Below are 125,766 nucleotides of genomic sequence, written 5' to 3'. Positions count from 1 at the left end.
GGGGGCTGTGGGATGGACGCTGCCAACCTGGTGTTTTTAAGAAGCCCTGAGATTTCTCATTCTGGGCCATCAACAAAATGCAGTGGCGTTGCGTTTGAGTGTCATGTCCCCTTCTGTCCCTGTCATCGTACTGTCACCTGCGTGGTCACAGGGTAGATTGAAAACACGCTTAACGGTGTGCCGCCTCCCTGGAGCCGCGGTGGGTGCAGGCAGCGGTGGGTGCAGGCAGCGGGGAGGTAGGATGGCTGCCTGCACCCCACAGGGTTCCCAGGAGCGGGGCCACCTCACGAGGTGGCGCTGTCAAATCAGGAATACGAAGCTGTGCCCAGCAGCAACGGGGCTCTGCATCTCGGCAACGGGCTTGTGCCTCCAAGGCCGCAATTAGCGCAGGGACGACTCCTAATTAATTGCTGGGCTGGTGCTGGCGACCCCAGGGTGACACTCCTGGGCTTGCTGGCATGGGCTCGCCCCGTCACCTTGAGCAAGTGAGCTCATTTCTTTGTGCTGTACCAGGCCAGGAGGGACACGAGAGACTCGTGAAAGCGTGTTAGAGATCACGCCTGAACTGGCCGTGCACATACGTGTGCCCTGGGGAGGTCACCTCCTGCCACGCTGCACGGCACCGGCCACCCTGCGTTACTTGAAAGGGTTGAAGCTGTTGGCTTGGGCGGTGGCGTGCGCATCCTCATGGCGCACGTGGGAGGTGTGCCCTCACAGCCACAACGAAGCCACGAGCCGCAAAATATCTGCTTATTCTAGTGGTCCTCAGGCAGATCTGTGGGAAGGAGGTATGGGAGACCCTGGAGAGCAGCTCCCGTCACAAATTCATCAGGATTTGGGCTGCTAAGCCCAAGAGAGGAGAGGAGGAGGGAGGGATGAGCTGGTGTGGTGGCTGTCTTGCACGTGAAAGACTCAAAAGTCCTCAGGGAAAGGTTGCAACTGCCAAAAATATATATTTTCTAGTTGGCAACTGAGCAGATGCCCAGTGAGATCCTCAGAGGCTGGTGTAGCTCTGCTGGTTCCCGTATGGCTCTGGGCTTAACCCCAGCGGGACTGTGCTGGTTTCTGCTGGGAAAGGACCAAGGTTGTGAGCAGGAACAGGCTGACAGGGTTACTGTGGGAATGCACGGGGCCAGAGGAGACCCCCAAGAGGTCTGGCAGGACGGAGCCCCCCCACCACCACCACCCCGCAGCTTCCTGGGGTTTGCTCGGTACGTGCCGGGGCGCATCTGCCCTGTGCCCCATGCCACAACGGCTCCTGACAAACAGACCTTATGCCAGCTGTGGGGCTATTACACAAACAAAAATAAAAAGCTTTTTTTTTAAAAAAAAAAAAAAAACAAACAAAAAGAGGCTTAAAAACAAAAAGGTGGATGCATGAGCGCAGCCCAGATTTAGAAGGGGGCTCGGAGAGGAGCGCGCGGAGCAGGTGGACTCTTTGTACGAAGATAAGGGCAGGGTTGCAACAGCAAACACGTCAGAAGGGCTTCGCTCCCCCTCTGTCCGAGCCCCAATTACCCACCTCCTCCGTCCCCCCACCCCGTGCGGGGAGCAGCCCACCCTCAGCAGATCTGAGGCCACCTATGCCAGCGGCAGAGCCTCGTGCTCCCGGGGTGGCAGCGGGGGACGGGGCTGGATTTCCTTTCCTTGCCCAACATAAACTCGTGGCGGCGAAGTCCAAGGCTGCCCGGCCACAGGGTCAGCATTGATGCCTGCGGCCGCTTGGCCACTCGCAGCCTCCCCAGGCAGCCCAACCTGCCCCTTTCGGTGCCGCGGGGAGGGTGGGGGTTGTTTCCCCCCCTCCCCAGCTGCGGTCAGTACCCACCGACCCACGGCAGACCCCGAACACCTCTGCGTTGCTTTTTGGTCTCGGGTGATGGTCTACAGCCCCTGCAAGCTGGGAAACTCCAGCACGAGGGAGCGGTGCAACAAACCTGCTCTCCCTCTACCCCAAGTAACGTATGCCCAAAGTGAGCTTTTGGGGCAAGACTGTGGGGTTTTTTTTTCTCCCCATACAGCCCCAGCCTGTTACCATATAAATAGTTTAGGGCACCTCAAAGACTGTCAGCAATGGGTTTGATCCTTTTGGGCCCATCGCACCTTAAAACTGGGAACTCCCTAAGGTCTCAGGTATGGCAGTTGAGCTTTAAATATTCATTCCTTTCTTGAATATATTAGGATTTTGGGTTTTTTTTTTAATGTGATTTTCATGCTCGGTCCCCCGGGTGCCTAAGACTTGCCTGCTCAGTGAGGACATCTCTGGTATTTCCTTCCATTAACCAGAAGAACTTTTTGAGCCTATTGCCATCTGTCTGTAGTTTCCTTGCCCGGGATTTACGGCAAAGGCTGGACTCTGACCCGTTCCACCTGACAAGCCCCTGCAGCAAGCTCTGCCTTTGCTTGCCTCCTCTCCAGCTCAAGCGAAATTGCTCGTGTAACCTTATACGTGCGGCCGGGTCTGTTGACTTCACCAGGTTAAGCATGTGCCGTGGCAGGTCGGGGACCTAATTACAGCCATAGGGAAAAGGGACAAACGCGGACAACAGCACTTTGCCAGTTCCCGTTGATAATTTACAACGTCAGGCCTGGATCCTCCCATTGAATCAGCTTGGGCAGCGCTTTGAGGATTTCTGCGCCCTCGCTTACAGAGCTGCGAAGTGATATTATGCTGAAATTAATCTGCCAGCCACAGCTAACGCAGCCCTGACCTAGCTGGGAGTGCATTTCGCAGCACGAACAGCGCTAATAAAATAAATAAAAAAAAAAAAGAGCCAAAAAAAAAAAAAACCCCAACTAAAAAAAACCCAACCCTGCCAATGCACACTGTGACCAATTTCCAACTGCAGGGAAAGGCATGCGCTGAGCGCTCCCTGGGATATTCTCCACCCTTGTACAGAGCAAACCGAGCCAAGCAATTCCTGGGTCTCAAATCCCGCCTGCCCCTGACGTTCTCATCTTCCAGCTTTCCCCCCCGCCCCGGGTCGCTTTTGAAGGCGAGCACGTGCTCCTTGGCGGCAGCCCCCGCGGCGCTGAAGACGCTCGGCCTCTGCGCAAGGTCCCCCCCCACGTGTCGGGGCAGAGCCGGCGAGAGGTAGGTGCTGCCGCCGGGGCTGCTGCCAGACTGGACCCCAGCTGGCAGCAGCGATGCCCCTTCTGCAGAGCCCTTCCCTAAGGCTGGGGGGGGGACAGAACCGGGGACGAAGCTCAGGGCTTTGGGGGATGAAGCAAATGCCATGGTTTCCTGCGAAGGGGTGGCAAGGGTGGGCATCGGGCACGGCAACCTGTGGCTGACGAAGGGGTGGAAAGGCGAGCAACCCCCGGGGGTGGTGGTGGGGGTTGGTTTGCATAAGGTTTTCTTGGCTGCTGCCGTCCAAGGCCCCTCTTGCCCTAAATGCGTCATGGGTGGGTATTGCAGCTGAACTGCTTCGGGAGGGAGCTTTTTTTTTTTTTTCTCCTTGGTGTGTGCCTTTGCACGTTTTTATTTATTAATTGGCTCTCCTACATTGTCCTTCTGTCCAGCCCAGGTAACCCGCTCTGCCGCCCAAAGCCCTCTGGTCACCACCCCTTGGCTACCCTTGACCCTGGCAGCATCTTCAAAGGGAACATGGGCCTGCTGCGGAGCGTGCAATGTTTGCTCACTTATCGGGCGAGCAGCTACCGCCTCCCTGCCTTGGGGGGTTTCGTCAGCCTCCCGCAGCACTCCGGGGGAGACCGGTCGGCCACCGCTGCTTGCACAAGGTCAGTGTCCCCGGCTCAGACGTTTTCCCCACCCCGCGGCGAGCTCCCCTGTCCTCAGTCGGTGACTGCTGTTTGAGTCTTATCGGGGCAACTCGTTCATTAAGCGCTCATCTCGCTAAGGCTTTTAGGTTCGTTTTCCAGCCCTTGCTCATCGTGGGTAAAAGGGGCTGAATCTCCAGTTCCTCCAGCCCCTCCAGAGACCAGGTCCCAGCTGTGGTGGGTCCAAGCAGATGCAGCTGTGCCCAGCGGTGGGCTGAGATGGAGGTGATGCCCCATCAGGACATCCCGGCCATGTCTGAGTCTCACCTGGGTGTGTTTCAGTTACTTCTGTGGGACCTTGCAGCCCAAAGTGCTTTCCCGGATGAGCCAGAAAATGGTATATCTGAATTTGGGAATGTCTTAGCTGTTGGGTGCAGGGAGAGGAGAGATGCTCGTCCCTCCTCCCTCCCAGCTGTGCCATTGCTAGAGGCTGGGGCATTTTGGGTGCGTCAGGCCTCCTCCTAGGATCTAACCCATCACAACAAAAATGGACAATTCTTCTTCCCCGTGTGACATCTCCATTTAAAAAAAAAAAAAAATCATTAACTTCTATTTAAGATATTTTTTTACTGCTGGTAAAAGGCAAATGGGTACCTGGGCTTAGCGGACCAGGTCTGCGTTGTGTTGGGGTTGAGATCCTGGGGGTGGCCAGCTCTCCAGCTGCAGGGTCTGCAGCCAGGGGCCGACCTTCCAGACGGCCCCAGGGAGCTGGGAAAGAGTCCCAGCACCGCAGGAGCAAAGCCAGTGGCCACCTGCCCCAGGGCCTGAGCCACAGGGAAGTTTCATATTCTGCCTTTTTAGCCCTTGAATTTCACTTCCCCCCCCTTTTTTTTTTTTCTCCCTGTGGTGTAACATATCTGCATTTTAAGGCATTCCTAAATTCATGAGGCTGTGCTTTCAAGGGGTCCCAGCAGCCAGGCGGGGGTGCAAGGCCCTTGGGCTATGAGCAAACTGCCCAGGGCAGCTGGAGGGGACACAAGGACAGGGATGGGGGAGGACACGTGGACAGGGATGGGTCACAGAAACGCATGGTGGGGAGGGAAGCCATGGTCCCTCGCTACAGCCTGGCTGGGGTTGGAAAAAGAGGTGCCAGGGCGGTATCGGATGGGGCACACATAAAAGAGGGCATGTCTCATGCAAACTGTGAGAGACTTGTCCGTCCGGTCCCCAGACCTCTCTCGGAGAGACTTGGGGACCGTGCTGTGGGTTGTCCCTGCTAGGTTTGCACTGCTGCCTTGGAGGCAAAAGGCTGCCAAGAGTCCAGCCCTGCCCAACCCTCCCAGCTCACCAGGCGCTTTCCAGCCCTGGCAATTCTCGCAGGATGTAAACCGTGCCGGAGGGAAGTGCCGGGGCAGGCGAATAAAGGTGTTCCCACGAATTAATAGGAGGAAGAAAGAAAAAACATGTGCCAGTTGGGACTCGCCCCTGGAGCGGCGCATTGTCCCTGGCCGGGCTCGCTGCGCATTTCGAGCGGGGAGGCCCTTTGAAGGCTGATTTAAATCCACTCCGGGGAGGTGACACCTGTTGGCACCGCGCCCTCCCCCAGCTCCCCGATGAGGTTTTTGTCTCGTTGAACGCTGGCGACAATAAGGGTCACTGGAGCACGCAGCTGGGCGAAAGGCACGGGCTGAGCCGCGTTTCCCCAAAAAACAACAAAAAAAACCCAACCAAAAAACCCCGGCAGCCTGCGAGGGGAGGAGGGGAAGGCAGGCGGTAAACAAGCTGCCGTGAGCCCGGCCAGGCGACAAGGGGACTGTTTCTCCCGTTCCCCCCCCCGACTCCCCGCCGGCTCCCCGGGAGAGGGCGCTGGCCCCGCGGCTGCGGCGCCCGGCTCTTCTCCGCTGGCTCGTAAACATGTGCAGGGCGAAGGCATGGGGCTGCCACCAAACCCCATGTCGCCGAGGCAGGCAGCGACATCCTCCCCCATCCAGCCGCGAAACCCTTGCCTACGCCACGCCGGGGTGGGTGGGGGGTGTCTCTCCCAGGACAGGGTTTGCTGGCCGGCATGTGTTTATGGGACGGAGGGGAAGATGTTTACGTTGCAAGCTGCCTTTGCTCCCCGCTTCCCTTCGGGGTTGTTCTGGAGCTCAGCAGGTGAAAAGAGGAGCTGCTCGGATGGGGCGAGGGTCACCCCACGGGGACCTCCACCCTTAAATGCCCTGGGCTTGTTTGCAGCCAGCTCTGGTGGCCAAAGTTTCTGAGAAATTTGCGGGTACCCAGCACACTTCCAAGAATTTGGAGCTATCAGAGCTGTCAGTGTCCCAGTTAAAACCTCTCTGCAAACCTAGGGAAAAGGGCTGGGCAGGGCTTTACGGTGCCTATGGCTTGTCAGCGCCCCTCTATGGGAGCTATTTTGGGTCTCTTCTGGCCTGACTGGGTCTCAGCACCAGCTCCTGCCTCCTTTTGCTTCAGTTGAGCTGTTAGATTCGGGTGACCACAGCTGAACTTGGTCTGAATAGGGGATCCTGAGCTCATGAGTAAAAGACATTTCTGTGTTGAAACCACTGCTCTATACAGTGGGGTGCAGGAACTGGGGTAAGGCAGGTTCTGTCGTAACGCTTGGTCGCTCTGCCTTGCCCCAGCAATGCGAGGAGGTGAAAATCACCTGAATTTCACCTCCATTCCGGACAGCCTCAGGGGAATAACACACACTTGTGGTGGCTGCTGCAAGGTGGTGGTAAAGAATGAGCTGGGTAGTCCCCAGAGGGAGGGTGGGGACCCAGCTCTTGAGATGGGCAATAAATCAAGCACTTCCACCTCCTCCTGGCTGAGGATCCAGCTCTCCCTGGCCACTTTCCCCTTCCCCCCCCCACCCCCAGCAAAACTCTGGCTGTGCAGCGGCAGTGTCTTCAGTAGGGTGGCTGTGATGGCCAGGAGGGTCCAGCTTCTGGAGGGATAGCAATTTTGGTGCCACCTGCCCCAAGGCTGGTGTGGGGCAGCCCGGGATCCCGCCTGGATGTGTGGATGGCGTGTTCTTGGCCTGGGACCTGCGTGTGGGTGCAGGCCTGGGCACAGGGGTGGCAGCTCCTTCTGCAAGTGCCAGGTCAGGCTGGGAGGTGCAGAGGGCTGAGCAGGAGCGGGACATGGGACAGCGAGGGAGCTGCCGGGGTGGAAAAATACTGGGCAGTTCCTGCGGTTTGATGGGTGTCTCTTGCCACCCGAGTGCATCCGAAGCGGGTCCTCCCTTGTGGGACAGTGACTGATTCTCTGCCCCTGAAGCCACAGGGTCTCTCCGCTGCAAATCCAGGTGCTGGTGCCTCGGTAACCTGCTCCGAGGGGCAAAGCGGGGCATGGTGTGGGCACTGCCTCTTCCCCCACCCCCGAACGCGTGCACCATGCCACGGCCCGGGCCTCGGGTGGGGGTTCCAGTTCCTCCCTCCTTTCCCCGCTGCCCTGTTTACCCAGGGCGGCCGATTTCCATCCCGGCGAGTTATGCAAAGCCAGCCGCTAATGTAAACGCGGCGGAAAGCCTTGGATCCCCTCCCGCCGCCGCTTCCCCAGAACTATGCGAGACGAGAGGGGGGTATTATTTTTTTTTTTTTTTTCGGGCGGGGGGTGGTGGGGAGTCGCAAAACTAGCCCAAACCCTTCCCCCCCTACTTCGGTGCGGGGAAGAAGCGAGGTGTTTCCCCCAACCTCTTCCCGGGGATGGGGGGGCAGCGGCAGCCCGGCGGCGGTGCTGCCTCCGGAGGAGGAGAAGGAGGAGGAGGAGGAGCGGCGGCCTCTTGTCGTGTCCCCCCCCCCCCCGCTTCAACCCCGGCCCCGTCCTGCCCCCCGGCCCGGCCGCCGCTGCCCAATCGGTGCGGCGGGGCCGGCGCTGCGGCGCCATAAAGCGGCGGCGGGCGCGGCCCCGGCAGCCGAGCGTGGGAGCCCCGCGCCCGCCCGCAGCCGCCGCCGCCGGCACCGCCGCCCAGCGCAGGTAACGGCCACGCGTGGGAGCGGGGGCCCCGCCGCCACCACCCGCCGCAGGCCCTCGGGGGACGAGGGACGGGGTAGGGGGCGGGAAGCAGCTCCGCCTTGTGCCGGGGGCTCCCCGGCGGCTGTTTGGCAGACGGACCTTCTAGGGAAAAATTCCTGCTTCCTTTTGGTTTTTTTCTTTTTTTTTTGGGAGGGGAGTGGAGAGTCAGCTCGAGTGGCTTTTTGAAAACAGATGCTCTTTGCTTTTTTTTTTTTCCTTTCTCTCTTTTTTTTTTTTTTTTTTTTTTTTTTTTTTTTCTTTTCCCCCCTTCTCTTTACGGGACTCTCTAGCTGCTCACTTAAATACGGGTGGCTTCCTCTCTGCCGGGAGGTGGACGCCTGGGTGATGCTTCTCGCTGCGAAGCAGGGCCGTGGGGAGCCCCCCCCCGACCCCGGCCAGCGCAGAGGGAGCCCCGCTATAGCAGGGTGGGCTGGGGGGGGAGGTCCGGTCCTCCCTGCGGAGGAGCGACTTCCCAAGTCACTTCATATTTTTCAACTATTTTGGTTTTCTGAGCTCCGGCTGCCGTGGTCCTGACGCAGGTGGGCTGTTCCGTGGGAGCCCAGTTCCAGGCTGTGCTGGGTTTGGCAGGGGTGCTGCCGGTCTGGGACCAGAGCCCCTTCAGCCACCCCATGGCTGCCTGGAGACTGATGGGGTTGTTTGCGCTGCCCGTTGCTTCCTGGTGTGCTGCCTCCTGCCCTAGACAAGGCTTGTGTAACTTTGGCTGGTCTGAGAAGGCTTTCCTTGGGTGTTAGGTAGCGAGGAGCTTGGAGGTGAAAAGTTCAGAGGTCTGAGGAGGACTTTTGATGGCTGTCCCGTGGTGGATAAGACCTACGTAGTTGGCAGGACGTGGGCAGGACTTTGGGCATTAATGGGGCTCTTTGAAGGCATCGCTGCTGGAGCAGTGCTTTCCTAGCAGCCTGCGTCTGCCTGAGCTGTTGTGTTTTCTGCCTGTGGAACGGCACGGGACTGCTGGAGATGGCAGCTAGCCCCGTGGCTGAGCTGTCTCCTGCTCCTCCCTGGCCGGGAGGCGAAAAATCTAGGAGCGCCGGGAAGGGCTCACGGTTGGGGTTGTTTTTTATATCCTCCCCGCAGGAACCCCTTCGTCCGGTCTGCAGCCATGGCCACCTCGGCGAGCTCCCACCTGAGCAAAGCCATCAAGCACATGTACATGAAACTGCCGCAGGGGGAGAAGGTCCAAGCCATGTACATCTGGATCGACGGGACAGGGGAGCACCTCCGCTGCAAGACTCGCACGCTGGACCACGAGCCCAAAAGCCTTGAAGGTGAGAGGGCAGGTGCAGGATTCGCAGCCCCTCGCCGGCTAGAAGCAGCCGTGCTTGGCTGCTCTGGGGGGGAAGGTGCCATTTCTCCCTTTTTGTGGGCAGCAGGATGGTATTTGGGCAAAACATTGCTCCTCACCCTCTTCCAGTTACCTCTTTCCCTAGATACCCCACGGGGGGGACGTTCCCAGCTCTCCAGATGTGGAGTTGCTGTGAGATGCCCGGGGTTGGGAGCTTGTCCCGGGCGCTGCCCCCGCTGCGGAGGGGGCTGTTGGCAGGGGCTGGGGGCTGTTGGCAGGGGCTGGGCAGCCCATTGACTCTCAAGTACTCGTTTTGGCCGGAAGTAGTTTGGCAGAAGAAAGTGGAGGGGAAAGAATGGAGCTATCCGGTGTAATTAAGAGCTTGTGTCCCTCAGAACAAACAGTCCCAGCTTACACAATAATAGCATTAGGATTTTCCCCAGGTTGCCATGGTGCTGGCTGGAGACAGTTATGAAATGAAAATACTGTGTGTGACTGAGCAGAATTATCTTTTCTTTTCCTTTTTTTTTTTTTTTTTTCCCCCCCCTCCTCCTCTCCTTTCCCCTTTTTCCTCTAAGGGAGTGGTTGGCACAGCTCCTTTGAAATCTTTGTGCTTCCCATCCTCCCACTTTCCCCCCCGGGATATGGAGGAGATAACACTGGCCCGGGTGGAGTTCACTGCTGCTCCCGCTGTGCTGTGGCCCCGAGGGCAGAGCACAGCCAGGGGGGGTGGATGAGGGGGGCAAAGTTGGGCATAGCCTTCCTCCGTAGGAGACTCCACCAGAGTCTCCTACGGCGTGATTTGCTCTCCCACCTTCTCCAGGCCACGCGACATGGATGAGGGTATTTCATGGCTCCCCTCCTTCCCGCAGCTCGAGGATGTCTCGTGCTCTGCCCTCTCCCAGCTTGCCCAGCCGTCTCCGCCAGGAGACCGGGTGCTTTGCTCATCCCGGTGGTTGTTGCGACATGGGAAACGTCCTCCGTGCTGCTCGGTTTGCTTGGGCTTGGCTGGCAGCCCAGCTCCTTGTGTTTCCCAGGGTGGCTGGGGAGTTGCACTCCCCTGTTTTTTCGCTTGTTTTGTTGTTGTTGGTTTTTTTTTTTTTTTTGCTTCCCCCATTTGGAACAAAATCAGCTGAGTTGGGATTAAACCTATTGTAGGCCTGTTCTCTGTAAGCATCTTCACCTCTGTAACACTGGGGGGAGGCAGGGAGCCCATCCTCCTGGTGACCGGGGACCCTGAGTCACTGTGGCTTGTTCCTCTCTCCCTTCCAGATCTCCCCGAATGGAATTTTGACGGCTCCAGCACCTTCCAGGCTGAGGGCTCCAACAGTGACATGTACCTGCGACCTGCTGCCATGTTTCGGGACCCTTTTCGCAAGGATCCCAATAAACTAGTTCTCTGTGAGGTCTTCAAATACAACCGCCAGTCTGCAGGTGAGTAGACCTTCTCCTGGTGGAGGTGATGTTTCTGGGAAGGGGAAAGGGAGACGTATCCAAATGCTGTTCGTGCCCTTAGTGTCATACAAAAGTAATCCCCACCCTGGAAATAAAAGGCAAACAAAGTGCTGGTGGTGGAGAAAGGGCTGGTCCTGGGATTCTTCACCAGCACTGCTGGGACTTGAACCCTAAATAAAGTGGAAATGGGGAATGGAGGTGGAGATGGTATCAAGCCTCATGCTGCTTTTCTGTTCTAGAGTCAAATCTCCGACACACCTGCAGACGGATTATGGATATGGTGTCCAACCAGCACCCCTGGTTTGGAATGGAGCAAGAGTACACTCTTCTGGGGACAGATGGACATCCATTTGGCTGGCCTTCGAACGGCTTCCCCGGACCCCAAGGTAATCTTTTTGGGAATCTGCGCTGGACCAACTCGGGAGCATTTGAACTGTGCTCGGTGTGACGCAGCTTCAGTGCTCCAGGCGAGCGGAAAGATTTGAGGTGTTTCTAGAACTGAAGGCGGACAAACGCAAGCAGGATATTGGCAAAAAGTAACCCATGAGGTTAAGACCGTTGCAGAAAGGCTAAGATGGTGATTGGCCACATCCAAATTTGCTGCTCGGTTTGTTAGTCTGCAGGTGACTTTAAACTCATGCCCAGCATGATAGAGCACAAGCCCAAACTCTCAGAGGAACTCGCTCTCCATCGGTGCTCTGCTCTGTTACTGCTTCCACAAAAAAGAGATTTTGGAGCTTTTCCACGCATCTCAAGCCTTTGGAGCGTTCTTCCTTGTGTGTGCTCGGTCTTCACTGAATTTAAGCCTTTTTCCTTCTGGAAACTTACGTTCCCTTTGCTGTTCCACCTGTGCTGTTGCAGGTCCATACTACTGCGGTGTAGGGGCAGACAAAGCCTATGGCAGAGACATTGTGGAGGCCCACTACCGAGCGTGCCTTTACGCTGGCGTGAAAATTGGAGGAACCAATGCCGAAGTGATGCCAGCCCAGGTAAATTGTTTTAGGTGCCGCCTCGTGGAATGAGATAGTACAGGAAAAATCCCAGGCAGCGGGACTTTTTTGGCTCGGAGACATGTGGTTTAATCAACAATCAGAGCGTAAGGGGGTGGGAGTTGCCTCGCTGCAATTTGTTTCGGCACCACTGAGCCCGTGACCCCTCCTCCTTGTAGTGGGAGTTCCAGGTGGGACCATGCGAAGGGATTGAGATGGGGGATCACCTCTGGATCGCACGCTTCATCCTGCATCGGGTGTGCGAAGACTTCGGTGTCATTGTGTCCTTCGATCCCAAGCCCATCCCTGGGAACTGGAACGGTGCTGGCTGTCACACCAACTTCAGCACCAAGAACATGAGGGAAGACGGAGGTCTCAAGTAAGTTTTGGGTTTTTTTTTGTTTTTGGTTTTTTTTTTTTTTTTTTTGAGATGGGCCAGTAGCATCTGTTTGCTGGGCGGCAGGCTGGGCTTGGTAGCAGCGAGCTTTTGTCCACGTGGGAGACATCGCTCTGGGGCCTGGTGTTGTGTTTGAGCCTTTCTTCTGGATATATATATATATTTTTTTTTTTTTTTTAAATTTTGTATAATTATGTTCTACCGTCTTGGTGTTGGGTGGGAAATTCAGCCAGCAGTACAGCTCCCATCAGTGTTGATGGAAGCATGGGTGGCCAAGATGCGGCTATTCATAACAGGCCGTCCAGCTGCAAAATGTTGCAAAAATCCTAGCATCAGCTTTTTTTTGTATAACCACGATGAAAAAGACCATTTGCTTCTGTCTAGGCCAGGCTGTGGAAGGTAATGCCGTGTTTTCTGTGACAACAAGATCCTGGAAATATAAAACTTGTTCCCTTATGGGCCTGATGTGCTGAGCGCAGGCACCTTGCAGCGCTGGGTTGCAGTGGAGCTCTAGGAAGGCATTGTTCCTGGCAGCTGTGTTTTCTTGCCTTCAATGTTAGCGATGCCCTGAGATAACGAGCCAACCGCTGACTCTGTGAGCTTCCCAAATTGAAACCTGCGTGATAAGAAATCTCCCCTCTGAGAGCGGGTTCCCCAGGGCGGTGTGTCTGGGGGATTTGGCCATGGGTCAAACTGGTGGTGTCCCACATGCAGCGCTCCTGAGGGACCTTCTCAGGCTATGGGGATCCTTTTCCAAGAACCAGCCTGGGTCAGAAGTAGAAGTGGAGCAAAGCCCTGTGTTGAGATGGTCAGAAAAATGGGATATAGGGCATAGGCTTCATCCTGAAGTGGCTTGGGGACAGCGATGGATCTGCTGTGGCTTGGATGCAACAGTCAAGAGTGGCTCAGCTCGTACCGTCCTTCAGACGCTCACTGTGTCTTCCCCTCTTCCTTGCTCCATTTGTAGGCACATTGAAGAGGCCATTGAGAAGCTGAGCAAGCGTCACCAGTACCACATCCGTGCCTACGACCCCAAAGGGGGTCTGGACAATGCCAGGCGCCTGACGGGTTTCCATGAGACATCCAACATCCACGAGTTCTCCGCTGGCGTGGCCAACCGCGGCGCCAGCATCCGCATCCCCAGGAACGTGGGCCACGAGAAGAAGGGCTACTTTGAGGACCGCCGGCCCTCCGCCAACTGTGATCCTTACGCTGTGACAGAGGCCCTTGTCCGCACGTGTCTCCTCAACGAAACCGGAGACGAGCCTTTTGAGTACAAGAACTAAGCGGACTGCGCCCACAGACACCGCCTTCCCCCCGCACATCCCGCACCCCTAAACTTCCCTTCTAGATGTAATCCTGAGGGTACAAGATAACACGTTTTGTGTCTCAATAACTCTTGTTGTCTTGAGGTGGGGAGGAGGGCAAATTTAGTTTTATCAATGTCTGTTTATCATTGACTCTTCAGAAGACAAGAGGAGGAGAGGGTGTTAGAGAACTTTTAACCACTGTTTTATTTTTTTTTGTCTAATTCATGTGTACATCTGATGGGATCCGGTGGCTTCCAGGGACAGACTGCACACACAGAAAGCCAGTCGGTGAGTGGAAAGCTTAAAACTATAGCTGACTCCCCCCAACAGTCAAAATTTGGGGTGTTAGCTCCACCACTGGCTCTCTGCAGACGGATGGTTCTCTACAGTTGGTGCCCTTCTGCGGAGAAGGGAAGACAGGAGCTGTGATGGAGCTCCGCTTGCTCCTGCCTGTATGGTGTGATGGGGAGATCTGCACCCTCTGGTCACTCTGAGGTTTCTGGGAATCTTCTGGCATTGAGCTCAGTGTAGGAGCGTTGAGGAGAACGCCTGGTTCTGTCACTGGAAGTCAACTGGTCTCTGGCTCATAACACAGAGTGAAGTAGTATTTTTCTATTTAAATATAAAAACAACAAAAAAAATTATATATGAAAGTGGTTTTTTTTTTTTTTTATTAAAACAAAAAAAAGAGATGACGTTCCAATGTCTCGCCCAGCTAGAGCGGGCAGAGCTCCCGAGGATGCTGTCGGTGGGCCTCCAGGTGGGACTGAGGGCGAGCTTGGAGGGCTTGGTGGAAGAGACTTGGATGAGATTTTGTTTCGGCGTGGAGTGGAGTTTGCAGGAGGCGGTTCCCAGACCCGGGAAGGCCGCAGAAGCATTTATCGCTGTAACTCAAGCAGCTGTGACACGCTCATGAGTGCGTTAGATCAACAGGAGGAAGGTGTTCTGAACTAGGAGTTGACCTGAACAGCTTAACCCTGTTCTGGACAGAGCTGTGGGTGTGTTACCTCTCTGGCGGGGCTAGCACGTCACTAAAGCAGGGCTTTTGATAAAAGAGAGAGGGAAAAAAAAAAGGGTTTAGATTTTTTTTTTTTTTTCCTTTTCATAATGTTCTTAGTTGGGTTTTGCAGAGACCATTGATGTCACTGTTGTGTCCCGGCTCTCGGGCTGCCTGCCATTTAGCTGTGATGAGGGCTAGGAGAAAGGGAGAGGCCACCCATGCCTCCCGGCGAGCCCGGGCACCTCCCAGCTCATGCTGGGGGGGTTCAAACGTTCCAGGATTTTACACTTGGGTATCTTAGATGGTGCCAGTAATATTCTGTTGCATTTGAACTTCTTACGAATAGTTGTGGTTTTTTTTTTTTTTTTATACAATAAAAAAAGAAAAAAAGAACAAAACCTTAATTACGACTTCTGCCTCCTCCGTGTGATTCATCCTGGCAACTTCTCTTGTATGCGTGGTACCTTCACCATTTGAAGGGAATGGTACCCTGGTAGTGGGTAGGCTTTGGCTTTTCGTTTGTGGGCTGGGTTTGGTTTTTTTTTTGGCGCAGGGGACTTGCAATCCCTGTGTGCTCTCCAGAAAATGGGATTTTGTAGGTGGCTGTTCTCGCCGGTGGGTCTAGCTGTGGCTGGAGTGGGGTTCTCTTGGTACGGGAAAGGGACTGGGCTTGTGGGTGTCCATAAGGAGGGTTATGGGGTAAGCACAGGTGTTTGTGCATCTCTCCGGCGTCCTTCACACAAGTTCCACAGGATGCAGAATCCCATAGAAAGTAAAATTCCAGCACACTTCATGGGCAGGGCGGGAAAGGAGCTTTGTGGAAGAGGAGCATTTCCCCCTCTCCCTATGGAGAAAATGCTGCTCATCTACCTTTAGTATAAAACCAGGCTTTTAGAAAACTAAGCAAGGTGCTGGATTGCTTCCCCAAGTCCTTAATTTAGCTTGTGGTGCTATTTCCCAGCTCTTGGGGAGGTACCTTCTCCATTCCCATCTCTAAATACGGATTAACCACATATGAGCATCCTCCTGGGCTAATGAGGCTGTTCCTGCCATTGTATTTTTATTGACCAAGTGGTCTTTTGCATTTCCCTACTGGGGAACGTTCAAGGCAGCAGCTTCGTCGCCAAAGCCCCAAAATCGCACTGTCTCTCTCTGTGCCTGTGCTGGGGAGCCCCACAACAGGGGGGGCTGTCACCAGAGCAGCAGCCAAACAGACATCGTGTCCTCTCCTCTGACCATGGCATGACCGCGAGGACTTTGGCTGGAGCAGCAACCAGAAGAAACCCATGCTGTTCTGGAGCCCAGACATCTTGGGGTTTTTCTGCTGAGTTGGGTGTGGGCTGGTGGGGGGTGGGGGGAGCCTACTATTCTTTCTGGCTTCCAAGAAAACGCTACAGAGGAAAAAAATGGATTACACCTAAATCAAATCAAATCTGTCCCTGCAGAGGGTGCTGAGAGGATGCCATCTCCAGGCTGGCCGTCGGGGTGATAACGGGAGCAGGCTTCAGTCCTTTGCTTCTCCAGCTGCCTCAGCCATAAATTTAGGACAGGAGCTTGATGCTTAATGGTTCCTCTTGTTCCCAGCTGAGAAAGCATTTATCCGCTCGCTTCACAATTACCCAAACTGCAAATAAGGTCGGAACAACAAACGTTGCGCTGCAAAGTGGCTTTTCAGATGATGATGAAAAATGTGTCTGTTAAAAAAAGACTACAGTGAGTTAGAAGGGAAAATCCTGCCTTTATTCGAGACACTTTTCTGACTCCTCCTTGCCGAGTTTGCTTTGCAGTTATCTAAAGACTGTGTTAGGGCAGAAAGGCTTCGTCTTAAGGCTGTGGAGCAAATTGAGCCTGAAGCCTTCAGAAGCTGAATTTGCTGCTTGTGTATTTATATAAAACATTTCTGACTTTTTAATCTTAGCCTTTCAGGAGGAAGCAAATCCCCTTGCTCTGTTTATTCACACATCCTTAAAACACGAACAATGACATAGAAACGTCCACCAAATACAAGAAAACGCAAGTATCGGTCCCGAAGGGTTTGCTGGGCGCATCAGAGCATCGGGAACCGCTCGGAATGAGGCAGTCAAAATAGAACCAGCTGTTTGAAGTGCCTGTTGGTTGCACTCCCTTTTAATCAAACACCAGCTTCAAAGACAAGGCTGCTCCGAAACGATTAATGTATCTCCTCACATGCCAGGCTCTTCCCCATAACTGAATTTGAAGGCCATCAAAATAAGATTAGCCACAGCTCCCTTAAAATACAGCCTGCGGCAATTGAGCTAATCAAGATCACACTTGCAGCATCTTTTAACACTGGTCTGTGCCAGCCCAATTACCGTGAGGACATGAGGGCTTTTCTCTTCCTGAAAAGCCTGATGAATTAGGTGTGTCTGGTTGGGTTTCTTCTACCCTTTCACAATTTGACAGTGCCCTGATGCTGTTCCAGTATCCACATACCACTTCTTTTTTTTTTTTTCTTTCTTTTTTTCTTTTTCTTTTCTGTTTTTTAGTGCTGTTTGATCTTCCTGGAATACCCCTTTTGGTAGGTGAGCCTTGGCATCCTCACGCAGCCTCCAGCCTTGGCTGTGACCACCTCTCCCTTCTGGAAGACAGCTCCTGGAGGAGACATCAGCCACAGTTAGGTGGGTAAGGATTTGCTGAGCTGTCTTTTGGATGCCATTACCTGGGGGTGGGGTTGGGGGGGAGAGAAGCATTTCTTCTTGTTGCTAGGCAAAATTGTTTTTATTTCTCTGAGTCCGTGTTTTTCCCTTTTCCTGGGATGTTGATGTTGGCCCGTATGACCGTCCTGCATCCCTTTCTGCCTGTGGAGGATGGGAAGGGATGGTCCCAGGAAGGCAGCCAGACACAGATTGCCGAGGGGGTGACTTGCAGAGCTCTGCAAGAGCCTCTGTTTGTGCTTGAACCTCGTGTTATCAGAGCAGCCCTGCTTCGCTCTCTTGAAAGGCCTCCTGGAGGTCCAGCATCTCCTCTGGTGTGGTGTTCGGAGAAGTCCCAGCTGAGATTTATGCTTGCTGTCCATTGGCTGCATTGCAGGCTGGTGCAGAGCTGTAGAAGAGGGGCTGCAGGTCCTTTGCCCTCTTGCAGGAGGCCCAGGCGTGCTCTGGAAAGGCGTGTGGGACTCAATGATGCTGCAGCCCAGCCTGCACAGAACAGGTCAAGTGTGACCAGTTGGTAGTTTCTTGTGTGACCAAGATGAAAAAGGCGGTGGGGCTGGGAGGGGAATCCTGCTATCACGGATGTCAGTAGTTTGGCTTCAGCTAAGCCGGGATTTCATCCCACTTGTTCAGTTACTGATTAAACTGAGGACAGACGCTTAGGAAACAAGTCGGAGCTCTTGAGAGGAGAGTGGAAGATCTCCTTAAGTCTGCCTGGCTTCCCAAGCCAGCTGGATGCAGGGTCAGGACCGGGGTGGCTTGTGAGTAGGTCTTCCACTCATGAGTGGTTCTCCTGGCTCTTCAGCTGGCAGTAACCACCTATGTGCAGTGGCCAGTTTCACCATGCTGGCTCTGTGGCTTTTAAATTGAGTCCTGACTCTGTTTGCTCACTGATAAAGGGGCAAGTCCATCTGTAGGATTTGAGGTATGAAGAGAGGAATAGCTTTTCCTAAGGTCACATAGATTATGGGAGATATCAGTCACTGAGTAATGACCCACCTGGATGCCCCAAGGTGTCACTTTTTAGTTGCCTGGTTCACAAAGAAACAGTGATCTCGATTTGCTCCTTGTGACTCTGTTCTATGCAGTGCTGGGTGTTTTGGGACTGTCCCCTTCTCTTGTGCGATGACCTTTGATGAGAACACACAGAGAAAGACTCTGGACAACCCCGGTCCTGTTGCTCTCCGCACTGAAGTGTCTCCAGGATCTCCATCCCCAGTGGGAGATGACGTGGACCAGACCCTCTCCCAGCTGCTCTTCATAGAATCATTGAATGTGTTGGGTTGGAAGGGACCCTTAAAGGCCATCTAATCCAACCCCCCTGCAGTAAGCAGGGACATCTTCAACTACATCAGGTTCCTCAGAGCCTCATCAAGCCTGGCCTTGAATGTCTCCAGGGATGGGGTCTCCACCACCTCTCTGGGCAACCTGTTCTTGCGGGTGTCTGGCCTGTGTTAGGAAGGAACAGGCTGGGTGCTCCTCATGGGTTAGCCCCCAGAACCTGCAGTGGCCTTGCCCGTGGAGCATGCATGGGTTGACCTCAACGGGAGCCTGCCTGGCTGGGGGAGAAACCCAGGGTCGGAGGGGAAAATGAGGGGGAAAATCTATATTCTGTGACTCCGGAATGAGCACCAGGGCTGCAGCTCTTCACAGTCTTGTAGGAGGACCGAGCCTTTGCCTCTCCTAAGCCTTCTTCCTCACTGCTCTTTTCCTCCCTTCCCTGGTGAGACGGTGCAAGACTGCTGCATGTGCTGGGGTCGTGGTCCGGGGTGCGGGCAGCTAGGCTTTACCTCAGCCAAAAAACCATCTTTTTTTCCTTTTTTTTTTTTTCTTTTTTTCTTCTCTATCCTGGCCTGCCCAGAGGCTGGCACGGCCAGGCTATTTTGCTTTCATAAGCTGCATTATGTAAGCCACGTCTTGAGTGGGGATGCGGTGCCAACTTGGACTCCGCAGCGGGAAGGAGCCACATTCCTCTGCCGCTGGGTTTAATCCCTGCCTCCAGCCACAGTTGGTTTGCTGGGAGGAATCAGAGAGCTGTGCTGAGCTTTCTAATCCCCTGCCCCAGGTGGAGCCAGCTTATTTGTGCTCGAACCCTGCTTTCCTTTGTCAACAGGTTGTGCCCACGACTCCTCTTAGCAAGCCCTTTCCTTGGCTGCTAGGAGGATTGGCCCAGGCATGCTCACCACACCTCGGGCCCCTCCTCGCCTCCCCTTGTTTGTTGAACTCTCCGTGCTCTGCGGTTTAGGTTGCACTTGCTCAGAAAGGGAGGGTGGGGAATGGAAGTGGAGACTTCTACAATTCTAGCCCTGAAAAGCAGTGGGTGTCCAGGCTGGCATGGCCAGCAGGGAGGCTGCAGAGCCTGGGGAAGACCATGATGGTGCCAACAGCTTCTCCATCTGTCTCACCGCTGACTGCCCTCCCAGGAGCTCCCTCCCAGGGGCAACAGACCCTGCCACGTCTGTTGGATGTGACAGTTGTCCCACCAAGGATCCTGGGGAGCCCTGGAGATGCTGCACCCCAGGGCTCCTGTGGCACCATCCCGGCTGGGTGTAGGGTGCAGGACAGCAATGGGTGCTTGGCAGGGTGTTTGTTGGCTCCCCAGCAGCCTGAGCCAGCTGCCTTCAGTCCCCGCGCTCAGGATCAAGAATCTCCAGGACCCCATTTGCCTGGGTCCAGAAGGAGAAGGTCCTCGTCCTCCACTCAGGTTTTAGATGAAGCTGACAGCCGCAATGCCTTGCTGTGGATTTTCCTGTCCTGTGGGAGGATGAGGCACCAGACTCCACAAGTTTTGCTGGCAGCTTTCCTCTAGCGCCAAATATGCTGTTAAAATGAAAATTATTAATCAGATACAGGTTTGGGCTGCTTTTTCTCATCACAAAGCGGCGTGGCCCAAGCCCGTCCGTATGGCTCACGGAGATGCTGAGCAGCTGCCTGAATTGCCCAGCTGCTTCCGCCCTGAGCCAGAGCTTGGCCAAAATGCCTAAAATACTGGGAAAGCAAAGTGAATAGGATCCTCCTCCCCTACTGATCTGAACGTGTAGGATTCTGGAAAGCATGCTGCCCAGCAGGTATTTGGTAAAATCATAGAATCATAGGGTTGGAAGGGACCTCTGGAGATCATCCAGTCCAAGCCCCTGCCAGAGCAGGGTCACCCAGAGCAGGTGGCACAGGAACGTGTCCAGGTGGGTTTGGAATGTCTCCAGAGACGGAGACTCCACCACCTCTCTGGGCAGCCTGTGCCAGGGCTCTGCCACCCTCAAAGGAAAGAAGTTCCTCCTCATGTTGAGATGGAACTTCCTATGGTCAAGTTTGTGCCCGTTACCCCTTGTCCCGTCGCTGGGCACCACTGAGAAGAGCCTGGCCCCATCCTCCTGACACCCACCCTTTCAGTATAAGTGTTGATAAGGTCCCCCTCAGCCGTCTTTTTTCCAGACTGAAGAGACCCAAATCCCTCAGCCTTTCTTCATAAGAGAGGTGTTCCAGTCCCCTCATCATCTTGGTAGCTCTCTGCTGCACCCTCTCCAGCAGTTCCCTGTCCCTCTGTCAGGGACAGATCTGCTAGGATCAACAGTTGCTTCAACCACACAAAGCAGTCTGCTCAACGCCTCTCCGTGTTTAGGGGATCCTGAGCAAGCCACCAAGTTGGAGGTTGGAATGGCCGTGCCCAGGGCTGTGTTATCCGGATGCCGTTTCCATTTAGGAAGCTGCCCGGGAACAGCTGGGCTTAGAGACGGGCTTAGCCTGTCTCTGAAACTTGGAGGCCAGGGCTTCAGCTGGCTGAATCACCGAAAACTATGTGCTTGCTTTGAAATACAAGATATTTTCAGACTGTTTTCCACCCGGACAGATAACACATGCAGGGTGATTAACTGGCTCCAATTTTTCCACCTCTCCTTGTGGCTGGCTCTGCTGGCAAGATCTCCATCCGCTCTTTAAAATGCTTTCACTGTAGCGTGGATGCCTTCCCTTCTGGCAAATAACTGTTCCAGTGATCAGCGGGTGACACTGTCACCGTGGGCTGTAGACCTATGAGGAAGCGTTTAATTAAGAGAAGAGATTGCTTTGGCCTGGCAGTTTTTTGTCTGTAATCTCTCTAGAATGAAGCAAGCTGTTGGTGAAGCTGGCTGGGGAAAGAGGTGGTCTCTGGCAGGGCTGTCCTCCCCACCATTCTGGGGCTGTGCAGAGAGCTGGGGGTGTGCCCTGTGTTCCAGGAACCAGGGACGCTGCACAGATGACGGTTTGGGACCAAAGAGCATCCTAAAGATTTGCGGTGTGCTGGCGGTCTGTGCCGTGGAAATGTCCTGGCCAGAGTGAGGTGTTTCATCTTGGTCATTTGGTCTCTGTTTTCGCTTTGAGAGCCCTACTCTCAAAGTGCGAGCAAACCCGACTCACACCAGCTTCTCTGCGCAGGGTAGAGCATAGCTCAGAAACATCAAGGGATAAAGGGCAATATCCAGGATGGTACAGGAGGCGTCCACCCGGTTTGCAGAGGCAATGGGGAGCAGAAGGGGTTGAACACAGCCTGAACCGTGGTACTGCAACACCCCTGCGTACAGGGAGCCAGGCTTTGGCACGGCAGGAGCCGAAGTGAGTCACCCCCGTGAGGCACCACGGTGGCTCCAAAGCACCCGGGAAGGAGTTAGCTACCCAATTTGAGCCTGGGCATGGTTAGGCACGAGCCTCCGTGGTTCCTCTGGAAACAAAAGCCAGCCCTTCTCCATGTTGTGTCTTGCAGAGAGGCAGCCTGGTCTTGCTGGGGGAGCTCAGGCTGGAGAAAGTCATGAAGCCTGTAAGATGGGAGCTTCCGCTGGGAGATCCGGTCTCGGTAAAACAAACCTCTGTGCAAAGGTTGGCGTTGGGGAAAGGGGGTGATGCCACCTGGGTTCTGCAGAGCACCTGCAAGGCCAAGGTGAATGGGTTTCTAACGGGCTGTAGCTGAGCTGGGTCACTCCCAGGGCGTCTGTATGAACAGCGTGGTGTGACCTGGGTGTCATGGGACATCTTGGCAAGTGATGATAGTGACGGCTTCCCCCGACGGGCTCCCTGACACCCAGCAACCTCCCCTTCTCGTCTCCCCGTCCTCGTCTCCTTCTCCTATCCAGGCGGTGGAAACCGCTCGCATGAAATCTAAAGCAAACGCTGCAATTCTTGTCTTTTCGTTGTGAATAACGTCGGGCCTGGGTTTTTTTTGTGCACGCTATTGAAGCAGCAGCTGCATTTCCACCAGCTGGCAGCGCTCTGGGAGGAGATCAAGTGTTCTTAGCAAAGTTGGGCCAGATCTATGGCTGGTGGGAATCAGCATAATTCTGTTTGACCTCAGCGCTGAGCTGCTTTATACCAACTTTGAACCGGGCTCCCACAACAAGTCTTTGGGGGATTTTGGGGGGGGGTGGAGGGGTGTGGGTGAGGAGAAGTGCTCTTTGTAGAGACGAAATAGTCACGCGTGCTGTTAGTGGTGTCTGCTGGAACAGGAGGACGAGGAGCTCGGCAGTGGGGAGATCTCCGAGCACTTGCTGTCGGATCGTCCTCTTCTGAAGCGTGCAAAAAAAATGAAAAAAAAAAAAATAAAAAAAAAATATGTGAGACTTATGAGATTCTTCTGTGTCTGGGGTGCCTGGAGCTGTGTATGAGTGTATTGCTACACTCTGCCCGTGCGTGCTGCAAGACGGGAGCACCAGCCCCGCCAAAACATCCAGCCCTTCTGGGAAGGGTCCGCATCATCGTGTGCTTGTCCCGCAAGGACGGGCCGTGCCTCCCTCTGCCAGGTACTGTGGGGCAGGCGCCAGCCCTTCCTCCGGGCTCGGGAACAGCTTGTTTTGAACGTCAGTGGCACGGAAAGCGGAGAAAACGGGAGCAGATGTGGCTGCGGGCACTGCTGGCACGGGCACGTCTCCCTGGCACGGGCAGGAGTCGCTCCTCTGGCACTGCTGCCTGCAGGCACCTGCCCCTCTGCTGTGACCCCCAGGACATGCTGGACCCCCCCCCCTCCTCCCCGTACCAACACTGCCCTGTGCTCTCAGCCAGACCCAAGACAGCAGAGCTGCTCCGTGTGCCGGATTCCTTAAAATAGGGTCTCCTCTCGATGCTCAGCTCAACCCTCCCGTCCCTCCGCTCTGTCTGTCCGCTAACGGGTCGCTCAGCGTGGAAGGGGGACGTGGGGGACTGGAGAAGGCTGGGAGGAGCTGGTGGGGAAGGAACATGCTCAGATGAGAGGTGGGTTCTGTTGTGTTGCGTGTTTGTTTGGTTTGTGGTTTTTTGTTGTTTTTTTTTTTTTTTTCCTTTGGGCCACTTTTTGTATTTTAGTAATGGGGAAACATGCAACCTTTCTCGATAAGAAAGCTCAAACCCTGATGATTTTTTTTTTTAAATATTTTTTTTTTTTGACTGCACCCGCATCCTTGTGAGGGCCCTTTTCTTCTATATATTCGGAGAGTTGGTTCTTAGTCCTGAGGGACCGTGGGGACCTTTGCTGCCAGAGGCACCGTGTCCATCATCCTGATGCGACCAGAGCTTTTTCCCCGCTTTGCGCCTCCCTCTGCCCCTTGTTAAAAAAACAAATGTCTCCATCCCAGCCGTGCCAGTCCCAGTACCTGTGGTGGCGAGTTCCAACTTGCCGTGTCAGCGGAGACTGAGGTTGCTCCTCCGGAGCAGCATGGATGTGTCCTCAAGGCAGCAGTGATGGGAGAAGCCCGGGTGAGAGGAAGGCACTGAATAAATCATGCCAATGGATGGCTTTTTCTCTGGTTTGGTTTCTCTTTACAAGGAGCTGAAGAGGGCTTATTGCATCACACGTTGCTGCTCCATCTCTAGGTTCGGTTGGGTGTGCTGGGCTCATGACTCATTTGCCTGCGTGTGCTTTTCCAGTGCTGTTGACATCCGCTGATCTCGGATTGCTTTCCAACCCTTAAACCCTATGTGGCAAGAGAGAACTGAAGGAGGGGAAGACACCTCATTAATTTTTACTCCACCCTGCATCCTTCCCATCTCTTTCCTCTTGTGGAGACAGGGAGGAATATTGTTTTGCCTGCCCTTGGGGGGCAATGAGATGCTATTTAATTGCTTACCACCATGTCGCATGTCTGGTGGAGTCAGGGGGTAAAGGATGCTGTGCTCAGCTGTCACTGCATGGCACTTCAGGCAGGATGGTGTGCCCTGAATTGCAGCCGAGTCTGTGTCAAGGCTGCTGCTCCGATTGGAGTGGGATTCAGGTAAGGTGTGTTCCTCCTTCCTGCCTGGATTATCACTCTGAGCAGCTGAGTCACGTTGAGCCGTGGCTCCTGTTTCTGCCTTTGCTAAGGCAGGACCACCAGGCTGACCTAACCAGCCTTCTGGGCAGGCTCCCAGTTATAGAATCACAGAATGGTTCAGGTTGGAAGGGACGTTAAAGATCACCCAGTTCCAACCCCCTGCCCTGGGCAGGGACACCTCCCACCAGACCAGGCTGCTCCAAGCCCCATCCAGCCTGGCCTTGAACACCTCCAGGGATGGGGCAGCCACAGCTTCTCTGGGCAACCTGTTCCAGTGCCTCACCACCCTCACAGGAAAGAATTTCTTCCTGATATCCAATCTAAATCTACCCTCCTTCAGTTTGAAGCTGTTACCCCTCGTCCTGTCATTACACTCCCTGGTCCAGAGTCCCTCCCCATCCTTCCTGTAGCCCCCTTTAGGTACTGGAAGGGGCTCTAAGGTCCCCCTGGAGCCTTCTCTTCTCCAGGCTGAACAACCCCAACTCTCTTAGCCTGTCCTCACAGCAGAGGTGCTCCAGCCCTCGGATCATCTTCATGGCCCTCCTCTGAACCCGTTCCAACAGGTCCATGTCCTTCTTGTGCTGAGGGCTCCAGAGCTGGATGCAGTACTGCAGGTGGGGTCTCACCAGAGCGGAGCAGAGGGACAGAATCACCTCCCTCGCCCAGCTGGCCACGCTTCTTTTGATGCAGCCCAGGATGCGGTTGGCTTTCTGGGCTGCAAGCACGCACTGATGGCTCATGTTGAGCTTCTAACCTCCTGCCGGCCTTTGTCCCGTGGCTTGTGGGATGCTCGCACAGCAGCCAGCCCCATCCCTGCCCTGGGTGTGGGTCCCCACGGGGAGGTGGCTGGGCACAGGGAAGTTCCCAGAGGAGGAGGACCGGGAACCGCTGAGTAACGAGGCCAGGCAAAGGGCGAGCTTGCTTCTGCAGCCTGTCGTCAGCAGGAGTGATGAAATGATTAAGTTGGTGGGGAGGTCGGGGAAAAAGAGGCCGCCTGGAAGAAGCCTCTCGCCCACTGCTGGAACGAGCGCTTGTGAGCAGCTGGCTGTACGCTGTGGTTTTAACCCACGCTGGCACACAGCGTTCAACCCTTGCTTTTATTCCCCCTAACCACGCATCTCCAAGTCATCAGCAACCCTCACTTCTTCAGGCCCAGCTGTGTGCAAGGTGGGCTGAGCCCCTGGCATCCCCCTGCCTGGGGGATTTATACCTTTGGGTAGAAATCAGCCTCCGCAGGGTAAACTGTGCCCTAGCGAGGCCATGTCCTTTGGAGTTTGGGTTTTTTTTGGGAGTCCGGTGCTATCTTGCAGGTAGCATAGCAGAAGCAAAAGCGAAAAATAGGACACATGTTTTCCCAAATATATTGAGATCAAAGGCAGTTTCTAAGGAGAATAATGGTTATTGCTACCTCCCAGGCTGCCAACACAGCTGGGATCTGAACAGCCACATGGTGCATGACCCCGCTGGGTCCAAGCTTGGCTCTTGCCACTCTCCTGGGCATGGGACAGGGACAGGGACAGCCGTGAGCCGGGCTGCCTCAGGAGCTCATTCTGGTGGGAGAGGCGTGAGCATCCACCCTAGCCCAGCTCACAGTTTCCAAACCTCCTGACGGTGCTGAGAGCAGGCAAGCGAGACTCAGGCAGCAAAGTCTTCCACTGATGGGCGTCTACTTTCCTTTTCGACTGATGTTTTATAGGTGCTGGAGATTTTTAATGTCCACGGACATTTTTTTTTTCCCCAAGTGGGCTTTCTCTAAGTAGGGAGTTGAGAGCGTGGACAAAGAACACGATGATATTCTAAAATAAGAATTATTTTGCCGTAGCTAAATCTATCCGTTCCGCCAAATGGAGATCTAGTTCTCAATGAGATCATCTGCAGGAAGGCAGACTGTGCTTTCCGAGCAGTAGTAGCGTTGTTGTGGCTGCCGGGCTGGTTTCAGGTGATGGGCCAGGCAGCGTTTCTCAGGAGCAGTAATACTTCTGTCAGAGGCACTGGCCTGGTGGAAGAAAAACAGGCAACTGGCTGACACAAGGGAAAGAAAACAAAAAATGCGTAAGCACAGATGTGGCCGGCTTCACGCTAGGTGTGTTCCTTGGTTTGAAGGCTTCTTGCTTCATCTCAGAGCTAAGATGGCTTTGGGCCAGCATTGCTTTGGGATTTTCCAAGCTGTCTCACTAGAATATTTTTCCCTTTCCCTACAAACTTTGAGGACTTGACACCTGTAGTTTATCCATCTTAACTTTCCTATGTAAACAAGGCTGAAAGAGAGGAGATAAACTGTGTACAGTGCTTTTCACAGCTTCCCACCCCACGGCACTGGGGAAGGAAGGGGCGTACCGGGGTGGGAGGTGAGCCTGGCTCTCGGGAAGACAGGCGGAGATGGGGACGAGCCTGGAAGGATTAATCCAGGAAGGATTAATGCAAACACCTGGTTAAGCAGACAGCAGCCAAATCCTGCCTTGATCGCTCCTGGCTCCCCTGCTCTGCTCCTGGCTCGGTGTCTGGGGGAAGGGGAAAGAAGTGAATCCTGCTGCGCTGACGCAGCATCCGGAAATTGGTGCTGGAGGATTCCTGTGGAAAGGTGACTCCACCTGGTAGGTGTCACACCAAGGCTGGGGTGAAGCAGCACAAGCAGGCAGGAGAAACAAAGGTGCCTTTGTGGTGGGTCCCCCTGCCCTGCAGAGCTGCCTGGCCCCCGCCAGCGAGATGCCTGGCTCCCTACTGAGACGTGAAGTTTGGGGGAGGCTGGTTGAGCAGCCGAGACCTTCCCAGAGCCGAAATTTGGTGGGAGTTGCTCTCTCACCTGGAGATGCACCCTCCCACCCGGCACCAGCCTAACGGGGCTTGGACAGGGTAAGCCCTAAAACTGCCACCGGGGCTGGCGCCTTCCCTCCCAGCCCGCCTCGATGTGGCAGGGATGCTCATAGCCGGGTGGGCGGCTTTCTCTGGGTACGTCGGTGGTCCAGGTGTGCCCCTGGAGCGGGCAAGGCTGGCCCCAGGAACAGGGTGAGCGTCAGTGCGTGGGCCCGCGGCGAGCGGGCAGGTTGCCAGCGCGGTGGTGCTGCCTCTAATCGCCCTCGCCCTGACCTTGGCTAGGGACGCCCTTTCTCCCCGCCTCTGCCAAACCACCCTCCGCCGGGCAGAGCCGCCCCCTCGCCGGGGTGAAGGGGAAGCTCAGGGACCCACGTGCGCGGGTGTCAGGACTGCATCCTTGGCTCTGGAAGGGGTGCGTGGGGGGAGACGAGTCTCTCCAGGTCTAGGATGCACCCTTAGAATTGCCACATTCTACCCAGGGGACAAAAGGCACCCGTCCCCTGGGATCTCCAAGCAGCTTGTTCAACCAGCGTGAAACCCACTTAAAATCCATACCCTTTTTGGGGGTAGGAGAGGATGCATCCATCCTCACACACATGTGTTTTTTTCTCCAGCTCATCGCCGCAGGGTGAAACAAGGTGGAGAAACAAGATCTGCTCGTACATAACACCCTTCCCCGCCATGCTGTTCGTGTCGCGCATTGCTGCTCCTGTTTTGGAAAGCCCTTGGGACCGCGAGAGTTAATTCTTCATCCCAGCTGCTTTCCTCCTAGAGCTCAGCAGGAAGAGGGATTGTGCTAGGCAAGGGGCACCACTGCGTAGGGGGAGGAGAGAAGGGGAAAAAAAAAAAAAGGCAAAAAAAAAAAAAAAGCTTAATGTTCAGACCTTTTACCTAATTTCCAAAGGTTCGGACCTGAGGGCCATAGCAACACGAGCTGCCGGCGGTGTGATTGGAGGCGGCGGGCTGTGCCGGGCTGCACTCCCAACCGGCATCCTCGCCGATGGGACGCAGCCGGCGTTGGCTTTCTGCCTCCCCTTCCCTTCATCCACGGGATGAGCTCCAGGCACGCGGTTTTGGGCTTTTGGTGTTGTTTTTTTTTTTGTTTTTTTTTTTGTTTGTTTTTTTTTTCCCCATCTGATTGCCTTTGCTCATTTCAAGTGCTTTTTGCCCGGTTTCAAGGAGCGGTTGAAAAAAGTTCTTGTCTCTAGTGAAATCAGGCAGCATCCAGGAAGGGCTGTTCTCATGAAGACCTGCCGAGAAATTAATAGGGTGGTAAAACCCTAGAAAGCTGTCGTATATATTTGCATAGCCGTGCAGAAGTGAGAGGGGGGAGGCTCCGTGCACCTACAGAACAGAGTTTGGCCCAGAGGACCTTCAGTCCAGCAATAATTTCCTTTTACCAAGGTCAAAAAAGCCTTTGCAAAAATATCAGAGATCCCTGCAAACCAAAAGCAAAGACGGTCAAGACTGCAAAACATTCCCGTTATACCTATAGCTTGCTAATTCTCCTTTTGCATTTATTAGTGTGGTTCAACCATCGAGTTTATCTCCAAGCGCAGTCCATCCTGGAGAAATGTCACGCGGTCTCTGTGGGGGAAAAGACCTGATGAAACTTGGATGTGGGTTTTCTGAGCGACAACCTCTTGCTTTGGTGGCACCCGTCCCTTTTTACCCCTTGGCAGCACGGCAGAGCTGACACGACCGTGGGCTCGCTTTCTGCAGGTCGTTGGGATCAAATCGTCCCGCAACGCTTGGTCACAAATCACAGCCACTCTTCGGAGCAGAATTGCGTTTTAACCTGAAGATGTGAGCGTTTCTGACAGGGCTGAATCTGTCGGGGATGATCAGGGGCAGGAAGCAATAAGTGGTTAACAGCAAAACCACTTCTAGGGAGAAGATGGGGATTATAGGAGTGACTGGGTTGGTTTAAATAGAGCCAACCTGTATTCCCCAGCTCTCCAGGATCACGCAAAGCTTCAGCAGAGCAGCTAAGTCTGATTACGTCTGTGTTACAGTTCTCTCGTGCAGCACCTTCCTTTGATCCGTCTTCCTCAATGAGCCACAAGTTTAGCAAAGCATCTGCTCGCTGAATCCACTTAATTCTCCTTAAAAGTTTTGCGACATGAAGCTGGCCGCATTTCTGCTCTTCTCTGCCTGTGCATGGCAGTGTGTGTTTACAGTTCCTTTCCTAGAGAGGAGCACATATTGCCTCATGTGTTACATATTTAGCTTCGAGTCGGAATTAGTATTTAAGAAAAAAGTTTGATATACTCCAGACGAAGCTACCTTTGCATTTTCCGGAGACTTGCTGTGCTCAAAAGCTTTCTGCGCGTCCCTGTAGCGTTTGAACCCTGCCACCGCGCAGCGAAACCCAGTTCATCCCTGGGGAGCTGTGTGCAGAGAGGACCAGCTTCTGCTGGATTTTAAGAAGCCACGAAATCGGGCATTTGGCTGTTTGTTAATTTGTGTATTAAAAATTTTGCCATTTTAGTCCGTTCCACTTTAAGAAGACCTATTGTGATATTTCCATTCCAAGGTGCCCTTTCAAAGTAAGGTTGTGTCTTCAGCCACGTCCTACTCCAGTGCTTATCAGCCAGCCAGGGGTCACACGCAGTGGCTCTGAACAAATCCAGAGGTCTGGATTTGGGGCTGAATAGCTTTTTGGGGAAAGCAGTCGCAGGAGAGCAGCTGTATAAAATGAGCTTGTGTCTTGATTCCCCACCATTCCCTGTCCCTTCCACCTCATTTATAAGGTACTTCCCATGCACCACTGGGTTTGTGCAGAAAAGCCTTGGAAGCTTGGAGCATCCCTCTTTTCCCAGGGGTGCAAGCCTGCGGGCGCATTTCCCTCAGAAGCGTAGAGCAGACAAGTGCTGGGTTGCTCTCTTGCTTTCAACTTTCTGTTCTTCGGGAATCACTGGGATATGAATAGGATCCTTATCAAACCAGGTTCATCCAAAGGACAAGGCCATATTAATTGTTTGCAGAACTCCAGCAAATAAACAGCATTCATCCTCATTCCTTATTTGCCTGCTTTATCTCCAATGGCCAACTCAAGCAGAGGCCACAGAGCTCAGCGGCGGAGGGGGGTGACAGCCTTTGGCAAGTATCGGACTGTGCCCAGCTTCCCAGGTGGTACGATCAAGCACCATGGAAACAACTTCTGGCCGGAGCCTTTAAATTATACATTTGGGAGGAGAGCAAAAAAAAAAAAAAAAAGAGTGCCTGTTCCATCTGGGGGTCTAAATGGAGAGGGGAGACCTGCTGTGAGCAAAGCCTTTTTCCTTGAAGCCGTTTACCATGCTCTGGAGTAAGGTGGGGAAAATGGATAGCAATAGTGGTGGTAAAACAGAAGCGTGGGTCTTGGCTCCCTTCCCAGCCCAGGACTCGCATCCTAAAGCTTAAAGGCTGGAGTACAAGAGGCCAAAAGCCTTTCTGTGGCCCAGGAAAAAAGCAGGTGACACAGGGCGTGGCCAGAGCTCTCAACACCTGACATCTCCATTGCTTCTGGAAAGTCCTCTGCGGTCAAGCTGGTCAACTGCCTAAAGAGGAGAGAAGAATTTGCAAGCATCTTCCTTTGTCTCAATGCAGGCTGGATGGCCAAAAAACCTGGTTATTCCAACCAGACCGCCTTGTCCAGCCATCGCTGCTCTATGGAGCACACCTGGGTGGTTTCTTGAAGCCAGGGGTCTGCCCCACGGAGCACGTGGCTGCTGGGCCCAGAGGCTGGGAGGCCGAGCCCGCGGGGAAGGAAGGGTGCTTGCTCGGTGCGCTGTGTGGCAAAAGACAGTGTTGATGCTGGCCAGGCTGCTGGCTCACCAGAAGGGCTCATGTCTGCAAAATTTCAATCTAGGGCTAAATTTAAACACCAAAATGTAGCGTTCAGAAGCCCGGAGAATAGCCCAGCCCTCGCCTCCAGTGGCTGCTGCTAGCCAGCCCTCCCTTTGGCAAGGAAGAAGCTTTTGTTTTCCTAGGATTCCGGGCCAGCTTGGAATAATAACACCAGCGCAATCCTCCCTGCCCCAGCACAATGAAGCAGTGCTCTCAATTCCCAGATGTGCAGGAGGGAAGTGCCCAGCGTGTCTCTTCCTGATGCTTCCTTTCCAGATGTGGAGTGGCAGGGAGCCGGAGGCAGCCTGCCACCAACCGGGAAGAGGGCTGGGGAGCGGGCGGTGGAGTTTTCCCCTGGAAACCTTCTGGATCTGGCTGCTCGTGGCCGGGGGAAGCAGTTTGGGCTGCAGCTATTCAGTTGGTTTGCAACAGCTTGAGCAGGCTCCTTCTGTGCAGCAGCGAGGAAGTGCTCCTGCAGCAAAGAATCACAGAATGGCCGGGGTTGGAAGGGACCTCTGGAGATCACCCAGTCCAAGCCCCTGCCAGAGCAGGGTCACCCAGAGCAGGTGGCACAGGAACACGTCCAGGCGAGTTTGGAATGTCTACAGAGACGGAGACTCCACCACCTCTCTGGGCAGCCTGTGCCAGGACTCTGCCACCCTCAAAGGAAAGAAGTTTTTCCTCATGTTGAGATGGAATTTCCTGTGTTCCAGCTTGTCCTGCCACCAGCGACCGGCCGAAAAGAGTCTGACCCCATCCCCTTGACACTCGCCCTTTAGATTTTTTTAAGCATTGATGAGGTCCCCTCTCAGTCTTCTCCAGGCTAAACAGACCCAGGTCTCTCAGCCTTTCCTCATGAGACAGGTGCTCCATTCCCTTGAAGGTGAGGATGCCTTCCCTCCCCGACGTGTCTTCATCCTCAAAGAGCCGTTGGTCTCGTCTTCTCCTGAAACAGCCATCGGACCCCATCTTCTCCTCCTCAAACAGCCCTTGGTCCTCATCATCTCCTCCTGAGCAACACCAGCGGGGCTGGACTCAATTAAAACTCCTGCAGAGAACTTGATGGGACAGAGAGACCCATCGCCGAGAGACCCATCCTTCTGCTCAGGCCTCATGTCCCAGGGACGGGGATCAACATGAAACCACCTCACGTGTGAAGCCTTGTGCCAAGGTCATGGTGAGTGAGTCCCACGTGAGCTAGTGGCTCCATAGGATGAATCTGGAGATTGGAAACCGTCCCCCTGCGATGAGGTCAGGCATGTTTTGGATTCGACTGGCCCATGAAAGGTGCCTTTTTTGGGCAATGCCCCGGGCAGAAGGATTCAGGCGGTGCGGGAAGGGGCTGCCTGTGGGCACAGCTGCCTCTCAGGGTGCCAGTGGGCGACACAAGCCAGGGCACCGCATCGTGTGACCCGCTTTGGCTGTACCTACCCGGTGGAAAATTCCTGCCCATGGGCAACGTCCTTCTGCCTTTATTTTTAAGCAGTCCGCTAACGCACAGAGATAAAGGGTGCTGACAGGAGCCTGGCTGCTAATTGTTTTTTTGCCTGGGCTTATGTGATACTTGTAATTAAAGGAAGGTGGGAGGGAGGTTTGGTGGAGGAAGGGGACAAAAGCACACAGATGCGATGGAAGAGAGCGAGATGCAGAGGAGCTGGGGCTCTCCGAGGAGGTCCCAGGAAGGGATGCTTACACTAAAAGTCAGCATCAAGATTACTCATAGCCATGGCATCAGCATGGGTGCCCTCCCAAGTCATCGGTGTGCCAGGGAGGCCGGGGACAGGGTGTTCTCGCGTGTGGGATGGGGATCCAGACCCCGCGTGGTGTCAGAGCTGATAACCGTCCCTGTGTGGCAACCGTGCTGAGCACGGGGAGAGGTGACCTTGAATTTAGGGCTGCTCGTGGCATTTCCCTGCAGCCCTGCAGAGGCTCTCTGCTCTTCCTTTTCACATCCTTCCCTTTCTCTTTTCCCCTTATTTTTATGCAGCAGTACTCACCGCCCATCTTGCCAGAGCCCGCCCAGTTGGGGTGGATGCTGTGCTGACCCTTTGCAAATCCAACCGTTTATTTCCGAAGCTTTTTTTTTTTTTTTTTTGCCCAAATTGACTTTTCCACTGGGTAGCAAAGACGTTTTGTTTGGCTCTTTGTTTACGAGGGAAAAATGCACGCCAGAAAAAACCTAGGTTAACTTTCAGCTTGAAGCCGCTTCACTTGCCATGAACGAATGGTGCAGGTGTCTCGAGTCAAACTCTTGCGTGAGTCTTTGAGAGATTAGATCTTGTAGTTTGTCTTCCTGAATGTGTAAATACACCCGAGGGAAACCTTTGCCCTGGTGGCAACTCAGGATAGTTTCCAGCCTATCTCAAAAAGAAATCTTGAATAAAAATAGAAAGATTTAGATACACAAAACCCTCCGAAAGATGTAAGCAATCTGTCTTAAAAAGGGATGTATTCAAAGCAAATCAGAGAGCAAGGAGTATCAGGAGCCCTGTGGAGACGCTGGACGTCTGAAATCTCATGCTGGAATGTGTTACACAAATGAGGGTAATTCAGGTGGGCCACCAGGTAAAGCCTGGCTGTGGGTGATGCTGTTCCAAAAGGGGAGGGAGGAGAAATGTTTTATACCGGGCCATAAAGCCAGGGCTTGTCCTCCTGACCGTGGAGCTGCTTATTGCGTGATGCTGGATATGCGATGCCTATCCAGAAGGGCTCACATCTGAGGAGCGCTTTGAGCCAGCATCTGCAAGCACTCGTCTCCTTCTGCCCTGCACCGCTGGGATCAGAGGCTGTGGGGGGGAGCTGGGGGAAGAGGGCAATGTGAGCAAGCTAGCGGCCGGCCATGTCCTCTGCATGCCGTTAAGGCTGAAGGAGCTGGATCTCCAAAACAGAAGCACAGTTCCCGGCTGGGCTGACCCTTCCTGTTCCTCAGGGGTGTCACTGGGATGTTAACGATGGATGTAGGAGAGGCTGGCTGGGAGAAATCCAAGCGGCTGCTTTTCCCAGGCTCCCCCAGCAGTGATGCGTCTGCCCGGTCCCAGCCCTTCTGCCCAGCGTCACACCCCGCTGCAGTGGCACGCCGGCGAGAAGATGATCCTCAGCGAAGCGTTATCATCAAGATGCAGGTGGCAGCCCCAGGGCAACCTGCCATCTCGCTGAGTCGGCTGGCCCAGATGTGAAGGAAAAACAGAGATGGGACCTACCAACCCAGCAACTGCCACCCCAAAACGTGCTGGCAGGGAGAAGATGTGTTGGTAGGGCTGCAGAAACAGCCTCTCCTCCATCCGAGAGGATGCCTCCAGGTGCCTTGCAGGGAAGGTTTCCAGGCTGAGTTTTTCTGGGTAGCACAGTGCGGTGTCAGAGGTGTGCAGCGTGTCTGTGCACGGCCCAGGGGAGGGGTGAAAAATCTTCCTGCTCTACCTCTTCCTCCATCCCTGTCTGCCGGATGGTGGTGCAGCATCATCCGCCGTACAGAGCCCAGTGCCCTGGATCTGGACACTAGTTTCCTAGCGCCTGGATTTGCAAGTGATGCTCAGGGTTCGTTACCAACTCACACCCTGTATCCCTGCACGGGTAAAGGGTTCATATACCACTTAAAGAGCCCGGACACCAGGACTTTATTCATCCCAGAGTGGCTGGCTGGAGCTCTGGTGTCACCTGAGCAGCCTGATGGCACCGGGCAGAGGAAACCCGGGGTTTAACCATCCCGTCAAAGGTTTGGAGACCTCCGGCATCTCTGGCAGGGCCACCACCTCTGCTTTAAATTAAGAGATGGGAAAGTTAAACAGAGTTAAGAGGAGGGCAAGAATAATAAAAAAAAAACAAAAACGGATGGGGCCAGCCCTGTGCTGGAGACAGGGAGGCGTGCGGCCAGGGGAGGAGGAGGAGGAGGAGGAGGAGGGCGAGGAAGGGGGTGGCTGCTCCCTGCCAGCCGCTTGGGTAATATCGGCGGCGGTCACGTGCAGAGATGTGCTTTTGGCATAGCCTGCGTGTTTGTGCGGCGTGGGGAAGGGGTGCGAAATCAGCTCCTGCTTCCAGGAATCCTCCCAGCACAGGATATGCGGCGGGGAGCTGGTAAACATGATACAACCGCTGGCCTGTAACTCAATCGGCTCCCTGCATTAGCTGCTCCCTGCCCGACAACCTCGCTAGCCTCATGGCTTCTCGGGGCGTCCAGTGCATGGGATGGCGTGTCCCGGGGGGTCAGGAGCGATGGGAAGGGTGGGGGGAGCTTGCGCTACAGGTCTGGGGACAGGGCAGCTTCTCCCGCCCATGGCGGGGTGGATATTCCTCGGGTGCAGCCTGGGTCCAGCTGCTTCTTGCAAACCCTCCCTGGCCTCAGCCGTGGGCTCCCAAAGTCAGAAATAGCCACTTGGCCGAGGAACAAACATCTCTCCAGACCTCCCCTTCCCCACCTCCCCATCCCAGTGGCTGCGGGGGTAACAGCCTGCACCCATTCACAGATAAGGGCAGCGATCCCGCGCCGGCTGCCAGCGCGCCTCGACCTGCTCCTAATCTGCCTGCTTGCAAGAATACATCTCGCTTGGGCCTTTTGGCACCTTCCCTCCCTCCCCTGCCACGCGGGAGAGCTTGTTTATTGCTGGGCACATGGAAACCGTGACCTCCACTGCCTGCCATCCCCTCCGGCGCCCCCGGCCCCTGGGGACACGCGAGGGGACACCCGCTGCTGTGCGGGGGTGAAGGCAGGGCAGGGCGCCTGGGACCTGATTTTGCTGTGAGAGGAGGAGGAGGGGGGTGGGTGGGAAGTGGATTTCGCAATCACGGCAAGTTATATTAATTAGTCCAGCGTTGGGCTTACGGATGGTTTCTGCTGACAACCTCGACGCAGGGGCTGAGTATTGGTGAGCGCAGGAGAGAGAGACCTGGGGAGACCTGGGGAGGTAGGAATGGGGGTGAAATTAGTTAATACGGGGCATAAAGCCACCCAGGTGAGGATGGGGAAGGTGAGCTCCTGCTGCCGCTTTGAGGCTTGTCTGCCATGGCAGAGGAGGAGGTGCCTGGGGACAAGGATGCCGTGAGGGTGAGATGCTCTCGGTGGATGGTGATGGGCTCCCCACGCCACGGGGGGCCGCTGCGCCCCCGGACACCCAGCCTGGCCTGCCTGCGACAGGGTGACATGAGAGGGGCAACGGGGTCGTCAGAGGGATGGGAGAGCCCAGGGGAGACAGGAAGAGCTTGGCTGGGCTGGCTTAGCAAAGCGGGAGCGGGAGGGGAACACGGAGCCTGCCCCCTCCTGACCCCATGCTCAGGTCTGCAGCAAATTGTCCAAAATCGATTGCTAGATCTATTCTTCAGCTGAGACCGGGGAAGAAAGGCATCTGGCTTTTTTTCTTCTTTTTTTTTTTTTTTTTTCCTTCCCCCTTTAGCCCTCAGCTTAATTTCTCTCACAAAAGAGGACGCAGCCAGGGGAGGCAGGGCCTGGCCCAGCAGCCCTCTGCGGGAAAAGGGGTGTGTTTTGTGCTGCCCGCCGGTTTATTTGTATTTTTAGAGCACGCCACAGGCACGAGGTCACCGAAGTGAGTGAAATTCCACCCCGGAGTGGCTCCCCGTCCTCATCCCACTCCTGAGGCACGGGCTGGAATCAACAGCTGAGCCAGGGCTCAAGTGTCCCGCCGGCCGTAGCCGTGGTGCCCGGCTGAGGCGAGGGGCAGCTGGGTGGGTGGGTGGATGCCGGGGATGCGGGTGGAAGAGCTGGGGACCAGCAAAGTGGTGGGCAGAGGGCAGCCCTCCTGCCGTTCTCACAGCGAGGAGAGCCCCCTGGGAGTGAGGGTCTGGCTGTGCCGTGCTGGAGACCCCGTCTCCGGGTGGCTGAGGACTCTCCATTGCAAGTTATCTCAGCAGGGGTTTGGTAGGACCATGGGTGCCTTGCCCGGCGGGAGCTGGGGGCGTGGGGATGCCGAGACAAGACCAGGACAAACTGGGGAGGGGTGGGGAGCTCAAACACGTCGAGGAGAAGGCCAGGGGGTACCATGTTTGCTCGATGGAGCGATGAGTTGACAACATGGTGAGTCAAAAGCTGAGGGGGGGCGGGGGGGAACCTAGCAAATGGGAACGTGTGGGGGCTTAAAACGACACAAGTTTGAGAACAAACTTCATGTCTCTTCTTCATCGTCTCCAGCAACAAGTGACGCATCCCGCTAGGGCTTGGGCTCGACGGCGAGTGAGTCAGGCGGGCGGGAGTCCCATCTCTTGAATCACCGCTGGCAGCGCCCCCGAACGCAGCCCTGGCGCACCCCCATCCCCCACCCCCCGCCCCCTTTCATTTGGAAGGGGTGATGGAGTCACAGCCCCCGTGGGGTGGCTGCAGGGGAAAAATCGTCACCATATGAGCTAAACCTGAAAAAGAGAGAGAAACTGTCCCCTGGGATGCTGATCCCACCGGAAAGCGTAGCAAGAGATGCTCCCAGAAAGAGGATAAATTGTTGGGTTCTCGCTTTAAGGCAAGCAATTTGCGTGGCAATTAGGACAAGACCTGCTGAGAGTTGTTGAGCTGGTCCTCCTGAGGTGTGAAACATCTTCCTCCGCTTTTTCAGACGATCTTCTAGGAGATGCTTTTCCCTGCTTGAGCTACCCAATTGCTTGGCATCACCCGGTTCGGGTGGCCACCAGCGGTGATCGCACGTGCCAGGGGGCCAGTTATTTTCATCCAGAGACACATACACTGATGGGAGTCAGCAGGATCAACAGTCAAACCACGGTGTGAACCTCAAAGGTAGTGACGAGGAGCCCTGTGGGAGGGAGCCGAACGCCAGGAGAAGGGGATGCAAAGCTCTGTTGTTATTGCTAGAACCACGGCACAGCCTTTGGCTGCCAGGGGCTGCTGCGTGGCACTTTTTGTGGGCACTTTGCATCAGGGAATAACATACCCTGTTATGGACGGCCTGCCGTTTCGTTAGCCTGCCCTTTGATCTCAGACGTGGGGACTCTTCTGAGACGTCTTTCCCCGGTGTGGTGGCACAGGATGATGATTTGGGGAGAGGGTGGCCTGGCTCTGCTGGGCAGGAGAATGGGTAAGGGATGCCCCGTGGGCCTGCTGAGCCTCCTCTGCCGGTCCATGCTGAGAGCAAGGGCTCCCCTCCACCCAGTGCCCACACCTTGCCTCAGATTCACTACAGTTTTGGGGCAATTCCTTCCCTCTAACGCACGACCCAGGGCATGCCTGCACCTCCCGGGTGCCATACTGCCACTCCATGGCCTCCCCTCCGTTTGTTTTTTTCCCAGACCTTCTTCTCAGAGACTCATCCTTTTCTTTTTTTTTTTTTTGTTTTGTTTTTCCAAAGCAGGCTGTTTCCCCTAATAGCCAGCACCCAGCCGCCAGCAGCTGAAGGCTCGCTTGCTTTTCCTTTAGCACAAAACTTTCCACTTGTGCTTTTCGTCTTTCCAGCCGAGGGAAGCGCCTGCTTTCCCCAGCCTACAGAAGCATGCGGGAAACGTCTGCCCTCCTGCGTTCAAAGTCCCCTCCAAAGAGAAGCCAAGGGTGCACTGACCTCACGGAGTAAATATTTTCCATGACATCTCGTTCTGACATCTCCTTTCGGGCTCTGTACCTAGAGCTGACCTGGCTCCGGGTTTGAAGCCGGCCAGCCTGAGCTCTGCTGGTCTGGGGAATGGGGGACGGATTATGCCCTCTCTTTGCTTCCCTACATGTCCCCATGCAACGTCACTGCAAATTAACAGCCCGAAGGTTTCAACGACCCCCTCTGCACCCCCCCGGCAAGGACTCTGCTGGCAAACGAGGTGGCTCACAGGCCAGTGATGCTCCCTGTAGGCGCCGAATCCCCCCAGCTCGCTGCGATGGTTTCTCCAACGCCTTCCCTCGCCCGCTCGCAGCTCAAACACGCTTGTGGTTAATGGGCTGCTGCCGAGCCAGCTGCGGGATGCTGGAGGGAGCAGCCTTAGAGCAGGCACAAAGCATCCATGGGCCAGAGGTGGGATGCAGGGAGGTTGGTTTGAACTGGGAGCAACTTGTCAGCAAGGCGAAGGAGGGGACACTCACTGACTCCATATCCTCGCTGCTCGCCCAGCTGAATGAGAAGGGGAGGATGATCCAAAAGGTATTTTCCACCTCCAGCCTCTTATTTCTCTTGCTGGGTTGTTCCCCTACAGACTCCTTCCCCCAACAGCGCTCTTCTCGAGGGGATAGTCACACCTGGCGCTGATCCTTAACGGGTCTTGGCAGCTGGATTTACACCACAGGGTGTAAATCCAACACAGGTATGGCAGAGCCCAGGGCTCTTCATGGGCCAGGTCTGTTTTATTTGCAACCACAAAAAGTCGGTGGTTTTCCCCCACCGTTGGTTTGCTAAGAGGAGATCATAGAATCGTAGAATCATAGAATGTGTTGGATTGGAAGAGACCTTTAAAGGTCATCTAGTCCAACCCCAGGAGATGCTGTGGTCATTCTCCTGCTGGGGTTTTTGGAACCACGTGCTAGTTCCCAGGCCCTGAGGGGGACTGGGGCATTTCGTGCCGCTGCGTATAGGATTGGATCCCTTAGGATCGAATCCCTACCACCCCCCTTCTTGTGGAACAGGAAGGAGACACAATACGCTGGCCAGAAATAATGCCAAGCATGTGGCACGCGCCAAGAGGTGTTGAAAAAGGCTCACGTTGGCCACGTAGGGACAATGACCCAAGGGATTTGCTGTGGGCGTTTCAGAGCCCGTTATTTCTAGGGCCAGGTCTCACCTACAGCAAAAGTGCCTCTGCCGGCGAGGCAAGGAACACAGCTACACTCTTCCTCCTGGTAGCTCCTCCCCAGTTTGTACGAGGTACCAGCGTTTCCCAGTTCTGCATGGGAGAAGGGCTGTTCTTACCTATGGGGTGTACTAGAGAGTACACGAATATTAAACGTCTTTTAACTTGGGTGTTTTTAGGAGGGTTTTGGTGTTTTTTGGTTTTTTTTGGCTTTTTAGCAAGCTTTTTTGTTGTGAACAGATCTCTTTTCGGCAGCCAGGGAAGTGTTTCCCACTTGTTCCCCGGCTTGCTTGGTGGTAGCTTCACGGAGACGCTTAAGGGTGTAGTGAAGCGCCAAGCTGGACCAGCCTGTGACTTCCGGACATTGTCCTACACCTGCTGCAGAGCAAGCGATGGACCTCCTCCCTCCATCCCCGGCTCTCGAAGTGCACGCGTGTGCGTGCGTGGTGCCCAGCACTTCCCCGTGCCTGCAAACCGCCCTTGCGCTGAAGCGTCAAATGCGCAGGCGGCTTTCGCCGAGCTGGAAAAGAGGGTGAGCTCGTTTGCCCGTGCGCTGAAGATGCACATGTCACCGGCACCTATTTGCCCTCCTTCTTGTCCGCTCCTCGGAGGAGACACGTATCCTTGCTCTTGAGCAAGCACTGCGCTCCTCCTTGCGAATTCCAGGGTGGATCTCTGCTCCTGGGGGGACGTGAAGGCTGTCACAGCGCATCCCACCTGCAGGTGACAGCTCAGTGTCGGGGAAAATGCCTCTCTGCTGGAAGTGCCTGCCTGTTGGACATGGCAGGCTTTTTTTTTTGGCGGGGTGGGGAGAAGGCATGTTGCAACATATGTAGGAGGGTGACACTTAGCTGGGTGTATAAATCCTGGCTTTCCTGGAGGCCTGGGTCTTCCCTGGGGCTGTTGCTCTGTCTCCTCGCATTTCTGGGGAGAGGAAGCTGCGGCTAACCTCACCGCAAACACAAATTAGTTGGGTTTTGTTGCTTTTTGGGTTGGGTTTTGTGTTTTTTTTTTTTTTATTATTATTATTCTGTTGGTTTTTTTTTCTTTTTTTCCCCTTAGTTTTGTGTGTTCAGTTTGAACAATAAAACATCTGTTCCTGAGCCCCGCAGCTGGACCAAAATGAAATGACGTTAGCATCAATTATCCTCCGGGATGGGGAGGCTGACGGGAGAATGGTGCAGATTTCCTTAACGCTGAATAACAAATGAGAACAACAGCTTGGCTAGGTGGCTTCCTATTCCCGGAGAGCCTCCGAACGACCCGCCCGCTCGAGCCCTCGCGTGGGGGGTACCCGCTGTTGGTGCCTCCCCGGCTCTGGGTACCAAGCCTCAGCTGTGGGGTGAGTGGGGGAGACGCTTCTGCAGCCACTGGGGAATAAAACACATTTTTGGTGTTTTGGCTTACAGATACTGCGGCAGCAGAGATTTTTCGCAATGCACCAACCCAAACCATGGCGCGGCTCTGATGATAGAAAATTGAAATGCTTTTGATTTTTTTTTGAGGGGGGAGGATGGAGGGTTGAAGGTGCACCCACATCCTGTGGGGCCAGCTGGGACTTTGGCTGTGGAGCAGAGCCGGGGTTCGCAGCGGGATGGGATGATGCAGAATCACGTTCCCTGGGTACAGAAAGGGGCTATTAACGGGGAAAAGCGGGGCGGGGGGGGGGGGGGCGGGAAGCGAGGGAGCACAATGGCTCTGATTTGTTGGCAGTCGTGACCTGCAGTCCCTGGCAGCACCTCAAAGCAGCTGTGAGGTGCCAGTCGGCGGCGATGCTTCGGCGCGTGATGCGGGCGCCTGACCCTGGCGTAAGGCTGGGACACGGGCTGCCCGGCGGGGAGGGCGCCCACCCGGCTTCTCCTCCCCGGGGCCCCGCCGAGCAAACCCAAGGATGCTCGTGATGGGCTGAGTGCTCCAGGGACGAGGGTGGCTTTGCTTTTCGGGGCTTTGCCCAAACCCTTCTGCCCTGTTAGCCATCGCCTGGGTAAATTTTACCTTTTGTAAGGACTGGGGTTGCCTTTCTGCCTCAAGTCGGGTACACGCAGCCACCGCTGTGGACAAGGTGGGTTCAGGCTCCAAGGCAAGCAGGGGGATGTGGATACTACGAGCGCGCGCACACACACAAACACACACAGAAATACCTCCCCGTCCCATCCTGAAGAAGCTCACTAGAAGAAGGTGATTTCCCCACATCCCGGTAGCCCAGAGAAAAACCGTGACTGTGGGAAAACTCAAGAAAATTATCTGGGAGGAGCATTTTTAGGAGCGAGCCGCTTTATACCTGCGCAGCCAGGTGCCTGGATAACTTAATGCGGGCTTCAGGAAATAATTTGGGCTGCTGCAATTGTGAAGCCTCTAAAACAGCTTTCCTGCCCCTGGGGGAGCTGTGAATTTTTAGGCCTGACGGCTTCCAGCGCCCCGCAGGTGAGGTACAGCTGCTCATCACGGAGGAGCCCCCCAACACCGTGGGGCAGGGCGGGGGGAAAAAGGGGGCTTATGGGGCTCACTGGCTCAAAGTGATGCTCGTCGCGGTTTTCGGAAGGAAGGTGAGCACTTGGGGTGAGCAGCAGGGGAGAAAGAGCCCCGATTTGAGAAAAACAGCTTGTTCCGAAAACCTGAGAGCATCAAGCACCCATTTCATTTGGTTTCTTCCTTGAATGTCACGGGTACCACCATGGGAGAGCGTGTCTGTGACGGGTGCGCGTCCCGGCCTCTGTCGCTGTACGTCTGCACACCCAGGTGTGCTCCGGCACCGCGGCTCTCATGGGAGCATCGCCCGCATCACCTGGCAAAGACACTTCTGAGAAACCGCCCCCCCCCACTCTTGCTTGCTTCCCCGAGCCATTTTACTCTAATCCCTTATTGCCTTTGGCTTCCAGCCTCGGTTATATCAACAAGCCACCCCAAAAACCACCCCGGGTGTCACCATCCATCGTGCAGCGCCTCTCTGCTCTGAATCCGGACTCTGCCGGCGCTCCTGCCATGGCCTCTCCTACCAGAAAATAGAGTCCAGATGGGAAAAAAAATCCCCAAAATCTTCGCTCAGAAGAGACTTGGCAGAACCAGGAGCAAAACCAAAGGAAGCTTTGGCTTTAAAAAAAAAAAAAAAAAATTAAAAAATCATTTTGTCCCAAAGGAACAGAACTTACTCCAGTACATCTAATTTTTTTTGTTATTTTATGTACTGTACTTCAGCCTGTTTTCTCAAGCCTTACAAAAGTTGAGTGTGTCGTCACTCTGTTTGTCTGTCCCTTCCCTCAGTAACATGCGAACTGGCTGATTTCGGGTAGGTCTGGCAAAGACATTAATTCTTCCCCAATATTTGGGTCTTTCTGACTGTATGAAATCACTTGCCGGTGCTGGAAGCCCGGCTGATCTCTCGCAGAGAGGGGAAGGCTTGTTGCTTCCCTAGTTTCCCCAAAAATCCCATCTGGCGGTGGAGCCGGAGCATCAGGCAGCCAGAGAGGTATCCGACTCGGCACGTGGCAGCCCAGATGGGAAGGGGAGCGATCCGGGATGCCCCGTGCAGGACGGGGGCGGGCGATGGATTTAATAAGAAAAGCTTTTCCCCCTCCCCAAGGCTGGATTAGGGAAGAGTTCGTCAGCCAGACGCAAAACTTGGTAATCCTTTCATGCTGGGGTGCGGAGGGCTGTGCTGAGAGCCCAGGGGGAGCGTGCGGGATGGGGCTGCCCTGACTCCGGGCATCTCTTCCCCTCCCAACCCGGCAGCAGAAACAACCTGGAGGGACTTCCTGGTGCATCGGGATGTGGAGGGATGGAGCCGAGATAAAGGCTGAGGTCCCTGCCCCCTGCCTGATTATCCGGTGATCCACCCGCTTGGGTCTTGTCCTTTCTTCTTCTGACCCAGTTTGCAGTGGCCTGCTGTTCCCAACCTGCTTGGTAATCCTAAGTAACAGGAGGCAGATGCCGAAACATCTCTTGAGGAACTGGACCTTAATCCCTACCTACAGAGCTGGTGCTCTGGTTCCCTGTAAGCCGTCTCACGTCTGCGAGGACTGAGCCTCCCGTGCATCACCCTCCTCTACCCAGGGCAAAACATGCCCTGAGGGGTGCGGGGTGGCGGGCAACGGGGTTTTGTGGTCACCAGGCAAGGAGCCAGCAGGGCAGGGCTGGGATATACAGCAGCCACTTATGGATCATCACCTGGAGGAGGCTTCGGAGAGCTGGATGGGACAGAAAAGCTGCAGGAGGAGCGCGAGGCATGTGCAATGTGGCCGCCTGCCTAGGAAAGAGGAGGTGGGGTAGGGGAGGAAGGGGAAAAAACCAAGGCAGGGGCAGCATGCTGTCTGCCACACCATGTCCCGAGATGCTGGTGGGATGCTCCGTGTGGGCAGCGACCGGCAGACGGACTGTCAGGATGGGGAAGGAACACACGGCTCTGGCGGGTCCTGGTGGCTATGCTGTGTGCGGCTCTGGAGCTCTTCCAGATGCCGGGGTAGGGCATAGCCTCAGGCTGGGGCTAAAAATGTCATTAATAACATCTGCAGCCCACCTCGGCGGGGGGTTTGTGCTCTGCAGGGCTCCCATTCAGCCCTGCTCGCCTGGGGGGCTGCTTCCACCCCCAGCCTGCACTCAGCATCGTTGCCTGGGGCAGCTTCTGGCAGGGGGGGGGCTGCGGGGCCAGCAGCTCTCCTCCCTCCCCCCGTACCCCTCACCCCTTCATTTCAACACACCCCCTCCACCTCCGGCTTGTTTGCACAGCTCAAAATGTTCTGAGCATTATCAGTGTTTGCACTTTTGCCACTGTTTGTGCGAGTTGCGCTTTAAAGGCAATAAAGTCAAGCTTTGTTTGCTTACAAGGAAAGCGTATTTTTCCCCCTCATTAGGCAAACCAGTACTCACCCTAAAACATGACACCAACCACCCCTGCAAGCCCTGGGCCTTCTTGGGGTCCTGGGGACAACGTCCCTGGAGGAAAAGGGGCTTTATGTGTGCAAACACATGGGGCTCACGCCACGCATCGCCCCACGGCTCTGCCTGCCAGGCTTTAGTCTTCATGGGGGGCTGAAGTCAGCATCCCCCCACTCTTTCCACCTTTCCGCTGGTCCCCTGAAGCCAGTGGCCGAGGTATCCTGGGTCACACAGCCCCGGCAGGCCCTTTTCCAAGTGAACTGGTGTTACCCCCCCAGCAAAGCCGCTTCACCCCAAGTCCCGGGGCTTATGGGAGCCGGGTGCCACTGACGACACCAGGCCATGCAGGTCCCACAGGAGCAGGGAGGTGACCTCGTGTGTGCCCAGCCGCCCGCTGCCGTCCCCGCACGCTGACACCGCCTCCTGTGTGTCCTGGGCTCCGACACGCCGTCCCTGCCTGGTGGGTTACACATTAACAGGCTGGGGCCAGCGCAAGGCCAGATGTGTCTCAGGAGTGGCTCGGGGAAGGATGTTATTTCTGGAGGAAGCAACGCTAAGAAAGTGCCCTCCACTGTGCTGCTCTCCCACCTGGATGCTCCCCCGTTCCCTGCTCGTGGAAAGCCTTCCTCCATCATCCTCCTTCTCCACCCCTCGGTCTGGTTGAGCCGGGGCTTGCTGAGCTGCTCAGCGCCTCGCTCCATGGGCAGGGTAGTTCACGCACCGCCCGTGGCTGGCATGGCCAAGGAGATGCTGCCGGGGTGTGTGCTAAGCCTCTCAGGGTGACGCCAGCTCCACCACTGTCCCCCCCAAGCCCTTGGTACCACTCCAACACCCCAGAGACGGGGCAGAGCCCATCGCAAACCCTGCTCTCCGCATCCCCCGGGGCTCGGTGGCTGGAGGGCAGCCGCAGCTGCCCATTTTTCCTGGAAGGGCAATGCTTCTTGCAACCGATCCCTCGACTAGTGCCAGGTATTTTCTCCGCCCCACCGGGGCACATGTCGCCTCTCGAAAGAGCAGCCAGGATGGCTCAGCACCAGGAACACGGTGTAAACAAGGTGCCTGCCGCCCCCCAGCTCTGAGGGGGTGGGGGCTGGAAGGGGCCAGACAAGGCACAAACCAAGCAGTTGTAAGTGAAGTTTAAGCCCCTCCTCAAAAAACAGAGAAGAGCTGTGGAAAAGGCAAAGCGCTCTCTGGGCTGGAAGTCATGGCAGCGGCCAGGTCCCCGCGCCCCGAAATGTCGGTGCTGTGCGGCAGTGTGCGGCGGCTAATCCTGCCCTCTCCTGGACACCAGCTCCCTGGCAGCCGGCCCCCTTTGGGAAATTTCCTGAATTTTCAAATGTTCCCCCCCCCCCAAAAAAAAAATAAATGCAGCCGTAGCTGTTTGAGGGGTGCAGCTCACATGGGGCTGTTGGGCCAGGGAGGCTGGGGGAGGATGATGGCATCTCGGAGCGGGGTTAGGATATGAGCCCGTGCTCCTTGGATAAGCAAGAGGGAAATGTGGAAATACTGCCTTCAATATAGGACAGAAGCACGGGGAAGCCCTAGGAGAGAGGGGGGGCATGTGGAGACACCCCACAAGCTGCTCAGTGGGGACCACAGTGGGAATGATGTCACAGAATCATAGAATCATAGGAAGTGTTGGGTTGGAAGGGACCTCTAAAGGCCATCTAGTCCAACCCCCCTGCAGTGAGCAGGGACATCTTCAACTAGATCAGGTTGGTCAGAGCCTCATCCAGACTGGCCTTGAATGTCTCCAGGGATGGGGCCTCCACCACCTCTCTGGGCAACCTGGGCCAGTGTCTCACCACCCTCAGTGTAAAGAACTTCTTCCTAATGTCTCATCTAAACCCACCCTGCTCTAGTTTCAAACCATTGCCCCTCATCCTATTGCTACATGCCCTTGCAAACAGCCCCTCCCAGCTCTCTTATAGGCCCCCTTCAGGGACTGGAAGGGACTCTAAGTTCTCCCCGGAGCCTTCTCTTCTCCAGGCTGAACAACCCCAACTCTCTCAGCCTGTCCTCACAGCAGAGGTGCTCTAGCCCTCGGATCATCTTCATGGCCCTCCTCTGGACCCGCTCCAACAGGTCCATGTCCTTCTTGTGCTGAGGACTCCAGAGCTGGACACAGTACTCCAGGTGGGGTTTCACAAGAGCGGAGCAGAGGGGCAGAATCCCCTCTCTGAATCTGCTGGCCACACTTCTTTTGATGCAGCCCAGGATGCGATTGGCCTTCTGGGCTGCAAGCGTGCATTGTCGGCTCATGTCCTTTTGCGCAGAACTGCTCTCTATCACATCATCCCCCAGCCTGTATTGATAACGAGGGCTGTCCTGACCCAAGTGTAGGACCTTGCACTTGGCCTTGTTGAACTTCATAAGGTTTGGTCGGGCCCACCTCTCCAGCTCGTCCAGGTCCTGCAGCTGTGGGACATGGCCACGGGGGAAGGACGGGGCCGGCCGAGTTGGTGTAACCACTCTGGAGTGCCAGTGGCACTGAGCGAGGGACAGCCCTCGCCTATCCTGCTGCAGCCATGCACTCATGTGCCATGCCTGGTTTCGTACCCCCAGGTCCTGGGGTCGTTTTCCATCCCTGCTGCCCAGGGACAAGTGGCACGGTGGTGCAGGGAGCCACGGGAAGGTGACTGCTCTCCCACCATGCTTTGGCCCTGCGGCTGGTTTTGCCCGGTGTTTCATTTATTTTTTGGTGGCTGCTGGTGTTACCTATAAACAAAGCAAACGGTGTGCCTGAGTCGGCTTTAAATCCCTGTGCTGGGTTTACTGAGGCAGCCATGAGAGTTTGGGCCAGGATGACTAACGGGAAACACAGCCGGGACAGGGAAAGACTCATCACTTGATGCGTCCTGATGCCTCCTTGGCAAGTAAGCATCAGTGGCTCCCCGAATTTCCCATTTTTTTTGTCGTGGGGACCACTTTCCAGACCAGGAATGAATGGCCACAGTCTGCCGTGTTGTAACTTCCAGCTGCGCCCTCCATCTCGGAGGGCATCCCCTGGGGCAAAGCGGAGCGAGGATGTGGCAAGGCCTGGCCACCTGCAAACCCAGCGCTGCAGCCCCCGGCCTCTCAGTCATGCTGGGGGGGTGTTATTTGACGAGCCAGGGTGGATGTGACTTGCTCTGGGGAGGAGGCACCCATTGGATCTGTAATTCACAGGTCTGGAAAGCAGCCCAGGACGTGCCTGGTGCCGCCTGCCGCCACCCAGCGTGGGCTGAGCCGTGCAGGTGGGCACAGGGCGCCCGGCACAGGCTGGCACTCAGGGAGCTCATCCTTGCCCAGTGCATGCGTGGCCTCAGCTCCTCTTTCCATCCTCCCCACCCCCACCCCCCCCCCCGCCCCGAGCATCTCTCCCCCATCTTCTGCCGCTGCCAACAGCTCTCCCCCTCTCGCAGGTCCAGGACAGCACTCCTTGGAGTCCTCCAGGCTATTTTCCCTAAGAAACTGTGATGCCGACATGTTGCAGGCACCACAGCGTGGTGCGAGCTCGTGGGACTAATCCTGCCTTAGCCCAAACCCAGGGACTTGGTGACCCAGTGAGCGTGGGTAGGAGACACACTCCGGTCCCTGTACTGCATCCCAAAGCCCGCAGGCAGGGAGCACGGGGTGACACGAACATACCCACGGTGCTAATTGCTGCCTGTAATCCCAGGATTACGTTTTACTGCTTGTTATGTCCCTCTTACAGCTCCCAGCTCCGTTCCCTACCCCAGGCCAAACCAGAGCACAGCAGGCCCTGGGATCCTCCTAATTAAATGCTATTATTTTTATATTTTTTTTTTTTTTACATCTCATTTTTTAATGCAATTTAAAACACATGACATAAAGACACAGCTCAGCTCAGAGACCCACGTCTTTCTGCCTGCCAGCCTCCAAACACACACAGCGTGTCCCTTGGGATTAGAGAGCAGCGAGCCTGAGGGGACAGCTGCCACCGGGCTCACGCTGGACGTCCCCAGCGCCGTTGCCCAGGATGGGTATAATGAAAGGGCCCCTTTTTGGGGTGCGTCAGGAACTGCCGGGGTCCATCCCGCAGCGCCGGGCAGAGCAGAGCCCCGCTCATCCCCGACGGAGCAGCTGTCTGCGGCATCCGTCAAAACGCAGGCACCTCCTTGGGAATGGCCGTATTTCATCCCTGGATCCAGAGCTGTTTATGAAATTATCAGGGCTAGATGAATGGCGATTTTTGTTTCAGCAGACACGCTGCAGGCCGGGAACCTTGCAGGACATAAATCTCTGACCCGGTAGTCGTATTTCTCCTCCTTTCTCCCTCTCTGGCTTCAAATAAATGGGTCTAAACCGGTCCCAGCTCTCTGAAGAGGTGGTGCTTAGAGATGGGAAGAAAGGAGGGGGAAAGACCAGCAGAAGGCTCTCCCAGCCCAGCGTCTGGAAGGTCCCAAGGGCCTCCTGAATGGTTTCACCATGAACTCAGGTGCCTCCAAGATGCTGCAAGGGACCGCATCTGCTCATGCCCTTCCCACCTTCACACCAGCAAGAGGGCCTGCTGAGCTGGGGGGAGATGGGACTGGAGGAAACCTCTCACCAGCTCTTGCTGCTCTTCTGCAAACATCTTTCTGGCAGCAGCAATGGCAGCCGTGCTGTAGCTTTTCCACCTGTAGCTTTCTTGCTTTATTTGGGTTTTACTGGGTATTTTTGCTTTTTATGTGGCCTGGTACTTGGAATAGTTCATTTGGGAGGATGCTTGATCCATACACAGATCTCCACAGATGGTTTAAAAGCAGGGGAAAAGGGGACTCAGGGTAGATAAGTGAGAGAGAAGTGGGGGGATTTGATTTATAATCTTGCTGTGGGCAATGGTGCTTTGGGGCACCAGGGGTAGGATTTTAGGATCTGCTCAATACAGGATTGCAGGCTTCTAAAAGGCCTTTGAGGGTGTCTTGTGCACAGCCCCAGGGTCGTAGAATCATAGAATCATTTAGGTTGGAAAAGACCCTTGGGATCATCGAGTCGAACCATCAACCCCACTCCACCAGGTTCTCCCCTACACCATATCCCCCAACACCACATCTAAACAAGTCTTAAACACGTTCAGGGCTGGTGACTCCACCACCTCCCTGGGCAGCCTGTTCCAGTGTCTGACCACTCTTTCTGTGAAGAATTTTTTCCTAATGTCCAGTCTAAACCCACCCTGTTGCAGCTTGAGTCCTTTGAGATTGGCTTTCAACAGTGAAGAACCCATTGGGGAACCACAACACAAAGCCATACATATACCTGCCTAGAGTAGGGGTTGAATAGTGGGGTTTTTTTTTTACACAGCTTCATGTTTTCTTGCCTGTCTGGACACTTGGCAACGGACTGTTTGGAAGTTTTGTCCATAAAAAAGCAAGCCGGTCATATTTGCAGAGGTTCAGTGAAGAAATATGAGCTCGAGGACAAGAGCTCACCGCATGACAACAGCTGCCTGCCTTGGTGCTTGCTCAGTTTGGCCACGCTGGTTAACTTCTCAAATTATGAAAGTTTTCAAAAGCACTCCTCTAAAAAAAAAAAAAAAAATAAAAAGAATCCATACATTGGTATCCTTTACATAGCGGTCAATGGACACGAGCATCAGTTTTCGGCTCCGAAAGGCCGTCAGGGTGGTTCTCTGCTCCCTCTTCCTCCACGTGACAAAAATTACTCAAATTCTTCTCATTTACCAGCCAGCTAGCAAGGCTTGCACTGCGTCAGCTGAAGAGCAGACGCGGCTCTGGCAGGCAGTCAGAAAAACACTAAATGAGCAAGTTTTTCTTCTGCTGCTCGCATCCACACCATGCCTTGGTGCTTGCAAGTGCGTGGTAGAATCATCTTCCATTTGTTTTTAAGGCTTTGGCTCCAGAATAGATGGGAACAGAAGTAAACTCTGTTCCCGCTGCCGGGAGCCGCGAGAAAAATGGGGATGAGTAGGGTCTGTCTCTTATTAGTCTGTCCCCTTGAGCTTTCTCTGTTAGGCACTTAATAACTGAGACACCCCAAAACAAGCCTAGCAGGTGCCAAATGGCAAAGGTGCCTCTAGATAAACTCTTTACCATGGAAAAATGTCTGTACTTACAGGCATTTGCTGTGATCTGAATATCCATGAGCTCAGCCTGCTTCTCTGGCCGATTTACTTCACCAGCTAAAATACATCACCCTTCCCGACTTCCCATCGGCTGGAGAAGGGAAAGCAAGCTGTATTTGCCCTTACGCTGAGCACTACACCCCAAAGAGCCTGGGAGCATTGGCGAGGCTGTCGGACACCAACCCCATTCCCCCAAAACATAGACTGGGATGGCACAACATAGAATCATAGAATGTGTTGGGTTGGAAGGGACCTCTAAAGGGCATCTAGTCCAACCCCCCTGCAGAAGCATCTTTAACTAGATCAGGACATCTTTAGGACAACTAGAAAGGACATCTTTAACTAGATCAGGTTGCTCAGAGCCTCATCAAGCCTGGCCTTGAATGTCTCCAGGGACGGGGCCTCCACCACCTCTCTGGGCAACCTGGGCCAGTGTCTCACCACCCTCAGTGTAAAGAACTTCTTCCTAATGTCTCATCTAAACCCACCCTGCTCTAGTTTCAAACCATTGCCCCTCGTCCTGTCACTACATGCCCTTGCAAACAGCCCCTCCCCAGCTTTCTTGTAGGCCCCCTTCAGGTACTGGAAGAGCACATGTAAGAGCACAAAGCAAAAGATTTCTTGCATGGAAAGGAAAAGAAAAAGCAACGCTTCTTGCACCAGTGATTGGAAAATGCTTGGAGAGAAAAACTTGTATTTTTATTTTTTAGATGGTTTATGTAGGTCCCCTGGTAACTGTGCAGTGATGGAAAGCGTTGGTGTGACCCAAGTGCCAAGGACACGGTGCAAATATTGCATGAGCCGAAGGCAGAGGGTCCCTCCACTCTTACTTTTGCACATCTCTGGTATATGCCCCGCTCCCCCTCCCCTGCTGCTGTGACTGGCTCTTTGAGCTAACTCTCTGTCACCTTCCTACCAGGCCAAGGATAGCACAGAGGGTTTGCTTCTTGTCGTCCCACACCGGCCATGAAACCTGCCTGGCACAGCCGCCCTGTTCAGGAAGGCTGGGCACGCTGAAAGAGAGCTGTTTGCAAACAAACACCACCAATTTCCTCATCTCCCCGTGATTTATCTGCTGAAGGAAAAGCTAAGCTTAGCCTTGACGTCCTGCTTTTTATTCTACTCGGTTTTCCAGCCAGGCGAGCCGGGGCCCGAGGAGTTCAATGAGTGCAGCCGAGGTCAGATCACAAATCAGGGCTCAGTCAGCCCGGGCAGCCGGGAGCCTCCCGGCTGGAGGCTCCTCCAAGTGATTTATTTTTCATCTGCTGTTTCCTTATTTTTACTGCATGTGCTGGAGTTCCTCATTAATTCCAAAGAGCTTATCTCCATGCTGGAGGGTCAGTCGTGGCCCTGCAGGGCGGGCTGGTCCCTGCTGCGCACCGTGCCGTGGGGCTGGAGGATGCCCAGGGTCTCCAAGCAATAGAGGTGCCTTTGCTCTTCCGACTACCACCCATAAGCAGCCAGACACTGAGGAAAGAGCTGTTTTTTCCCTTTGCATTGCCCAAAAGTCCCCAGCATCACCCCAGAGCCAGCTTTTTGTCTCAGTCAGGCCATGTCCCTCCCCGGCTCTCAGGGAGCAGCCGCAGCTCTGGTGTTTCAATCCTCCCACTTGTTCATTGGAATATTGGGATGGGATGGCTGCTGATGGGCTCATGGGTTTTTCGCCCCTCCAGCAGCAAGCACCAGGTTGGGCTGATGTCACGGAGCACGAGCTGGACACAGGAGCAGAGCATTGCAAGGAGGTGAGCAGCCAAAAGCCCAAAGGGGATGGAGAGAAGCCCCAGGGTCTTTGCCTTGGCCATTGCACAGCCCGAGCCTTCATTTTGCCCACCCTTGCCTCCAGGCAGGCTTCTTTTGAAAAGATTCATCTTTGGGACAGGGGCTGCCAAGCACAGATACAGCTCTGACCATGCGCTAACACCTAACAACCAGGAGCAGCAGTTCGTAGCACCGCATTGCTCCAAGCGCAGCTTCACCACAGCCTTTGCATGGGAACACAGTTAATTTTAGCTCATCCGAACGTGCAGCGTGGTTGCACAGCCAAGATCGGCTGCAGTTAAAGAGATCGTGGTGAAGGGGCTCAATTTCTTAACACTTTTCAATATTCATCATCCTCAAGTCCACCTAACAAGGAGCTTTGTGTGCGCCCCCTCAAAGACGTTCTCCAGACTTGAAGATGGACATGAAGAAGATGGTGTCTTGACAAGCAAGACCTGAGCAAACTGGAGGTCCACATTTAGCTGAGTGTTGGTCCATACCCAGTGCTGCTTGCTGCGGCTGAGCCCAGCATCCGAGGGGGATTATTCTCCGTGCCCACACAAACACCCCCAGCCGGGTCAGGACGAGCAGCGGGGTTGCCTCGCTCCCTCCTTGTGCAAACCCAGGGCGTCTGGCAAAGCTTGTATTGGTTCTTGAATGCACCTTTCCTTGTGATATCTGCTCCAGGGTGGCACTGAAGTGCCCCACAGCATCGCCAAAAAGTGCAGAGTGCCCGCTTTGCTGGATGAGCCAAAAGCCTGGTGGCGCAGGTATCTAGCACAGCCTGGGCTGTGACAAATGGCACGCCCTAGTCACCAAACCCACAGGGCTCCAGCCCCAAAGACAACCAAAGTATTGTAAGGCGGTTTAAAGATTTCTTTTTGCAGTTGCCAGGCTTGCAGGGACTGACGGCCGGGGGAACTTGCCCCCTCTTCAGGCAGAAGAGTTTAAGACCTTCTCCCCGGTCCCATTCCCCCAGATGGGGTGGTCTGGGTACGCTACCCTGCTGTCAAACACAATTCGAGGTGTGGGAGGCAGGATTTCTATTTGCTGTGCAAAAACACTGTCACTGCAGCGAGGAGCCACCAAGGCCCCCTGGAAGCGCTGGTACCAACGGGTGATGCTCAAAGCGGGACCAGTGCGGCTTTATCCGGGGTTACTCTGACCTACAGCGACCATGGCTGGAGCCCTTGAAGTTGTAACTCGATTCTGCAGCCCTATAAATATGACCAGGGCACCCTATAAATATGAGCGGTGCAAAACAGTAACAGTAACTGCAGAAACAGTCGTCTAATCTGGTTAAATATAATGACTATAATCCGGCAGATTAGCTGAGCGCCGCCGGGGAGTCACGGGGACCCCAGGAGGAGTCTCTGCCCAGTGCTGGCTGCACAGCGGGCGAGGAGGAACGCCAGCCAGCTCGTCGCTGATGTGAAAGCACACCGAGGACGAATATTTTTTGCAGCAGTGAAGACGGCGTGCGGCCATGCAAGGGTCCAGTTCCTAGAGAGGTTCATGAGGAATTCGCTGCCCTTTTGGGTCAGCTCCATGTTGCAGCGCAGAAGTTGCTCCGTATCTGTTAGGAGCACGGCCCATGTCTGGGTGTCATTGGAGACCGTCCTCTCTCTGAAGCCACCGTGCCCTGCCACATTACCAGTCAGAAGCTCGTTAGCTGCCTGGGAGCTGGACAAAATGCTCAGCTGGTGCCTCCCTGGCACGATCCACCCATCCCACATTGGGAAGCTGTTTCTTCCCTTTACGTGACCCGCTTAAGCATGGATTCCTACACCAGTGATCAGATGACAACAGGAGGGGGACAAAGGGGTTGTAAACAGATGTTTCAAAGCCTCACGACTTTTCTACAAGAAACAGGAGGCTTGTAGCCACAGGCAGAGCGAAGCAGCAGAAGAGACCCCTCCAAGAGCAGCTGTTTGCCATCCAGAATTGTCCCTCTGTCACTTATCTCCCTTTAAGATCCTTGCTTGCCCCTTTCTGCTGGGTTAGCTGGTGCTAAGGCTTCAACAGCCTGCAAGGAGGTATCACCCTTCATCTGAGATGAACCGACCCTAAGACATCACAGCCCTGTAACACTGACATAGAGCAGAATCACAAAATGGCAGGGGTTGGAAGGGACCTCTGGAGATCATCCAGTCCAACCCCCCTGCCAGAGCAGGGTCACCCAGAGCAGGTGGCACAGGAACACGTACAGGCAGGTTTGGAATGTCTCCAGAGACGGAGACTCCACCACCTCTCTGGGCAGCCTGTGCCAGGGCTCTGCCACCCTCAAAGGAAAGAAGTTCCTCCTCATGTGCCTCCTCCTCATTGCTCCTCCTCAGATCAATCTGATTTAGGGCGTAGGAGATGACTGTTCTGCCCATGGCCTCCTTCTCCCCTTATAGCTCAATTTTCTTCTCCTTATTGCCCACCTTGACAGCATCAGCAGGCAGGAACCGGCCACGGCTGATATTGCCTTGCTGTGGTTTTTGTATCAGAGACAAACTTCACGAGGAATTGCTCTGCAGAGCAATAGGAAGGTACGTGTTCTACGGAGGCTGAGCACCCAGGCTTTCTTAGCGTGCAAGCACGGGCAGGTGAGCTTGAGTACCAGTGCCTGAAGGCCCACGCTCTGACTTGCATTGACTGTTTGGGAGCTTTGAGTCTTCTTTTGGTGGGGCTGAGAGTGGAGATCAGTGAAAGGGACCTGGACCAGAGCAAGGCTCTAATACATCATGCGTCCTGGTGGGGATCACAGGACCATCCGCTTGGAGCTAATGTCGGTGAGGAACAAGGGGGAGCGTGTCATCTGCTTCTCCAATGGCTGGAGAAGACCCATCTGGAGGTTGTCAGTGGGGTCCCATGTTGCAGGGTGCTCCCCAGCCTCCCCCAGGCATTGCCCATTGGCAAGAGGTCTGGGCACAACTGACAATGAATGGGGACCAGGGGGATGCAGGGGCTTTGCCATACCTACCTGTATAGGTACCCGCATGCTTCCAGGGAGGAGGGGCACATGGGGAAGAGCCGTAGGCCATGGACATTTCTCAGTTGCAGCACACGCCACATTTCCCCTTTTTTACTACTGTAGGAAACTTCATTCAGAAGAAAATATTAAAGCACATTGCCCAGCCGGCTCTGCAGAATGCAGAAAACAAGCAGGAGGGACGGGAGCCACAGGGAGGAGGGGACAGACCAGAGGAGAACCTCAGTCCAGGCAGAACAGTGCAAGGGCTGGGGAGAAACTCTCTGCATGCCGTTTACCAGAGTCATCTTTGCGGTCCTGGAAACAAGCACTGGATCCTGGAAACACTCCTGGAAGAGAGGCTGTACCATGAATTTTGAATGTAAGGCAACCCTGAAGAGGTAATAAATATGTTTGCACGCACATCCACACATCAACCTTCTCATCTCTTCCCGCTTTGACACCCAGACATGGTACCCGACCTTTGGGGTACATCCTGGCCCATTACCAGAGGCCCCACTGGAGACCTGTCCAACATGTCATTCCCGAAGTTCACCCTCCTGTTGATCTCATTTTCCTCTCTGATCCTCCTGCCCTGCCCTGGTTGGCTCATGTCTGAGCGTCCAGGGCAAAAGATGGTGTTCAGGAGGGCATGGGAATCATGGGGCCGACAGCAGTAATTTATAGCTCATCCCCCAGTGGTTCTGAGTTCAGGCGGGTGGCTGGAAGGGCAGTTTAATGAAGTGCAAAGGAATGGGCAGCATGAGATTCTAAAGCTGGAACAAATACCAGCCTACCACTAAATAATTTCCTCCTGGCTGGACATGTCCTGCAGTCTCTAAATCCATTCTTCCAAAAGACTTAATAAATCCCCTGCTTTCCCCAAACCCATTCTTCCTGTTCTCTATGGAAGGTGAGTCCATCCCCGCCACATCCTCCACACGCCACAGCAAATAGATGGGAGCTGGTCCCAGGGTCATCCTGGTGGGTCCATCATGCTGGTAGCCAAGGAGGAGCAGGGAGCGATGTCCCGGGAAGGTCACTGCAGCAAGGCGCAGGGATCGAGATGCGAAGAGCCGCTCGTCTGGCTTCTGAGCTGCTTTGCAAGAGAAGTGGGATGGAGATGAGAAGGTGGTGCAATGAAGGCGCTGCAGATGCCACACGTACCTTTGATCCCATCTTGCTTTCAGTTCCCGGAGGCAAATTGTCTGACAGACACTGATGGGATTCCCCTCTGACGATCACCTTCTCCCGATCCTGCTTAGCCCATAAATTGGACTTGATGTCATAGCTGTGGACAGCAGTTTCCAGGCCAATGGGGCAGAGACTACATCCTTATTCCAACCTTTCTTTGTGCCCGCATTGGAAGGAAAGAAATGGGAGCAGGTCCTTTCCCCATGTGCACTGAACATGGGAGGGTGGTGGCCTCAGTGATGCTCCTTAAAAGCCTGGGGAAACCGGAGGCCCTTTGGAGCGGGCACCGGGGGTGACAGTGGCAGCAGGCAGGGCTCAACACCGGCAGCGCTGCTCCTGCTGCTCGCTCCTTGCTGCTGCCTTGCTTTATGCCTTGAATGGATTTCAAAGCTCTTGGCACCACCTCTGAAGAGCCACAAAGACCTGGCCCTGGAAGAGGGCTGCGGAGAGAAAAGCAGATGCTCTATCACTCCTCTTTGTTGGAGGATGGCTGGGAAGAGGAGGCCCAGGAAATGAGGGTGTATTTCATGTTGACGTTGCTATTTGGTGCGATGCCAGAGTATTCGGCAGTGGGGGAGGAGGGGAAGACTATCTTTGCTCCAGAGAAAACTGAGTCGCTCCGCCAGGGAGATCTCTGAGATTTGAAAACTGATGGGAAGGTTGCCCTTGACAGCCCGGACTGGCATGGTGCGCCCTGCTGCAGGGTCGCCTGCCCCGTGGTAGGTACAGCTCAAATCACCAGCAGTGGGGGGAATTACCATAACCCCAGGGCCATGCTGCAGCCAGCGCCCCCCTGAACATGTTTTCACTCCCAGAACCCCGATGCAAAGCTGGGTATCCCCCCACCTTGCCCACTCCCTGCCAGACCTTTCCCACCCACCCAGCACAAAAGGCTGAGCTCCAGCCCAGCCAGCCCCTATCCCGGTTGTCTCATCCCGGGCTGCCCTGCAGGGAGGGACCCTCATCCTACTGCTAAGCCCATCCCTATCCCTAACCTGAACCTGAGCTGGGGAGGGAATGAAAAACCCCCTCTCTCTTTTTTTCTTGGACTTGGACAAAACCAGCTAATTTCCTACCACTGCAGCTCTTGCAACATCCTCTATGAAAGCCAGCTCTCGAGCTGGTACTTTGGCAGATGTTTTCTACAGCAAGCTGTAGACCATGACATTATCCTATACCGTGATGTGATATAGGATATCCTATGTATTGTGCCTGCATCCTACTTCTCAGTCAAGCCTGAGAATGAGTGTGGAGGTGGCTGGGAGAACCAGTTTGCCCAGTGAATACTGTAAATAGTCCAAGGGCAACCAGCACCTGCCCTCTCCCTCTCTGCACCCATGGGTGAACCGAGCAGTCTGTTTGCTGGATGAACGTCTATCCTGCCTACCAGAAATCTACCAGAAGACTGTATCTGTCCTCCACCCGTCTGACATCAGCCATCCTCCCAGCTCTGCTTTCCGACCTGTCCTCGCCGGTGGGGCCCTGGCTGCTCTTCCATTACCTTGCGGGGATCTTGTCCATGGGTGTAATTCAAAAGGTCTGTCAGGGTTAAAGCTTGGGGCTTTGAAACTTCCAGCATTCCTCCTCTGGTTGTGTGCTGGAAGTGTGCAGAGTCAGGAATCGATGCGTTCCGTCGTCATCCATGCAAGGTGTGTGTTTTTCAGGCCGGATACTGTTTGTCCTGATATAGTTCAGTGGAGCCAGTGAGAAGGGCTGAGAAACAGATGAGGGAAGCAGGGCACAGGAGAAAAAGACCACAAAGTAATTTTAAGAAATAACACCCGTTTATTTATCTGTAACACGGCCCTTGCCAGTGCTGCCCGGCCCATCCCTGCAGAGGGAAGATCCCGCATGGCTGAACTGGTCCCGCTCATGCCCCTCTGGAGCTGTAATTCATGGCGTTCCCCGCAGGCAGATGCAGCGCGGTCCCTGCCCAGCTCCGGCGGCTGGTGCGGGAGAGCTGCTCTGCGCCTCCGGGCTCCGGCTTTCCTCACCCTGCGCAAACAGTTTGTGCAAGAAGCCCCAGGCTCAGCCTCTCCCTGGGGTGGAGCACCACCAGCATGCACAGGGACACGCCGCCGTCCCCGGCCTCCCCCTGCCGCCCCACAAAGACTGGCACAATTTAGCCTGCTGTTCCCCGGGATGTCTGCGGCCCCGCACGCGCTCCGTTCCTGAAGTTTACCCAACGGTGCAGCCCAAGGCACCAGCTTGCAATGGTCGCTGCTTTCTCCCCAGCCGTTTAGAGCTCCTGGAGCCAGCAGGATGTTTGTCCCATCTTCCCATCAGTCCTTCGGGGAGACCGTAGAGCCCCTTCCAGTCCCTAAAGGGGGCTACAGGAAGGATGGGGAGGGACTCTGGATCAGGGAGTGTAATGATAGGACGAGGTGTAACGGTTTCAAACTGAAGGAGGGGAAATTTAGATTAGATATCAGGAAGAAATTCTTTCCTGTGAGGGTGGTGAGGCACTGGAACAGGTTGCCCAGAGAAGCTGTGGCTGCCCCATCCCTGGAGGTGTCCAAGGCCAGGCTGGATGGGGCTTTGAGCAGCCTGGTCTGGTGGGAGGTGTCCCTGCCCAGGGCAGGGGGTTGGAACTAGATGATCTTTAAGGTCCCTTCCAACCCGAACCGTTCTATAATTCTGTGATTCAATGCTGTGGCACGACACCCAAAATGACCAGGGGAGCGTGACACTCCTCTGGAGGCGGCTGCAAAATGCTGGGATGTCAGGACAATCCCATCTGGCTGGTAGTATTGCTGGCAGCGATTTCCCCACAAGACATAAGCTGTGTGGTTACCTGCCCTCTTGCTTTCCACCCTTAGCAACAAGGCCTCTACCTTCAAATCCTCAACTTACTGAGATCCCATAAGGATTTGGTTGCACTAAGCCACTAATGCACCTTCCTGGGCCAAGGCTTCGGCAGGATGCAAATCAGCGGAGCATCCCTGCCATCGATGCAGCAGAGCTCCTCTGATTCTGTGGAAGAGCGGCTGTGAGTCAGCCTCCATCTCTCAGCGAGCACTTCCGCATCTCCGCACAACTGTGCATCTGAGGAGGCAACATGGGACACGTTATCCTGGTCAACGTGGGACACATCATCCTGCTGGCCCTGGCTCCAAACACCCACACTTTACATCAGGGATGGGCATCGGATGTACCATTGGATATGCCTCTGGACTCAAAGCGTGGCTCACAACCTTGGTAAGCTCATTCTGAGGTGCTGCCCCACAAATACACCAGAAGAGACCAAAACATGTTTATTACTTTGCGCCCGGTAACCATCAGTTCATGCTCCGTGGCCGCTAAACCCATGGGACCTGCAAAAAGGCCCTGATGCAGGGAAGAGGCACAGGGACCGACAGCTCCCCTCCTCCAGTTAAATCCCCCGAAACCCGGCATGTTCGGTGTTTTCATCCCTGAACCTACCCCAGCAGCTTCCTGGGGAGGTTCGGAGGGCAGCAGGCTGGAGCCCAACTGGTGGCCACCATCAATCACCCTCCAGCACTCCAGGACCCCTGGATTCACACCAGCCCAGCCTCCCGCTCCGCAAACACAGCAGCTGCTGCAAGCACAGAGTCAGAGACGAGGAAAAACAGCAAAGGCGGGGGGCGAGGGGGGGTTGGAACCCACCCTCGGAGCAGGCAGGAAAGGCTGAAAAGATCTGGTTGGACCTGGGGAGGATGAAGCCCTGCTTTCCTTGCTCTGCCACCCCCTCCTTTCTCCTTTGTCCCACCCCCAAAAAAACCCGCTGATCTGCCTGCGATTAAAAACAAGGCTTCCTTGAGCTGAAATGAAATCCCATCTTTTTTTTTTTTTTTTTTCTTTTTTTTTTTTTTTCGGGGGGGAAGGCGGGGTAGGCTGCGTTCCTCGGAAAGCATGGGGGCTGCCTCCAAGCTCCGACCCACGCCTCCCCTCTGGCCCTGAATTAAAAAACAAGCGGCTCGGGACGAAGAAGCATTGGAGAAGGGAAAAAACATGCCGTTCCCTGCAAACTCCACCAGCTCCTGCCCTTCGCATCTCAGCAGCGGAGGGGCCCTGGCCTGTTGGCAGCGTGCGGATTGGCCAAGGGGGTGGGAAAAGGAGCCCAGTTTGGTGTTACTGGGCAGACTTGGGAGATTTTGGGGGGATGGAAGGAGGGGGGGGACACCAACACATGCGCCTGCGTCGGGAAGGGAGCGTGCACAGGGCTTGTTTTGTGATGCTGGATTCCAGTTCGCCTCCGCCGGCGCGCTGGGACACGGCGTCAGCTGCTTTCTGTCACACGCTGCTATTTGGGAGACAGCGATGGGGGGGCGGGGGGGGAACGACGACACGGGGATAGTGGGGGTAGAGGGGGTCCTCTGGCGCTTGGGTTACACGGTGGCTGCCTGAATGTCCCCATTGTGCTGCCGGGGAGGGAGCAGGAAGCGCTGCCATCGCCCCTCTGCAAACCTTGGCACCTCCCCGGCACCCTGCCAGGACGGAGCTGGGGGGACACCCCGGGAGCGGGGCAGGGCTTGTGCCCCCAGGGGGATATTTGGAGGGAGGGAGGGGGAAATAGCGGGGGGAAAAAAAGAGGGGGAAAAAAAAAAAACCAACCCACCAGGGTTTGGAAGTAGAAAACGTCTCTGTGCAGAAAGGGGATTGAAAGGAAAGGAGAAAACGCAGCCAACCCCTTTGTCTGCTACACTCGGGCATTAAAAATGGCATTTTTCTCAGGGAGCGGTAAAAAAAAAATCCCCCTGCCACTGCCCCCAAATGCTAATTTCATCCCCAAAGCTGGGTTTGCGCAGGTGGCTGACCTGAAAGGGGGCTAAACCGATCCCAGTAGGATGTTTCACCCAGCCCCGAAGCCCGTTGCTGACTAGTCCCCGGAGCCACTGTCGGAGATCTCCCCGTTTCCCAGCCCCAGACACCCAAACTGCTCCCTCTCCCTCCCAGCCGGCAGGATGGGTGCCAGGCAGGGCACCCTGGGCACCTACAGCCGTGCCGGCCACATGCAGGTGTAGCCGAGCCGAAGAGCCTGAGTTCACCTGGACGACGTCTCCTCCATCACCAGCACGGGCAGAGAAACTCCAAAGCTGCCCAGCGCTCCCACGCAGCTCGACAGCCCAAAATTAAACCTGAAAGCAGGAGACAAAACCTTAAATGGCAGCAGGAAAGGATTTTCTTTTTTCCTTTTTCCTTAAAACGTGTGAAAGCCAATTGATTTCTCCAGGCCAGAACCCAAGAGAAAAAGTAAAAACCTTTCCCAGCTCTCTGTGCCAGATGCCTGCTCCATCCTCCCGCGCGAGGGGCTAGGGTACCTCCGGACAAAGCCCGCGCTGCGCTGAAGGAAGGGTGCAGGAGTCCAGGCTGGGTGCATGAAACCAAGGAGGACTTTTTCCCCCAAAAGTTACTTTAACAATCTCAGAAAAAATAAAAGAGATTTTGGAGTAATGTTTTGAGGTGCATCTACACAGCTTCAGGGCCCCGGTGCCATGTCAAGGGGTACCACAGTCTGGTAGGACCCTTGTGTTTGACTTCAAGTGACAAGTTGTGGGGCTGGCACCCATTCAGCTTTTTACATTTCTTAGTTTTGCTTGCTCAGTAGTGTGCAAACCAGAAAATCCATCACCCCATCCTGAGCAAAGGGAATATAAACAGGCTGGCACCCTGGAAGCAAGCAGGACTCGCACCACGCAAACGACACGGGGACCCATCCTGGTTCCAGTTTCCTGGTGCTTATTACGTGACCTTTGCATTAATTAACGGGCTTTGACATTGGCAGGAGCAGACACTCATTCATTAGAGTAGCACCTGCAGTTACAGCACTGGTGGGGAACACCACATGTGAAACAACATACCCGCTTGTCCAGAGCCCAGCACATCACAGGCAAGCACATGGAGGGCAACCTCCACCTGGGGGAGACCAACCTGGGCCCACCACATCCCCCCGAGGGGGTACCTTACTCTCCAAGGACTTCACTTACCCATGCCACTGTTGTAAACACGCAGGGCTGCTGCAGGTCCACCTTGGCTACCTGGAGGAGTGAGGCAACTTCCTGGTGGCCATCAGAGAGAAGATGGGGTAGGTGACAGCAGCCTGGAGGCCAGCCTGGAAGATGCAGGCCTGGGCACCTCTGAAAGACAAGCAAAGTCCAAGACAAAAGCATTTGGAGAGCCGCGCTCGTTAGAGAAGAAGATGAGGTGTTTTTCACTTGTGTGATGTGAGCTTCTATTCATGGTTTCTCATTAGGACTGAAATGACCTGTGGACCTATCCCAACTTTTGGTTGGCAGTATTTGTGCTCCTATCAGCTTGCAATTGTCCATTGGGCAGGTCACTTGAGGGGAAAAAAAAAAAAAAAAGACCATGCAATTATAAACCAGGTCCTTCCTTGTGTTCAGCCTCAGCTCAGTGGACACTCTCCTAGGGTGATCCAAGACACTGACCTGGGCCTTCTGCCCTCTTCCCATTCCCTCCACAATCTGGCCAAGGTGGCCAAGGGATTTTAATTAAAACCTCTTTCCAACCACAGTGATGGGCATTTTGTCTGTTAATTGCAGAACAGACAGCCTCTGAGTGAAACGAATGACTGTCCGGTTGGCCAGCATACCCTTTCCAAGCCAAGAGTTGGGAACATTAGCACCAAACACAAGAACAGTCTTTCATAGTGAAGACGCATACGAAACAGGTGGTGAACAGTCATCATCATCATCATCATCATTAGGAGAAAAAAGGAGAAGAACATTTTCTTCTGCTAGATAGGGGTGGAAATTGGGCTCAGAGCCTGTATTCGCTACGTTGAAAAACCAAGATGGCAGAAGGACAACCACGTCTGGCCCTCACACCTATTTCACCCTTGGAGCAACCAGAATGGTGGATTTACTTTGCACTTGCTCCACACTAACTTTTTTCTGGGAAAGGATGATCAGAGTTGTACCCACAGTTCCAGCGGAGGGCTTGGTGCCTCTTGCCCCGAGGGTTTTAAAGTCAACGGAGAGGCCTTGTCATGAGAGTCCCCTAGGCCTGCAGCTGCTTTTTGCATGGCAGCCTTCAGGCAGTGGCTCAGAGGTACCGCGCGAGATCAGTGGACAGTCGAAAGCCCTACTCTGCCACCTCCAGAAAATGTGAAGTCCTATCTTATATGTTGTTGCTCCTCAAGCTCAAAGACCTTGTGTTTTATACTGCCGAGCTTCCTATCTCAATCGTCATTGCTCCCGTCTTCTAGGTCATCCAGTTCTCTTTTAAAAACACCTATAACCTCCTCTATACCACTGACATCCTCCAGCTCTGCCTCATCCACACATACCAGCGTTGCTCTTCTACTCTTTTGGGGTCATTCATAGAAATATGAAACAAGAAAGGCCTAAGGAACTTCAGGGGGAACCTTCCCTTCTGCCTGACACTTCCCCTTGCAACATCAGCCATGGCCACCTCATGTATGACCCACCTTCATCCCACCTCTCCAACCACATACAGATCATTTTGTTCTTTAAAATCCATTGTAGACCTTGCAGCCTTCCCTAAAGAGTAACAATTTGGCTTCTCCACCTGCAGCAAGGACAGGCATCCTCCGCACCAGAGGACAGGCTTTGGTGGGCACGTCAGAGATGAAAGGAAACCTTCCAGCTGTGGGATTTCTCTCTCTGAAAACAACCCGAGGCACACACGTGATGGACTTGGGCTGTGTTTGTTGATGCAGCACCCAGCTCCTACAGCGGGGAGCAGCACGCAGAAAACCAGCGCCACCCTCACCAAGGGAGAGCATTGATGTTGCTCACCGTAACAACTCACCCGGGCTGGACACCACCCAGGTGCCAAACCCACTTCCCTCGAGCCATCCCCCCATTAGGCTGATTATAATTACCTGCCAAACTAATTGCACCCTTTCCTTAGGGAGAAGTAAGCTCCAAGATGCTGCTCCTACAGAGCGGCAGAGATTTGACAGCACGCTGGGAAGCTCCTGGTAATGAGAGAGATATTTTTATAACCTATACTGAGTGCCTAAAGTCAAGAGAGTGGATCTAAGCACGCCAAAAGCTGTGGCATGTATCTAAAGCATGCTGCTCATGCTCCTCACCATTAAACACCATCATTAGCACAATTCACTGGGCAGACAGGAGAACCCCCGGCTTCTGCCTTGCTGCTCTGCGAGGGCTACAGCTTCAAACGTGACATGATTTCAAGGGGAGCATGGTTGGTTTAGCTCGCCAGAGTTTAAGCCTGGATTTGCCTACAGGGAGTAGCACAGACAAACGACACGTTCTTTAGTGACGGTGCAAAAAAAAAAATTCACCTTGAAGTTAAAAAGAACCCCCTGTGGCCCCGCTCTCCATTTCTAAGCATGGCATATGCTTCAGGAAGCCATACCTTGGTCTTTCTGCCCTAAAATCACAGTCAGCTTTCCCCTGGAAAACAATACGAGTGTATTTGTAGTTGAAGGATGTTGACCAGAGGATGAAAACAAGCTGGTAAGGAAAAGTTTTCACTTTCAACTGCCACAGCTTTGCTCTTTGGAAACTTTCTCTATTTCACGTTCTCCTTTCCAGCCAATTCACATTTTTGTTTCAATCTTTACAGGCCCAGCCAGGCACTTCTGCGCGGAGCTGTTGTTAGTGTGTCATGGATAGCAACACATACCTAAGGGAAGGAGTCAACGTTTGCTGGAAATGGGCCTGGCTGAAACTCCCTTTCCCCCTCCCTCATCCAAATGGCCCCCAGCTTTGGAAAAGTTTGCCTCCAACTCTGAACTCGCCTGGCCCCAACTGCTATAAATAGTCAGAACAAAACCTCCCGGGCCAAATGCCCTGAGTGTTTAGAAAGCTTTGATCCCGTGCTGCTTTTTGAGAGCGTGAGCCTTTTCAGCTCGTGCAGCTTGAGCCTGTATCGCTGCTCCAAGCGGGGCCAGGCAGACCCGACCGCTGGGCTGGGAAGCGGGAGGGTGTCGAGCCCTGCGTGCACCCCACGTGCAGCCTCTCCTCACCTCTCCCGTGGACAACCAGCGTCAGTGCAAGAGCAAGAGGACGGGGCGCCGAATCGGAGCTACAATACCCGCCTTCGAGCCCATGGATTTCCCCAAGGAGAGCCGTCCTTTGGCCGGAGCCATCAAGCAAACCCTCCTCCTCGCTCCCCGCCGCCGCGTTTGCTTTCTGTCCCCGTTTTCCTGCGGGTTGAGGGCGCTTTGGTTCTCCCTCCCTCTGGGTGTGCCTGGCTCCTGCGTCTTGGCCAGAGACGGAAGTGGAAAGACACAAACATCAGGAGGGGCAAAAAAAAAAACCCCAAAAACCAAAACAACAAACCAAAAACCAGAAAAAGGGCTGCTCTTGCAGTATTTCCAACCCATCAAGTCCAAAGTGGGAATCCCATGGGAAAGGCGGCTCTCACAAAACCCCAGGCCAAGAGGTTTGGATAAGTGGACCCAGGGTTTGCATCCCCCCACCCTTGCCAAGATCCCAGTGGTTTCGGAGGAGCACACCTCAGCTCTGCCAGATGCTGGCACCCTCAGGGGTGCTCAGCACCCACAAACCATCAGCTGGAGCAGGCACCTGGGCATGCTGCTCCTCGAGCCTCCCCTGCCCAAGGCTGGCGTGGCTGCACGGGGAGGCAGCCCCACATACCTCCCCAGCCTTCCCTAACCCCCAGCCCTCCTACAGCTCCAGCCACCGGCTTGTTCTTCCCATCTGAGCACAAGAATGAGCCCCTGAAGGTCACCCCAGCCCGGCTTTCCAGGCTCAGCGCTGCGGCGGGCAGCACCTGCCTTTCCCACCTCTGCATTTTGAATGGGTTTTTATGTGTGCAGCTGAGAACCCCCCCTCCCAGATCCCGGCCAGGAAAAAAGGCTTTCTGCCCAGGTAGCTTTTTCCCCTGCCAGGGCTGTTCCTTTTGGGAGCAGAAGTCGGCAGTGCCACAGCACACAGCAGCACAAGGAGTGTGGCAGGGCTGGGGCAGGGCAACTCAGGGGAGAGAGGACCTCGCCACCCACCAGAGCCAGCAGGACAGACCACCAGGACAGAGGTGCAGCACCAAACCATCCTCCCTTCGTGTTGCTTTAGTGTTTCCTAGGAGCTTTGCTGCAGCCTCGCGCTCGGCCAATGCTTTTCCCCAACCAAGTGACCTCGCGGTGGTTACAGGACGCTTTGCTCCAGAGCAAACCCCACTTGAAGCTCTTGGGAATATTTCAAACCCCAGCAGTGAGTGTTTGCTCTCTGCCTTCTCACCTTGCCCTGCAGCAGGCTGGCAGTGGGGAAATCATGGCTCTGTGGAAATTCTGGGGAGCTGGCACAGGCTTGGGCCGGGTTGTCTCTGGGGCGGGGGGCAGCTTAGCTAATACTGCGTTGGGAAAGGGCTGAGGTCAGCCCCATCACCCTCTGCCATTGACAGGCATCTAGCATGGGGGCAAGACAGCCTGGAAATTACTCCTTAGGGGAAGTTATAAATAAAGCAGCCCAGCTTTTAGGGAGCAGTGAAACCCCATGTAGAGAGGACCGGTGTTCAACCCCTTCCTTGCCCCGCTGCATCAGACGGGGCTCAGTCCCACTCCCTTGGTGGGTAGCCGGGTTGCAGCAAAACCCTTGCAGGAGACACCCAGCAAGAAGCCAGTGTCCGCAGCCTGGAGTCACTTCTGGAGCACACACCCTCATCTCCCCAGGGCCATGGGACTTGCCGTTGAGTCCTGCCCAGGGAGCTTTGCCCCCTTTTTCCTGCTTGCTCCTCACCAATGCTATGGGGCGACCCTCACCCGGGGCTGGGGGGGGTGGGCTCCCATCATCTCCCCGCATCCCAAGCTGAGGCACCCCGGATGGAGCTCCCCAGGGAGCACACGGGGTTTGGCAGCACGCTGCCTCGGAGGCGAGGGCTGGCTCGGGGCTTTGTTTTATGTCCTGTTTATCCTGCCGAGAGAAACAGAGGAGTTCAGTGTGCAGGAATCTCGCGCCCTCGCCCCGCTCCCCCGCTGCATGAAAGCTGCTGAGCAAACAGGAGAAAAATCAAAGGCGATTGCACCCCGCTGGCAGCCCGCTGGGTTTCCGCACCGCCGGCCCCGCTGCCAGCTCTTACATAAGCTGCCGGCTCGGCCTGGCACTGCGTTTGGGGCTTTTTTTCTCTTGTAAACCGAGCAGCTGCCCCAGGGATGCCTCTCTGGGACCCTGCAGCTGCGCTGCCAGCTCCGCTTGTCATGGAAGACCCCTCTCCTGCCTCCTTGCCAGCCTGTTGGGGTTTTTCTCCCCCCTGGCCCCCTCCATCAAATAAGACATGAGACCTGGGTAAGCCCCTCGATACACAACCATGATTGTCGGCATGGTAGGGCACAGGGGGTGGGTGACAGAGAAGCCGGTCTGTCCCCATGGCATCCCACAGCCCCCAGACACAACCCAGCACCATAAGCCACCACCATCCCACCCCATCCCATCCTCCCCAAGACCCATCACTAGGGCATGTTACCTTCTCCTGCTGGAAAAGGGAGATGCTTCAGCCCCAATCGGAGCTCCGTAACATGAGACCTCACTTCTCTTTGCTTTGCACCCAGAGCATCACAGGGGCAGTCACAGGAGGTTCGGCACCGGTGGCACAGGTGTGTGTCCTCTCCAAGCACAGTCTGAAGCACCAGGGCAAACTGCCCCTGCTTTCTGTAAGGGTATCTTGATCCTGTCACCTTTGGCTGTCAAGCAGTCCCCAGGGGTAAGGGTGTCCCCAAACACATGCCCTGCACGGGTTATAAGGACTCATTTCGTCATCTCTCCTGGGCATGGCCTCTCAGCAGAACAGGAACAAAAACCCTGCGGACATAAAAGCACCCAGGAAAGAACGTTAAATCCTCTACATATATGCCCCTCATCATCAGGCATGGCCTCACCTTCCCCTCCAACACAGGTGATTCTCTGATTTGGCCGAGTGACAGCTGCCAAAGGACAAGGAAGAACAATGTCAGCCTACCTTCTCTTTTCATCCCTACCCCTTCTTTTGTTTTTTTTTCCCCTCTCTTTGCATGCCTTTCACCGCGGGAAAAGGAAGAAAGCAAAGTTTCATGCTTTAGAGGGTCAGTGTGTGAGCGGAGGCGTCTCTCAAGGGCCCTGTGTCCCCACCACCCATCCAGACACACCAGTTCCCCTGCCCTGTGGGGTACTCCGGGAAAAGCTCCCCAAACCCCTTCAGCAGCTCTATCCAACACCACCTAGATCTGCCATCCATCAATCCTCAGCAACATGCTATCATCCTCTACCAAGTAAAAGTATTTTTACTTCCTATACATTTTTTTTAACTCTGTTTAATAATTTCTGATAAAAAGCAATAATTAAAAAAAAAAAAAAAAAGAGTACCAAAATGCCATTTTCCTGGGTTTCACTGTCATTCAAACTGTTTACCTGCACATGGCCGAGCCCTCAGTAGGGAACTCCTCACTTTGCAGCATGCACAGCAGAGGGTTTAGATCAAATTAACGCACACTTGGAGCTGTGGCAGGATCAGGCAAATCCTGGCTTGGCTATCTCTCTTTCGACTACATCTTGCAAACAGAAGGGCTGGAAACAATTTTGCCTTAATTGCTTTTTAAAATGCAGCCAGCAGATGGTTTGGTAACCCAAATTCATGACTCTTTCCACAGCTCCAGGCTGCCGGCTTGGAAACCAAACCCAAGAACGACCCAGGTAGCGAGGGATCTGTCCTGCCCGCTTTACTCAAGTGCTGGCCATGACGGCCAAGACAGGACTACCTCAAGGCTGCCAGGCCATCGTCTGCCTTTGTCGCACGTCCTATCTGCAATCCTCAGCCACCAGCACCAGCGGAAAGTTGTCTCTATTTCTGGTTGTCGGTCTCAGCTCAGAAACTAACCAAACTTGGGTCAGCCCAGGGCTGGCAGGGACATTAGCAGGCTGGTTTCTGGTCCCAAGTGTTATTTTTGGTTGGAGGGGCTCTAAGCAACAGGTTGGCTCAGCATAGGACAACCAGAAACAAGGTACAATTTGCAAGTGCACCACAGTCTGTGGTGTCAGGGCCACCATGCTCAGAAACACCCTGGTAAGCCCATGAGTATATAACATGGTCCGCAGCTTCCCTGGAGAGGACGGCATGGTCTCTCCAGTGCGTGGGAGGCCATGCCCTGCCTGCACGTCCCTTTGTCACTTGGTCCTTGGAGGCTGTTCCCACAGACCCATGTGCAAGAGCATCCTAGCCCTCCTGAAAGGCTCGTGGGTTAGACAAGCAGAGTCCTTTTCTTGTTGGCTCTCACCCTGACCTCCTATGTGACTTCCCAGCGGTCTCTTCACCTCTCCTTCTCCGTGAAAGTCAGAGGATTGCTGGGCCAGTGTCCCCGATGTCTCCGTGCCCATTAAACGGGGGCTGACAGGGCTGCACACCGCTTGCAGATCTGCGCACTACAGCAGGGTTTTAATACACCCACGCTGACCCTCCTGACCTGAGCAGTTTATTCTTCACGTGTAGTCCCCACCTACCTACGCACACCTACGTGCTCAGCATCCCACGGTACCCAGCTGCGCAGGCTCTGCCCCAGAACCAGCCACATCAACAGCGCCGAGGAATTAAGGCTGTCCCCAGAACCTTGCAAAGGGCTGGTGAAGCAGGCTTGTTTTTCTGTTACAAAGTAATTTGAAATTCTTGGAAGGCAATCAGGAAAGTACAAAGTATTCCAGCTCAGGACAAGCCTGGGACTCATTCCTTGGAGGCACAATGGTTGTTTACTCAATCCCTCATACATTAATATCTAAAAATTCATGAGTTCAATTGTAAACAAGAAGTACTGCCTTTACAGTGTTGTCTATTTAACAATAGTGGTTCCAGCCTGAATGCTGATTTTGTTGTTATCTTTCTTCTAATCTTGCTATCAGAGGGTCAAGATCTTGCAAAATTATGGGAAATATTTCAAGCCCGTTTATTTCTGGTTTTGAAATGCATCCCTCTGAAACCCAAGGCCAAAGAAAGACTTATTTCAGATCAACATTGAAGAGTACAGGCAGGGAGAAGAGCTGTTTGTGCCAGCACTGTCCTCTGGCTCAACAACAAATGAGGAAAAAGCCGGCCACAGATGCATTTGTGCTGGAAATCTGTAGAAGATTCCTAACAATTGAGAGGGAAGGTCCCCAGAGTAATCTCCTAAGGGGACCAGTGGAAATAAAATAACCCAAACCCAACCTGTTTCCAAGACAAAGCACAATTGGTTTCTGGAAGCACTTGTACCAGCGGGTTGCCTGTGATGAGCAGAGGTCACATCTGCATTCATCAGCCCAAGGACTCTGAGCCCAGCAGTCCAGAACTCTTCCCAACACTTCATGTGAGGAAAGCCTCTGAAACTGCATCCCAAGTTGCAAGCTGGCATACCCAGCTCCCTCTCCCAGAGGGAGCTGTGGGAGATGAGGGTGGAAAGCCTGCAGGATGGACGTGGTCCAGAGCTCATTGGAGCTCACCTCTCCTTCCATCTTTGCTGACTGGCACTGCCACGGGCCCTTCTCATGTCAGGTGTGTGCAGCCTTGAGCTCCCCAACTGGTCTGACTTACAGACCTCTCTCCCTTTTGGGTCTGATGCTTGCCAGAGAGAGTGAGCTGAGACCGTGGCTGTGGGCTCCAGGAGGTTCACCAGGACATTCGCGGCTAGGCTGGCGGCATTTCCTGGCTCCTTTACAGTCCTACATAAACACACTGCTGTTTCAGGCATTATCACGTCAGGGAACATGGTTTTAGCTCAGCTTTCTTTTCTCTCCTGAGCAACAGCTACTTGTTTAGGTAGCCTGAACAAGATGAGATCCATCCCTCTTGCTTGCAGAGTCAGAGCAGATTGACCAGCTCCGCCCCAATGCTTTCTCGCACTTTTGCTGAGCGCAGACACCTCCACACAAGCCCTTGTTCCAAGTGGCTGAGGAGAAACAATTCAGAGTACTTTCACGGGGGGTTAAGGCTGTGTGTGAAACCCCAGTTGCTTCTTCTGGGGACAGAGCCGTGAAGCAGCAGACTGCACGTTAATCTCAAGGACACAGCGCAAGAGGAGGAGCGAGCTTCCTTGAGCAGGAGGTTCATGTATCTTTATCTTTGCTGCTGTCAAAGGGCAATAGCTGAGACTGCAGCCTCTTGGAAAGCCTCCGTGCAAGCTATCTCCCGAGGACATCAACAAGTCCAGAAAATCACCTTCACTCTCTTGATAAAGGTTTTCAGTGAACAAATGAACTCCCAAGGCAGGTTCCCAGGAAGCAATCGCCTCTACTGGCTAGAAATACATCAGCTCACATTTGAATGAAGCCTTTGGCTTGCTCGAACCACACGTACCTCCTGGAGATGTGCAAGCCTGCTCTCCTGTTGGGGTTAGCCACTCTTTCAGCTGTAACTCCTGCCCTGCAGAAACCATCCAGACAGGTGAGGTTTATGGGGTGGTCACCCAGGTGCTGCCAAATCACTATCCAAGGGCAAGAGCTCTCAGACAAGCCCAGATTCCAACCAGTGAAGAAGCTGGAGAGGAAACACTCCACAATTCAATCACTCTCCCTTCCTGCCCCACAAAAGCCATTAGGCCACGCCATCCGAGAAAGTCCATGAGCCTTTGATCTTTACTGCTGCCTCTTCAGGCAGAGACCCCCACTGAGGAGAAGTCACTACTACATCAAAACCTGCAGTGCTACAGCAATGCAAAAGGTAGCATCTGGCTCCCTGTTCACTCCAGTAAGCAGCTACTTCTGTGGGCATCACGGGAACATCCTCTTTTGGACATTTAGCTCTGTGCTTGCACACAAATATTCTCATTGGAAGAGCCCAAAGCCTGTCTCCAAACACCAGCCCCCAACCCAGCTCACCAAGGAGGACATGATCTGCACCACATCTGACTGGGACCATGTTGATGCCACTCAGGCTGATAAATATCCTGTCCTGATGAGAAAAATCCAGCAGACCGCCTCAGGCTATGGTGAGAAAATCTCCTTCCGCTCCCTGCATGGGGTGGGGGTACCATCCTGCACACCGTGGGCAGGGTGGGAGCTCCTCCCTGGCCTCCTGTGGTGACCACAGCGGAGCACAAAGCCAAACTGCTTTTACGGCTTCGCCTGCCCAGATCTCCGGCTCTCGCCCATCCTGCTGGTCAGCCAGTCCGCCCCAGAAGGCGGCTCCATGTTTGTCTTGGATGACCTCCTGCCAGAGCAGAGCTTTCCACAGAACGGCTCTTCTGCGCTGCTGGAGAGCGGATTTCCTGCCGTTTGATCTAAATTTGCCCGTTGTTTCACTGAGTGCCTCCTGGTTTCCTTCATCAGCCCTGATCTTTCCATCAGGGAGGCAGCCCCGCAGCCCAGGGCTTTTTGGCAGGGAGCTGGGGGAGAGGCCTGGTGGTCAGATAGCAATTGCTGCTGGTCCGTGCCTCCTCTGGCCCTGGAGCTGGAGGGGTGGAGAGAACCTTCCCTCCCTTCCCAGGCAGATGAAGCATGGACATGCAGTGCCCTCTGCTGATCCAGCTGCCGAGGGAGATGCAGGAAGGAGTAGCACACAGGGCTCAGCGGATTTGCAAACCTCTGAACAGGCATCCAAGCCTCCAACCTCCCTGCCAGCTCTTCAGAGGCAAGGCAGAGAAAGGACCTTTCTCTCTGCTGATAAACTGCCATTAATCACAGCTCTTGGAGCAGCTGTTTGAGAAGCCGAGCTGGTAGAAGAGGCCCAGGTGGTCCCATCAGCCAACTTCACACCTGCAGGTTATAGCTACCTAAAGAAACCAGGACATCTTCACTACCCTCTGCAGTCCCACCCACCAGGCTTGGCCAATGCTCTTTCCCAATGCAATGGGGAGGGGGAACCGCCTGGCAAGACAGGCAGAGCATTAAGGGACAAGGAGCCAGTGTGGGGGCCAAGTTAACGTTCCCTTTCCTCTTGAGCAGAGGTCCCCTTCCCAAGAGACATGTGCTGCTTTATCTTGAAATAGCGGAGGGAAGCAGCCACACGGGGAGGACAGGCTGGTGGCCCAAACTCTTTTGGGGAGCAGAGTAGCCTTACCAGGAACCGCCCAGATCAGGTGTGAAGCGGAGACACCACCCATACCAGGGCCTCAGTGAATTACTGCTCTTGCTACAGAAGCCTTCCTGGAAACACAAAGATAGACGTTCATTAACCAAAGCCCCAGAAAGGTCCCTTATGATGTTCCCGCTCACAGGATGTAGGCGAGTTTAGCTGTAGCCCAGCATTGTTAGCTGCAAGTCTGATACTAGTGGACTTAGCAGCTGTGATGAGTGTCAGGTGTGCGGTGTCTTTGCTGAGCTCTTCTGATCCAGCCAGGGAAACTGCAGAGTGAGTGCAGCTTCCTGCTCCAAACTTGGGCAACAAAGGGCATCCAAACTGGTTTGGCTGGAGTTGGTAGACCCCTACTGAGGCCCTGCAGGCGAGATGGATCTGGGTTGCTCCAGCACAGAGGAAGCTGAGAGCTTGTCACAACTCTCCGACCACACTGGATCCCCACCGTTGCACTGGAGCAAACCTGGAGCTGCTCCTGAGGCAGCGCCCAGCCACGGGGCTGGCAGGACATCCACAGCCCAGGGCAGCTCACAATGGAAGAAAACACTTTGTTTTTCTTTCCTTCCACCCTGTCAAACCCTCTCCAATTCATTTGAGGGTGAAGAACCTCAAATGAGGTTTAAAGCCCACAGTACAGGCAGCAAAGTCCACTCCTAGTTAATAAGATTCACTTTAAGAGATAAGGCCTATTGGCGTCCAGAGAATGATAGAGGTTTATAACACTGGCAGCAATCTGACCCCCAGCAAGTTTATGTGGCACAGGCAATGTCCAGCTAGATAGTCACATCCTGGCCCTGGACTGAAATCTTCTCCTTCCCCTGACTGCAAAGACTGCATATTCCTTATCTCTGTTGCAGGGGAAGGTCACCACTAACATGCAAGGCATTCAAGTTTTGATTGCTTTTCCTTCTCCATTAGTTTTTCCAGGACTTGTAGGCCATCGGGACACAAAGCAAGTGGAGAAGGATATAATCTAATTTTGACCTTCATTCCAAGGCAGGGTCTCCTTCCTCCCCATTTCTAGCTGTGGTTTTTCTAGCACTGCCAGTCCCTTTCTCTGGGTACCTGCATCCCCCCGCTGTCATCAGCCCTGGCTTGTTACATACCACACTTACCATCCTCTTGGACGGAGAAGACCCTCTGCGCCTTCGCACCGTGCCTCGGTCTCCTTGGTGCTCCTCCAGCTGAGACAAGCATCTCAGCCAAGGGCTAATGCGAGTCAAGTCAAGCCTCTCCTGTAAACCAAAGCATGGTTTCAGAGGGAGGAACACACGAAACCACACACAGCGTCAACACAGAACCCAGCTTGAAAACACAGCGCCTGTCCCAGCACTTCTCACTCGGTCCGATTTCTCTCTCACAAGCACCATTTGCGATGTTTCACGGATGTATCAGGCCAGGACACTCCTCCTTCCCCTAAAATGCAGCTACCACTGCAGCAGAGCCTGGCTGCTAGCAGGTGACAACAACGCCACCCTTCAGGTAAATGCAAAAAGAAAGCAAAGTCACACAAAGTCTCCTAAAAGTAAGATATTAGGTCCAGATCACCCAGACCTGCTGCCTTCTAGCATAAAGCCTTAGTGTTTTTAAGGAGCATTCCAAAACCAGCACTTTCTAAGGGGCCCAAATCCTTTAGTACGGAGTTGGGGATACGGCTGAGGGCTGGTGACAAGGGGCACCAGGAGGACCCATCCCTGTTTCTGTGACATGCGCGCCCTTTTGCCAAACCCCACCTCTGGCCTCGGCATGCTGAGAGTGCACAGCCGGTATCTCCGTATTGCACCTAATCAGGAGATACCCAGCCGTGACCACTGCCACCCCTCTGCGCACAGTATCTTCTCGTTATCGCACACCCTTGTAAAGTGCTGGCAGGAGAAATGCTGAATCAGGAGCTCTCAGCTGGAAGAAATTAATTTGTTTTTTTTTAGCAGCAGCATGGCCCTGTGCCGATTCAAAGCATTCCTGCTCAGGGAGCGGATGGCGGACCCCAGTGAGTGTGGTTCAGTGCCCCGCTCCCCAGGGAACAGCTTGGTCCCAAACCAAGATGGCATGGAGCCGGGCAACGGGAAGGCCAAGGAGACCCACAGTATACCTTCTGGCAACTCAAAATTAACTCTCGGCACCTTCTGGCAACTCAAAATTAACTCTCAGCACCTTTTGGCTTCTCCTTCACAGGCCCACGATGAGGTGCCTTGGCTGCTGGTGTTACTTGCAGCGGCAGCTCCTGCCTGCACCCAGGGCTGATGCCCCATATTCGGTACCACCGATGCAGTCACCAACACGTTTTTAGTCTGGGAAAGTCAGCAAAACCCACAGACACTCCTCAGGAGTCTGCCCCGTGCAGACAAACAGCTCCCGTTTCCCTGAGCTCAGCAGCCCTGCCTGATAAAGGATGGAGTGGAGCCTCTCAGAGAAAAGGAGAGGAAAACGTTTTCAGCACTGGCTCTCCTCCCATCAGATACAGAGTGCACGGCCGCACGAAGTCCCCAAGGTACGGCTCTGGGACAGCCCTATGGCCCTGGCACACGGCCAAGCCAGGCAGCGATGGCTGCAAGGAACAGCAGCTTTCCCTCTGGGGGGGATCTGCGGGGCAAAGGAGCAGTCCCTGAGCATGGGGAGGAGATGTGGCCATCCAAGCCCACCAGCCTGCTGCACCCTGGAAATAACTGCTGGCACCGGGGTGGGTCAGGGAAAGGAGGCACGACACCCTGCTGAAGCTCGTGTCCCAGCCACGCCAAGCCTTTAGCAAGGCTCAGATGTGGGAGCAGCTTCACCCCACTGCTAAAAACGACAGCTGACCAGCTCCATGGCGTCTTCCAGTACCTGCTCACAGGCGCACTCCCTGCCTCAGTTTCCCCAGTTATCAAAATTGTGCTCCCCCCAAGGCCTGGCAAGAGCCAGTCTGGGCTATTTTATGTCTTTGGGCTACTCCAACTGTGACCAGTCCGGTGTGGGCAGCCCCACATCAGCCTCTGCCAGGCAGGACGGGAGGGCAGCAGGCAGAAAGGGGTGCCCCTGCCTGCCCCTCACTCTCCTCTCCTGCCCGGGTGGCCACAGGGAGCAGGGAGCTGAGGTAGCCTGGGGCCAAAGAGCACCTCTACCAGGCACCCAATGGTGCTTGAAGCTCTCCAGCTTCTGCTAAAGAAGCTAGAGTCACTGCCAAGGGGGTCACTTTGTCCCTTGGCCCCAAGCTGTCAGCACAGCAAGCATCTACCTGCATCCCTGCCTGCCTGCCTCCCTGCCTGCAGTTCTCGCAGGGATACATTGCCATCTGCTGCCTGCTGCTTGGCAGGACACGCCAGCCTGCCTCTGCCACCCAGGCCTGGCCCTCCTCCATAGAATCATAGAACGGTTCGGGTTGGAAGGGACCTTAAAGATCACCCAGTTCCAACCCCCTGCCCTGGGCAGGGACACCTCCCACCAGACCAGGCTGCTCAAAGCCCCATCCAGCCTGGCCTTGAACACCTCCAGGGATGGGGCAGCCACAGCTTCTCTGGGCAACCTGTTCCAGTGCCTCACCACCCTCACAGGAAAGAATTTCTTCCTGATATCCAATCTAAATCTCCCCTCTCTCAGTTTGAAACCTCTTGTCCTACCATTACACTCCCTGATAAAGAGTCCCTCCCCATCCTTCCTGCAGGCCCCCTTTAGGTACTGGAAGGCTGCTACCCAGCTTGCAGGGGACTGTCCCTGCGGGGACCCTCCAGCACACACGCCACCTTCTCCACACAGAGCCACCTTTCGCAGATGCCCCAAGGCAGCCGCGCTTCAGTCCCGCTGAGCACCTCCAGGTCTACGCTACTCTAGGGCTCTGTATGTGGCTAATACGCTCGTTTGCAGCTAACGAACATGCAACTGCCCAGCAGCATGTGGCCAGCAGAAGTGTCCCAAACCGGGGCTGTGTCCCCCGCCGGCAGCCGGGCTTTGTGAGCACCAGCCTCACCACTCTGAACTGCCACGGAGCAAGACCCTGGTGGCAAGCACTGCCCTTGGCTCTGCTGGTGACTCACCTGCTGAACGGGAACACACACCTCCAGCTCCCTCTGCCTTGGGTTCATCAGCTGGAAACACAAAGGTGTTATTTTTTTTTTAACAGCTACACCAAGAGACATTCACTGATTTTACACTTGAAAGCACCTACATACTGTTTCTACAGCTTAAGACAGAAGATGCCGTGAAAGGGAGGAGAAGAGTGGTAATTATCTGCAGTTCAGAAGTTTATCCTTTAGAAAAGGAATTGGGTTTCCAGCTATACTTGTTAAACGCTTCTCAGCTGATCTTTTCTAAGAGGCTGCACAGTTTAAAATTGAGATTACCCACCCGAGGCAGGAGATTTCCAGGAGCAGGCCTAGGTTTGTAGGTCACTGCCACCTCCACTTTAGGGCTGCAGTGAGTTATCACAAGAGATCGGTAACGCTCACAGTCCAGGATGCTGAGATTAACTCGGGTGTCCGAGCTCACATCGCCGCTGCTGGGTCCTAAAGGGTGCAAAAAGCCGCGGCAAAAACCAGCACAGCATCACCAATCTAACTGCAGCCCAGGAGACTCGAGGGGAGCTGAGAGCCGGTGTCCTTTGTCCCCATCTAGACACACGCTGACTGCTGGACGGGCCACTTGGCCACATGCCCTGGTGCTCGTGCGCACGTGGCCACGAAGGAGAGTGTGAATAAGCGAAGACAGACTTGTCCGAGAGCAAAATCACCTTCCCCTCCTGTCAGGTCTGGCGCTGAGATTTCCTGTGCCATTGCTAAATGCTGCAGCGTTATTTCCTACGTTTCCCACCCACGTAGCCTCAGACACGCAGCCTACCCAATAGCTGCCCCTGGATCCCAGTCTTCCCAGTTGCTGTCACCTGGAGGTGCCACAGACCCGGCGCGGTTGCGGCACAGACCCCCAGGAGCTGGCCTTGGGAATTCCCAAAAAGCAGGGACATCAGTGTCAAAAGAGCTCCGGAGATCTGGTCCAGCTGCATCATCCTGATGGCCCATGGGGCTGGGAGTCTCCTGAGACAGCCCCGGGGTGTCCCCCTCCTCTGGGGCTGTAATTTGGGTTCCTGTCTGCCTTTATGCCTCTGAGAGCTCCTGCAATGGGCCTGGGAGGAGTGGGGACAGGGTATTATTTGGGCTCCCCACCACGATTGCTCCTCCATGGGTGCGCAACACAGTGTTCATCCCAACACTGGTAACCAGGGAAAAATACCGGGCAGATCTCAGATCAGTCCAGGGACTACGAGGGAAAAGGGAGGACTTCACAAAGAAAAACTAAAAAAAAAAAAAAAAAAAAAAGCACTTACCTGCATGCTGCAGATTTTGTGACAAGTTTTTCTTAAATCACCATTTTCTCACCCAGGTTGTGTGACTTTGTGCTTTCCTAGTATACGGCATCCTACAAGGCTTTTTCTTGACTGCATCTTCAGCACAGAGCTCTGCTGCAGTGAGAAACCAGCCCAAGAGACCACGTTACTCACCGATCTGAGTAGAGAGGGCAGTTTGTTATATTTTTCCCTGACAACAGTTATCCCCTACCTCAAGAGCCTGAAGGGGAGAGCGATATTTATCAAAATTACCTTTTTTCTTCTGCAGTATTTCTTTCTTTTTTTTTTTTTCAGGCTGGCCATAGCAGCATGCCTGCCCTGGGCAGAGAAAGAGCCGTGCATGGGGAAGGACACCCCCTAGATACCCCAAAACAGCCAGTATGGCTGGAGGGGGACCAGCAATGCGAGGGTCACCACGGGACCACACCACCCTAGCACTACTTTTGGCAACCTGTGTTAGAGATGGAGCTCCAGCCCTGATCCCTGCTTTCTCTGTAGCTTGTGATCAGGCTTTAGCTGGCCCCAGTGATCATGCTCCTCTCGCCATAATGAGATGAACCTGCCTCCAACCTCTGCAGTTCTCTTCCCGTGACTTTCTCTTGCCCTCTGGTTTTTAAACCACCCCCAGCTTGTGTTCAGTGACAGCCTCCTTGTGCGTTCAAGTCCTACCGCTATTCCCCAACCCAAGCTGAACCCCTCTGCTTCACAGAGATGCTGCCAAGACCCAGCGAATCCTTTTTGCTGGTATGGCGTGGTTTGCTCCAGTGCAACAGGAGGTTACATGGGAAGGAGCATGGGAATAAAACCATTGGGAGGAGGATTTCAGACTACCAGGAGCAGGCATGCTAACGTCTGGAGAATACTGTTTGGGAAGCCAGTTCGTTTATATCACATCCCCCCAATAACTAACAGTTTCAGCCCCTAGGAGAGCAACAGTGCCCTCCTGAAGCAGCCTGCTCCCGGGTGCTCACGTCCACCGTCACTCACCAGCAACCTCGTGGCCCAGTTGGCTCTGACTCCAGAGAGAAACAGGTTTGCATGTCTCTGGTTTCCTGGGGGCACCACGTTAATTCCTTCCAGTTATTGGATCTAGAGCCCTCTCCGAGACACGTGCTCTCGTTTACTGCGCGCGAGTTGTCCAAGAGAGGAAAAACAAATTAACGAGCACCCGGGGAGCAGGCAGTGGGATGGCGATGGCTGTGTCACACGTCTACCTGGTGAGGGGTACTGTGCTCTGGGCCACCTTCAAGATGCTCTGAGTGCAGCCTGGGGTAACTACCCCTTCCCACATGCTCACCCAGTTCCTGAAAGCAGGATCCTATTCCCATATCAGCAGTGATTATTTGAGTGTGCAAAGCCCTGACCAGCAGTGCAGGACTGAAGGCTGCTCTGTAGTATTTTTGCTGAAATACCGCCTGTTGCCAGGACGTTTGGGGCTTGCATTTCTTTTTCTCATTGCCAAGACCATCTTCCCTTTATATGCCTGTCTTGGGGATCCAAAGGAATGATCCTGCATATAGTAAAAAAGAAAACCAGCTGCAAAAAATATGGTAGCCGTGACACACAACGTGGGCCTGGGGGCAAGTGGCAGTCTCATGATGCAAGATGGGGACACAAGCTTGAACTGGTCTCTTCTTCCCCCCACTTCTCCCTTCTCTATTTTGCAAATCTGCTGCCCTTGGCTGTGCTGATGCAGGGGGCTGTTCCCTCTCCAGGTGCAAGCAGAAAAGCGCATCTGCTTCCGCAAATCCCAAATAAACCAACCGTAGACAGAGTCCTTATGCTGAGATTGCCTACGAAGTGAGTCAGTTCAAAACAAGGGGGAAAAGTTTGATTCTGATGCCAGAGAGGAGATGGAAATCCCCACTGTGAGGAAGGGAAAGCTGAGCAGCATGTAGGAGACAGGCAGTAAGAGAAGCAGGGAGGAAATATCCCTGCGGGAAAGCTCCCATACCGGGGAGGGACAGAAACACACATGCTGGACTTGTGGGGAGGGAGAACCCACTCGCACAATGGCCAAGGAACAACCAGATGGCGAGATACACATCTTGAAGGGGGAGAAAAGCGGGGATTTAGTGTAACACACCGGAGATGAACTGAAGTTCAACAGCGTGAAGTCCTGGGAGGCAGGCAGGGAAAAAACATCCAGTGAGCTCTACTGGTGTTGGGGTTCTCTCCAGCAGAAGTGGAAATAGCATCTAAAAGCCAGGAGCAGGCAAAAGCCTCCTGGTAGGTGCAGTGGGAGGCATGACTCGAGTGGGCTGCTGGTGCTCTCCATCGCCGGTGGGGAGGAGGAGAGGGGAAGGGCTCCGGCAGGCAGGGCAGCCCTGCTGCGTTTCCCAGGCTGCTCTCTTGGATGCAGGCAGCAAGCTTGGGGTGAGGAAAGAGGCCCCACCTCCGGAGGCTGGACACAAAAGGGTGAGCCAGACATGGGCACACTTGCACGGGATGCTCTGCACCAGCCTCCTTCGTCTCCCATGCACGGACCTGGGCTGTGCTCCTGCCCACCCATGCTCACCCAAGGTAAGGCTCTGCCAGTTGGAGCTGGGGGGAGGCGGGTCGGGGGGGGAGGGCAGGCAGGCACGCCTCAGGGTGATGGGAAGCAACGTGGGTGGGGGACATCAGAGAGGGCACAGGCAAGAGGCCACTGGGGTCTGTCTCCTCCTGCGATGAGACCTCCACAGGCCCCCGGCATCACCTTGCAGAGCAAGGGTGTGCTATTGCCTTTGGAAAGCTGCTTCGGGGAAACAGGTTCACCACCACGGTGTGAGTGAGTGGCTTTTCTGCAGGTGCTCTCCCACCTCTCCGCAGTAGTGAGGAGAGAGAGAGTGGGGACAGCACACCACTGTCCATAGCTTTCCCCTTGGGAAGGAAGGAAATAGATAAAAGCAGTGTTTGCGTTTCCCAGTGCTCCCAACTGCTGTCTCTGTCAGCAGCAGGCGTGCTCAGGCTCAGCCAGGTGGCTTCAAACTATCCAGCAGCTTCTGAACGAGGGTGATGGCAGATACTGGTAAATCAGCATCCACAGAGGAATTCAGCATCCAAAGAATAATTCATTGCACCTCTTGTCAAGTGAGAGGAATGGGGTTTCTCCCTTTCTCTGATGGGGTTTGTAACCAGTTTTGCCTTCCTGAGAAGCCATTGCTCAGATGCCCTCTTCCCCACGTCTCCCAGCCTTGGGGAGCAGATACACGTTGTTCTTCAGGCTCCTCACGCAGCATGAGCTCCTTGGGCCGTTTTCCACGTGGCCATGTGTGCAGGGCAGAGCCCGCTGACCTGCCGGCAAAATTACAAAGAGCACTGGTGAAAATAAAACTATCACGGGCCAAACCTCCTCTCCTCGGCACTGCATGTCCCACAAACAGCAAACCCGCTGGTTGCTGCCTGCATCTGGCTCACGGTCAGGGTCTGATTTCAATTCTCCTTAAATGTTCTGCATAAAGGAGGGGAGTAGAAATGTGGTTGCACTGCTGCTGCCGTGCCTAGGGGCAGGAGGCAGCTGGGCTTGCCTGCATCGCTGCCAGCGGCACGCGGGGCATCCGCTCTGCTGAGCCAGCCCGCTGGGCTGCCGGGCAGCTTCTCCACCTTCACCATCACATCTCCAAGATGTCGTCCTTGGTTCCTCACCCTCTTGCTATTTTTCTTTCTCTGGAAATGCTCTCTGTGGCCAGGTGACCTTTATGAAGATCTTTTTTTTTTTTTTTTTTAATACTGCGTGATTCTGCATTAACGTGGAGCTCTTTTCTCTGCCGGGCCCTCCAGGAATGGAAGAAGCAGCTACTGCTCACCTGGCATTGTCACATGTCAGCTCCTTAGCCGACAAGAGAAACAGCCACTGGATCTGAAACCTAGCACGGCATCAGGGCCTCAGTAATTAATAGCATCTGCATTTTGCTTCCTGGTGGTTCTGTATTTAAAAAAGCAGCAAAATATTTAATAAAGTGCAGAAAATAAAAATCCATACTTCCAAATCAGCAGAAGAAGGAAAAAGGACATCAGATCTAAGCATAAATCAATGTGACCAGAGATGAAATCAGCTATATTAAGAAGCAGCTGCCTGGTTACTTTCTGCTCCTCATGCCTGTCATCCCCTCCTGCTCCAAAATCCAGGTCCCCTACAGCAACGTCCCTGGGGGTGGAGGAGCCTTAGAGGTGTCCATGCCTGATGCAGGCAGGAACACGGCAAGCCCAAAATGCCCCGAATTCCTGGTCCATGGCAGCCTGGAGGAGAGGAAGGGGGTCCAATGTGCACTGCCTGGAGAGGAGGGTGACAGCAATGTCATGAGGAAGAAACCCAGGAGAGCAACCAGAGCAGTTCAGGGAATGGGCCAAGGGAGAATGTGCCTGGGGACCCGCTGTCTCAGGAAGGTGAGGTCTTCTACAAAACCTTCGCCCTCATCAACACCAACGGTGTGGCCAGGTGGGTGGCAAGTCCAGCCACAGAGAACCCCTGTGCCAGCACCCCCCATCCCAGATGGATGGTGGGGCCACCGTGCCCTCTGGCACTGAAGACACCACAGTGACCCTCGGCAGTAACTCTGGGGAGGCGTCCAGAGACGGCTACTCCAGCCATACCACACATCGAGCATCAGCTCTCACCAGCACAGAGGTCATCGAGCCATGGGGTCCACAGGGGTCCAACCTGGTGGAACGTCCCTACAAGTTCCTGCAGCGTGGGCAGCCTTTCAAGAAGTCCAGCAACCCGTCCAGCCACCGGGAGATGCACAGCAGGGCTAAGATGTACGCCCGCGAGATCTGCGGCAAAGCCTACTCGCACGAGGGCACGTTGCAGCAGCACCACCGCCTGCATGCGGGCGAGCAGCCCTACGAGTGCTCCGACTGCAGCATGACCTTTGCCTAATTCTCCTGCCTTGGCCACCACCGACACACACACACCAGCAAGCCTGTCCCCACTGCGCCTGTGCCTTCGCCCACGTGGCTGCCCTCAAGCGGCAACAGCAGCTCCATGGCAGCCCCCTGCACTGGTGCAGCATCCCACCGACCCCAACAGCCCCTCTGCACAGACCATCATGTCATAGAAGGGTTTAGGTTGGAAGGCACTTTAAAGATCCTCTAGTTCCAACCCCCTGCCCTGGGCAGGGACACCTCCCATTGGACCAGGTTACTTAAAGTCCCATCCAGCCTGGCCTTGAACACCTCCAGGGATGGGGCAGCCACAACTTCCCTGGGCAACCTGTTCCAGTGTCTCACCACCCTCACAGGAAAGAATGTCTTCCTAATATCTAATCTAAATCTCCCCTTCTTCAGTTTAAAACCGTTACCCCTCGTCCTATTGCTAGACTCATAGAGAAGAGTCCCTGCCCATCTCTCCTGTAAGCCCCCTTTAGCTATCAGAAAGGGCTATAAGGTCCCCCTGGAGCCTTCTCTTCTCCAGGCTGAACAACCCCAACTCTCTCAGCCTGTCCTCATAGCAGAGGTGCTCCAGCCCTGTGATCGTCTTTGTGGCCCCCTTCTGGACTTGATCCAACAGGTCCATGTCCTTCTTGTGCTGAGGACTCCAGAGCTGGACGCAGTACTCCAGGTGGGGTCTCAGCAGAGCAGAGTAGAGGGGCAGAATCACCTCCCTCGACCTATTGGCCACACTTCTTTTCATGCAGCCCAGGATGCGGTTGGCTTTCTGGGCTGTGAGCGCACGTTGCCAGCTCACGTTGAGCCCATCCACCAACACCCCTAAATCCTTCTCCTCAGGGCTGCTCCCAAGCCATTCTCCACCCATATCTCCCGCCACAGTGCGGAGGAGCCCTAACATCCCCAACATGGCCTGGGGAAAATCACCTCTGGGGCTGCAAGTGTCCTCGCACCCCAGTCAGCTCTGGCACATGGCTAGCAGGCAAGGAGGAGGCAGTTGGTGAAAAGCAGGTTGTCCAAGCAGAGGGGAGTCACTCAATCACTCATGTATTACTTATTTCTGAGCGCTCTCCCTCCAGGAAAAGCGGATCCCAGCTTGGCCGGCATGTGATCCATCCCTGTGCCCCTGGCAAGGCTGAGCACCCTGCCCCAGCTGTGCAAAGGCGCTGCACGCTTTTCATGGGACGGTGAAAACCCCCCTGGGTTAAGCAAATACACGCTGGGTTTAAATTTCATACAGAAATGGGGCAAGGAAAACCAAACCGAAGCCCGAACCCTCCTGTGCTGCCAATGAGATGAGTGTTGAAAACACAACGCTTTCCTTTCACGCAGAGTACGCTGGATACGGTAATTACAGGCAAAATATTTGCACCCTTCGCTCTCCTCCCAGGAGAGACCCTTTTTGAAGCAGGAGTGCACCGAGTGCTTCTACAGCAACAAGCTGCTTTCTGAGACCAAGAAAGGACTAGACAGTCGGTAAAAATGGCTTTTCTCAGGTACCTGATAGCTGAGGCAATTAAAAGAAAATTAAACTGACATTTCTAATTCGCAGTGTGAGAGAGATGTGCAGTGGTGAAATAATTAAAAGTTACTGCTGGGAACATCCTGTTCTCACCCGTCTCTTGCAAAGAACAAAAGGGCAAGAAGCATTTTTGGCATTTTTTTCCCCCTTTCTTTTTCGATAATTAATTGCTAGTTATTGCTGCATTCCCAAATGCTAGAACCCAAGGGCTTTCCAAATGATGACAGAGATGTTTAGTGGTCGGTACCTGGTTGATCCAGCCTCACTTGGTGGCAAACAACATCGTGCCGGGCAGATCCCCCTGCTCAAGTTATTCACACGAAGGGCTCAGAGCTTCGTTTCCTGGTTTACAGCACTTGCCTGAAAGATCTTTCCAGTAACTACCCGGGAGCAGCTCCATGATGAAGCTGCAGTCCCATCCCCTGCTGTCTCTTACTGTCCAGCATCATTTGCTTCCCCACCAGTTACACCAGTGCACCAGCTGCATCTGAGCATCTCAGGCAGGGGAAGTGGTTCTCTGGATGGGAACCCACCTTGGAGCATCCTCATGCAGCCAGGGCTTACGCTGCTGGCTTCTCCCAAGGAGGAGCTGCTGTTTACAACTCCACGAACGCAGTGCTCAGGAAGGAAGATTCAGCCCGGTGACAGATGCACGTGACCCCTTAACCAAAATAGAAGTAGTTTGGTACAGGCTCCAAAGGAGGTAAAGGCCTGAGCTGTAGCCAGGCCAAGAACTCCTCTAGTTTCAATCTGTTCTCCGAAAACCCACAAAGGAGCAGAGTGATGCAGCGAGCACCGACGCACACGAGCTTGGAACACCGATCATGCGTTTAACGCATGAACAGCGGGGTAGCTTTTCCAAGACTCACTTATCAAGGAACAAAGAAACTTGTTGAGTACAAGGAGTCCCATGCATACCTTTCCCATCACATGTAATTGCACTAGGAGCCAACCACAGTATTCTATAAATATGACAGCCTACGTGAGCCTTCTCTGAGCTCGCCCCGTTAGGCAGCATGGCTGCATGGCAGTCATCTCCCCTTGAGCTGGGACACCTCTCGAGGTTGCTCCTCTAGCCAGAGAGATCTTTTACCAATGGCAGATCTTTGGTAAGTGACTGATAGCATGCTGAATTCATATTAATGAAACATTACTAATGCATGTAGTTACTCCATATTAATTACTATAAACTTTGCACATATAATCTTTTAGACATAAACCGTTGACCAAGTCTGGATCCAGCCGCACCTAGACTCCTCTCCGAGCAGGAGTTCAGAAAGCAAAGGGTCCACTTTGAACCTCATGACTCAACAGGATGGTCTTCCTGACCCTTTTACATCTCCAGTCTCCATGTTAATCATTCTAACTCAATTCTAATTCAATTTTCCTTTGTATGTTTCTTCCATGCAGTAATAAATAAGGTCAACCTTGCCATCAAATCTATTGAACCTTGATAAACCACTGTTAAACTTTGTTAAATTCCACTGAATTTACTGAACTCCATCAAATTATTATTTCTACCTCAATAAAACACATTGCCACTTCTCTCTTAAGTGAGGTGCATTCCACTCATCTGCGACAGCTCCCCACCCGAGTGTCCCATGGGACCAGAGGTGGGCCTGAAAGACAAGGAATGGCCAGAGGACACAGCAGATGCGCCTTGCCGACCTCTTCATTGCAGCAAGTGCCCTGGCATGTGTGAGAAAAGAGAAAGCCCCTTCCACCTTTCTCATTAGCTAAAAGAAAAGGGTGATATTTATTATGTGCCCGCTCACCAGATGCCAGCCTGGTCAGGATCTGAGTCCCAGAATGCTCTTCACATGAACCTCATGTTTCTCGACGCAACCCTAAGTCATCTTTGCCCTCATCATTACCTCCAGGAGCCACGCTTGGCTTATGCTTCAGCCCATCACCCAAGTGCACTGCTGCTTCTGGCCCTTCCTTCCACCCCTCCTGCTATGCCAGCCCAACACCAGTATGGGAAAGCTTCTGATGCTTCCAGAGGCAGAGTATCCACAGATTTTAGTCTCTCCCAAGCAGAGCGAGGCTGAGTATACCCTGGGCTGCCTTTTAGCACCAACCTTCTGGAAGGGAGAACAGGGCTTTCCATGGTTTTAGGACAAGCATCCCCTTTGCCCACAACATGAGCAGGTGAGGGATGAAGCCCAGAACCGTAGCAGGTGTGTGCTGGTCCAGAGTCCGTATTGCTCTGCTTCATCCCGTCCAACCTCCCGCATGTAAGCTCTTCCAGGGAGGGTTTGGGGGCCAGTCTGGAAGAATAAGGAAGGTGCATGCTAGGCTGACTCCATCATTTCCACTGCCAGGGGTGGTGGTCATGTTTTATAGGTCTGTACCAAGTCAGCTAGCAAAATCTTTACAAGACAAGACAGAAAAATCACTTAAAACTCTTCCTCAAGGGTGTTTCCTGATGAGAGAAGCAAAAAAGCAATTACAGCAAACTGAAATAAAAGGGAAGTCAGGTCAAAAGACAGGCGAGTGTACAATGCGCTCAGCAAGGCCCTGCACTGGAAATTGCTAAAAGCCGCCTAAAATTGCTTCCACCTTTTGAGAGTATGAGTAAAACAGATCAAGCTAGGGCTTTCCTCACTTGGGAGGTGGCTATCTTCTGTCCCAATGGCAGCAAGAAATCACATCAATTTGAGGGAGCATATCCAGAAAGAGACCTGTCCTTGTGTTTCCAGTTTGGAGAGGAGCAGAGGTCTTTCACCTTGCCGTCTTACTGGGTTGGACATTTACAACAACATTGCTACCAGCACTACCTCCCTGCACTTTGGGAGGATGTCCCACATCGCTTGGGTGTTGCTTCTGGATTTCTTATTCTGCCCTTCACGGTGGTAAAAACCTGCTGAAAAGTCGAGCCCTGGTCCCACAGCACCTGGCCATGCACTGCTATTGAAGGTATGTAAATACATCTGTAAATGATGATACATACATGTGCTTATAATGAATGTGCTTGTATTGTAATAGTACTGCAGCTGCCAAGGACGGGGGAACCTAGCTTTGTTTTTCACTCTTGCAGTGATTACTCTTTGATCATTAAAAACTGGATGCTGCGTCGTAGTAGGCAAACAGAGAAGGAAATAATGTAGTTAAAATTGGGGATATTCTTTGTGTTTACATGAACTCCCCTGTCCTGGAGCTATTTTAAAGCTGCTGTTATTTTTCAAGTGAATACACTGGAAGTAAATACTCTCTACCTACTCATGTATGCTATGAACAGTCTAAAAGAAAATCTCTTGTGCTTTTAGCTCACAATGTGCTGCTGTGGTCTTGAGCAAATGCAGGTATTTGTACAGATGCATAACATATTTCAGCGTCTATCACTGTACGCAAGGACTGTGCAGCAGGACATGAGGTCTTGCAGCTACTCACAGATGTCTTCCTGTTCCTCAACCCCAGCCTCCAGGTATCCCTAAGGGTGAGTTTTGGTATGTGAGGAGCAAAGGCTGGTGGGAGGCTTCTCAGTTGAGTTTGCAGGCAGCCTTGTCTCAGCAGGGGTTCCACCCGTAGAACCACATGGACCATAGTCCCAACATGGACCTCAGCCTTCTTCACATACTGCACTTCCGTCCTGCTCGCACGCTGTAACCGGGAGCTGACATGCAGGTGAAGACGGGACCAGGTAACCATCTCTCTGTACTCAGGAAACGCAGCCCCCAACCTCCTAGCTCTCTGGGAAGGAAGCACCTCCCAAAGCACACTACGCCAGGTGAGAAACATCCCCAGTCTGCTGGATTTGGTGGCAGCAGCCGAGGCAGCATGGTGTTGGTGTCCGGATTTTCCCCCAGTGCTCCAAGACAGCTGTGCTTTCTGGCAAGGTCAGCTTTCATCCAGCAGATGTAACACTGCGCCAGCAGAAATACTTCTGCGGGGTTGCACTGAACCACGTTAGAGCACAGGCTCTTCTCAATGCAAACGTCAACGCTTTCTTTTTTTCAGGCTCCTGGGGCAAACCATTTTGCACAGTCAGCAGACAGACTTCTACAAGCGAGTTCATCTTCTTTTTAAACGAGTAAGGTATAAATATGAAATCTAGCTAACAACTGGTCCAAGAGTTTTTTAAATGCAAGTGGTAAAACATACATACTAGCAAACTTCCTAAAAGGTCTCACAAGGAAGCTCAGTTAGATCACACCATAATCTTGGTGTCTGGAATATTGTATACTGTATCACACCTTCTCCCAGTTCCCTGAAAATAAGTCATCCATCACTCGCATCACTTACCAAGCAAACTTCTTCAGACCAAATCTTTTAACAACTGCCGACACCTCAGGTTTTACTAACTCCTCTTTCTAAATTGCTGTCAATCCACCAAGTAATCCAAAAGAACGCAGTGAAGTCATGAAACCATCCCTGCCGACACCGCCAGAGGTATTTTCAGGAGCAGCAACAATGGTTAAAGTATTGAGGAAGAAAATTAGCACAGTCCCTTCCAGGCAGAAAAATGGAGGCTGGGCAAGCAGGCCAGCAAAACATGCGGATTCTTGGGGTAAAACTTACCACGCTCAAAGAACACCCTCGCATCGAGGAAGATGTTTCTTTTTAAGACATGCCAGGCAGTTAACAGGAATAGCTGCTGAATGGCAAGCTGGTGGCTAGGCTACCTTCCCGTCACCTGTGCGTGGTTATGAGCCCAGGAACCTATTCCTTAAGAGCCTCTTGCAGCCAACAAGATGTGTGCTGGTAGCTTGTACAGAAACAGACACGCTCAGAACAAACCACCACTCCTGCTTTGAGATTTGAAGCACGTAGGCAACAATTAAGATAAAATCCTTAATGAGAAAAGGAGTTGATAGCTCTGATGCTTTCTTCTAGCAGATAAACAAGAGGAAAGCCATTACATGAACTGCCCGAGCACATTCATTTGAGCATATCCTCCTCCGGAAAACACACATTCTCACGTAGCAGGGAGGAGCTCAGCAGCACAGTCACCCGACAGTGAATTTACAGGAGGGCTGTCCTCTGGAGCAGAGGCATTTATTACCTGCTTCATGGGATAGCTCCCATTCAGCGGTTGCTCTTTTAAGATGACTCCAGCCTTGCACAGGCCCACAATTTTTTAACTTCTCAAAGCATCAGACACAGCTGGGATCACCAAAATAAACACATAGTTTTCAGTTTTCCTTTCTACTTCCAGTAGAAATCCTAGTGAAATGCTATTTAGCTGCTGTTCTGTTGATGAGATCTCAGCCCCTGTTTGTTTTCAGTCTGGAAGGAGGAAAACCACGGTAGGGCTCCTTAAGCCAACAGAAACTTTACAAGATCAGAGGCAGGTCATCACATGATGAAGCTCACCACTTTAAATAAGAACTGCCTGCCCCAGAGATTTCAATGCCTTCTGCTCGGATTAATTGACAAATGATGGACTGCTTACTGCTCCCTGTTTACATCAAAGACTCCTGCTTCAGGCTCCTCCCTGCCAGAGGAAGGCACATAGTGTAAGAGGAGGAGGATGGTATGCAGAGGAGCAGAAAGACTGTACAGTAGCAGATTTTCCTTTGCGCAAGGTGCTGTATCTACACTCCACAAGTACAGGCGTATTTACCATGCAACACCTGTGTTAACAAAGTAAGAAAACAGTAGCGTAGCTGCCAAGGACTGGCCAGTGATTCCAGGTCAGTGAGGGCCAGGAGTCTCCAGTGCTGGAGCTATTCTAACTTCTTAGTCTTGAGACAATTTTCCTGTGATGGAAACGAGTTGGGCAAAAGCGATATAGTGAGGGGACAGGAAAACTGGCAAAGAGCAAAGGGTATTGCTACATTCCGCTGTTCACAAACACTGTCCAGCGATCAAAAGTACTCACACAACCGCGATCCCCTGCCTAGGTCAGAGCTCCAGCTCCAAGTGCTTCCCGTAATGCCCTGGCATTGAGGGCCTGTGAGCGAGTCCTCTGCACAGCACAGCATCAGATGGAACGGGTTCTTCCATGGCCTTTGAAGACATAAATGAGCTAACAGATACACCAGCTACTCTGAACAAAGAAAAATTACTTCTGCTGAAACCACACACTTCAAAACCTCTCTAATGAAGCAATGCTTTAGAGCAGGTGTGTTTGCTCACTAGCTAGATACCGTGACTGGCTATGTCTATTGTAGGCTGTCAGCAACTCAGACTGACCCTGTGAGGGGCCTGGGAGAGACTTCCAAACCCTTTAATATAGCTAAGGATGTAAAGTGCAGAAGTGACGATCTCTGGGTTAAATTAAACTCTAAGGGATTTCCTGTAACTTGCACAGGAGTTAGCAGAAGTTTCTTTGAAGAGTGTTCAACACGCTTTTCCCAGAAATCATCACACATTTTAATTACTCCTTTCACACATCCAAGCACTTTATATGCAAGTCAACCTTCCAGGCAAGTATCACTTTAATAACCCTTTAGTTAAGCCCAGTAGTTTTAATTTCACCAACCATTTACTCTTCCCATTAAACAGACCTTTGTTCAAAACAGTTTCACCATTATGCTCTTACAGGTACAAATTCTACCAATTGCGAACACCAAAAAGCAGACTAACTAGATGTTCCCAATTACCGCGACTGTCTAAGCAGAACAGTCACACAACATAAAGGTGTACACAGTGGTGCAGTTTAATTGGATATTAAAACCCCCTACGGCAAGAGCACTGCACACCCCAGGGAGAAGCCGAATGCAGAAAAGGGGAGACTCTAGCTGACAACTTCAAAATGGGTTTGGAAGACGAGGGTGGAAGCTTCAGGCATGGTAGCTTTTGGAATGGTTTTGTCACCTTGCTATCTGCCCTCTCTCTAGGTCATTTCAAACTGTGTTGAACAGCACGGTCCCTGCATGACCTCTCTCTGCAGATCATTTATCCATGATCCCCTTTCAGAGAGGATTTTTATCACATGAAGATGTTTCCTCATAGAGAGGCTAAGCAGCCCTCAGGTAAGATCAACCCTTTGCTAAGGGGCCACATCAAAAGCCCTTCAGAAACCTAAAACTGTATTGGAACTCCCTGCAGAGGAGAATTTGGAGAAGTCTCACTTACAGCTGTAGTGCAGGGTCCAGAGCCATCCCGGCAGAGATAATGTGCATAACAAAAAGTACACAATTTCAGAGACAACATAACACATCCCTAAGAGGTGGGATGTCGATCAGTTCCCTAATATGGAGACTTCTTTGAGGAATGAAACTAAAACGACCCATTAGTGAGGTTGGGAGAATTAATCTCCCATTCACAATCAAGCCGAAGTGTTGCCGAGGACAGTGGTTCAGCTTGACCTGAGCTGAGGACCCCACATCGAACACTACAGAACCCACAACTGTAAAACACCTGCTCAGCTGTTGCATGGGTGGAAGGTGCTGAGCAGCCGTCACCCATAAACAGCATCACGTTTAGCCCAAGTTCTGAGACACGGAGCTTGGACTTCGTAACTGCACAGAAATCCAGGGGAATGCAACAGTCATTTTCTACTCTATGAAATATGCAAACAAACAGCACAATCTGTGCTTTACTTTCAATAGCCTGGTAGTAAACGCAAAGGTACGTTATCCTGAAGCTTTACTTTCACGCTGCTGCACAACTTCCTGCTGAAAAGGTGGAATGCATTAGGAAGAAATAAGTGAAATTACGGCAGCTGTCAGGGGAAAGGAAGCAAAGCTTTCTGACACGGAAAGGAAATCAGGGCTGCCACTTAAGGACAAACTGCACGCTTCTACCACAGTGGTTAACACTAGATTAAGTGTCATTATTAAGTTTCAAAGTTAAAAACCCCACTGCCACAACTGAGGCAATACATACTTCTTTGGAAGTTACAGCCTTCGGGTATTTGGCAGCAGCTGCCTGAGTCTGCAGGGCTCGTTTTTAGGGAAATTTTTCTTCACTAAACATTTGAATCTAAATCAAAGCGAAGAGTCTAGCAGACACTTTGGGCAGTACTCAGACATGCCACTGAACACAAAACACAGTTTTGTTATGAGAAGCTTCCTTATCGCAGAATCACAGAATTGTAGGGGTTGGAAGGGACCTTTGGAGATCCAGGAACCACCCTGCCAAAGCAGAGTCACCTAGAGCAGGCTGGACAGGAAGGCATCCAGGCGGGTTTTGAATATCTCCCTCAAAGTAAAGAAGTTTTTCCTCACGTTGAGACGGAATTTCCTGTGTTCGAGCTTGTGCCCGTTGCCCCTTGTCCTGTCACTGGGCACCACTGAGAAGAGTCTGACCCCATCCTCTTGACACCCACCCTTTAGATATTTATAAACATCGAGGAGATCCCCTCTCAGTCTTCTCCAGCGTAAACAGACCCAGGTGTCTCAGCCCTTCCTCATAAGAGGTACTCCATTCCCTTGATCATCATTGTAGCCCTCCACTGGACTCTCTCCAGTAGTTGTATGTGATAACATTTAAATGAAGACAACTCCTATGCAATGAGTAGCAAAAGTGGCTTAAATTTGGTCTTTCTCCTGCTCTTTGAATTTTGTGTTCTCAAACATTCGCTACTATAACACTCAGCTGGACAGATTTAGAGTGCACAGTTTCATCAGAGACAAAAATGTACCCAAATCCCTCACCCCAAGAACATGCACCGTCATAGTGAAAATAAAACACTCTTTCCATTATTAACAGACATTCAACTAATCACAGAAAAGGGATTGGTATTCCCTTGGATAGAAACATTTATGAAATACAGATGGTAACTGTTGAGTTTATTAAGGAACTGGTTTGTGGTTGTTTGTTGTTTTTGTTTTTTCTTTTAAATAACCAACATGATACTTCCCCTCCAAATAAAAAAAGTACTGGAAAGAAAAACTCAGCAGAATGCAAAGAGAGAAGGGATAGTGGGACAACTCTGGACTGTTCTGACTTAGCAAAGACCTGCAACAACAGATCTCCAAACCCAGTGCCAAAGAGCCATCACACTCCAGAGGGCAGGGCCAATTTATTCAGTGACCAAGGCTACAGAGAGAAGTCTCACACCCCACGCACCCTTGCAAAAAGCTCAAGCTGATGCATCATCAGTTCAGTGAATTGGGACAGTGCTAGCACACGTGAATGACTTCAGTCTTCACAAGTCTCACATTTCATTACTCAGTGGTAATTAGGTTATTTTTTCATACAAAGCCAGTTAGTGCAATCTGTACAAGTAGAGGTTCCAAAGATTGCCATGATGTAGTGTTCCCTATCAGCCACCGCTGGGAAGTGGGTCTGGACTGGCCAGAGCGCATGCAGTTGAGTGCTTTCTCCAGCCCAACTGAGCAGGCCTCATTCAGGTAAGACTCTACACCAGGAGACCACAATCACAAGTGAGCTTAAGAATTAAGATTTGTCCAATTTGTGTGTACGCTCATGCCTCCGTAGGGTACCTGACTCAGTGAAGGAATGACCACAGTAACTGCAAGAGTAGGGCTTCTCTCCCGTATGGATGCGGTGATGCCGCTGGAGCGATGCCAACCGGGTGAACGTCCCTCCACATTCCTCGCAATAGAAGGGGCGCTCCCCAGAGTGAGTCTGCTGGTGTCTTTTCAGCCTGAGCAGCTGGACAAACGCCATGCCACATTCCTGACACTTATAGGGCTTGTCTTGCCGGTGGATCACCTTGTGTTTGGAAAGCAGGTTAGGCTTATCAAAACTTTTGCCACACGTTGGACAGGCATAAGGTTTACAGTCATCTTCCTCAGCCTTTTGGTTTTCGGCACAAGGCTGATCAGTATACTCAACAGTGTGCTGGTCACGGTGCAGTATCGACCACGGGTTCCTAGCCATGCCGTTTCCCAAGATCACCATGGAGCGCTCGATCTTGTGCACATTGCGTAGGTGCCTCCAGACATCAGCTGTGCGAATGAAACCCTTGTCACACTCTGGACATTTGTGTGGCCTGTCACTAGAATGAATGAGCTTGTGCATCCGCAAATTTGCCGCGCGGAAGAACTCTTTGGCACAGACGGGACATCGGTATGAGTTTTCCACAAGGTGAGTTCGCTTATGTTCCTGCAGCTCACTCATACCATGGAAAGAGGAACCACACTTCTTGCATCGATATGGCAAAGCTTCCTCAGAGACATGCTCCGGCTCCTCATCAAACACATCAGCAAGAACAGTGTTTTCATTATCATCATGTAGTCGTCGCCGTGGTTTCTTGGACTGCTCAGAGGAACAGTGCTCTAAATCTTTATCTTGACACTGCAGGTCAAAGCTGGTACTGGAGGGAACAAATACCCCAGCTGTACTCTCACCTCGTTTCTGGTAGTAGGTCTCATAGGTTTCTTTGTCTTCACACTGCAACTCTGCAGGAAGCTCCTGCTTACCTGAAGGTCCAGCAGAGTTGCAACGAGGACTGCATGTCTGCGAGTAATTCATATCTACCTCCTTCTGGAGGCTAGCTGTGTGGCCCACCTTAGTAGTCTTTCTGGAATAATTTGAGTGCTTCTCACCTGTGTCACAAATGTTATTCTCAGAGTCCCAGTCCACGTTCGTGTCCATCCTCTGAGGCATGCGCTGTGTTCATCTGCAGCTCGTCCATGATGTGGATACCAAGAGCTTCAGGTCTTTCATGGTGAGTCCATCTCATTTTCAGTTCTCTTTACAGTCCTCCCTAGAAAATAAAACATCAGTGATTTTTTCTGATATTAGCATAAGATAAAATTATCACAGTGAAGATTTTTCCCCGATTAAAAGAATGGGACAGACTATTAGTTATGCAGTAAGAGAAATACAATCATTGACTATTATATATGTAGAAAATATACATTCAGCATACAAAATACAGACAGACTACATTTAATGAAGTTAAATCCTCTATCATAACTCAGCCTTTACTACAAATATAAATTGATAAATAAGTTCAATTTTAAATCCACCTAAAGACGAGATATCTTCAGAACTCTGGTGTGCAAACGCTTTAGGCAAAGTCCCACACCATAGCTGCCACCACCACAGGTCTTTTTTCGAGGATTCACGTGTAATCCTTGTTTTGACCTTGCTAAATATGAACTAGGAGCACCAGTCACAAGGTGTTTCCTTTCAGAAACTAGTTAGATAACGCAATGAGACCCAGAAACTGTGTCAGTCAAACAGCCAAACTCAGAAGTAACGTACGGAAGGGGGGGTCTGGAGAGCTCAGGAGTGCCTTTGGCCTCCCATCCTGACCAGCACTATTTTAACTGTCTTGAGGACATTTGGGGTCCCTGTGCCACTACCAGCTAACACCATGCAAAAAGGACACACGCAAGGAAGGACATAAAAGAGCTATCCAAAAAGCTTATCAATTGTCCTCCCAGGCTTCAAAGCACAGCTAGCTGGCCTCCAGAGCTGGCCCACTGGAACAGACTTCAAATTCTCTGGGTAAACTCCCTTTGCAGATTAGCCTTGCTAGCAGAAAATACGAGCAATCACAATTGGTCAGAAACACCTGCCTGAGTCACAGACTTTCTTGCGAAGAAGATGCTTTCGTTTATGCCACACCAAAGCATGGGTTCGCAAGAGGTTTTCTAGATTTGTCCCAGCAGCCTCTGTTGACAGCAGCTCCACAGGGAGCTTTCACTCACCTGGTTTAAACCTGCATTCACACTGAATCGCTACTCTAAGCTCAGAAATTGCATTTTTCCCATCCTGATGGGTATCTCGGCTGCTCCTCTGACCCCCACCTTCTCCTTCACACCCACTTTTCATATTCCCTTTACTCCTGCTGTTTCTTCACTTCCTTTTAACTGCTTTTGTCTGGGTAAGACTTCTCCAAATATAAGCATATAGATATATAAAAGCATATATACGAAAAAATGTACATATTTCTGTATTTCCACACATACATAAAGCTTGTCGATTCAGTTTCAGTAGGTTTAAACAGTTATAAAGGCACTAGGGCAATGTGCATTAAGTGAAAGGTCTTATTCACATCTCAGCTTCATTTGAGACACAAGCTGTGCTTTCTTCTGCAGTGATACAGAAAACAAGCCTGAATTAGTCGTCTCCATTAGTCACTGCCTGGAACAGACTGGCTCAAGTCACCCCCCAACTTCGGGCCGTTCCCATCAATTTAGTAACGCGTGCATGAGAACTGGAACTATTCCTCACCTCCTGGCAGGGGCTGCGCACCTCCGGCAGCGCCCCGCCGGCTCGGGGAACTCACCTATTCCCTTTGTTGAAGAAAAAAAACTTTTCAAGGGAGGCTGGCACTGCTTGGCTTAAGAAAACTCCCCAACAAAGGCCCGTCCGGTTTCCACGGCGGGGTGGGAATGTATAAATCGCAATGCGGGCTGAAAAATAATTAAAAAAAAAAATAAAATTAATATAAATAGATAAAAAAGATATTTTTTTTCTTTTCCCCGGGCAGAACGAAACCCTAAACTTTTCCCCGTGGGAAAATCCCACCCCGCAGCCGCCGGTGCCGCGCCCGCCCCGCCGCAGCAGGGACCGGTCCCCCCCGCCGCCTCCCGCCCTACCTGCGGGTCTCCCTCGCCGCGGCCCTCGGCCCCGCCGCCACCGCGCAGCCCCTTGCGCCGGCGCGGAGGCCCCCCGGCGGCGGCGGCGCAATCGCAGCCCGGCGCGGCGAGGCCCGCAGCGGCCGGCGGCTGCCAGCAGCGGGGCGGGACCCAGGCAGCCCATTCCCCCGCGCCAGCCCCCGGCTCCGGCGGCGCCGACCTGGGGTGGGTCCGGCTGGGGGGGCGCTGGGACCCCCTCCTCCCCCCATTCCGGCTCCGGGAGGTGCGGAGGAACATCCAGGTGGGTCAAGCGCTGGATGAAAGCCAGCGGGTGCCCTTCATAGAATCATAGAACGGTTCGGGTTGGAAGGGACCTTGAACATCACCTAGTTCCAACCCCCTGCCCTGGGCAGGGACACCTCCCACCAGACCAGGCTGCTCAAAGCCCCATCCAGCCTGGCCTTGAACACCTCCAGGGATGGGGCAGCCACAGCTTCTCTGGGCAACCTGTTCCAGTGCCTCACCACCCTCACAGGAAAGAACGTCTTGCTGATATCCAATCTAAATCTCCCCTCTTTCAGTTTGAAACTGTTGCCCCTCGTCCTATCATTACACTCCCTGATAAAGAGTCCCTCCCCATTCTTCCTGTAGGCCCCCTTTAGGTACTGGAAGGCCACTATAAGGTCTCCCTGGAGTCTTTTCATCTCCAGGCTGAACCACCCCAACAGCAATTTGAAGTAGAAATTTCCACCATTTCTGGAAGACTTCCCCTTCTCCTGAGGTTCTGCAGCCCTCCCTCCTTTTCACACTCCTTGTCAACACGCTTCATTCCCACACGTCCATTTTTACATTCCCATCACTCACATAACTCTTCAGCAGGAACCGTCCCAAGTCCAGTCCCCGTTGGGAACCTCCCAACAGCTTCTGTTCCACTACAACCAGTGGTCCCTGACCCAGTCCCCTCAGCGCTCTGCATTTGTCCCCCCCGTCAATCGTACTGACCCATTCTGCCCTCCCTGCCGTCAAAACTACTCTCCCCATGTAATCTCACTGAGATTGCTCCCGCTGTTAACGCTGCGGTTATGTTGCACGCTGGACCACTATCATCTTGCTGTCTTTTCTTAACAAAATCCCTACAGGTTTTGGAAATAGGCTTCTGCAATTAACAGCAAACACAGAACTGAAATTAAAAATGAACAAGAGCGTACATTGCCAGCACGCAAACAGGGTATATAAGAACGCCCTAAGTTCTACATTTTTGTGATCTCACAGATGTCTCTAAAAATAAACATGAAACCAGAAACTACTCAGCTGTGAGTTCAGGGTGAGGAAAAGAAACGTACCTACTCCTTCCACATGGAAAAGCGAGCTACTTTTGAGAGCACAGTAAGTGGCAGTTCAGTTTCTTCAGATTAGGCAGTTAAAAAATAAATTAGCAGCATTCCTTTAATGACAGTCCTTGAATCCACGAGAAACCCACATGCTGCTTAGTGTGGTGAACCTCGCAGAGAAAGAACCATCATTCCAACTCTCACAAACTAGCAAAAAAACCTCAGGAGATTTTCATTATTTTTATTGTCATTTTTCTGAACTTAAAATTCTTAGACATTTCTTACTGCATTGCAGTAGCTGGGCAGGGTAACGGCTTTCTTCCATCTAAATCCAAGACGCACGGAATCACGTACCCCTTCCACGTCCCTTATGGAAGACAAGCACGTGACCCTCCCCCTCACTCATCAGTACTCATAAGGAAAATTCTAGTCATATACAATCACATACGGCACCAATATCTGCACAGCCAAGCACGTTTGCATGGGGTGCAGATGATGATGATGCCATTTTTTTAAAAAATCCAAATCATGGTTTATTACAACTAATGCATTAAAAGATGGGAGGATGTATGGAGAGAAGAGATGGATGAGTCGTTCTGGCCAAGTCGGCTGTGCAGCCCAACAGCGGCACTTCTGCAAAACCAGCACCAGAGGGTGGTGATAATACAGACAAAGCCACCATAACTTAGAAACCACGTGAGCTCAAAAGCTCTTATTTAACATGCCAATCTTACAAGCACAGATGCCCAGATGAGTCCAGCTAGTCCTGACCATACCCAACAACTGCACATCTCTTTTGACTTCAACCCGATACAATGGCAGCATTCCAAGGAAGGGCATAATGCTAGCAAACCATGGTGTTCCTCATAGAGGATCATGGAGGAAATGATCAAAGCATCTCCAGATGCTCCAGATCCTCCTCCTCAAAAGCATCAATAAGAATGATGTTTTCATCACCCTCACTTATCCCTTCTGAACCTCAAAAGGAAAAGCATTCTTCACGCTGCAGGTCAAAGTTGCTGGATTGGTTGAATTACACTTCTGGTAGTAAGTTTCAAAGGTCTCCTTTGCACTGCAGTTCTATATGGATTTCTTGTCGGACAAAGGTCTAGCAGGGGCCACCCAGGACTAGAAGGTGGTGAGCAATCTTCCTCCACCTCCAGCTGCAGGCTGGCTTTGCAGGCCATCCTTTCTGAGGTTTGTCTGGAATCGCCTGAGTGTTCCTCACCTGCATGACAACTGTCATTAACAGAAACCAAGTCCACCTCCATCCCACGGTATCATATAGTGCTTACTTGTTAGTAATTGTAGAGACAGGCAGTACAAATTCCTGTGATGTCTCACGATTGCCTTCTTCCACCTCAGCTTCCTTAGAAAAGAAACAAGAATTTCATTATCTGCCAGGCAAAGTTAGCATTTAAGATGTCAGTTAATTGAAAATACTTTAGCAGTAATAAATAAAGCAGAACCCTCCAAATAGTGTCTCATGGGTTAGATCGAGGACCCAGGGCAACTCTATTCAGTGCACTGTGTCTTCACAATTCATGAGCACAGTCCCAAAATTAACCTCTTGCTTCCAGTAATGAAGAGCAGGCCACTCTACTGATGTTTCCCTTCTACCTTAAAATAAAAAACAAAAATAAGAGGTCTTGTATCATACTGTATGGTCTTCCGACAAATATACTTAGCTCTATCAAGTTTCACATATTTTATTTTTTCCATCTAATACTGAGGTATTTAAAATGTACTCTGCCTTCTATTTCATGCGTTGTATTTATAAGCACCTGATTTCGTTAAATTATGCATTCTAAGCCTTTCCCATCAGCCTTGATGAGTTATTCCAGGACACACAAAAAATAAGCTGTAATCCTCAAAGAGGAGGCAGAAAAATAAGTGAAATACCTATCTCTTTACAATATATGATTCCTATTAAAATTACATTATTGGTGCTTTGTACCTGTCCTACATTTATATTCCCAACACACATATATGGATCCCAAATCCTTCCTTTTATTTTTGCTACCTCACTTTTATGTGTTTTAAATGCAAAGAGTCTGTCAGGACAGATGAGCATCTGGAATCTATTTTTTGGAGTAATTTTTAATTTTATTTTTTTTTTTAAAGGATTAGACTCTACACTCCCATGTTTCCACTAAAATTCCGTATAAAGTGCAAACCTTTTTTTTTATTATTATTAAGGGTTTAAAATCACATCCCATCAAATTTGAATTTTTATTGGCCATATAGGTTTCTCCACTGACATCTGGCTACTTTGTTTTAGGACTGCCATAAACACTTTAAACATCTGAGAGCTTCAGGCTCTTCTACGGAAAACAAAAACCCCCGCAAGTTTTAAGTAGGGGCTAAATTCAGAGACACTTAACTGATATTTGGCTGAAGCTTGAACTTTTCAGTCCCCAGGGGAAAGACGGGCTCCCTTTAGCACACTGAACTCTGGTGAAAGACTAGCAATAGTCTTAGTTTAGACCATTTACTGTTAGAGATACTGAATTTTGCAAGACCACCACCACAGCACCCAACAGCAAGTGTTCTCCTACCAAAGCTGATTACACCACATGCAACACGGTACAGCCACAGAGAAACAGCCAATGCTCCAGTAGTTCCCTGCTGAGAGTGAGACTGAAAGAAGGTTCAGGATCAATAATGCTTTCCTCTCCCAAATCACCTGGAGCAAGGAATTGCTCCACTATCTCTAGCCAGCTCCTTTTTTGCTGTGAAGCAAATCCTTTTTTGCTGTGAAGCTTGCCAGGATCTTCTAGGTCTTTGGGTCCCAGTCAACTGGCATCTCATAAACCGGGCACTCGGAAGAAACGAGCACATTGAGAAAGCAACTACAGCCAAAGTCAGCCACAGTTACAAAATCTAGAGTCAGGCTGTAAAGAACGTGGACCAATTAACAGGAAGAAACTAAGCAAGGACAGCAAAAAGCAGACTGCTCAAGTGATAACTTTCTGGTTTGCTTTGGTATCTCCAACCTGCGTTTTCCTGCGCCATGTGTCGATTTAAGACTGTCAGCAAATTTCTACGCAAAACCATTGTCTGATTTTGCAAACATCCCCAGCCCAACTCTGACAGCTCAATCCAAGTGCTGGACGTGCCAGACTGTAAAGGGGTCTGCAAACCAACAACCCGACCCATCTGGTGCAGGGCTGAAGGTGCAAATGCAAGAAGATTCATACCCTATGGCTTTCTGCATTGACAGGCTATGGGTTTAGAGGAGATGCATCTCTCACCTGCACATATACCTTATATACACTTAGTTTTGAAAGCCCGCAAAACACATACACAAGCTCATTAAGGAGTTAAAGGAGAAATCTCTACCTGCTGAGTAGCTCTCTCAACAGCCTTGACCTGTACTAATTTGTTTTTATTGTAACTCTTGGATTAACAGGTTGACCCAGAAAAGCATTTGATAATCCGCTCAAATAACCATTCAACATAAAGGAATTTTACTGGAGTACCTGATGTGGCGTGAGACATTTTTAGCGGTGCCCCGGGAAAACACGCACTCTCTGGGAAACCCTTTTTTTGATTAAAAAGGAAACGGAGAGAGCAGCTCTTGCCTGAAACACGGCGCTTCACTCCAGCCACCCCAAAACCCCGCGGAGGGAGTCTCTCCCCACAGGCAGAAGGGCGATGGGCGGGCGGGAACCTCACACCGCCCGCGGCCCGGCCAGGCCCGGCCTTCCCCGCAGCAGCCCCCGCCGCCCGCACTCCCTCACCGGCGGGGCCGAGCCGGGCCGTTCGCTGCCCCCCGGCGGCGGCGGCGGCGGCCCCAGCCCCGCGGGGGGAGCGGAGGCCGCCGCGGCCCCTCACCGCGCCGGGCGACGCCAGCGGCAAATACAGCCCAGCCGGCGACCGCCATCTTGTAGCAGGACCCTCTGTAGGGAGGGGTAAACACCCCCCTCCCGGCCCCCGGCCTGACGGACAGCTCCCGCCGCCAATCGGCGGCCGCAGCCCGAAGGGCGGCCCGGCGCAGCCCACTCCCGCCCCCGGGGGACCGAGCCCGGCCTCCGCGCCTCGAACCCCCCTGTGAGCGGCAGAGGCGGAGACCGGCCCTCGCCACACCTCCAGAGACCGGCCCCTGTCACACCCTCAGGGGAGTGACACTGAGGGACCGGCCCCTGTCACACCTCCAGAGACCGGCCCCTGTCACACCCTCAGGGGAGTGACACTGAGGGACCGGCCCCTGTCACACCTCCAGAGACCGGCCCCTGTCACACCCTCAGGGGACTGTCACACTCTCAGGAGACTGACACTGAGGGACTGGCCCCGGTCGCACCCCCGGCGGGACTTTCGCAGCAGGAGACTGGCCCCTGTATGACTGACACAGCTGTATGACTGACACAACCCTTTGTGTGTGTGACATACTCCTGTCACACCTCCAATGTCACTGCCACCACCAGGGACCTCCCCTGTCACCCCCCCGGTGTGACTGACACTACCAGGGACCTCCCCTGTCACACCTCCGATGTGACTGACACCGCCAGAGGCTGGCCCCTCACACACCCCCACCCCCCCGCGGTGGGAATGACACAGTCGTGGACCAGCCCCTGTCACCCCCCCCGTGTGACTGACACCCAGACACCAGTCCCTGGTATTCCCCCAGTTTGACTGAAACAGCCAGACACCAGCCCCCATCACACTTCCACTGTGACTGACATCTGGAGGCCAGCTGTCGTTACACCCTCAGTAGGATGGACACAGGCAGACCGCCCCTGTCACACTGTCACACCCCCACTGTGACTGACACCAGCAGGGACTGCCCCTGTCACACCCGCAGCATGACTGACACTGTCAGGGACCGCCCCTGTCACACCCCCACTGTGACTGACACCAGCAGGGACCACCCCTGGCATACCCGCCATGTGACTGACACTGTCAGGAACCAGCCTCATTGCTCTCCCAGTGTAACTGAGACTCTGAGACTGCCCCGCTGTCACACACACCGGTGTGACTGACACAGCCAGGGACCAACGCCTGCTCCAACCCCCAACACGAGTGACACGCTGTGGGAACCACCCCTGGCCCCTGACCCGTCACACTCCTGTGAGGCTGACACAACCACCCCCAGTGAGAATGTCACTCGGAGACCAGCCATTGTCACCCCCCCAGTAGGACTGACAGCCAGAGTCCAGCTCCTGCTACAGCCCCTCAGTGTGGCTGACACACCCGGAGATGGGGTCACCTTTCCACAGCTGTCTCTGACTGACACCCAGGGCAAACACCCCATTGGCACCCTGTACACAGGCCCAGAAAACCTGATGGCAAAAGGTACCAGCATGCCTACCGCTCCCCCAGTATGCCTGACGGGCATCACTCGCCCATCGCAGCCCTGCATGGCAGTGATGTCCCCTGTCCTGGCACAGCCGGTGAGCCCATGCCACGTCCCTCCATGGGGCTGAGTACTCCAGAGAGCAGCTTCTGCCCACAGGGGTCCCACTAGACACAAAAAAACCCAACAGGAGATGGCACCGCCACACTCACAGGCTGTTCTGTAGGATCCTTAGCCATGGAAAACACCTTGTCAGAGCATAAAAGATCCCAAAACGAAGAGAAATGTCCTATCTCCAGTATGTGTTCCAGCCCAACTGCTCGGTCCTCCTCTGAAACACACCCGTGAGATGGGAAGGGTATTTGTTGTCCAAACATCTTTAAAACAACACTTAAAGGCCCACAAATTCCTTAGCTGCTGGGTGAAAATCATCGGCAAGCAAGTGTAACAGGGTAAGGGATGCTGAGGCACGGTGTGACACAGATCCTTTTCCTGCACCTCATCCCAATTTCGTGCTTACAACCTGCATCCCAGCTGCTCAAGATTACTCCCCTCCCCCCTCCCGACTCCGAGAGTCTGACATAGGTTCAGCAATTCTAAGGACAACTTGTTCCTGATAAAAGTCGTGGCATTTGAACACTCTCCTGGGGATGTCAGTTCCACCAGTTTATCAGTACAGCCTTCATCACTGCTGTTATACACGTCACCACAGTTTTTCACATAAAATCTTCCGGCTGTACGTTAACACAGAGTTTTTAACAACGCAGGATGGATGTCTGGGTGCAGTGTGGAGCTCCAAGAGCAGAGGTCGTGCCCCCAGTCCGGGCTCTGCCATGCCTGTTGCACGCTGTGATTTATTCTCAAACTGGCTGAGCAGCTCTGTGAAAAGAGACCTGGGAGTCCTGGGGGACAACAGGATGACCATGAGCCAGCAATGTGCCCTTGTGGCCAAGAAGGCCAAGGGCATCCTGGGGGGCATCAAGAAGAGTGTGGCCAGCAGGTCGAGGGAGGTCATCCTCCACCTCTGCTCTGCCCTGGTGAGGCTGCACCTGGGGTACTGTGTCCAGTTCTGGGCTCCCCGGTTCAAGAAGGACAGGGAACTGCTGGAGAGGGGACAGCAAAGGGCTACCAAGATGCTGAGGGGACTGGAACACCTCTCTTATGAAGAAAGGCTGAGGGATTTGGGTCTCTTCAGTCTGGAAAAAAGAGGGCTGAGGGGGGACCTTATCCATGTTTATAAATCCTGAAAGGGTGGGTGTCAGGAGGATGGGGCCAGGCTCTTCTCAGTGGTGCCTGGCAACAGGACAAGGGGTAACGGGCACAAACTGGAGCATAGGAAGTTCCATCTCAACGTGAGGAGGAACTTCTTTCCTTTGAGGGTGGCAGAGCCCTGGCACAGGCTGCCCAGAGAGGTGGTGGAGTCTCCAACTCTGGAGACATTCCAAACCCGCCTGGACATGTTCCTGTGCCACCTGCTCTGGGTGACCCTGCTCTGGCAGGGGGTTGGACTAGATGATCTCCAGAGGTCCCTTCCAACCCCGGCCATTCTGTGATTCTGTGATTCTGTGTGAGCTGCCCACAGAAAAAAGACTGCACAAGGCTGCGTGAGCGCGCAGCGTATGTGAGCAATCCCCTAAATATCCAGGCTCTATGGGAGAAGCCTCCAGATCCAGGACTCTCTGCTAAATCAAGTCAGGGGTATGATGCCTGTGCTATGCAGATGAGCTGTCATATTGTCTCCCACACAAGACCGTCTCCAAAGGAACCTACACCTACTGCAAATACCCTGCAGCATATGGACATTTATAGGTCAACCTGGAAAAAGTGAGAGTAATGATTGTCCAAAAAAAGCAGGAACCCAAATAATTTTCCAGTGTTATTTTGGAAAACGCAGACACTGAACAGGCTGGATTACACATACCTGAGAGCCATTACAAAATGTCAGGTCACCTCTAAAATGCATTAGAAGAAAAAAAAAATGCCTCCAGCTTTCTTGTGCAAGAAGAGAATGCAGTATGTAAATAAGATTCCCTAATTTAAAAAAAAGCGCCAGAATGACTTCGCAAATGTATGCTAAGCCCTGATGGGGACAGAGTCTGGGGTCTCACCCTAACAGCCAGAAACATCATCAGGCTGAAACCCTGACGGAAGAGCTTTGCCTTCGTGATGTACAATGCAGGAACTCCTCCTGTAACAATTTCAGAGCAAACCCGGAATATTTGTTACCCTTCTCGACATTGAGCTGTAAAAAAAAAAAATAACTTCTGGTGCCAACTCTATGAAAACAACACATGTGTCTTGACAGCAGACTGTTAGATGGTTTAAAAATGAAGAGCAACCAACAATGCAGCGTTAGAGGTGTTGGGGGAGGAAGGGGACAGGCAGACCCCGAACTCTCTTTGCGTTTCCAGACTCTCAGTGTTCACCTCTGGCATGTACCTGTTATATCTCCCAGCTGGATGCACCATCCTCAGTATATTTTTCCAAAGCTCCAGCCCTTGAAAAGAGCCGAACCTTCTGTTGACTAACATTTCTACTGGAGAGCTGAGATTTCTATAATTAGCATCACAGAGAATTTGGGGAGGGAGCTGTCTTTTTTTATCTTTTTTTTTTTTTTTTTTGTAAATTTGGATGTTGCACATTTTAAAACAAAACGTCTTACTTAAAACATCAGCACGTCGGTTCATAATTGCAGAGCGGGGAAGAGGAGCACGTCAGTAGTTGAAAAAACATTAAATTTGCAGGGAAGTGACTAAAGCGTTTGCACAGAAGGGGGCAAATGGAGATAAGACAGGCAGCCTGCTTGCATTCCGCTGTCGGGAAACTTGTGCAGCAGAGACTTACCCTTTGTAAGGGAAGCAAGGAAAAAAAAAAAGGAAAAACTACAGAAACACCTGCACTCTCTTCTCTCCTATGTGTGCAAACTCTCATTAGGTGAATTATTGGACCACAGCTCGATCAGTGGAGACAGTCCCTTGCCACCAGAACGGGTGCCTCTCACATCTCTGCTGGCATGCGTGCCCCCACTTGCAGGACTGTGCTGGGGACTGTCTTCACGAAGGTCACATCATTCCCTGGAGGTGTTCAAGGCCAGGCTGGACGGGGCTTTGAGCAGCCTGGTGTGGTGGGAGGTGTCCCTGCCCAGGGCAGGGGGTTGGAACTAGATGATCTTTAAGGTCCCTTCCAACCCGAACCGTTCTATGATTCAAGGGGAAGAAACCCTCTGCCCTGAATGTTTTGGTCATGGCTGGGGTAACCCGCATGTCTGTTTCTGCCCGTTTGCATGAATGCCTTTTCATTTGGCTCCTTTTTAGTTTTATTTGTCATAATTCCCAGGAAGAGGCAGGATATAAAACCCCCTCACCCGTTGGCAGCTATTGAGCCCAGATTGGCCATTTTTTAGCCACTGCAGTCTGTCACCTCCCATGAGAGAGAAACTTGGAATGAAGATGGTTGTGTGGGACCGGGCACGCTCGGGGCAGAAAAGACACTTTGCCTTCAGCCCTGCAAACACTCCATAAGAGCCTTTCTGAATCTGTACGGTCCCACCCGTACGAGGTGGCCGTGGCAGTACTGGCAAGGTTCTTGCCATCATCACAGCGTTCCAGGCTGAACCTCACCAGCAAAATCCCTTTGCATTGCCCACAGCTACTGGCTGCACCAGAAGGACACCCAACTTAGATTAAACACACAAACGTCCCAGCAAAACCCCTCTAACCTACGAGGCACAAAAGGTCTGGTTCGATTTGCGTTTAGCAGCCTTCTGGACCTGAAGTGTAACAAGCGCTGTATCATCTTCTTACACCGGGGAGATATCACAAAACATTTACCTGAAATAGAGGCGTCAGTTCTCCATCTGGTAGGAAAACAAGCTTAACATTTTAAACTGTCTGCAAGATGGGAGCAAATGAAGTCCTGAACGAGTGCAGAAGGGAACAGAATGTAATAAAACTAAACAGGTAATGGCAGATAGATTATCTGGAGGTACAGGAGAACGCCAAACAAACCAGGAGAGAGAGTTTAAAAATAACTGATAACCGAAGCACTGCTCCAATGCAGAGTGTGGTAACAGGCAATCTCATTCTTGACGTCTCCGTATTTGCTTTTTTGAAACGCTGCAGCGACTCCGATGAAAAAACATCACTTGCCGGAATCCAGCTCACGTTCTTCACATCATCTTACACAGAGATACTCTATGAGTGCCTCTGTGACCTCACACAGAAAGTAAACCTTACTTTACCTAAAACGATCAACTTGCCAAGTAAAATGTAAGTTGTCCTACTTTTTTTTTTTCTCCCAAGAACTGAAACTTGAGCTAATGAATCAGAAAATGTAAAGCGATCAGAAAACACCTGGAAAAAGAGGTTAAAATAGTTACTCTTGTTCAGCTGAAGAATCTATTGGTTATCTGTCCTAGATTTAATTAGTGAAATTCACAAAGATTGTCTAGCTCAGCACAAAATTTCTGACCTGAGCCAATTTCATATTTGACGGGATAAAATACCGCTACTTAGAAGAGCTAGCTGAACAACACCTACGAAGCGTGCATGCTGATGAGCTTTCAAGAGGGGAAACGACGTTACAAACCCAGCCTCAATTAGAGGAAACATATGGGAGAGATTCAACAAGTGTGAGGAGCAATCAGGGCGCAGCCTGGGTGCCTTTGGGTCCCAGGGACTGCCCTGGGGGTGAGATTCTCGCTGCTGTGTCCTTGTGGGTGACTTTTAAAGCAAAGGATCACAAGCGACGCAGAGCAGCCAACGCAATCAAAGCCACTGTCATAGGCAATAACTTCAAGATTCCCAAATCGCTTATAAGTACATGATACCCGTATAAAAATTAATGACCCAGTGACTGCAAACAGCAAAGTACAAGGCAAAAACAGATTTGTTGATGCATCTATTTGCCATTTGCTGCCTGTCCTCACACTGAAAGTGTTTCTGGTTATGGTTACTGTTAATTGCTTTTTATCTAACAGTGGAGCTAAGAGGTTTCAGCTGAGATAGGGTTTCACAGTGTTAGGCAATTACACAAACATCCAGATGCATAGAATTCCCCCGTTTGTAATCTGGACAAGGCAGAACACAACGAGTTATCTCAGGCCAAAAGAGACATTTCTGATCTGGGAAAAAAACAAAACAAAACAAAACAAAAAGGTATGACTGACCCAGGAAGCATGAGGGAAGGTGAAAAAATGAATCACTGCCTCCTTGTGCTTCATCTGCTACAGCTCACAGATTAAAAATTCAGCCACGGTTGCCTGAATTTTAACTCATCTACAGGAACACACAGAAGCATCCTATTTTCAAACACACCACATCTTCTGAAGATATTCCTCCTAAGGAGGGCTTCCTTGTGCGGCGTCATTTTCTCCGACAGATCTGCTTTGGAAATTTCCTCTCGGGGCCCCTCCAAGCTGACAAGCAAATTCTCTGCATCAGAAATATTTGTTCAGAGGCTGCCAGGCTCATCAGTCACATCCCTGGGAAGGAGGCGGTCCCCGGAGGGGGGCGAATCCTGCTCTTCCCCCTCTTGTTGCCCCTGTAGAAATGATGCTATGCAGGGGACAATGACTACAGCCACATACCTGGGCCACCTGCCCTTTTGTGACACGTGCTCATTTCTCTGTGTCAGGGCTAGGAACAAGGCTGCTGCCTGGCCTTGGTCCTCACAGCCAAACCACAAACACGCCAAAGGTGAGAGAGAAACCTGGGCTGGCCTGAGCAGGACTTCCAGCCCCAGCTCTGGGGGTTAGGAGGAATAAGACGTCCCTGCTGACTGCCATCCACCGACATGGGGCTAATTATTTTAGACCTATCCAGGCAGAAGGGAAAAACAAACAACCCCCTGCCCCCTCAACATGGGATGGTTTAAAACGCACCTTTGGTCTGAGGGTAATTCTTCATGGACTGTACGAGCGATTTATGGCACCTCCGTGTAGCATCATGGGTGGAGGAGGAGAGGGCGGCTGGATCTCAGGCAGCATCTAGACGGGTGGGTTACCAAAGGCCTCTGACAGCTCCTGATTTACTTAATGAAGAGCTCCTTCCTACAGCTCTGACTGCCGCTCCGTCATTCATCATTAACAAAGCACTTAGGTGTCTTATCTCCGAACAGTGAGATTTCTTGTGTACACATAAATCAGCCTCTCTCGAGCGAGAAAGTCAGTTTTCACCTAGCCACCTCCTTCTGAAAGCGAAGGCTCTGCCACAAGAAGGAAAAACACCTTCCCCTTTTCATTCTCAGACAGGCTACATGACAGCCTTTTTCCCTTTCAAATGTTATCCACTATTTTTCATGCCATGTTCACCAATTATTAAAATGATTTTGCTTAGACAGAGACAGGCAAAGCGTAGCGTAGCTTCTTCTTGTTGTTTTTTTCATCTTCTGTATTTTTGTCACTCAAGCGAATGTTTTATTTTGTCTCTTTGAAAGATGGCTGAGGACTCATTTGTCATGATTATTCCACTTTTAAGCTGGTGCTGCTCTGCTACGCACCTGAAACCAGATGAACCCAGTGGTGAGCATGTCAGGTTTTGAAAGGTGTCACAGGAGAAAAAGTGCTATTAGTTCATCCTGCTAACAAAGGTATCATGCTGGATTTTCAGCCTCAGCCGTTACTGCTGTGTCTGTGGCTTCTAAAGCCAAAAGATGAAGACACATTAATTAACAAGAGAAGCTGGAAGATAATCTTGCGATTAAGTTATTGGAGTGGGACCTGGGAGAACTGGGTTGATTTCTCAGCCCTGGGCTGGTTGCTATGTGATCTTATTCGAATCGCTGCGCGGAGCTAAACGCAGAACGTTGGGAGCGCCAGCTCCCCATAGGCTGCGGGCGCTGTGGGCAGGGGCTGCTGCACGTGATATTTTTCATTATTACCAGCTGGAGCCTTTCAGTTCTGCTGTAAGACAAATGGGAATGACGTCTTACAGCACTCTTACCCCCAACTCTACACGCATTTCGCCTTCTGCAACTGGCCTTTGCACAAGCTTGCTATTTTTCCACAATCTCCTGTGATTGACTAAATCCCTCCTTTTAATGTTTTTTTTCCCCCTTTTCTCCTGTTTCCTAATGAATGTCTTTACCTTCTGTCGGTTGCAAATGTGAACCGTTTTAATTAGGTGCTGTTGAAATGTCTTTTGCAGTTTGGCATCCTGTTCGGTTTCGCTCCTCTCGTTCTCTTTGCAGTTCTGTTTCTTCCCACATTGCTTATGTTTTCTTGTTTGTGGGAGCTCTTCTTTATATGCAGAATTTAATCATGCTGCACTCCAATTTCATCTCTAATAAGCATAAATAGGGAAAAGGGCAGCTGAAGCCCATCTCTCCAGATGCTCCTTAAATTGTCCTCTCTTTCTCTAGCGTGTCCCTCAAATGTTACGGGTTTCCAGCTGAACTCAAGGACAAAGCGCTCGGCTCAGCTCAATGGATTTGTTGTATTTTCATTTATATTCTTAGATGACTTAATTCCTTCTACAACTTTCAAGATCATACTGAGCCCACACCTTCAACTGAGGTCCAGAACGGCAGGGAACTGCTCAAGAAACTCCACAAAGAACCAAAACCCCAGGGGTGGTGCTATTAAAAACAGTTCCTCATCCCCTTCTTCTCCTGGCCCAGGGCTGAACTACTGGATTTTGGTTTTGCTCAAGTTATCCTTATTGTGTCAGCACCAAATCTACACAGTCTCTTTTCCCCACAGAGATTCACCCTTGGTGTGGTGCCACTCCATCCTCACTGCTCTCATCTGTGGGCACTGGATATCGCAAGTCATTTTTCTATATTAACCAGATCACTGTTGATCTACTTACATCCAGCTTATCTGGGGAAGTCAGTAATTTCAATTAAGCTGTGTTATGCATTTACTTCTAGTTTTATAAGGGAAGACAGACTTTCCCTTTTATTCTTCTTGATCTCCAACAGCAATACTACAAAAATCATAAAAAATAGGGTCGGGGTGAACAGCGGATGTCTGGTAGTTCACCTCTCTAACACGAGGGCATGGTCAGCCACACCAAAATCTGCTCCAGAAAGAGAATTTTAACCAGCTCCACACACAAACCTTTCAGACGCAGCTTCTCTAGTCTCTCCCACGATCTTCTCTAGCGTTTACCTTACACCTATCATGCCCCTGTTTTCTTTGCCTCCTCTGTCATGTTCAAACTGCATCTGCTGTGCTATTGTTTGAGCCTACTACTTCTTCTCCCACCCAGAGCATGTGTAGCAAGCGTGATTTTTACAAACGTGCAAGTCTGTTATCGGATCTTCTGTCCTGGTTTGAGGTAAAACAGAACCAATCTTCTGTTTTGTAATTTGACTTTTTAGCTGGGCCTCTTCTCGCTGACCAAACTCTGAAATTAACAGCACGTTGTTCAGAAACTGTTCACTCCCGGACTGGTGAGGCCTGATTACACCAAGGAATGGTACGCAGAGAGGCTCTTCCTTATACTTATTGCTGCAACAGCCAAGGCCTCCTAACTTCGTTATTTGCCCCGTTAGAGGGTCGGAAGCGGAAAAGCACAGAGGGGTCCCACCTGCAGGGAGGAGCGGACGGGACAGATGACCCAAAGCCGACCAACAGGGTATTCCATCCCGTCTGCATCACGCTCAGTATAAAAGCTGAGGGATCAAAAGGTCAGTTTTCTTTCTCCAATGGCCGACGTCCGAGGAGGACCCTGTCTGTTCGTCTGCCTTTGATCCCGATCCGAGCATTCCTGACTCCAGATCCGTAATCCTGCTCCTGTCCGTCACTGATCTAAGTCTTTCCCTGTGCCTGCTGGTGACGCGATCCTCATGCCGGGAGCTGGATACGGTTTTATATATATTGTATATTTATTATTATTATTATTATTTTATTTTATTATTCTTTATTATTCCATTATTTATTAATACTTTCATTAAAGTAGTTTAGTTCTTTTTCTAAACTCGTAAATCTCCTTAGCTCTTCTTCTCCTCTCTTTGGAGAGGGAGAGGGCTGAGGGACATCTGTCATTCCGATTGGCCAATCCGGCCAAAACCATGACATCCCCCCACTTAGATTCCCTCCCCTGGCTGCTGACCTGGCCCAGTCCCCTGGAGAAGTGGCAGAGGGCAGGCAATGCACCCTCTGAGCAGCCTAGGGTTCGGTTGAAATCAACCCCTCCAAAAAAAAAAAAAAAAATAAAAATAAGGTATTTGCGAAGTGAGGATTAGCAAGATGAATTTCAGGAGAAGCGAAAAAATTAATAGCGACACTTCTTTAAAATTCATTTCTCTGAGGTTTGACATGAGCCAGTCAGGCAATCGCCTCCTATCATGTTATCAGGGACAACTGCCTTGCTGCGATGAAATCATTTAGCCATGCGTGGAAGAAGAGAGGATTAGACAGAAGACAACTTGGTGTGTGATGAATGGGATTTACAGGCAAACCCGCGCACCGCACAGTCGCTGCCCTGCCTCCGTCCATGGGAGGGTGACGAACACGGAGCTGATCTCTGGGGCACTTTGTCCCGGTGCTAATTCTGGTCAAAAGGCAAACAACACGGTCAGGCTCTCCTTTGTGCTTTGGGCTAGAAACAAAGCCCTTTGAAGGTGCTCTGGGGTGGGATACTTGGCTTTTTCCTGACCTTGGGAAGTACAAAGGCTTATCCTTTCTTCCACACCTTCTTCGTGGAAGTCCACAGCTAACTTGGGGCAGCAATTCCATCTCTGCAGTTAGGACTTCTGTTTTAATGCTTTCTAGCATGGGTAAAGAAACTATTTTTTTTGTTCTTGTGCCATAAATAAGCCAAATAAGGACACATCCTTTAGCTTTTTCCCCAGTGAAGTGAACAGCACTTCATTCACCGAGTGCTCCCAGCTCAATCCCGAGGGGACACCTGTTGAATGTGATTCCCTTCTGCTCTTCACCACTTATTGGAAAAGTGGCAGCCGTGCACCGCAAGCTGAGAGCTCTGCTCTGGGCCCACGGCGAAAACCCAAGCTATTAACAAGTGACCTTTCAGCTACAGCGGGTGAAATCTGTGCCCTAAAAATCAATTCCTTCAGCTGCATTTTTCAGGCTTCCTTTAGCCACTTTGGAGGATTCAAAACCTTGATCTGACTTGTGGCTTGAGTCCTTTTTTTTTTTTCCCCAAACAATACACATCTTTTTCAATTCAGGCTCCAGCCAGAGGCAAGAGGGGCCAAACCACCAGGAAACGCTGTGGGGATGGGATGGCTCTGGCAGGAGCAAAAGACTTTTCAAGAAAGCCTTCTCAGCGCAGGTTTTCAAACCCAGCATTGAAATGACCTCCAAAATTATCCAGCACGCTATTTACTTAGTGCAGGCTCTGACAGATTATAGCTCATGCTTAATTGAAGTAGGAGAAGCCCTTGGTAGCTTGGCTTTGATGGGCACTGTGACGTTTTCTTTCTACAAGGGGAAACCTCAAAGACACTCATGCCTGATAAGGGCTGACTGTTTCCATGGTCCAGATTTACAAGGGAAATAGATAAAAATATCTACAGCTACTGGAGAAGAAAAGGAAGCCTTTTTGCTGCATGGAGTGGAAACCCTAGCTTCAAAATGAAGGCAGCTAAAATCACTAGTTGCTTTTCAAAATGCTGGCCAAACAGCTGCTGTTTGACGTTTGTGTGTGCAAAGTTACCATACAAAAAAAACCCAAAAAGGCAGGAGAGACGTGTTTGGAAGCACAGCGGTAGCCGCATGCAGAAGAAAACACGTGGCTCCTTCCAGCCCAGGATTGCGGCATTTAACACACGTCTGGAAGGCGTTGCATCCGACGTGCTTGATGGCTATCGAAAAAGCACTCAAGGTAAAGCAGGTCAGTGGCGTTAATGCCAACAGTGGGATGACGCCGGCTGCATTGCTGGGCTGCACCAGCTTTTGGTCATCTCATGCACCCCCCATCAGTGCAGGAAAGCCCAAGAGAGGATGCCGTGTAACAGGGATGGTTTTTTCTGCTCCTGGGTCAAAGCCAGGACTCCTCCAGCCCTCGTGGTGGGTCTGCTCAGCGTCACCATGTCTGCAGGACCAAGTTCACTTGGGCTAGCGAAGATGCCAAGGGTCATCTCTAGTCTGGTGGAGCGGCCTGATGTGTTGTGCCATAAGAAAATCAGCAGCCGTGGCAGAGAGGAGAAGGATGCCAGCAGCGCTAACGTAACAGTCAGGGAATCATTCTAGATGAGGATGACACAGTTAACTAAATTCAGGGTGGTACTGCAGATTAAGTGCAGGCCACTAAGCTAATGAAAGCGCAGCCTGCGTTTCAAGAGGGCCTCTCACTGCAGCGTCAGCAATCGGCTCATTTTTGCCGGTCAAGATAATGGTAATGGTGGGGCAGCGATGCCAGCGAGCATGAAACACTCTGAGAAATGGTGACAGAGGATTTCAGGACACCCTTAAAATAACGCTAAGGCACTAGAGCAGGAAAGAGGTGTAGGTTAAGCTGTGAAAGCTGACCTGTTGGATGAAGCCCATTCTCCATCAGAGCAGAAAGTCCCCCGGTCTCACCAAGATGTTCAGCTACAATGAAACGAGACCAATAGGGGCTTAATTAGAAAGAAAGACGGGGAAAATAAGTAAAAGACGAGACCCTTGAAATGAATGGACGGCAAACCCCAGCAAGCAGGGCCTCCAAATCTACACCGGAGAGAAAACAGATACTGCTGATGCGGCAGTGGAAGAAAACCAAGGAGGAAAGAGTGCCGGGTGCTCCAGACGCACCGTGAGCTACAAACAGTACCTGGGGTCAGGCTTCTCCTGCTGCTTGCTCCTGGGACGTCAGGTCTGTCCTCCGGGAAGGGGAAGCTCGTGCTGGCTGCGGCAGCGGGGTGAGGCTGTGCAGCTCTCCCCTCCCTTCAAAGTCATCCCCCGACTGCCAGCTAGAATCCAGGCACGGCAAACTCCTTAGCTTATTCGCCTTCATCAATATTTTAATAGATATTGGTTTTTACTGTAAGACACATCACTTCTTGTTAATTAGAGTGCTGGAATGGCACTGGCAGGCAGAATACCTTGGCTCCAAACAAACCCTGAGGGGAAAAGGGAAATATATTCCTAAGAAAAACAATTGGAAAGAATCTAATTCAGTAATAGATTTTGTTTGGTATCATTCTGGCACCAGCAGTCATCTTCCTGTTATTTTTAGGTTCTGATGACGCCAACAGGTTTTGTTTTTTTGGTTTTTTTTGTTTGTTTGTTTGTTTTTTAATGGGGTTTTATTGTTGCTGTTACGCAAAAAAATCCCAAGGAGAAAATTTCCATACTTTAATCACATTGAATGAAACCGCAATTATTTCTAGAATTTTAGACTTTGCACCCCTAGATCCCCAGCAAAATACACAGAGGTTTGCCTGAGTCCAGAGACGAGGATAAGGACTTCTTTGTTGGCTTTTGGGGAGGGATGGAACGAGGACAAAGAGCAAACACGTATTTACCTATCGAGAGACTGACAGGGTTTTAGATGAAGTATATTACACAGCCCAAGAGACAGAATTTGTGTTTATAAATACAAAACAAACATCAAAATCATCTTGTTTCATGTGACAGCCTCTTTCTTTGTGTTTTTCTTTCCAAGGGATTAGTCACGGAAGTATTTATTTGGGGATATTAGCTGCAGTAGCTATACAAACCAGGCACCAAATATTACGAATGCCTGGTCCAGTATTGTTTGTGCTCTCCACCAGGTCGTGAAATTCTTGATCTGTAAAAAAAAAAAAAAAAATAAAAAAATGCGTGTTTTGAAGAGCTTTTCCCCATGATTTCCTTTGCTTTGTGCATCACGAAGACTTATTTTGTTGTGTGTGTGCACTAAGTGGCTTGATAGCAGGGTGGGGATTGCAAAAGCAGATGAAGCCAGGAGGGGCTCCTGAGGAGAGCGAGGGCGAAAGGAAGCACATCAGCGTCAGCCGCGCGGCCCCGCGCTCGGGGTGCTGCAATGGGAAAGAGGTGTACCTGTTGAACCCCGAACCCCTTACCTTTACTGGGCCTGAATTCAGGAGATGTCGCAGATGGACACGGTCAATTGAGCATGACGGGGCCGTGCGGATCCTGAAGCACGTTGCCTGACGCAGATGCCCGCTCACCGAGGTGCGAAGGGATGCTCACCTAGCTGTAAGCACCCCCACGGCACGGCTCAGGGTCACAGTCCGGCTGAGATATCTCCGTCCTCTTCCAGTTGCTGCAGATTTCTTATCCTTCAGTGGAAAAACCTCTTCTTGCATTTCATTACTGCGGAGGAGCAAGCAGGGAGGGGTTTCGCTGAACACCCCCATCTCTTCCCAGCACTGCTTGGCCGAAGGAAAAGCAAGAGGAAAGCAAAGATCATCAGATAATTCTTTTGGGAGCTTCATGTCCAATGGTTACAAATTCTAGACCATGAAAGGACATTACTGTTCCAGGCCTGGCCAAAACGAGAGTTAACCAAACCCTTAAAAATGAGGGAATTTTTACTTAGGGACAGCAAGATCCATATCCCCTCATCGCATTTACTGCCAGGCTTGAGGCATTTTGTGTTCTAGCTTGAGCACTTGGGATGAAAAGACATTGGTTATAAAACTGCTTGGCTACGAGGAATAAGATGCAAACTATAAATTCATGTTTTCAAGAGTTTGTTCGTCTTAGATGTCACTTCTGGGCTGTGAGTTATACAAGACCCCGTATTTTTCAAGGGTTAATAACTGGGGAAGTCTTTCTGGTTTGTTGGGGTTTTTTTCTTTTCTTTATTTTTTTTTTATTTTTATTTTTACAAGTACAAAAGGTATTTGCAAAACATTTTTTTTTTCCCCCAGATAGCTTCTGGCTGCTTTCAAGCTGAAATTTGGCAGTCGGCTTGCATTTCTTATTCAATAACAGACACAGATTCTGCACTTTAAAACTAGCGGTGGGTACAGACCCAAGAGATTTTTTTTTTTTTTCTTTTTCTTTTTCTGTCAAATCGGCATTAAAATCACACATGACTTTTTTTTTCTTTAAAGCGAAAGCTACAACAGAAAACCCTAGGGTGTGTATTAACAACAGCCAATTAGCCACATATTGCCTGGGCAGCTCTTGTAGAGAGGGTTTTTATCAATAACAAAGTCCCGAAAGCTGATGAATTTTACAGTGGGATGAGTTGATATTGGGGAAACCAGATTGCCTGGGATGCGGAACAGAAGGGAGGATGTGTGGCTTTGTGTATCGCTTGGGCGCTTGGCCAAAGCCAGCCCCCACCAGCCCTGCCTGGTGGGTTTACTGTTTACCAGCTGGATGGGGTTTGAGGATGGGTGCCGGCTTGGGAACAGGCGAAGGATTTGGGAGAGGGACGTTCATCAGCATGGCTGGAGGGGAACCCCTTGGCTGATCCTGCTGCCTTACGGGCTTTTGCATTCATCACCTATTTCCCTGGAGGGAGGTACATCAGAGAAGAGGGAAATGCGCACATCTAATTTTAACTTTGAAGTGGGGGAAATGGCGGCGGTGTTTTTTTCCTGGAGCTCCTTCTTATCCTCCGCCCCCCCCCCCCCTCCCCCAGCCCCAAATATCTTTGCAAACTTTTTAAAACCTAGTTGGTTTGAATATGCACAGGCTTCTTAGCGTTCGCTCAGGCCAGTGCCTTTGGGTAGCTTTTTGAAAAACATGAGAAATTAACATTTGAAAAGGTATTCCCACACACTCTTTGAGCAGGAAACGTGGCTTCCTTCTCCACCCACTTTATCACTAAGCAGCTTGGAGATAAATAAGGGAGACTTTCATGGCCATTGTGGTTAAAAACCATCACCCGGGTGGGGATAATCTCTCAAGCCTGTCTTTGCTGAGCAGGGAAATTGGATGGGGAGCTGCACCTAGATATGCATGTATTGTCTCAGCTGTTGCAGACAGTCGCCCACAGACTTCTGCTTAAAGGAAGGTGAAATGGGACATGGAGTAAGTCAAGAAAGCCACGTCCAGAAACACTTATACCTTTCAGCCAGTGCTGGCCCTGTCAGGTCTCTGCTGCTGGACACCGCAACAGCCATCGGCACTTGGTGAGGCTGGAGAAGATGCTCGTGTTGCCTGTCAATATATACGTCCTTGGGTCCAGACACACAACCAAGTTATTGGCAGCTTAAAGCTACCTCTGGGCATCTGCACGGGCAGGTTGAGCCTGCCCTGGGGAGGGCAGCTTGCTTTAAATCCTGTCCCTTAGGGCATCATCACATGAACACGCCGGGCTTGGGTCTAGGACCTGAGATAGTCTCCTTCCTCAGACTATCTCTTGTGCTGACAGATCAGCTTGCTTTGGGGGAGCACAGGGAAGGGAATAAAGGCCTTGCAGGAGGGACATATCTTGAGACATAAAGTTCAGGAAAGGGTGATGAGAAACCTTTATGGTTAAAAAAGCTAACAAATATTTTAGGTGACCTACTGCACCAAACAGGGAGGCAAAATTTAGACCATTGGAGCGCAATATCTGGGAGCCAAATCTCTCCTGAAGGGCACGTTGCAATGCAGCTGTAACCAGGTAACCGTGAGCAGCACCTTCGCGAAAAATGAAAGAAAAAACAGACCCAATTTGCCATCCAGGCCTCAGTGTTTTCTTGCCCGTTTTTGCATGTGCACCAATCTGCCAAGCCAGATGTACAAATGCATTGTGTGGGCAAACAGGCACTTGTATGGGCAAACATTGCCTTGATGCGCGCGTTCTTGTGGGCACAAAATCAGGCGGTGCACAGAGGCGGCGAGGAGAAGCGGGGCTGGGTGAAGGCTGGCCCCTCTCCCTGGGCACGAAAACCCTTCCTCTACTTCCCGACACCAAGAGGCTGGGATAACTGAGCTCAACAAGGTTCGGAAAGCTAGGCAATGCTGCAGGACCTCCTTTCAACCTGTTTCCCCGGAGGGCTGAACCATCCCGCCTTGCTGGCATTGCCATGGGGTTTGACAGGCTCCCGATGCCTACCGTGAAAGCCGTGTTTACCTGAGTCACAGCCAAGGCGATGTGATCAGCTCGGATGTGAAATTAATCCCATCGAAGTTGCTTACCTCATCTCACGTATAAATTCCTGTCTTCCTCAGGCTAAGAAAGGACACCCAAGGAAGCAGGAGAGTGCTATACCACCCTAATATGACAGGCAGCACTGTTTATCTTCTACTATCTATGAATAACATTGTATGAGGCATTTAAAACAGGTGTGAAGTTATGCATTTGCTATGCTTTCACAAGCTAATTGGGAGCATTACAACAGATGACTAGGTAATTAACCAGTGTTTCAACCCCAGTAATCATGTATTGGAATTCCAACAAAACCACAGACTCTGTAATATTGATTCCTTTCGGAAGGAAGCGCCATTAGCCTTATAGTCTGAATCCCCCTTCTTAAATATAATTCTCCCAGAAACAGCCGTGGGAAGGGAGCGTTTTCCATGCATGGTGCCTTTGGAGCGCCCCGGAGGTGATGATCTCCAACCATCAGCCCTGACAGCTCCAGGGGAGCAGCCCCTGGGCTGTGCCTCTTGGCAGAGCAGGTAGAGGGACGGGCGAGATGGATCTCATCTAGAGCGAGTAATAGCCGCAGGGTGGCTACTACACACAGCTGGTTTGGGCTGGACACAAAGAATTACTTGAAGAAAAGCAGGGAGGGGAGAGAGAGATATGTCTTACAGCACATCCTTCCACCCTCCGTGGGCCAAGGAGCGTCTGGCCATCATGATGGGCAGCTGGACCAGCTCTCAGTGGGGAGAGGACATGGCAGCTCCTGGTCAGGGTGGAAGACTCTCCCTTCAAGACCCGGAGGCACCATCTTTGTGCCAAAGGCCAATTGCGTCTGATTCAGGGCCCGGTTGACCCTCTCTGGGCGGAAAACAGAAACAGCTTAGAGTGTCCTAAAAACCCTCAGGATGCTGCAGGTTGCTTTGGGTTTAGTAGTCCCCGCAGCCCCTGGAAAGGTCCAGGGTGGCTGGATATCAAGGGTGGCTCACAGCAGAAGGGGATGAAAAACGCCAGCTCCCTCCTGCAGCTCTGAGCACGCTTTGGTGCACCGCTCTGTCTGATGCAGAGGATGCCAATCTGGCACTGAATTCCTCCTTGAAAATATTCCTCTCTCCGCTCCTAAAACATCCCCCTCCCTCCCCAAAACAAACAAACAAGTTAGAAAGCTCACGAGCTTGGGAACGGGCTGCGGGCAGGAAGCTCTCTGTGAGATGACGGAGCTCCAGCATCCCACGAAGGCGGGGGCTTGTGGGGCTTGTGCATCCTTCCGTCTCGTGGTGGTTTCCGGCCCCTTGGCTTCACAGCCCGCAGCTCCCGCTCCCCCCGCACCGCAGCTAGCGCGGAGGTGGCTCACATGGACCCCGTAGCAACGTCACGCTGGGTGCTGCCAGGATGCAGAGACAGGACTAGCCCTGGGTGACCTTCCGGAGAACCAGGGTGCTGTAGGGCTGGTAGCTCACCGAGGAGACATGAAATTTGGGTTATTAACTCTGGGCAAGAATGATTTACACCCCCCCATTCAACACCACAGTGCCCCTCTCCATCCAACTGGGATGGGAAGAAGGGCTGTGTAAGCCAGGCATTGAGTCCTCACTGAAATTGAGGGAGCCAAAAAGGGGCCATTTTGATCTCAACCTCTGTCGCCCATCAGCAAGGGCAGGATCAAGGGATGCTAAGGCTGTTCCCGTCTGTGCCAAGAGCCAAAGCAGCTGAAATTGTCTCTCCCTGCCTAAACCTCATCTGCCCTTTATAGGTCTCTGCCCCCTTCCTTCCTTGAGAGCAACGAAGCAAAGTGAAAAACAGAGGCTTTATCACAAACAGTACCTGTTTCCATAGAGATTTGCTTAGAAAAATACATGAGACAAAGATGGAGGTTAGCGAGGAAAACACAAGGGCTGGTCCTTGTGTATCACGGGAGACGTCTCACCTGCCTGCGGCATTCAGAGGCGTCCCATCTCCTGGATGGGGCCGAGCACGGGTGCATGGCAGCCCATCCCCATGGGATGCAGGAGCTGGTGTCCTCCGCCGCAGCAGATCTTCTGGCAGGTCCTGGCAACTCCTTCTCATGTGCTTGACACAAGCCAGGCCACATTCCGCCCGGTACAACCGCTGACACCAACGGCGTGATCAACCCAGTGAGAGCTGCTGCTTCTGTTTAACGAGGGAGATTAGGGAAGTTTCCTTGACCCTGCAGAATCCAGGATTTTCTTGTTCTCCTGGCAAATCGTGGTGCCTCAGGAGGAGATAAAAGCACGGATGCGATTAGATTCTCTCCTATCCGCCTTTAATCAGCTCTCTGAGGAAACAGGCCCTGTAGAAAATTGTTGCAAACGCTTTATTATTTCCACAGTTTTCCAGAGTAAGGAAAGAGTTGCAAGACAGGCAGGACGGAGGAAAAAAGTGGGAAGGGGCAGGCTTGCAGGATTCTACAGCTGTTACCACCACCAGTGGGTGATACTGGCTCAAACTGGTAAGAGGTAGCTATTCCCCTCAGCAGGTAGAAGGGTGGAGATACGCTGGTCCCCCGCGTTTGGTAAAGTACTTAAGGGGATATGAGCAAGGAATTAAATAGATGAGACTTTCTTAGACCATGAGATGTTGTCTTGAGGACAGGGCAAAAAAACCCCAAGAGCGTTGACAGGGGAATGGCAGCAGGGTCAGGCTCGGGGGTGATGGGGCATGCGCCCACACCACGGGCAAGGTGTGCACGTACCCAGATGGGGTCACAACCTACACCGCTTTCACCTGCATGCCCGCTCCTCTGAAAGCAGAGCTCCTTCCCCTGCACGTATCCTGAGGTTTTGGGAGCCTGTGGGATGACTTCAGGCCTCAAGGAGTGCCTCCTTCCCTGATGGGGAGCCAAAGACGGGTTTTATTGCCACGCTCAGCTGCATGGAGTCTCTCACGCATGTACTGGGCTGATCCATGAACGAAGGCGTAACTTTGCCTCCCTGGAGAGAAGTGGCCGTTTTTACAGAACACGGATATATGAATGGCAAACAAATTCCTCAACTAAAGAAACCCACGGATTCACAAGAAGAAAATTACATCAGTCTCAAGAGGGACACAGGCTTCACCGCAAAGGGAGACAGACCGTTTGGGGGCAAACAAACCTTCTCCTTGAAGAACTGCAATGACTCAGCTCCCCCAGCTGGGAAAAAAACAGCCAGATGGAGCCGGGCACTTTCTCAGCACAGGAAAACCTTGCTGGGGAGGGGGGCAGGAGGCGGCCGCCGCTCCTACCCAGCCTCTGTGAAGCACATGAAGAAGAGGAGCCAAGTGTCCTGCTGCGCCTTCCAGCCGGTGGGTCAGCCTTCACCGTCACGGCACCAATGCTCTCCTGGCCACCCTGGAGCCCTCGATGTCGCTTTGATCCCACTGCTCCTGGCAGACGGAGCGGCAGCCAGGGTAAGCCCAACTGCTACTAGTGCTACCCTCCGACAAGCCTGTTCACAGGCACACACCGCCCACGGAGGGGGAGAACAGTGGTGGATCAGCTTTTCCCGACAGGGCTGGGAAATTAAAATGCAAACAAGATTATTTGGTATTATCTTAGCTGGGCACATTGAGAAATCATCTGGCTTTTGCATTCCTGCAAAACAAGAGATGGTCTCCACTGGCAGGGCCTCACAGCTGCCTCTGCGTAGCCTCTGCTTAAAAAGAAAGAATTTCATCAACCCTTGGCTCAGTCTGCAAGATCAGCGCCCGCGTAGACACACGGCAACAGATACCCGCAGAGCGATAGAGCACCGCTGCGGAAAGGGCGAGGACAAACTGCTCTGCACATCCCCACAGGCTTACGGTACCCACACAAGACAGCGGTGGCATCACAGGGAGCAGACCAGAAACTCGGGCCGCTTGGTCCTCCAGACAGCAGCTGGAACTCCTGGGGAATGAGAGCCGGGAGTCTGGGTCATCTACCCGTGACAGTCCTAGCACTTAGCAGACACATGGGGACAGCTGGAAGTGCAGTAGACTGAAGGGAAGAAGCAGCGGGTTTCATTTAAAAAACACAGACATTGTGCTCACTTGAATGGTTCAGCTGAAGTGACCAAAGCCCAGTAGGACCCACACCTGGATGAGCAGGTTGTCAGGCACGCGCTGTGATCGCTGGTGTGTGATTCAGCTCCTCTGCCTGACTCAGTGCTGAAAGATCACGGCCGAAGAGCCATCGAGGTCCCTGCGGGAGAGGCTGTTATGAGACACTCGTGGCTGTAGCTGCTGGAGAGCTTAGAAAATGCCAGAATCCCTTTTTACAGGGAGTCCTTGTCCTGCTGCTCCATGAAGCCCCCGCTGGGTGAGCTCACGCAGCCGCTGGAGCCTCGTGGAGCACCTCGAGTCATCTTTTTCAGCCGCAGCTGCCAAGCCATTGCCACGCAGCCTTTTCTGTTGACTGGGGAAGCCGCACAAACTTCCACGTGACGGAAAAGCCTCACTGGGCTTTTCTGGGCTGGAACAGGCTGCACGCATCTCCTGAGGTGCAGACCCTTGCGACATCCCAGATTTGACCAAGTCACAGAGCGCGGGACCAATGGCCGGGCGCGCTTTGATTATCTGCCAAAAGATTTTCAGACTTCATCAAAATAGCTGCGGCCATCCTCGCCCCGGGGAGCATCGCACCAGCCAAACACGAGGCGCGGGCAGCCAACCGGGCGTGCAAAGAACCCGCCTGCGGGGAGCCAGCCTCCTGCCAGGCGAGCTCAATCTGCAACGGGCAGGCAACCGCTGCCCCTACGGCGAGCGAGCGAGCTGCCCGCGAGCATCTGCGCTCACCAAAGGCCCACTCTTCATCTCTCCACCGCTGAGACCTCACGTCAGCAGGTAACTGGTGCTCGGAGCCCGAGCCGGGATGCTCAGGACTCAATAACCACCTCTAGTTGAAGTCGCATTCTTCCATCGATGAAGCTGTTGGTGCCTCCGTATAATAGGATTTGCTTCTCCCACCCTGAGCTGACATGTTTCAGGGAGCAAAGGCTGTCTCCTCCTGTGTGTCCAGATGGCAGCACCCCCAGGAGCCCCCATCTCTGCTGTGAGGCAGGCTGTTACGGCAGCAGACGGCGGCAGCGAGCCCGGGGCTTCTGGGCAGCATTGGAGGAGCACGGAGAGCACTTTTGGTGCAAAAGTGACAGCGCCTTGCAGACATCTGCCACCGTGACCGTGCCATCTCTACGCACAAGCATCGCAGCTCTGCGAAGGAGTGTGAAAAAGCAGCTGTTAAGTGGCACCTCCCTCCTTTTATTTCACAGAATGGTCGGGGTTGGAAGGGACCTCTGGAGATCATCCAGTCCAACCCCCTGCCAGAGCAGGGTCACCCAGAGCAGGTGGCACAGGAACGCGTCCAGGCGGGTTTGGAATGTCTCCAGAGACGGAGACTCCACCACCTCTCTGGGCAGCCTGTGCCAGGGCTCTGCCACCCTCAAAGGAAAGAAGTTCCTCCTCACGTTGAGATGGAACTTCCTATGCTCAAGTTTGTGCCCGTTACCCCTTGTCCTGTTGCCAGGCACCACTGAGAAGAGCCTGGCCCCATCCTCCTGACACCCACCCTTTCAGTATTTATAAGTGTTGATAAGGTCCCCCCTCAGTCATCTTTTTTCCAGACTGAAGAGACCCAAATTCCCTCAGCTCTTCTTCATAAGAGAGGTGTTCCAGTCCCCTCAGCATCTTGGTAGCCCTTTGCTGCACCCTCTCCAGCAGTTCCTCTAGGAAGGGTTCATCCTCACGCTCCTGGGGACTGTGTTCCTTAGGCCAGGGTCTGCAGGGGTCACCTCCAGCCCTGCTGCTCTCTCCCTTCCGTTTTGCCTTTGCCCTCCCTTCCTTTCTACACCCACCACCCGTTTGATTGCTCGGCAACATTTAATCCT

General features: G+C 52.6%; 2 protein-coding genes and 3 long non-coding RNA genes across 30 annotated transcripts; 2 read left to right on the top strand and 3 right to left on the bottom strand.

Moving 5' to 3' along the window:
- The first annotated feature begins 3,544 nt into the window (after positions 1-3,544).
- GLUL (glutamate-ammonia ligase) lies at positions 3,545-14,589 on the top strand. Of its 2 annotated transcripts, none has more exons than XM_054211956.1 (7): positions 3,545-3,738; positions 8,827-9,017; positions 10,307-10,468; positions 10,729-10,875; positions 11,351-11,478; positions 11,658-11,857; positions 12,843-14,589. In XM_054211956.1, exons 1-7 carry the CDS (start codon positions 3,605-3,607, stop codon positions 13,159-13,161), a joined length of 1,281 nt encoding a protein of 426 aa, XP_054067931.1. In that variant the 5' UTR covers positions 3,545-3,604; the 3' UTR covers positions 13,162-14,589. The 2 variants fall into 2 exon arrangements, with proteins under 2 accessions (XP_054067931.1, XP_054067932.1); XM_054211957.1 differs by lacking the exon at positions 3,545-3,738 and adding an exon at positions 7,541-7,695.
- Positions 14,590-34,689: 20,100 nt separating this feature from the next.
- LOC128913667 (uncharacterized) lies at positions 34,690-44,335 on the top strand. 8 transcript variants are annotated; one of them, XR_008468035.1, is made up of 5 exons: positions 34,695-34,820; positions 36,134-36,283; positions 37,301-37,479; positions 38,051-40,187; positions 40,527-40,874. It is a non-coding gene; the product is annotated as an uncharacterized LOC128913667 (long non-coding RNA). The 8 variants fall into 8 exon arrangements; XR_008468031.1 differs by lacking the exons at positions 34,695-34,820; positions 36,134-36,283 and adding exons at positions 35,519-35,647; positions 42,344-44,335 and having other exon boundaries at positions 40,527-40,806; XR_008468034.1 differs by lacking the exon at positions 36,134-36,283 and having other exon boundaries at positions 34,690-34,820.
- Positions 44,336-58,111: 13,776 nt separating this feature from the next.
- LOC128913668 (uncharacterized) lies at positions 58,112-62,405 on the bottom strand. The gene is made up of 4 exons (XR_008468037.1): positions 62,260-62,405; positions 61,321-61,410; positions 59,165-59,356; positions 58,112-58,641 (listed from the first exon to the last, which is right to left on the bottom strand). It is a non-coding gene; the product is annotated as an uncharacterized LOC128913668 (long non-coding RNA).
- Positions 62,406-67,543: 5,138 nt separating this feature from the next.
- Positions 67,544-74,905, bottom strand: LOC128913669 (uncharacterized). Its single transcript, XR_008468038.1, has 4 exons — positions 74,810-74,905; positions 74,371-74,490; positions 73,241-73,326; positions 67,544-68,046 (listed from the first exon to the last, which is right to left on the bottom strand). It is a non-coding gene; the product is annotated as an uncharacterized LOC128913669 (long non-coding RNA).
- A 16,453-nt stretch (positions 74,906-91,358) lies between these two features.
- LOC128913665 (zinc finger protein 253-like) lies at positions 91,359-102,568 on the bottom strand. Of its 18 annotated transcripts, none has more exons than XM_054211673.1 (6): positions 100,251-102,568; positions 99,979-100,052; positions 98,696-99,911; positions 98,404-98,508; positions 97,061-97,187; positions 91,359-95,527 (listed from the first exon to the last, which is right to left on the bottom strand). In XM_054211673.1, the coding sequence occupies exon 6, from the start codon at positions 95,425-95,427 to the stop codon at positions 94,252-94,254; it is 1,176 nt and encodes a 391-aa protein (XP_054067648.1). In that variant the 5' UTR covers positions 95,428-95,527; positions 97,061-97,187; positions 98,404-98,508; positions 98,696-99,911; positions 99,979-100,052; positions 100,251-102,568; the 3' UTR covers positions 91,359-94,251. The 18 variants fall into 18 exon arrangements, 17 of the variants coding, with proteins under 17 accessions (XP_054067648.1, XP_054067650.1, XP_054067638.1 ...); XM_054211675.1 differs by having other exon boundaries at positions 101,242-102,568; XM_054211663.1 differs by adding an exon at positions 97,573-97,688 and having other exon boundaries at positions 98,696-102,568.
- Between the last annotated feature and the right edge of the window lie 23,198 nt (positions 102,569-125,766).

The sequence above is a fragment of the Rissa tridactyla genome, chromosome 8, assembly GCF_028500815.1.
Source record: "Rissa tridactyla isolate bRisTri1 chromosome 8, bRisTri1.patW.cur.20221130, whole genome shotgun sequence".
Lineage (NCBI taxonomy): Eukaryota > Metazoa > Chordata > Aves > Charadriiformes > Laridae > Rissa > Rissa tridactyla.
This window is presented reverse-complemented; position numbering and strand designations above follow the sequence as displayed.

Bases quoted from the DNA above. Each gene is read 5' to 3' on its own strand.
- GLUL (XM_054211956.1), top strand. From the start codon at position 3,605: ATGGGCCTGCTGCGGAGCGTGCAATGTTTGCTCACTTATCGGGCGAGC. The intron at 9,018-10,306 runs GTGAGAGGGCAG...TCTCCCTTCCAG, and splicing joins CGAGCCCAAAAGCCTTGAAG to ATCTCCCCGAATGGAATTTT. The intron at 10,876-11,350 runs GTAATCTTTTTG...GTGCTGTTGCAG, and splicing joins CGGCTTCCCCGGACCCCAAG to GTCCATACTACTGCGGTGTA.
- LOC128913665 (XM_054211663.1), bottom strand. From the start codon at position 95,427: ATGCCTCAGAGGATGGACACGAACGTGGACTGGGACTCTGAGAATAAC.